Source organism: Mus musculus, chromosome 11, assembly GCF_000001635.26.
Source record: "Mus musculus strain C57BL/6J chromosome 11, GRCm38.p6 C57BL/6J".
Lineage (NCBI taxonomy): Eukaryota > Metazoa > Chordata > Mammalia > Rodentia > Muridae > Mus > Mus musculus.
In genome coordinates this window covers 31,955,001-32,075,791 of record NC_000077.6, presented here as the reverse complement: position 1 = coordinate 32,075,791, position 120,791 = coordinate 31,955,001, and the positions used below count along the sequence as shown (strand labels likewise).

Sequence of the window (120,791 nt, the reverse complement as noted above, 5' to 3'; positions counted from 1 at the left end):
GGGAAACCACATTGGATTAGGGCCTACTCTATTGACCTTTTCTTGACTGTTAATAAAGACTTAATTTCCAAATGGAGTCACACATTCTAAGGACCTGAACTAGTTGAACAGTATGAAGATATAATTCAACCCCACGACAGTAATTGCTTTAAGGCCAAAGTAATCAAAGGAAGGCAGCTGGCTAGAAGACCTGGGTTTTATTCTCAGCCCCCACATCATGGCTCACACATGATGCAGTAAAGCCGGCTGCACCAATGTCACCCAGCCTCTGTGGACTTCTCAGTCTGCAGCTAGAGAATGAGACATACTTTTTGTTTTTCCAAGTTTATTTCCTAGGCTTTGAAATAGTTGCTAACATCTATGAGGGTGAGCTTTGACCATGGTGAAACAAAATATGTGTGGCAGAGGCAGACTGCTGAGCTCATATCTGGGCTTCCGTCCAAGCAGCTATGTGAATGTACACACATTATTTGAGCTTTCTCTGAACCTCTGTCCAGTCATCTGTAACCAGGGATAATTCATATCTCATAAGATTATTATAATTTAACAAGCAGCATGTTTGCTAAGCAGCTTAGGCATGGAAGGTATTATTAGTTGAAGGACAACTGCTTTTTAAGGTAGTGCTGAGCATCTTTCTAGGTTGGCCTTCCTTAAACACGAGCCTACAGCACTGCATAGCACTAATGTAGCATGCACAGTGCCACAGGCACAGTGGTACCGAATGATGGCTAAGAGAGGTTTGCCTTCAATCACTGGGCAGCACACTACCAGGTACCTGCCTCCTGGAATGTTGACTCTTCTCTATCTTCCCTTTATCACCTAGCTCTCCTGTCCATCTCCCCCACCAATACATCACTCCATCTTAATTTTTATGTATTCCTAAGTAACTTGCAAATATTATTATTGTTTTCTCCAAGCTGCACATTAAACACATAATTAACTACTGTTCAGTATTTGTGTTGTCCAGAATTGTTTATAACAATTCTTTCTTTGAGATATTTTATGCTGTTAACCACACAAACATTTAAGAACTCATTGATGGGTTTCACCCCCCCCCAGTAGCAGCCCTGTTGCATAGAATATAGTAGCCCTAGAATTTTTATCACCCTAGAACCTTTCAACCTCTCCTCCCAGTTAATGTCCCCACCCTACCTCAGGGTAATCATTGACCATTCCCTATTCCTTTCCTCTCATGGAACTTTACAAAACGAGAGTCAGACAGGCTTTGGAATCCGGTTTCTTCACTGAGCATGTTTTGTTATTCATCTGTATCACTGCGTAGAGTTGTGGCTCTCTCTCTCTGTCACTTTCTCTGTCTCTCTTCATTATCCATTTTACAGAAATATTTCCATTCATCTACTCACCCTCCTACTGACAAATACTTCTTATGTTTAGATTTTTGTGAAAAAATGTTTCTAGATATTTTTGTATGCAAATATGTATTTTCATATTACTTGAGTGTTCAATTATTAGTTAGGTAGATGGACACTTAGATGTATTGAGAGAGAGAGAGAGAGGCAGAGAGAAAGAGAGAGAGACTTTTTCCAAAGTAGCTGTGTTATTCTAGACTCCCACCAATAACTTCACAAGACTGAAAAACAACACCCCAACATCCCTTTGCAAGGTAGACTAGAAAAAAGTGGAGCCCAGCCAAGAAAGTGACTGTCTGTGGAAGTTTTGCTATTGTTTGAAGAAGAATGACAAGGGTTGGTAAGCACCTTCACTATCACAGAGAACTCTCGCAGTTTTTGAAGAGGTTTAAAACACAGCTTGAATTTGCTTCCTGGTGTGTGTTCCAAATAAAGTCAAGCTATGACCGGACAAAGGAAGGGTTTAGAGAAGGCTGTACTCCAACTCTGGCTTCACAGGTAAAAATAGATCTGCAACTGTGGAATGTGTTAATAACCATTTTAATGTGTTCTTTTGTTAATTTGAACAAGTTTGACCTATTTAAGGTCTGGGTTTAGAGAGGAAGACATTTTCATGTTCCCTCTGGTTTTCGCATCCTGATGCTGTGGCCATCATTGGGGTCCTTGGCGGTTGGCCTTCTCCCAGGGCGCCCTACAGCTTGGTTCTGAGTGCTATCCAGAGAGCCATGCCTGGTGTTGGTGTCTGGCCATCTCATCGAGGGTGTGAAGACCTGACTGTTCTTCAGTTAATCAGTTTTCTTTTTATACCGAGTGTCTTCAGCTTAGGGAGAGAGAGTCCTGGAGGGAGACAGTTGTCTGGGTTTGTTTTAGCTGAATGGCTGCAGCTCTAGTTTCAAAAGCTATTGCTTCTGGGCCCTCTAACAACATTGGTAACAGCCCGGAATAATAACTGAGGGAAGGCTGGCCTCTTATGCAGCTTAGTGTTGCTGGGATTGAATGTTTCTGTCATTAAACAAAGCACACCCCACACTGACCCTTCTGAAAGGCCGAGGAACTTATTAGAACATCACCAATATGACCAGGCTGGGAATTTGCAGAGTCTAATGACAATTTACCTCAGGCTGTCATTAGCCTCTTGAATCGCTCTCCTCTGAATGTCAGCTGACATCCTTGTTGGTATTAGGCAAGGCCTGTGGAATGGACAAAGTTCTAGCTTCCACCAACCAGAAGGCTGACCACACAGTCAGAAGGGATCCCAGGCCTTCAGCTGAGGTGGTTCTCCACTTTTCTAGAGCTCATGCCACCGATGTGTCCACCAGCATACTTAAAAAGTGTCTCCACTTATGACTATCTTTGATCTGTTATTATAAAAACTTCACGAAACTATTACCATCCTGAAAACTGGAATTTGGAGTGATTTGACTCTGTGTTCCATAGCCATGGTAACTAAATTGTCTCCTTGAGATGAGAACTGTATTTGAGGGTTGACATTATGGTCACACCTGTCACGGCTTGTTTCAGAGGACAAAGACCCCCTGGCTGGTCAAAAGAAAGTATAGATGAAGACAGTTCTCTAGCAGGAGGCACTGGAGCGAAGTCCTGCTGTAGGAGAGGAAAGGCCCACCCTTGTAGACTTTCCTGTAGACTGCTCAGTCAGGCATCACTGTCTGTCTGTCTGTCTGTCTGTCTGTCTGCCTGCCTGTCTGTCTGTCTGTCTGACTTAGAACTAGAATCCAGAACAGTGGTCTTTGTCCCATGGTCAGGCTTTTTAGAACTAAGTAATGACATCAGGTGTCTTCTGACATACTCTTTGGTCAGGCTAATGGTTTAGATAAATGATCCTGCTGTTTGAGCCGCACTTTTCAACCAAAAGACCCTTTTAGTGTTCTAGAGCCCCACAGGGCAACCATAGTCTACAACCATCCCTGGTGTGATTTAAAATAACTAGAGGAATACACAAAAACGGCCAGGACTGTAGGAGGCAGAAAGCCCTTTTACCCTCATGTAGTCCTCAGACATGGGTACAGGCCCTGGGCTATTGTACACATAAATATTATGTCTCTTTAGAACTGAAGTGGCTAACAGAAGCTCCAAGGTTTCCAAGCACAAATATTTAAAGCACAAACTTGCATATAGCAAGCAATATTATATCCTTTATAATTATTTGAATGTATGCTTCAAAAATGTGTATAGAAGGGCTGGAGTGTTGGCAGCTCTTCCAGAGGACTGGAGTTCAATTGCTAGCATCCACGTGGTGGCTCACAGCCTTCTGTAACTAGTAGGTCTACAATGTCTTCTGGTCCTATCAGGCACAAATTGTGATGCACAGACACATACAGGCACACAAAATAAAGTGATAAAGTGATAAAAACTAAAAAGCAAATGTGCCAGCCTAAAATATCTGACACAAACTTCATTACAAAGAAAATCATTACTTCAGGAGAATTTAATGTGAAAATGTTTGAGGTTTATGGTTTAGGCTATCAACCTGACCTCTGTTGGCTTTTAAGGGATTCCTTCCAGATAAATAGAGCACTCTCCAGGGAAAATGTGGGGAAACAAATCCTCAACTAGTGCCACTAATGTGGGAAGAAATACATCTGATCCTTCTGTTTCGGGGAAGGGAATTCATTTGCAAAGGACCCAGTCAGCCTCAGGAGAGATGGTGCCCAGATGAAAGGCCCACTTTTCAGGGCAGAGATGCTCCAGTGTGTCCATCAGCTGTGGATTTTCCAGGCCTTGGTAGAAAGTTTTCTTCCTGAACTTACGGATGGTATTGGCTAGCAGAACCTAAACAAAAGGTTTTCACTCCCTTCTCCTAAGATGCAGACCTAAAGGGCACTGTGGCCCTACCAGTGAGGAGCGTCCAGCTGCTGGCCCTGCATCATGTACCAGTGAGGAGCGTCCAGCCGCTGGCCCTGCATCATGTACCAGTGAGGAGCGTCCAGCCGCTGGCCCTGCATCACCCTTAAAATGGACATGGGGCTGGCTTGAGCCAGTGTGAACAGCTTTCATCTGTGGAGCTGAGAAAAGGGTCAAAGAACAGCTAATTAAAAGAATTCCTCCTGCTGCTACAGAAATACAATAATGACTTTAAAAGATTTTCCTCTTTTAATTAAATGCCAACTATCTTTGCTGATTTCAAGCCTAAATTGCTAATGCTGTTTTAACTAATTCTCGTGATTACAAAAGAGGAGATTGAAAGCCAACAGCAAATACATGAAGAGTTTGTGTCCCACATCATTTTATCCAAATGAAGGTTCATTCTTTCTCTACTTTTCTCAGGAAGCTAATGGTGGCTGTTAGGTAGAGGATAGGGGCTCAGCAAGTCTGCCCACTCACAGAAGCCATGCTGTCACAGCTCAAAGAAATGGCAAGCACCCTACAGAGCGAACCTGACAGTGAATCTGAAATCGTCATACAGGTTTCCTAGGTATCCAGCCTCCAAGATATAAATGCCAGAATCCAGACCAGAGCAATTCTGCAGCGTTTTCTGTCTTGACCCTTCCAGTAGATTTTGGGATGCCCATGGCTCCAGGGAGAGACACACCCTACCTAAGACTTCCCAGGTACCTGATTCCAGGAGGATGAAGCCTCCCGAATTGTCACTTCCTATGGAAGTTCACAGGCCAAGGCCATCAATGGCACATGTACACACCTGAGTAAGGAAGGGGGTACACCCTGTGACCCTTCTCCCCACTGCCCTACATCCTCTCCTCCTCCAAATGCAAGATCCTCTTCCTCATCCTCTGCCAACAGGGGATCAGAGACAGCCATGAGTACAGGCAAGGACTATGGCCAACCGTGTGGTCTGAAACCTTCCCATTCCTCTGAGACTTACAGTGTAACGCCCGCTATTCTGCCTTGTGAGTCTGAACTCTTCTTAGAGCTCCAAACATGTTCTTGTCTGTCTGTAGTGTTACTAACATTTTTAATACACCTCTTACCCAAAAGGTCACTCTGCCTTGGTGCCCACCTTGAACCCTAACCTGGACCTTTCAGTGGGTGTGATGTCACCACAGTCATGATGGCGGCTGCCATCACCTGTAGACTATCTTCTCACCATGAAGCCCCTGGATCCACAGGCTGGGCCTCATTATCTTTCTTTGGTCCTCTTTGAGCTATCTGGGCTCATGAATTTCAACCTGAGAGCTTTATAAGGTCAGGGCCAGGTTCGTCCCATTAGCTAATCCAGGAGGCACAGAACTCTCTGTAGGGGGGGAGGTGAGACTACCCCTCCCCCCAGCTGTGACTGACTTTGTCACTTTTTATCTTTACACTTTTATCATTTTTATGTATGTTCATGTGTGTATATATGTGCACCATGTGTGTATAGTGCCCACAGAGGCCAGGAGAGGGATCTTCTGACACAAGCTAGAGTGATTTGGGAAGCCTTTGCAAGAGAGTGGAGAAAAGGAAGCCACCTGTCAATGATGGTGGCAGGTCACAGCTTGACCAGCCCTGCCTAGCTATGCCTACCTCTGTCCCTTTGTCTAAATCTAAACTCATGCCAGGACCATGAATGAATGATGGACATGAGGGGTCCGTGGACCTCTGTGTCCCTTTCCCCAATGCAGCCACAGGGAACGAATCATTTTTTCCCCTGCTTTTTATCACTAATTAGGATTTTAAAATGGACTCATGAAGGACAGGTGGCAAACCTGCCTTGTTGGGGCACACAGGCTGCAGACCTAAGTCTGATAAGAGTGATAAGGTCCAAGTCCATCCGAATAGGGTTTCATTTCAGTTCCACTGTCTATGAGAGCCTTTTTCGAAGTGAAGCCCCACTCTGAGATACTGGGGATAAGCCCTTCAGCGTATCTGTTTTCAGGAGTCAGAATTCCACTTCCAGCAGAGCTAAGAGCTCTGTACGGAGGCCTGACAGCCCAGGAGAGGACTCACGGATTGGATCAGATTTGCCACCCTAAACTCCTGTGTGAAGGGCTGTTCATCCCTTATTGTCAGAGCATCTCTGAATTCCCCAAAACATCTGTACTCTTCCTCAGATGACCCTAACAACAAACTCTGTGAAAGAGAAAATAATGCGCTCACTTCCAGTGGAGATAAGAGTTTCGGGTAGCGGTGGGACCAGCCTATGATCTCATAGCCAGAGAGCTATGAGGCTGGGATTCCAAGCTGTGTCTGTCTGCCTCCACGTCCAGGGTTCTCTGCACGCTACCAATTTGCTAACAGCTTCTTCCTTTTTTCTTTCAGAAGATCACTCATCTGAATTGTGGGTTTTTATTTTCTTTTTTAATTAATTGGGCAATTTGCATAGAAGGGAATAAATTACTGACAGAGAAAGGCACATTCTCCTAATCAAATGTGTTTATTTAAAGCTGCAGGGGAAAAGCTAGCAGGGAGACAAATGAGTGGTGGTTGCTGGTCCTGGAGAAGAGCAGGGCTTGTGGGTGGGGGGCGCTCAGATGCCTGAAAGGAAGATGCAGGAGGTGCCGGTGAGCAGGTGTGTGAGCTCCAGCCAGGGTGTGGGCACATGGCAGTTACTGGAATAGCAGGGCAAGTCGAACCTAGTACTCTGCCTGCTTGACCTACATTTGTGAACATCTGCGAAACGCTGTAATCGTGCCACTTAGGGTGGGGATTCGGCTCACTGGAAGAGCTCTTGTCCTGGATGTACAAGGTCCTGGGGTCAGTCCCTAGAGCTTCAAATCAACAATAATTAAAAATAACAACAGCCACAACAACAATATTCACACTGCAAAGCCCAATGGCTGATGATACCATTATCCAACGTAATTGATACAGAAATAAAGCATATTTGGGGGGAATACCATGAAGGCTTCAGGAAATGTGCAGAGTTTGATGAGAATTCCTTTAGGAAAAACCATCAGAAAGAAGCGTCTATGGCTGAGACTCCCAGTACATAGATCCAGGCTGCAGACAGACATTTAGGGATTATTGGCAGAGTTTGGTTTTTTTTTTTAAGCCCATAAATTCAACCATCCATCCTAGGAACTAACAGGCAAGCAAGTTCAGTGTGTAAAAATAGACTATTATAATTCTGTGACAAGGGGTTTTATTTATGTAAATTTTATTTATTTATATTTTATTATTTATATTACAACTCTGTGAGAAATCTGTAACACAAGATTTGAGAGGATTACAAGAAAGATCTTACCTAGTTTGAAGGGACTGGGAAAATTTTCAGAATAACAATGAATTTTAAGTTGTGCCCTGATTGTGAGCTCGAATGTGATTGAGGACCTCACGGTTTGGAGATGGAGGAGCCCCTGAGAGCAATCCCATCAGAGGGCGAGTAGGACTGGGCATTGTGAGCCAAGCCATTATTAGAACCAATTCTAGACCTGATCAAGTGTCCCGATGGGAAACAGGTTCCCTTTGTATATTGTCAAAGTAATTCTACTCTAACGGGCAGACCTGGCATCTCACCAAGACTGTAAAAGTTATTTTTGGCTCAGGGAAGAGCCTCATGGACATGACATGGACAGTTAGAAACCCGTGCTCCCTCCATCCTGTGGTTTTATCATCCCTGAAGGTGGGGAGTCCCCAGCTTGTACATGCTGAAGACTGGGGAGGGTTAGTGAGAAAGAGCAGGAAAGCCCATCACCGACTTAAAAGAGCCAACCTAGACACTCTGCGTTCCACACCTGCTCACCCAGGGCAGGGATGACCGGCATGTATGAAATCGTCCATGATCATTCACACACAGCGATGATGACGGGCGTGATAAAAGCATGGACACAAGAGGCAGACCTAGTGATAAGTTCCAAATAGGAAAAGGGATTGTGAGAGGTTCCAGGGACCTGGAAAGCTCTGTGAGGATCAGCATCAACTTGAGTAGCAGAGAGAGCAGTAAGCACGGCAGAAGGAATGGGAGCACTATGGAAGGAATGGGAGTACTGATCACTGTGGAAGGAATGGGAGTACTAAGCCTGTAGAAGGAATGGGAGCACAGAACACTGTAGAAGGAATGGAAACACTGAGCACTGTAGAAGAAATGGGAGCACTGAGCACTTGGAAGGTATGGGAGCACTGAGCCCCGTGGAAGGAATGGACCACAGCAGGGTTCAGCAGGGTTCAGTGGGCATGGGCAATAGAGCTGATTGCTGAGTGGATCGTGAGTGCAAAAAGGAGCAACTGAGGCATGAAGCCAATATGACAGCTGTTTTATCTGGAGTGTGACTCCTGCGCATCTATGATGTATACAGATTTATTTGTAATAAGAACCCATTGCTACTCTTTAAGGCCTTAGGATACTCAGCTTATATAAAGCCTCATGCACTACCACCCTCCCAAATGTTAGCCTTCCAGAATTAGAAAGTGGCTTTATACACAAGTCCTTACAAATAAATGCAAGGGAGGTTCAGCACACACACACATCAGAAGATCCAATGAGTGTCTCTAATAACATTAAAACTTCCAAGTCTAAAAGAAATTCAAGTCTGTGTAGCGCAGTAGCCACCAGAGTGGCTTTCTCCAGTAGCTAGCTGATAAGAGTAGATGCAGATAGACTCACAGACAAACATTAGGCAGAACTCTGGGAACTCTGCAGAAGAGGGGAAGGATTGTAGTAGCTGGAGAGTCAAGGACACCAGGAGACTAGGACCAATCCATTAAGCATGGGGCTCCCAGAGACTGAAGCAGCAATCATGGAGCCTGCATGGGTCTGTGCTAGACCCTCTGCACACTGCTGTGGTTGTTTAACTTGGGGTTTTTGTGGGACTCCTAACAATGGGAGTGGGGATATCTCTGATTCTATTCCTACTGGGTTGCCTTGTCTAGACAATATGAGGGTTTGTGCCTAGTCTCACTGTATCTTGGCATGCTGTGTTTGGTTGATATCATTCTTTTCTGAAGGGAAACGGAAGAACAGTGGATGTGGGGGAGAGGCGAGGCTGGGGAACTGGGAACTGGGAGGAGTGGAGTGAGGGAAGGCCGTGGTTGGGACGTGTTGTATGGGAGAAAAATACAGAAAGAAAAAAGTTCAGGTGTCTGAAGCAACTTTGATCTAAACTACAAGTGAGTGAGTGAGTGAGTGAGTGAGTGAGTGAGTGAGTGAGTGAGTGAGTTGCTGTGCCACTTCCGGCTGCCAGGGAGTGAAGAGACAGCAAGCAGAGAAGGAATCCGAGCCTGCTCCTGGTGCTTTTCACTGATCGAGGTCAAGATAGACTTGCATTTGCCTGAGGCAGATAATGATGGGTGAGTTAGTTAGATGACAGATAATGGATAATGCACAGCGCGCACACACACACACACACACACACACACACACGAATACACACACATACACACGAATACATACACTCACATGCATGCACACATACTACCACATACTACATAGGTCATGCCAAGAGGGACTAAAAGCAACACAGCTCTGTACTGATAAGCATACTTAACACCCAAGTCTTGGTTCCTTAGTATCTTTTGCAATAGGAGAAACTAAGGCTTCTTGGAAACACAACAGATTCCAGGACTAGAAAGGGGAAAGAAAATGTTAGATGAGCCTGGAGGGTGAACTGAGAAGATAATGAATACTGGAGGTGTGGCTCAGTGGTCAAGCACTCCCATGGCATGTTCTGGTCTGTGGGTTTGTTCCTTAGCAGTGCAAAATATGTGCACACACATGCATGCATATACATACACACAACTATACACAAACATATATACACACAGTATATGTACATATGTATATGCACACACATTCATACAGGCCCCCACATACATGTATGCACACATACATACACATCTATACATGTATTCACACAGACATGAATATATATACATACACGTGTACATGGACACATACATATATACACACATGCACATACATACATGCATCTTTTCATATACACATTTATGTAATAGATATATGCACTCATAAATGTGTAAATGTATACTATATACACATATACACACATGTGTACATAGTTTACATATACAATTACATATACAAATATATACACACATATTTAAATATATTAATATGCCCATACATAAATGTTCTGTGGAATTGCAGGTCATATCTTGCATCTCAAAAGGGATTTTAGTTGCAAATCCGGTGACATTTGAATAAAGTCTATAGTTTTATTTTTAAAAATAATCTATGTGAAGAGCTTGCTCAACATTTTTTTCAGAATACGCGACTGTGAGGCAACATTTTAATTTTACCATTAAAAATTATATTTTGAAGCTGGGCAGTGGTGGCACACGCCTTTCATCCCAGCACTTGGGAGGCAGAGGCAGGTGGGTTTCTGAGTTCAAGGCCAGCCTGGTCTACAGAGTGAGTTCCAGGACACCCAGGGCTATACAGAGAAACCCTGTCTCGAAAAAAAAAAAAAAAAAGAAAAAAATTATATTTTGATACAACTAAATGCAAGAACTAAAATTGTGCATAGAGATGGGAAATGGGTCACCCCTGGTTCTGACAGTCTGTAAATGGGACCAGGGAAGGGACCACAGCTGCAAGCTTCCAAAACACTGACAGAAAGGAGCCAGTTTTATGTTATAGGGCCTTCAAGGCAGTTAACATGTTTGGCCCACAGCAGCCCTGCTGGAGAGTGAGGTGCTTATAAATAATTCCACTTTCCAATCAGGGAAACCCAAGCACAGTGATGGCTTAGCAGTAGGAGGGATTAGTTGTGGCTACTGCAGGTAAATTGTTGAGTATCCTCACCAAATGAGGCAAATGCAATGGTGATCCCGACGTGAAGGATAAGGCAGCTGCAGTGTAGAGAAGAGCTGGCAGATACAGGCTGCTTTCCCCACTCTCAGGGATACTACAGACCCCTTGCCCCATCTTGTGCAGGCTGAAACCCAGGATCCTCAGATGAAACACACTCAGACCATCCACAGACTCTAAGCACCGTCCTTTTGATTGAAAGCAGAGAAAGACAAAGAAAGAGGAGACGCAGGAGACGCAGAGGGAGAAGCAGCAGGTTTCCAGAGGGCAACCTGGCCAGTGGAGGGCAACTGTGACCAGTTGAGCTCCTGGGTCTGTGTTCCCTGAGAGGAGACGATCCTTTCTGATGGATGAAAGGACAGGAGAGGGGCTTGGGGGGGGGGTAAATGCTGTGTTATGCTAGACTGAGTCTGATGATGGCATTGACGTTGCCAAGGAAACCAGCCTTTTCTCTCACTACTCACACCTGCTAGTTTTTTGGGCTTCTTGGGAAAAAGAAGATGAGGAGTTTATCTCTGCTTCTCCTGAGTCCCCAGTCAGATTAGGCGGGGGTGGGGGTGGGGGTGGGGGCGGGGGATGAACTGATCACAGCAGTTGGCAGTTCGGAAGAGGTGGTCTCTCAATTTTCCTGAATAATAACATGTCTCCTTAAAATAACTCTGCTGTGGTTGCCTGCTGGGATCCCGCTCTAGCACCACCATCGCCTCCCCCTGACAGGCAGCAATTATCTATTTATCCCATTCCTCTGTCCTCCAGCCTCAACTGTGAGCCTCAGGGAGCCAGGCAGTTGCCCTCTAGGCGGAGGCTTTGCATGCAGAGGATAGGGAAGAGATCTCAGGAGCTGGCTTAGGAGGATGCATTGTACCTCCCTCCTGAATTCCTCCCTGAAGCAGGAACCTGTCCTTCACTACCCAGTTCTCAGATTGACACCCACACTGAGACACCCAACCCGCTCCCAGAGACCTCACATTACCGTTCTGCACAGCGGAGGTCCCTCTCAGAAGAATTCCTGATGTTGGTAAATAGATTAAAAGGTATGCAAAGGACACAGAGGGAGTTTGTTCCACTAGCCTAGGCCCTGGCTTTATGACATTGCTGGCCCAGCAGGGCCCTGTGAAGAGGCGCTTTTCTTGACTAAACCTTTGGTTAAAGGCTTCTTCTCACCGGTAGCCACTCCCTGCTCATGCAGGCGATTGTGTCCCCTTTATTCTGATGAGAAAATTATAACTCCACCAGGAATAGCATTAGGGTCACTCCTAGTAATCAGGGCTGCCATTGTCCCCGCTCCTCCTACCGTTATATGCATTATATAGGGTCTGTCAAGGTGGATAAAGGAAAACTGTTGTTTTCTTTTTCTTCTTCCTCTTTCTTTCTTTCTTTCTTTCTTTCTTTCTTTCTTTCTTTCTTTCTTTCTTTCTTTCTTTCTCTCTCTCTCTCTCTCTCTCTCTCTCTCTCTTTCTTTCTTTCTTGCAATAGAGTTGCAAATTCATTTACAACAGAACGTTTGAACACGTGCTTGTTAAGTTTTTAGTTGACTCTGTGTAACTGAATAATGTGTCTGGTGTTTACATGTTGCCTACATAGATTCATGGCCTCTGTGAGTGGGATGCCAGCTCACAGTCCTGACTGGGCCTCACTGTTTCAAAAGATAGGCTGACTGGCCAGAACTCTGGAGTGTGAAGGGTTGTCTCTGTTGTGTTTATAAAAAGATCAAGAGAGAAAGAATTGTAGTCAGGTGTGGGGGAAGGAGGTGCCTTCCTGGGCCCATGCTGAGGCATCCCTTCCCTCTGAGGGACCAGCCACAAGATGGTATAGTATAGAATAGAGTTTATTCAAGGCATGGGGAGGGGAGTTAAGAAGGTAGTAGAGACAGAAAAAGGCACACAGAGAGAGAGAGAGAAAGGGAAGGGAAGAGGAGGGGAGGGGAGGAGAGAGAAGAGAAGAGAAGAGAAGAGAAGAGAAGAGAAGAGAAGAGAAGAGAAGAGAAGAGAAGAGAAGAGAAGAGAAGAGAAGAGAAGAGAAGAGAAGAGAAGAGAAGTAGAGGCCAGCCATGACCATAAGGAGAGAGAGGGAGCAAACAGCTTCTTCTTTTTTTTTTTTTTTTTCGTTTTTGGATTTTGGAGACACAGTTTTTCTACGTAGCCCTGGCTGTTCTGGAACACACTCTGTATACCTGGCCGGTCTGGAACTCAGAAATCTGCCTGCCTCTGTCTCCCAAGTGCTGGGATTAAAGGCCTGCACCACCACTGCCCAGCAAGCAGCCTCTTTTACAGTTAGTCAGGCACACCTGGCTGTTGCCAGGTAACTGTGGGGCGGAGCTTAGACAAAATGCCAACAGTCTCTGCTCTTCCATTAGCAGTTTGCACAGCACCCGAGGGCAAGGGCTGAGGGCAAGGGCTGTGCTGTCTTCTTTCTCTCTTCCAGCCACGCATGTGGGTCAGAACCCCCAGTTCAGCAATCAGGGTAGATTGCCTGTTTCCAACTGTATCCAGTCAGTCCTGATCTCCTCCCCAAACAGCTTGCCATCCCAGGCAGGAAGATGTGTGGGCACAAACCACAACCCCAGAGCACAGTGCAGAGATGTGCGGCTGTTGCTGATGGAACAGTTAAGACGGGACCCAAATGCGTGGGTTGCAATCACAGCTCTGCCGCTTTGCCACATCACCTCAAACACAGCTTCACTGATGTTTGTGCACTTGAGACGGAAGTGGTAGTGACAGTCGATGGCAGTGATATCGAAGGTAGGGGTGGCTCCCTCTTGGAACTGGTGAGCGCTTAGCACTTGGCATACCAAAGGGCATTTGCTATTCTTAGCATTGAACACTGGGACTGAATTCAGGCTAAGAATAAGCAAGTTCGCGTCTGTGAAAACTGCAGTTTGATGTTCTGGGAAGTGGGCTGTGATTGTGCCCATGCTGTTTGGGGTCTGACACACAACGGAAAGGGGTCATGGGATCGCTCAACCTAGATTTAACCCAAGTTTCTCTAGCAGAGCCCATGGGCACCTCTTCATGCACCTTGGCTTCAAGCTTTCAGTTGTTCAGTGATGCCAATGACCACCGCCTAAAGCATGCTAAAACAGCAGACCCAGTGCTGGCTCCCTGCTTCCTCCCTGAGCCGCTGGCTAGCGAGACAGCAGAGCCTTCAGCAGACAGACCCTCTTTTGCCACTGACTATTTCTGTATCTAATTTTGTCTCTAAGCTTCAGGGCAGTGACTGTATGCAATGGTTTAAATCTGTCCCTCCCAAAAGTATGTGTTAGAAACTTGATCCCTATCACAACACTATTGAAAGTGAGGCTTAGTGGGAGATTTTCAGGCCATGAGGACTCTAGCCTCATGGACAGATTAATGCTGAATATAAACGGGCTTGCTGCTTGAGGTGGAGTCTTTGCTCTCTTACACCCCCTCTTTGCCTCCCTAGAAGGTGTCACTACCTTGATACTGAACTCCTAGCAACCAGGCCTGTGAGAAAGAAGATTCATTTCTATTCATAGCGCTCTGTGTATATGCTCTTGTACCAACACAAAGTGGACAGAAATACTCCTTATTTAAATTCTCACCATACCAGGCTCTCAGCATCATGTCAGGACTACACCCTCCTGTCAGGGAAGCAGCATGGTGTGAAGTCCTGGCATCATGTCAGGACTGCAGGATAATGTTTTATTTCAGAGTCTCAGAATAATGGGAGGAGCTTAGTCATATGTCAGGACTTCAATCTCTTACCATGTTCTCCCCAACCCCCCCCCCCCCCAGCGTCTAACCAGCTTTTGAGTGTCATGTCAAGGTCTCAACACGTCAGGAAGTCAGGGACTCAGCCTTCAAGCCTTCAGGATCACATCAGCACCCAGCCCTTAGCATCATGGCAAGCATCATGGCAGAATCACACCAGGCATTCAGTAAGGTCAGGACCTCAGGACCACTTCATGCCCTCCACATCACGAGGGACCTCAGTTCATGTTAGAATCTTGGGTTCATGTCATATCCTCCAAACCATGTCAGGACGTCTGTGATATCATGTCAAACCTGAGTATCGTGACAGGGCCTTGGCATTATGTGAGACCTTAGCAATATATCAGGCAATCTGAATCAGGCCAGGACCTCATAATTATGCCATTATCTCTGCATCATGTGAGGTCCTAAGCATCACAAGATGTCCTCACTAGGATGGGACCTCAGCAACATTTCTGGATGTGAGCACATTGTCAGATCCTTAGCAACAAGTCCTGACCTCAGCATCTGCATTATCACATGAGTTCCTGAGCATTATGGAATGAAACCAACATTATTCATTCCCTCTGCATCTGCTATTTCTTCAGTATCATGTAACATCTCATGTCACCTCACGAACATCTCATGTCATGTCAGTACCAGATTCATCTATCAGAACCACAGGATTCATCTATCACCACCAGAACCTCAGCATTGTGTCTGTCACTCGGATTACATTAGGTCCTCAGCCTCATGTAATGCCCTCAGAAAAATAGCACGAGTCTAATGTCATGTCAGAGCCTATTTAGCATACCATGCCCTAAGTGTCATGGCAGGGGGGTCAGCATCAGAGGAGGTCTTCAGCCTTGTGTCCAGACCTTGACATCTTGTCAGTACCTGCATCATGAATGGATCTCCAGTATCATGTTATGTCTTCTCTGTCATGTCTGGACCTCTGTGTCATGTTAGACATTCAATATTGTCATGTTTAGAGCTCAGCGCCATGTCAGGACCTTGTTTTAATATCCTACGAGGACTTCAGAATAGCGCTGTGACTTCAGCATCATGTTGGGACCTCAATGTCACATGCCACTCAGCATCAAGGCAGGCCTGCAAGCAGCATTTTAGAAACTGAATATCATATGCAGGTGCTCAGCACCAGCTGAGAACCACAATATGTGATCAGGTAGTAAAATACAGGGTCACCATGGTGGTCCCTTAACCGGCATGTCAGTGCCTTGCTATGATGTCAGGACCATGACGCAGGGCCAGCATTATGTAAGGCCCTTAGTTAGCATCCTGTCTGTCAGACCTTCTGCACCATGAGGATCTCAGCATCTTATCAAATGCTCAGCATCATGTAATGCCCACGGTATTATGTCAGGCCTTCTGAATCAATCATAACAGCAGCAGCATATCATAACCTCAGCATTGCAGGCCTCTTGGTATAACATACTTCATGTCATATCATGATACTTCATATATCATATCATAGGGTCCTTCGGCATCCTATTAGCTCCTTAGTGGCATATCTTGACCTCTTTACCACATGAGGCTCTGGTGTCACGTGACATTCTCAGGATCATGAGTAGTCCTTAAGATTTTGTAGGGCTTCAGGATCTTGCCCAGGGCTCCGCATCGTGCCAGGACTTTAGCAGTGTATCAGGCTATACTTACTTTAAGATAGAGACCCCCCCCCACACACACTATCCCAGTTTCTCCTCCCACGTCATAGGGCACTCTGCTCCTGGACTTACCAATCCCACCTCCTGTGCCCCTAGCATTCCCATGAGGTTCACTGAGCAGAAGGTCAAGCCGTCAAGGACAGATGGACAGACAGTCAGGACACTCAGACACATCTATGTTTATTTTTTTTTCCTGTCAGAAAATTTCAAGAATTACACCAAAAAATACTTCAGCCTCTGCTACCTACTGACAAAAATACACCACAAAATTATAAAGCGCTCTGTGGTTTTGCTAGGGAAGATTTGTTGATCCGTTTCAGATGACAAATGAATTTACAGGTGACTCAAGGTGATGGGAAGATGGGGGGAGGGAGGAGAAATCAGATGAGAGTATCTGGCAGGATGGTTTGAGATATACTATTCCTATTACCCAGCTGCTGTGTACAATAATTTCAGCAATATAGCAAGCCACAAAAAAATACCCTTAAACGGCCTATGCAGACCAAATGGGCAATTCCCCTGGCCAGTTCTCATTCTCTTGGACCTGGGGCCAGCACCTCCAAGAAAAGGGATTTCCTGGAATGCTCGCGAGAAGCAGGAGGCCCTTGCTAAAGTGCCAGTGAGAAGCCTAAGGATGTTGGCCACACCTCCCTGTCAGGTGCTTCTAGAACCTAGCTGGGAAGTCTGGACAACTCTGTCAACACAACACAGTGAGCAAACAGTCACCTTCTCCAGCTTCTTTTAGGAATGAGCACTGCCTGCCCAATCTTCAAGTTTCTTCCCGGCTGTCAGATTTCAACTAACTAGAATTCAATTGTCATTCCTGCTGTCATTAGCGCTTTGGGGAAAAAGCAAAACCCGGGTGAAACCGGGTGCCTATGCTTTTAGCTGGGTCCAGAGCGGCCCGCCTGACCTCTCTTCCTTTCTCTCCCTTCCCACCCCTGCCATCTTGAAAACACGGGCAGCATCTAGGGATACACCTAGAAAAACAAAAGAAAGACAACATCTATCCACGCCTGTGTTTGCTGAGGCACAACAGCCGCCCTGTGAGCATCGGAGCCTAGGTCCCCATGGGCTGCCCAGGGCTGAGCGTGGATGCCTCCCCCATGAGTTTGTGCAAATCTTGCAAGCTCACCATTGAGTGGTACTCTGTGCATTCCTAGTTGAGAAATGCCAACATCACCTTCCTCTCCAAATCAGCCTTGCCTGCCATCGCTGTGCTTCTCTCCTGCAGACCACAGGCAAACTGAACAGCCCACCCTTCGCCACGCAGTACTCGGACGCCCACACAGAAGCCATGGGGCCTTATCTAAGAAGTCCCAGACAGACTCTGCTCTTTACTGCCCTGCTGTGTCTTCCACGTGGAGCCCGTTTCATGCTTTTTAAATTCATTTTATCCGGCTCCCCTTTCTGTCTCTAAATTATCCTAACAAAGAATAAGCGGCGGCTTTGAAAATATCTTACATGGGAACAATCAACGCGAAACATGCCTTTGTACACGAGCCTGACTTGGGTACGAAGCAACAATACAAAAGAACAAAAGGAAAGATCGATTCAGACAACTCCAGTGCACAATATTTTTGGGGAGTGCTCCCCAGACCCCATCCTGCCCCGCCCCCACCCCGTACCCTAGCAGTACAGTATTGTCTTGTAGCTCCAGCCTTGCTTAACTAGTGGGGAGGGGGGTTTCCCTCTCCACCCACCCACCCCCATCCCAGCTGGGGCAGACCTCTAATGGCCCTGCGTCTTGGGTGGCTTGGGCTCATGGATGACAGCAGCTGCTGACAGCCATGGCCCGATGGCCCGGGCAGTGCTCTGCTTGGCCACACTGTAGTGGCTGATGACTGTGTAGAAGCGGCTCCTGGAGCTGGGGTCCTGGGACGAGTAGTAAGCATCCAGCGAGGCCGGGATACAGCGCTTGTGCTGGGGAAGAAAGAGATAAGAGTCAGGAGTAGCCGGGTGGGCTGCTGGCACCCACGGGGACGCTGATGGCCTGTGCAGGGACTTCAGTTCCATCAAGTACCCCACAGGGGACTCTTCTCCTGCACCTGGCCACAGTAGACCTTCCCCAAGATTATACCATCACCATCTTCAGAGGAGAGGAAATATACCTACTGTTGGTACTGAGGTAAGACCAGACACATAGGCTTGATGGCCATACGACACTGCTCTTGGTAGCATGACATCAGGTCCCCAGTGGCTGTCTGGGCCATTGTCCACAGATAATGACAATTTCATGTCCTTTGTTTTATATATGTATTTGTTTTTTTTAGTAAAGTTATTGGTTCCTAACATTAATATGTATTTCCTTATGTATTTATCTGCATTATCATAGTATATATATATATATGATAATCATAAAATATCGCTAGTTTTAGCACTCAGAGTGAAGGTGTATTAAATGAGTGTTGCTGCCTCTTAGTGTGCTTAGGCTATAAATGTCCTCTGTTTATAAGGGATTGACTTAGGCGTTTCCAACTATCTGATATACGAGTGTGTACCCTGACAATCCTGTTTCTCAGCCCCGCACAGTAGTCAATAAATTGCATAAAGCTTTTTGCGTTTGTTTGGTTTTGAGAGAAGGTTTTTCTGTGACCTGGCTGTCCTGGAACTCAGGCTGGTCTCAAGTTCACAGAGATCCACCTGCCTCGGCCTCTCAAGTGCTGGGTTGAAAGGCACACACCACCATGCCCTACCTTGTTAAAGCATGTAATGTCACATATCAGGCTTTGGTCCGGGTGGGTTTGGCCAATTGCAGGCCCCATAGAAAGTTCTGACTCAGGCTGCGCTAAGCTTAGCTCTGACATCCCATAGGTTGGATGCATTTAAAAGGCACTTTCAACTTCTGGTGGCTCTAGGCTACAGACTGCACTCCAGTTTCTCCAGTTGATCTGGGTTTTCTGTTTAGCTTGCTTCCAGAGTTTACCTTTTCTTACTTATCAAATAAGGTAGAAATTTACATATTTAAAGAAAGCTATATAACGAGCTAATTCTGGACGAATGTTGCACCCATCCCGTTTTCCTTCCACCCCGCTGAGTATCCATATTTGGTATTTTAAATTTTCATGTTTTTGGAATTTCCTTCTGGAAAAACTAAGCAAAGCCCTTTCTCCTCACACACAGGTAGAACCTCTTTCTTTGCCTCTTTCTTTCAGGGACGTCTGTCCCAGGCGGCAGAGTCTTTTCCGCTGTTGGGTTTCTACAGACTCCCCTTGTGCAGACAAAGCATGGTTTATTCAGCTGTCTCCATTCTTTCAGAACCTCAATTTTTATCCATTAAGAGTGTCACCCCATGGAGCATGTGCCAGCACCACCCAACAAGTACTCTTAAGTCAGAACACCCCCTATTTGATCCCCACTTTGGAACATCCGACCACTTTGATCCCCACTTTGGGAAATCCTCTTAACTAAATACTTGAATTTCTGTTACTTCTTATGGAAAATGGGGGCAAAAAAAATCCATTTTTTTTCAGAATGGTTGTGTGGTTTAGTAGAGATAATGTTTATGGAAATTTCTAGTAAATAGCCTGACCAAAAAATACTCAGCAAATGGTGATTATAAAAATTAACATTATCACCTATTTTGGATTTAAATCAGCTAATTTTATTGCAGCTAACATGTATTGAGATTCTCATTACCCAACAGGCTTATTATTATTATTATTATTATTATTATTATTATTATTATTATTATTATTTACTCAATTATTTGACTGTTTGGGCATACATAATTCTCCAAAGGAATAAGATAACCTCCAAGTCACCCAAATCTTTTACGAAAGGAAGGCAACTAAAGCGATGGTTCAGAAGAAAGGGACCCAGAGGGGGAGGGGTCTGGACATAGGCTGGGAGAAAACCCCAGAAGCTCTGTTCTATCTTCCTGTCTCTTTAGGGACACTCTGATGAAAAGAATTGGTCAGTTATCCAGGGAGATAATCCATGTGAATCAAAGCCTTCCGAAGATTAGCAAGTCAACATTAAGCATCAGCGAGCTTCTATCACTGCTCATGTGCAGTTTGGAGCTGGCCTACTTCCTGACCTTGCGATTGCAACCCTAGTGCCTGCCTGAGACTGGTCCTTCAGGAAGACATGATAACTCTCTTTCTAACACGAGCTGAGTTTCAGACATTTCATGAGAAGATCGACAGACCCGAATATGGCCAGCAGGGATGAGAAGGCATCTATAATCCCTCTGATTATTGACTGTCACCTAGGGCTATCTGCTTGCCCCAAGCCCCTTACCTTGTAGACAAATCCTTCAGGACAGCTGTGGTCATAGGTAAAGGCTTTGTAAACCACCAGGAACACAATGCAAGCAAGGAAGGCAAGGGCCAGGCTGACAAGAATGGTGACCTAGAAGAAGACAGAACTGAGAGTCACATGGTCGGTTGGTACATTTAGGCCATTCAGGCAGCCCCCAGCACTGGGAGCCAACAGGCCAGCTGTTGTGTTGTCAGTAACTAAAATGTAGTATGATCCTTAGAAAACTTGTACCCAGGAGCCTCAGTTTCTCCCTCCTGCAGGAAAATCTAGAAAGTTCTTTCTTAGTTCTACACGTGATTCCCCCTCCCTCCCTCTTCCTGGGGATGGAGGGGAGGATTAAGTCATTGTACCTAGGGTGTGGTGCTTTGAATGTGCTTGGTCCATTGAAAGTGGCCTACTTGGAGTCAGTGTGGTCTTTTTAGAGGAAGTGTTACTGTGGGGTGGGCTTTGCAATCCTATGCTCGAGCTCCTCCCAGTGCAAAAGGAAGACTCTTCCTAGCTGTCTGCAGAAGACAGTCTCTCCTGTTTGCCTTCTAATCAAGATGTAGAACTCTCTGCAACTCCAGCACCATGTCTGCCTACATTCGGCTATGCTTCCTGCCATGATGATAACAGACGGAACCTCTGAAACTGTAAGCCAGCCCCAGTTAAAAGTTTCCCTTCATAAGAGATGCCTCGGGCATGGTATCTCTTCACAGCAATGAATCCCTAAGACACAGGACTTCCTGCCTTCCTTGGACACTACACTCCTGTCCCTACCACCGGAGTGAAATGTCAGGCATCAGTTGCTGGCTTTGCCTCTGTTTGGACACCTGATACCCACCTGGCATGTGTCCCATACCACAATTGTAGAAAAGCAAAACTTTCTATACTGACCACATTTCGGCCTTTTCTTGTCATGTTCCCCATATAAGACAATATAGCATTTCCTTACATGGATTTATAGTGTACTAGATAGTCTAAGAACTCCAGAGGAGTGCTAACACACAGGAAGATGTACAAAGGTCATATGCAAATACGATTGCACAGGTGAGGAGTTTGGTATTCACTAGTGGTTCGTGCATACAGTCACCTACTGATCTTGATAGACGGTGTGTATCCACATAATATCATTCAGTCATGAGAGGGATGAAATATGTGTGACAGATGTAGATAGACCTCAAAATCATTACACTGAATAAAAGAAGTCAGATCTAAAAGGCCATTATGAAATATCTGGAGTACATTAAATGGTAGCGATAGAAAACACACTGGCAGTTGCCAGGCGCTCAGGGTTGGGAACAACAGAGAATGACTGATAATAGGTACCAGGTTCCCTCTGCGTGATGAAAATGTTTGAAATTAGACAAGGATGATGGCCACAAAGCACTGTAAATATTGTAAATGCTACTGAATAGTTCATTTTAATGTGACTAATTTTACCTCAAGTTTTAAATGCCAGTGCTGAGGGAACACCTTGCCTCAGGAGTGGGAGCCATTCCTGTATTTGGTGACTCTATCAGAGAGCTTTAATATTCTGCTAGCCTCCCTCCCACCCTAGTGGGCAGCCCACTATGCCAGAATGCAAACTGTCATGGCCCCATTAGTGGCAATGAAGTGGCTGTAGACCCCATACATGCAAAAGAAGAAGCAGAGATCCGAAGCCACACCTTCCCTCCACCAGCATTCTCAGTCAGCTCAAGGGGCTTCTGGGAAAGCCCATCCCAGTGACCACATGACCCAGCCTCTGACTGAGCAGAGCCCCAGCCTTTTGACAAAACTAGCAATAGGGCGAGATATCTAAACACAGGCACGGACCAGGCAACATCCATTTAGGGTGGGCACTGGGGGCAGGTCCCCCAGACAGACAGACCAGGGATTTCCTATTCTTTCTGAGAGGAACAGGGCTTGATTTACCTAGGTCATCAAGGCTGACTGTGTGACAGAGAAGCAAGGCTGACTGTGTGACAGAGAAGACCAGGGATCTCCTCCCTTTCTGAGAGGAGCAGGGCTTGATTTACCTAGGTCATCAAGGCTGACTGTGTGACAGAGAAGCCTTCCGAAAATGTCACTAGGAAAAGAAGAGGGAGGAAGGGCTGAGGATGGGCGTCTCCTTTAGGCACAGTGGTTTCAAGACTACTATCAGAAGCATCTGACAGGCCTTCGGATGCTGGCATCTAGGTTCCCCCCTCCTGTGGATTTCAATTTAAAGGACAATGGGAAAATGGGCCCAAGACATGAGCATCATTTTCAGTCTTACACCCTTGGCAAGACTGACTCCTATAAGTTGTTTAGATTTGGATCTCAAGCTGGCTAGATATGTTATTATCGTGTGGATGACATTTTCAACAATTCCGCCCTTCTGGCTCCACCTGGGTGATATGACAACAGAATCTTTGGGGTAGAGTCCAGGCCTCGGGATGTCTGAAGCCCCTGCCTCCCTAAGTGTAGGCAGGGAGAAGAGCTCTCTGTGAAGATCTGGGCCAAGGAAGGCTTTATGAATGCTGAGTGCTGAGTAGAGGCTGGGGAGTAGCCTGCCCATATGTACAGTTAACAGGCTAGCTGTGTCAGGGTAGATGGAGGTCATGTCGTCTGAAAGCCTTCATCCCTTTCCTGAATTTTAGTAGGGATTGCTCTGTGACCAAGGCTATCAGCGCAGGGAACTAATCTGGGGCTGGGATGTGTCCATGTGGGGGACTTTGCAGAAAGCTCCAGCTGGGGTGGCAGGAGGCTCTGAGGAGAGGACCGTGCTTCTGCCAGAAGTGCAGCTTGGAAAAGTCTGGGCTGCTTTAGAAGGTTGTTGGGTTTGGCTTAGAGGAGGCAAAGGAGAGGAGGGCCTGGAGCAGAGGGCGGGGTAGAGTGAACACACTGAACGTGGAACCTTGACTCATGGTGACAGGGGACCCTTGAAGCTTTTAAGTGGTCAAATGGTGGGATCAAGATTAGGGTTTGGACAGATGTCTCTGGAGGCAGTGTACAGAAGTCAGGGCTGGAGGTAAGGCTGGAGACAGGGAGGCCAGTGGGAAGGCTGATAATTAGGGAATGTCTTAAATATTGAGCCAGCTTGGGCAGTACGGTGGAATGAGTTGAGCTGAGGAGACCACTTCACCTTGGCCCCAGGGCTGGGGCATGGACTTAGAGGCTTGGGATTTCTGTCTTGGCTTCTACTGAGATTTTCAGACAGGTAGATAGCCCGCTGCCCTGAGCCAGCCTCTCTCTTCCTGGAAGATTGGTAGAATTCAGAGGCCTCCAGAACTTGGCGTCCATAGCTAAATCCCCTGATGGTGAGCCGTGGCCTGCAGGAAGGAACCTTCCATTTCTCCACTCACCAACATGCTCTGAGTACGGACGCTGGGCTCTGAGTCAGGATTCATTGGCTTAATTAGAGCACCCAGTTCCTGGAGATGTACTAATGCCCTTGGCTTCACCCTAACAATGTGGGACCAGCAATGAAGTCCAAGCTTTTCACCTAGAAGCAAGGAATCCTGTGATATGATCTTCAGCACCTGCCAACACCTGCCTCCATCTCCCGAGGTTTCCCTACTTCTGACTTCCTCATCACAGACAAATTTCCAGATCTGCTCTTAGCCAAATGCCACAAGGCAGGCAGGCCTTTAGGAACAGGCAGTGAACAGTTAGGTATCTGATGAGCCACCTCCTAGCCTGTCACAGAGCAGGGTGTGGGGGCAGAGCGAATGGAGGACAGGGTGGGCTGGAAGAAGACAGAGAGCTCCACCCTGACGTTTTCAACAGATCTCCTACCCCCTCCTCTGCCAGAACCAGCACTGCCCTGCTCTGAACACCCAACCTCCTGGAAGATTCCTAGCAGAAAGGCATCCTTACTGCATTATGCACACTCAGCGGAGCAGACAAAACCCTCCCGGGCCGTCAGCCTTCCTTTCTCTGCTCTCCAGTTCCTACCTCCAAAGCCATTAACTTCTCTATCCATCCTAGATCCTCCATAACAAAGAAGATCTTTTACCCCATCTCCCCCTCAGGTTCTCAGGCAACATTTAGCCCCTCCCTGTCCACCCTGCTCTCCAGGAATAGCTCACTATGACATGATCAACCTGGTCCGTCTGCTGCTCCCTTTGGGAGGTCGCATAGACTAACTCTCACTTCCATTTGCTCTGCACAAAGTATCAGGGTCCTTGTTTGCCTGATTGTTTGATTGATTGCCTGTGAGGTAGAGTCTACTGGATCTTCATCTTTTAGAGGAGACTAAGGCACAGAGAAATCATGTGCTTTTCCCAAGGACACACAGTGCATTAAGCACTATGCTCTCAGGAGATGAATAATATATAATGTGTTACTCAGGAGGCTGGTCCTTTCTGCTCCTCAGAAAGTGTGGACTGAGCACATGCTCATGTGCTACGTGCTGGCTTGAAGTCCAGGCTACAGGCTGTTCTCCACACAGGGAGGACAATGCTAAGTGTATAAGGGAAGGGTCCTACCCCGTGGGCTCCAGCATTGATCCCTGTGAAAACCTTCCTCCTCCATAAGAGAGTCAGACAGTGTGCATGCATCCCTGGACAGGAGGAGGGCGGCCCCTGAGATGCATGCCCATATCTCAGTCTGCTACAAATGGTACATCATTTGGAAGGATGGGCACGGCAGGTGTAATTAGGTCAAAGACCTTGAGGTGAGATCACTGTGCATCACCTGGGTGGGTATTAAAGTCCAGGAGCCATGATTTTATTACATACAGAGACAAAGGCCAACACACCGGGGAAGGAGAGGCAGTATGGAGTTGGAGGGAGTCAAAGGAGCTCGAAGATTCAAGGGGAGAAGACTGTGTAGGGGCCTATGTCAACCCTATCTCAACAGGGTATAGTCACTGGGAACCTCATTTGAGAAAATGCCTCCATATAAGGCCTGTAGCATATTTTCTTAATTAGTGATTGATGGAGGAGGGCCCAGCCCATTGTGGGTGGGGCCATCCTTGGGCTGGTGGTCTTGGGTTCTATAAGAAAGCAGGCTGAGTAAGCCATGGGGAGCAAGGCAGTAAGCAGCACCCTTCCATGGCTTCTGCATCAGCTCCTGCCTCCAGGTTCTTGCCCTGCTTGGATTCCTGCGCTGACTTCCTTCAGTGAATGTGGAGGTGTGAGCCAAATAAACCTTTCCCTTCCCAAGTCGCTCTGATAGTGGTGATTCACCACAGCAACAGGATCCCTGGCTAAGGCAGGGTGCACCGGAGAGAATGGAGTTCTGCTGCATTAAGCCACAGAGTTTAGGGTCACTTATCATGGCAGGTCTGGGGAACTAACATGGTGGACCCATTGGCAGACCAATGCACAGGGTCATCTGAAATCTGCTGTCTGACATGGTGAGAGCTATAAGCCACACAGAATTGGTCGATAGAAAACTTCCTTCTGCTAGCCGACAGAGCTGGGCCCTCACTCTGGAGCAGATATAGAATTCTCTGCAGTGGCTGTGGGGACATATCACCCTGTTTCTGTCTCTAACAAGCTGAACAACCTTGGGTAAGAACTGCCACTGCTCCAAGCCCATGTTTCTTCATCTATGAAATGAGGACCCAAGTCTCGCACTTAAGACTGGATGGGGTGACACCTCCAACCCCCCTGACACAGGCACAGCTGTTAGCTCTCACTGACTGTCCAATGGTGCACAGAGCACTGTGACAAGTGACATTTATGCACTCTCTCTCTTAAGCCCCATGCTGGCTCTATAGGCTCAGCCATCACCCTCACTTACAGAGCTGGAAACTGAGGCACAGTGGAGCCCAGCCAGCTCTTGGCAACAGAAAGAGCAAAGCCTGGCCAATACCCCAGAACATGTCTGTGGCCCTTCCCTGACAGGCTCTGATAATTCTCCAAGTCTGCAGCAGCGCTTGCCTGAAGGAGGGCAATGAAGTGGCACAATATCATGAGGCAAACTGCTCATTTATTCTGGGAGTGCACGACACCACAGACCTTAAGAGTTGGGAGAAGAACACAAGTGGTCCACTGTCTGCCTACTCAGGTTACCAACCCAAAGCCTCAGCGCCAGGGAAGCAGGGGCCTTGTTAGTATTCAGGTTCTACAGCTTTTGTGTCGTAGAACCCAACAAATGGCCTTTCTTTATGAAGAGAATAAACCCTGGAAACCTCGTGGCAAGAGAAGCTTTCACACTGGGGAAATTAAATTTCATGGAGACATAAAACCAGAGCCACCCAACAGGCATGATAGAAGTGGCAACCACCACCAGAAGAGATGGAATCCTGGTTTCAGGCATCCTATCCCGGAATTAGTCTTGGGATTCTGAAACAGGTTGCAGTGGACAGGACGGGGACTAAGCCTCTGCAAGCCCACTGAGATAAATGGCCTTCTGGATTTCTCAGCACTCTCCCTCGTACCACGCAGAGCAGAGAACACAGAAGCCTTTAATGTTGAGATTTCTGATGGAGGCCTCAGAGCTATATGCACCTGGGTGTCTCCCTCGGACCCCCAGCCCCATCCCTGCCTTGGGGAACCTCAGCTTCCTTCTCAGGTGGGGGTGGTATCTGCATAGTAATTGAATGTGTCGATGCATACCAACCCTTGGGTAGTTGTGGATCAGGATAGATGTCCAGGGTCTCACAGGAATGACCCATGGCTCTGTACCCATTTTATGGACTTAGGCTGGACACAAACAGAATGGCTTGTCGTATGTGATAGGCTTCTTATTCCTCTTCAGCATCCTACCCAAAGCATGATCCTGGGGGTGGGGTGCCTCTTTTCTTTCATCCCCTTGGACACACTATGGTTCTCTCAGGATTTCTGGGTGGGTAGGGCATAGAGATCAACCTCACACTCTTATTCTAGGTCACCTGAGAACCCTTGATGTCACCTGTAAAATGGTCTTGAGTTGTTACATTAATCTCCCCTGAGACAACCAATGTGGGGAAGGGAAGAGTTGTGTGTGAAGGCACCAACTCGGCTCCAAGAACCCCTTCCTACTCCTGCTGGGGTCAGGCCTGTGTGTGGCTCAGTTGCTTCTTCAGCACCAGGGTTTGGGATATAGTTCTGTTACCTTCCTGCATTCGCTGTGAGGCCCCACTGACGAGCAGAAACCCCTTCAAGGGCAGGGCCAGACTTTCTCTGCGCTTCCTCAAGGCACAGGGGTTCTCAAGAGGGCTCACTGGTGGTTCATGCTGATGAGACAGAAGTGAATTTCTGATGTGAAGCCTGTCCTCTCTGGCCTCTTCTGCCTCCCCTGCCTAATTAATTCTTCCTTTGGCCACCGAGGGATCTTCCTAAATGACCCTTCTGGAGATCGTGGACGTGCTCAGAATCCTCCTCTCACTTTGTACCTCCACGCCTGCACTCTTGTGGAACTGAGTCAGAGGCAGACTCCTGAGCTCCTTCCTCTGGGTTCCGATCACCTCCATTCCACCCCACCCTGGAAGTCAGCATAATCCACATAGATCCTGGCAGCCTGGGTGCAACTTACTCAGAGCTGTCATTAGCTCATGACAGTCAAAATCATTTGTTTGTGTGTTTGTTTTTGCCTCTAAATAAAAGACAACAAGGTTATCTCAGTGTCTGTTAGGATCTGGCCCTAGAACCAGTGTGGATCTCACCACCATACATTGCTCCAACAGTAATATTCTGTACTGTCAGCCACAGGGAGGAAGAGGGGTTGACCCTCCCAAATAGGTGACTATACTTCTTCATGCAGAAATATCAAGACTCATGGCTTCAACCCTGACCCATGAGATGAGAAGAAAAGGAATGGGGAAGAGAGAGGGAGGAGGCCTGGTACTTTGGAGACACAACACAGGGTCTCATCCCTTCAGCCTCCCTTTCTGCTTTCCTGAGTCCCATTGACATCTCTTCCTTTACTTCTTATCTCAGGTCAAATTTGGGGTCATGGGTCTTGCTATTCCTGAATGAAGGAGCATAGTCATCTGTTTTTGGAGTGGACAACTCCTCTTCTTCCCTGTGGTTGGCAGTATAGAATAGTCCTGCTTGAGCAATGTATGGTGGCAAGATCCACATGTGTTCTGGGCAAGCCCTGATCACTGTCTCCAGGGTTCTGGGAAATAAAACACCAGAGCAGGGCAAGAAAATGAGACCTGAGTTTGAGGTCGCCAAGGCCATGGCAGGAGGACTCAGGACTAGGGATGACATGTGTGCTTGGCTGTGGCTTGTCACTGTCAAGGACCAAAATCATAGTAACAGAAAGGAAAGGAGCCCATAGCCAAGTCCTATCATGCATGGGCTTCCCCAAAGCTCTCCTGGTGGAGCCACCTAGGGTGTGCTCCATTTTCACGGAATTATATTTTGTTTGTATTTGATGTGTATTTTGCCGATATGTAAGTGCACCATGTGCAAGTAGTACCCAAGGAGGCCAAAAGAGGATTTTTGGATCTCCTAGAACTAGAGTTACAGTTGTGAGCTGCCATGCGGGTTCTGGCTGCCAAACCTGGATCTTCGGTCAAGAGTAGTAAGTGCTCTTGACTGCCAAGCCAGCACACAGTCCTGATATTTTAACATGTCACATGAGACTCATTAGAGACTCCGTTCCTGGGGACTTGTGCTGAGTGCTGGACACAAAGTCATCCTGTGCTGCATACCACCTGTGGGGCAATGGGCTATACACAGACAGTTTGGTCTCCAGTTGGGCTGAGGTGTGGAACCCTGGGACCTGGTGGTGATAATTCATCTACATGGGATGGAAGGAGTTCCCTCATATCTCCTGGAACTCTGGCTCCTGTTGAAGTTACTGCCCCCTCATCCCCCACAGGAAAAGTGTGGCTAGCAGTCACACAGACAATGTCCCAAGCTTCTGACCTTCAGGATAGACTCCTCCCAGCTACCTAGCAACAGTAAAGATAATAGCCTACTGTAAGAGGGGCTGCTTGGCCCCACCTCATTCTCTTACTCCCCTTACTTTCCTCTCTCCTCTCCTCTTGCTTTCCTCATTCTCCCCTCTTACTCTCTCTTTCTTACTCTCTAGCCTTTCTTCTCTCTCTCTTTCCCCCTTCTCTCCTCTTGGCCATGGCCGTGCTCTCTCTCTCTCTCTCTCTCTCTCTCTCTCTCTCTCTCTCTCTCTCTGTCTTACCTTTTCTCTTTCTCCCTGCCTTTCTACAATAAAGCTCTAAAACCCAGTCTCTGTTCATCAAGGCCCACTGCGTGTGGACGATGGGATAGGCTTTCTCCTAATGAGCCGTTTCTAATCTCCCAATGGAAGGCCTTCCTATGCTCCAGTCAAGGCCCAGACTAAGGACTCTTGCCTGCGTGGGAACCTCTCTCCCTCAGCCCTATCTCCTATAACCCCGGGGCTACAGAGTGTCACCCCCAGGGGTCCCCGGTTGGGGGCTGCCCCTTGTTCACCCCACCCCCCATTGAGTGGGGTCAGTGGCTTAGATGCCCACTCGGGGCTGAGTGGAAAGCATCTGGCAGCTCTCCCGCATCTGCCTGCCCAGAGCATAGGAGAAACTCTGGCCAGATGTGGGCTATCCTCCCTCCCCAGCCCCCTTTAGTTTCCACAACCACCCTCTGTTCTAGACTGCCAGATAGAAAGCAGTGTGCCGCTCACACTGTATTATTATGTGTAAACTGAGGCATAGAGAACCCCCCAATTAGCTCTAGAAATGGAATGGAGGGGACATTCTTAAAATACAAGTTTCCAGAGGCTAAGCTTGCAAGCAGCTCTCTCCAAGATGCTCTCAGCCTTACTCCATGAGTTCCTTTTAAATAGAGACTGAGTCCTAGCACCTTTCTCCCAGGGTGTGTGTGTGTGTGTGTGTCTGTCTGTCTGTCTGTCTGTCTGTCTGTGGCACATGTAGGGAAGGAGGCATGATGACTTAGAGGATTCAGTAGGGAGACCTTCCATCACAGACAAAGGCAGCAAGGCCAGTAGAGAGTGGAAATCTGTCTCCCTCCCCAATCCTGGCTAGGTTCATGTCAACTTGACCCAAGCTAGAATCATCAGAGAGGAGGGAATCTCAGTTGAGAAAACACCTTCATAGACTGAGCTGTAGGCAAGCTTCTTAATTAATGATTGATGAGGAGGGCACAGCCCACAGTGGGTGATACCACCCCTGGGCAAGTGGTTCTGAGTTCTATAAAAAATCAGGCTGAACAAGTCTTGGGGAGCAAGGCAGTAAGCAGAACCCCTCCATGGCTTCTGTATCAGCTCCTGCCCTGTCTGAGTTTCTGTTCTGACTTCCTTCGATGATGAACAGTGATGTGTAAGTATAAGCCAAATAAACCCTTTCCTCCTATTGGGGTGTTTCAGCACAGTAATAATCCTAACTAGGGTACCTTCTCATGTCTATGTTCACAGGGGCCTCTGTTGCCAATGGTGACTGCTCTGTGGGCAGGCCTGGCTTCTTACCCTAGGGACATGTGGGCTAGACTTTCTGGCTCCAGAGCCTCCACGGAGTTGCCTAAAAACACTGCAATTCTGTTCATTAGGATTCAGAACAGAGTCTGATTCTCCAAATCAACTTTGCTGACCTGACTTTTTAAGAATCATTTTCTGCCAAGAAAAGGGGATTAAAGAATGAAAGTGGCTAAATCAAATAAGGAATTTGTGCTGCAGAGATTGTGTCTCCATGGAGATGAGAACACAGGTTCATCTCCATCAACATGGTTGGATGCAGGAAGACATCTGTGCTCCACCAGTGGCCAGAGGTGGGGTTTGCTTTGAAATATTTGGGACAGAGACGATGCCCTGCCCTAGCGCCTTTTGTTGAGATTGACTAAAGCAAATGGATATCAGTCCATCAACAGTCAAGTACTCTATGTTCCAGGTCCTGACTAGACAGGAGTCATTGTTCTTGCATTCCTGATCTTGGAAAGCTCAAGTCTGGTGCAGCAGGCCTCAGAGGGCAAGAAGCCATAATAACTCAGCATAAGGTATGACCACATCTGGGACCCATAGCATGGGAACCCCAGAGAGACTCACCCCCCCACACACACATATACAATGGTATAGGGAGGCTCTTTGTTGTGTGTGCACTGGGGAGGGATGTCCTCCATGGGAAGAAAGGGAAAGCATGCCCATAGCAGGAAAGTCCAGTGAGCCTGATACTAGAAACTGAGAACAAATGGACTTTCTCCCACAGATTTTACCCCTGTTTGGCAAGTGTGCCTTGGGTCACTGTTATCTACCAATGGTCTGAGTTCATGTGTTGCCAGCTTGGTCCCCAGTGGTGATGCTGGGATTTGAGGAGCCTTTAAGAAATGGAACTTCAGGAGAAGGTCAGTCATCTGGAAGCACTGTCTTTGGAAGGGAGTTCAGATACTTTCCAGGGGACTTGGGTTATTTTTTTCAGCACAGGTTGTCATAAAAGAGCAAGACCAGCTCCTTCCTCTCGTCTGACTTTCTGTCTCACGCAGGATGCCTCCCTTTTCCCCACATTCCCACCTGATGGCATGTATGGTGATGTGACATGTTGGTGGGATCTCTGACACAGCAATGCCATGTGATTTGGATTTTTGGCCTCTAACACCGTAGGCCAAATAAACCTCTTTTTCTTTATAAAGTATTGAGCTTCAGGCATGCTGCTATGGCAATCAAAACTGAACGCATCTTTTTGCATCACAATGTGAGAATCCTCCATGGAGTAAAGTAGGGTTCACTTCAAAAGAATAAGAATCTGGGGAGTCCTTCAGCTTTCCTTCTGACCCCATGATGCATTTCAGCTTTAGGAAAAGCTGATCTTTGGGAGAGCCAATGTTTGCTGGGTGGTCTGCTTTTGGTAGGGAGCCTCTGGAGAGTACCAGAATGTGGTACCAAGGCATGCTTCCTTCCTTCCTTGCTTCCTTGCTTCCTTCCTTCCTTTGTTTTTAGAAAATTTTAATTTATGTGCTTACACGTGTGTGTGTGCACGCATGCACACATGTATGTCACAGGTGCAGCACCCACAGAAGTCAGAAGAGGAGCTGGGGTTTTAGGCTGTATTGAACCACTCACTCAGCAAGGGTACTGGGAACCTAACTGGGATTCTCTGGAAGAGCAGCCACTGAGCATCTCCTAAGCCCTCTCTGAGACCCCATCCATCAACTGATTCCATGTCATCTTCTTCCAGTCATTGTGACCACCAACTTCACCCTTAAATAATTCAGAAACTGTCCCTTAAGGCCCACATGTCCTTGGATGAACATGTGTGTGTGTGGGGGGGGTGCGTGTGTGTGTGTGTGTGTGTGTGTGTGTGTATAGTGTGCATGTATGTGTGCAAGTGTGTGCATGAGCATGTGTGTTTCCTTATATCCTCAGATGGAGTATATTTCTGTCAGACAGCTCTAAGAGGGACAGGAAAGCCGCCTAGTTGACTGGTGTGGAGCCAGAACCTCTCATGGCCCTTATCCCACTCATGACCCCAAATTCTCACCTGGGAACTGGGATGCACTGATACAGGGAGGATATTGGTCTCTGTGTGGGATGCTGAACACAGCACCTGGCATGGAGCAGGAGGCAGACACTAAAGACCTGAGGATTGGCTGCCTTGGGACTGACTGTCTTCCTGCCTCTTCCTATGCCATGGCTCTCATGTCTAGGCAATTGACTATTTTTCATATCCTCAAAGATTATCTTCATTCGATACTGACTTTTTTTCTTTGGGATTCATCAGACTTGTGCACACAGCAAGATAGGCTGAGCCACTCAGGCTTCTGTTGGTCTGTCTCGTTTCAACAGAAGAAAGGAAGCCATTTTGTTCTGCTTTTGTGAATGCTGGGGCAAGACTGGAGATAGCCATGGGTCCTGGCCAGCCTTGAACTAGGTTGGTTTGAATCTAGGGTCTCCTTTAAGAGCAGGCAAGCTATTTACTGCCCACTCCCTGCCCCATCATTTGCAAAACAAGACCATGTTTTGCCACACTGTGCAGTCTGTTTTTTCACCCATGAGAGGAGAATTTTACTGCCCTTAGCCCCTGCTATCACCTATCAGGGAAAGGCGAGACCATCTTAAGAATCACCTCCCAGCTTTGGCATGAGTTGGTATGTGCTTGAAAATGGTGTCTAAGGTTACATCAGAGTGATTTCTGTAAAGATACTCCCCTGGCTAGAAATGCCAGCCCTAAATGACAAGCCAGGCCTGGAGTGAGAATCCAGTGGAAGGCCCTGGTCACTGTCTGTTAGTCTGTCCAGTTCCTAAGCAGGGGACTGGCTTTGCCTCTTCCCTTTCCAAGATTTCATTGGTAAGGCTTAGGGGACCATTGTAATTTATTAAGCATAATAGAGGTATTAAAAAACCTTTTATTTATTTTTACATGTGTCTATGCTTGTCTTTATTACATGGACTATGTTCGGTGCCCACTGAAGCCTGAAGAGGGAACTGGAACCTTGGAACTGGGATAATCGCTGTTCATAAGCTGCTAATGTGGATGTTAGAAACTGAGTCTGAATCCTTTGCAAGAACAGTGAATAAATGCTCTTAACCACTGAACCATCTCTCCAGCCAGGAGATAAACTGATTAATGATTTTTCAAGTCGGTTCTATCAGTTAAGTCCTATAATTTTCCCCAAACCAAATTTACTATATTAACATGATGTTTGACCATTTTCCCACAGAGCCCCACCTCAAACCCTCTAAAGAAGAGCACTACCCAGGGCCTGCTAAGTAAATTGCCTTTTGAAAGTAGAGGAAAATGGAACATCTTGGCTCTCAAACTTCTTACAGGCAATACTGTGACAATCTTTTTCAGAACTCAGAGGGAAATTCCCCATGGGCAGAGAGTGATATGAAAATGTGGTCCTGAGGTGCAGGGCCACAATTCATGAATGTCTGTAGCATTCTTGAAAGGAAAAAGATACTATGTAAATCAGGACATTTCAAAGCAATCACATTTCCCAATTTAATGTGCTCTCAGCATAATGATTATGAAGAAGGAGTCGGGGCCAGGGCCTTGCATAGCTAGGGGATAAATCTCTGGCTAGCTAAAGAAAATTTCATTTTAAAAGTTAAAGCCATAATTTAACCCAGGTCAGGAGAGATAAGAGCTGTGATGGAGACACCCTTACAGGAGAGAGCCTTAATTCATAAGATGGTGTCTGTCTATGACAACAAAGGGCATATAAATATGAAATAATTCTAAATGTGTTTGCTACCTCTAACCATCCAGCTACCCTGGGTCGTCTCTCATGAACAAGTATGGAGCTGACAACAGCAATATGTGACAGGCACCAACTGGGACACAGAAGGCACCTTGGGGACTGTGGGGTCCACCCCATCCATGGAGGGCAGCAGCTGCTCTCCCCAGAGTGCACTACAGACACCTGTGATCAATTATGGTGTCAGGGTAGGAGACTGATGTGGTCTGGAGTGCATATCCAAAAAGCATCTCCAGATAGATATGGATCTATGGTGTGCCACAGCGAAGGCTTTGACGGAGAGGAGGAGGACAAGCACTGTGCAGCTAATACAAGCCAAGCACTGAGCTTTACGCTTTAAGTCCACACCAACAACCATCAGATGAGACTGCCTTCTTTTCTAAGATGTGTGTGTGTGTGTGTGTGTGTGTGTGTGTGTGTGTGTGTGTGTGTGTGTGTGTAAGAGGATGCTGAGAACCAAACTGGGGTCCTCTGAGAGCAACCCATGCTCTTAATCATTGAGCTGTCTCCTCTCGAAGCATCTACCCATTATCCCCATCCTACTAAAAGGAAGCCAGAGATTCTGCTGGATGCACACAGCCCAGGCCAGTGAAGCTCCCCTGGTCTCTGCTCCCTTTGACTGCCGAGCTTGCATTTCCGTCATGTTTTCAATTTGATTTCAGAAAACAGTCAAGACAAGCAAACCCCAGCTCTGACCAGGGACGCTCTGGACAACACCCAACTCAGCAAGCCGAGAAGTTCGCAGCCTGGCTGTGCCTGCAGTGCCATTAATTACAGTTAATGCTGTGCTCCACCACACAGGCAGAAAAGCCTTGAGCAGCAGGGCCGTGAACGATATTAACTGCTTTCGGGGGATGGTTTTAAATTATTATTAAGAAAATGAAAAGCTACCAAGCGTTCAGGATACAGGCAGTGTGGTAATTCAGTTCTGCCCACCCAGAGGCTGGGATGTGACTATTTGACAGGGAAGCTGTAAAAAGGAGGAGGACTTAGCACCAGGTCAATATGGTTTCAATATCTGTTCCAGCATTTAGTGGTTTGTGACTTTAAGCCAACAACACCTCTGAGCTCTCATTTCCTTATGTGCAAAATGGCAACTGGTTATGACATTCACTTACCAGGTACAGTGGGAGGACATCCACGCATGCGGAGCAGGATACCCCATAACTGCTGGCAGCTGCTGCCACTACTACCACAATGTATCTCTCAAGCAGTCACCAACAGCCGACCACTTGACATCCTGCTGCTACAGGCACTGACATCACTTCCTGGAGAAGGCCTGGTGGGTGGGTCAGAGCCCTGATTAACTTTCTCACAGCTGCACTGGGCAGGTATGAGACCCGTTTACCTCACTTACTCTCCCTGGCTGCCAATAATGAAGGGCCATTCTGAGTCCATATTAATGAGTACATCATCTAGTAGACCCCAGGCTGTAGGCACAGCCAACCTGGGAGTTCACAGAGACACAGAAATTAAGGGCCTGAAACTTAGGGGAATGTCTGTCCCAGTGCAAGTGACCCACCCAGAGTGAGGGGTACGTACACACACACACACACACACACACACACACACACACACACACCACACACCACACACACACACACACACACACACCACACACACACACACATACACACACACACACACACAAACACACAAACACACACACACACCACACACACACACACACACACACACCACACACCACACACACACACACACACACACACACACACACACACCACACACACACACACACACACATACACACACACCACACACACACACACAAACACACAAACACACACACACACCACACACACACACACACACCACACACACACACACACCACACACACACACACACACACACACACACACACACACACACACAGGTGTGAAATCAGAGGAAGATAGTTGTGGACAGAGCTGATGAGTGGGTGTGGGGTCTGGGGGTCCTTGTACAAAGCTGTATTTAAAAGGCTGTGGACTGATTGAGGGGTTGGAAATGAGACTTGGGCGAGGAAATCTTCCTGGATATAGAAACAAGATCCCCAAAGAGGTGCAGACTCTGCTACTCCAGGCTGAGAAAGCCAACCTGATGTTTGCCTGTGTCAACCAAGCATTGCCCAAACTGCTTTCTTGGATATTATTTCAGTACTTTTTGTATTTGGCCACGATTGGCTGCTGTGAGCACTCAGCAAGTCTGTGTCAAGTAAAGAAAAGTCACGTACTAGTTTCTCTCAACTCTAAACTTTATTTATTTGTATGGGTGCTGATCTGCATGTATGTCTGTGCACCACATGCGTGGAGTGTCCAAGGACATCAGAAGAGGGTGACAGATCCCCTGGAACTGAAGTTACAGATGGCTGTGACTTAGGTGCCGAGGGTGGTATCTGGGTCCTCTTGCAGAGCAGCCAGTGCTCTTAACTACTGAGTTATGTCTCCAGCCACCCTCTCGACTTATCAAGCCCCATTATGGGTCAGTAGCTTCTAACACTCACTGAGTGCTTATCTTATGCCACGCTCTGCCCAAGCACTCCAGAATGTCTGCACAGTTCATATAGGCTGAGCATCACTAATCAGAAAATCTGAACTCCAAGTCATTCTGAGCACTGAGGTGATACATAAGTGGACGGCTCCACTACTGACCTCACAGGGTGGGCAAGCCCAGCAAGAATGCCGTGGAAAGTAACCCCAGGCTCTACACAATGTACACACAAAATATAATGGCGTGGATGTGCTTCCTGGCCCCAAGGCTTCTGATTTTGAATACACAAATATGCAAAGCCTACAGTCTCTAACCCTCCTGGTCCCAAGTATTGCTGGACAAAGGCTTCTCAACCATACACGTGATGAATGCCATTATCTCAGAGAAGCCAACAGAAGGAACGGAAATGGGAAACTGAGATGCATGGAAGATTACAGTGCTCATACTTGAGATGAATGGGCAATCAGCTGACTCAGTGTTTTCTACAAGGTTGGACAAAGAAGAAAATAGTTCTGTGATAATGTTCATAACATGTGGAAAAGAAAAACAAACTGATTGCTTAGAAAGATGCACAGATGGCTTTTCTTTGACCCATCCAGCTTCAAACAACCACCTTCCCCTCTGTTTTGCTTTCTATGCAAGGAGAGGGACTCCAGCAATGCCATTGACACAAGGTAGTTGCGGAATCCAAGAGCAATGGAAAAGGCAGCAAGCACTGGCCTAGCAGCCCTGTCTCTGCTCAGTCTTCCTGGGCCTTCTTTTCTCTCCTGGTACTGAAGCAGTCATTGGAGCATGGGTGTTTAACTGTAAAATCACTGGCATTGTTCAGAAAGAAGGAAGGGGCTATGTGGGGTGGGAGGGAAGAGAGGGTGGGGACCCACAGCTTTGCAAGTACACCTGCTCCTGAGTTTCATGAGGCACAGTGAGTGGTTGAGCAGTTTGTCCTCCAGGCTCTGTTAGAAATACTCATTCAAATAAATCGGGCAATGGCAGTCGGAGGTGACACTCACTGCCACTAACCAATAGGAAACGGTAAATCAAAACCATAGTTAGATACCACCTCACCCTAGCTAGAATGACTGTCCTGAAAAAGGATTAATGATGATAATAATACTACTAATAAATGCTGAAGGTAATGTTAAAAACAAGGGTAGGAATATAAATTAGTGTAGCCACTAAGGAAAGCAATATGGAGCCACCACTAAAACCAGTATATCCCCCAAAGCAATAAAATCATTGCATAGAAGAGACAGAAAGCACACTTTTACACTGATTGCAACGCTGTTTCTAACAGGGTTGTAGAATCAACCTGGGTGTCTATGAACAAACGAAGAAAGAAAATAAAGTATTTATGGACAATGGAATACAACTCAGCCATACAAAATAAAACCATGAAATCTTGTCACGTGCACTAACGTGGGTGGTCTGTTAAGTGAAATGTCAGAAGAAAAAGACAAATGTCACCGATTTGCATCCTGTGTCGGGTCCAAAAGGGTTCATCATGCAGAAACTGAAGAGAGAATGGTGGCTTCCAGAGGCTATGATAAACTGAGGAAGAGGGGAGGCTCAGTGTTTCAGAGGAGGAAGAATCAGCCCGGGTGTTCTATTACTCCAGGGTCAGTATAATTACTCCAAATGTATTATATACCTCAAAAGGCTACAAGAGGATTTTTTTTTTTTTTGGTGTGGTGCAATAGGGTTTTTTTAAAAGAATTTTTTATTAGATATTTTCTTCATTTACAATTCAAATGCTATCCCAAAAGTCCCTTATACCCTCCCCGCTACAAGAGGATTTTTAATGGACTATCCATAAAGAAATGATAAAAGAGAAGATAATGCATATGCTAATGATCCTGAAGTGGTCACAAGTCAGAACAGCAGATTGAACTTCATAACAATGCTCAAATAGTATGGGCCAATCGGGGGGTTAGGAAACTGATTTTAGAAGAGCTACGACTATATGAATAAATGATATTCAAAAGGTTCAAACCTTTCTGGTGGAACAAAAATAATGAAAGGAGTCTCCAAGTCTCAATTACAGCATCATACCCTGGGGTCTTTTAGGAAATTCATAGTTTCTCATCGTATTCGACAGGGAGAGATGGAATTGATCTTCCTGGCTCTCTAAACTTGTTTTAAAGAACATTTTCCCCTGGATACTCAGAGAACTGAAATGGCAAAATCTCATTCACATGTGATCATATAACACTGGGTCACAGACATGGGCTGGGTGCCTAGTTCAGGACAAGCTCAGTGCTAGGCACATGGGATGTAGGGATGAAGGTGGGCTTGATCCTGCAGGCAAGACGGGATGCAGTGTGCTGGAGACAACACTTCTGAGGCAGCCTCACAGGAGACGGGGAAGAGCAGGCAGAGAACTGCCTGAAGGCACAGAGGTGGGGCAGGGGTACCAGTGATGGAAGACGGCTTCTGTGGTCAACACAGTAAATTGATGTAAAAGCTTCTTGGGAGCCTGAGAGAGCTAAACAGGTTGAGCTTCCAAGGTTCACTGATGTGGTTCCACTTGAGTCCTAAAAAAGTACTTAGGCAGCGTGGGTGGAAACGGATTGAGTATATCTGGAAAATAAGGGCACTAGCTGAGGCTTCCAAGCAATCCAGATATAACTGCATCCCACAGCCCCCACCACAGCCCAAGACTGAACCAGGTATCTGGACAGACACTAAATCTGAAAGGAAATATTATTTCTGAAGCCAGCCGTGTTTTGTGGATTTGTGTACATATATGCTTTGTCTACTTATCCCACAAAAAAAGGTTGGGGACTTCACCTTACAAACTGGAGGTCTAAAGCTCAGGAGTGAAAGAGAAGTGAGCCATACCTGCAAGGCAGGTCTGAGCCTTCCCACCCTACAGGCCTGTGTGGCTTCACTCTGCAGACCTGCCAGAAGCAAGAAGCAGACACAAATGTACAGGCAGTATCGTCTGTTGTAGGTGTGTGCAGCCCACAATTACTTGGATTCTCCAGATCCAAGGGTGACTAATGGATCCCTAAAGAATTAATCTGTAAACACAGAGCCCAGAGTTCTACTAATATCCAGTGGTGAATGGCATTGCTTTAGAATAGAGTTCACCTCAGCAACAGCTTCCTCTGCATGGGGCATCACGGGAATGAGGGCTTGTGCTGCCGGGAATCATCCACACCGTGGACCTCAGGCAACTCACAGGACAGCCACTCTGTAAATATGTGCTGACGGAATGGGGAGAGAGAATTGCTCACGGGAGTGACGAATAAGGGAAGACAATGGACATATTCCAAAATGCAATCTTTCAAAGTTTTAGAGAGAGGCAGCTGGATGTAAACTGAATTTGTTTACTTATCTCTTCATATATTTACTGAAAACTATTATACCCCCCAAGAATACTAATATAGATGATTTTATGGGTTATCTTTGTGTATAAAAAAAAATCTTCAAACAAAGATAAACATTATTTCCTTACCCCCAGTTTTCCCAGAGAATAAAGAAAAAAAGCGTGAACTCTTTTTTTCTCCCCCAGAGGTGAAATAAACACTTTAGCAAACCTGATAAATATGATCTCACAATATTATTTAAGCAAAGTTTTTAAATAATACATTAACAAATAGAAGTTGGTAGTATAAAAAACAAGGATGTGTATTACAAAATGTGTAAAAATGGCTTTTTATTTGAAAATTTAATGGTAAAATAATCATATTTGTTAAAATTTATTATAGATCAAAAAAGACAGAACCTCACATTTCTAGTGATAGAAGGCTCTGAACTAACTGTGGACCCTGCATGCTACAATACTGACCTTCCAGGCAAGAAATGCCCACCGGTGCCATAGTGGCATGACTGCTCTGTGAATAACCACGACTTCCTGGTTCAATTTAAAGCCTTTACCAGGAAGCACCCTTGGTACTATGAACCCGGTCAAGGTCTACAGCTGCAGAGGTCACAGGTCCTAGGGAGGAACTTACTACTAATGTTTTGCTAAATGACATGTTGTTAAACTAACTTATAAATATTCATGTTTATACATATAGATTAGTGTTTCTGTCAGTCTTGGCCAGAGATTTTTTTTTTTGTACTGTTAATGCAAAGACTCATAACAGGTCAAAGTGTTGAGCATAAATGACTGTTGAACACTCAGTCCTAAGTAGGGCATCTCTATAATCATCTTTAAGGCCCAGAGAACATCAACGGGGAACAGAAAGACATTAGAGCTGGAGGAGTGGGAGGAGTGTTACAAAATGCTGTCACCCAGATGTGGCCTGGCTGCTGCAATCATGATCATGTAGCAGCTGCAGTTATGCACACACACACACACACACACACACACATACACACACACACACCACACACACACACACACACACACACACACACACACACACACACACACACACACACACATACACACAGATGTGAAATCAGAGGAAGATAGTTGGGAAGAATAAAGGGTATGGGTCTCCCTGCTCTTGTGGACAGAGATGATGAGTGGGTGTGGGGTTTGGGGGTTCAGAAGCCCTGCGAGTATGTATGGTGAATGACCATACCGGGACCAGTTATCAGGAGGCAGATCAGCATTACTTAGGGTGATTCAAGACTTACAAGGTTTGGGGGGACTAAGGATAGGAACTTCCGGGATGGACAAAGGTCATTGGCTAAGGTCTTGGGGCACTGAAATGCCTCACTAGGATGGGGAAGCATTTCAGGAATCTCAGGCGCTAGCTGAACAGGTTTTATCAAGAGAAAGGAAACTGATCCTGCAATCTGATGGAGGCTATGTGACATTCCTCAGGTAGAGTTGTATGTGGGGGCTTACAATTCCCTAGACAAGGTCAGAGAAAGCAAAGCCCTGAGTGCCCCCCTGCCCCCGACGTGCCAAGCCCCACAAGGTTACTGGGTCAATGGTAGACTTCGACATTAATTAGCAATTTTCCCACAAAAGGGGTCACCAGGTGTGGGAGAGGGACGAGAGAGAGGGTAACAGGGTGATTATGATCACAGTACATTGTACACATTCATGAAATTGCAAACAAGAAAAAAAGTTTAAATTTAAAAAGGAAGAAGAGAAGACACACAACTACCTCCATAACTCAGAAAGGATATGTTGGGAAAATCCATGAAAATTTTAAGTACTAAAATGCTAAATAGAAACAACAGATCTGAAATTACTGACCAATGCAATTAGAAGAGAAAAGACAGCATTTTGCAATACGCCTTTTTATTTTAACAATAGAAGAATCAACCTGACATAAAAAATCAAAATATTGGAGAAGGAACAGCCATTGGCATTTTGACACAGAGAATGAACCTGCCAACAAATCACCGGGAACAATGAGAAGTTAACTGCCCAATGGCAAAGAAGTATAAATGCAAAGTCTGAGCTAAGAATAAATAGTTGGATCATGGTGACATACGCCTTTAATCCCAGCACTCCAAAGAAGAGGCAGGGGAATCTCTGAGTTTGAGGCCATCCTGACCTAAAGAATAAGTTCCAAGATGGCCAGGGCTACACAGAGAAACCCTGTCTCAAGAACAAATAAAAACCAAACAACCAAAACAAACAGTATACATAGTTCAGTGTGGATACTAGCACAAACAGTAATGCTGGATTTCCAACCCACTCTTCAGTCAGAGGCAAAGTCCAGATGAATCAAACAATGAAACAACAAATCCAGAAGGCTTCCCAGGCTTAGGGTGGGAGAAGGTCTTGTGTCCCTTTAGGAGAGTGAAATGTGGCTGTGTTTTCTTTCATACTTCTGGATTGATGACTAATTTGAGGTAAAGCAAAAGGGAAAGCTCTATAGTATCCAAGAGCAAGAAGAGGAGGGAGATGTGGGGAGGAGGAGATGGAGGAGGAGGAAGGGAAGGAGAGCAACAGCACCACACCTAGGCCATAAACAAAACCAACTGGGAAGAAATAGCTGAGAAAAACAGTGAGACACATGAAGTCCGTCACTTGGGGTGGAAACCATAGCCAACCTAGCCACACAGAGAACTTTCAGGCAAGATTCAAAGGTCGAATAGTCAATAAGACCAGACACTATGGTAGTGAAAGCTTTTTACACGGCTGGTAAAAAGAAAAATTAATACAATTAAGGAGAACAGTGTAAAGGTCTTTCTTCAAAAAACTAAAAATAGGCCTACCGTGTGATCTAGCTATTCTGAGTATATAACCATAGGAAATAAAGCCAGCAAATCATGACACATGTGCCCGTCCATGTTTATAATAGTGCTACTCCCAACAGTTAAAATTGGCATCAACCGAAGTGGCTGCCAATGACGAGCAGATAAAGAAAACGCTCTCTATATACACATGACGGAGTCATATACACATAACATATACACATAAGTCTATATACACATAACGGAGTGTTAGATGCGAAGAAGGAGGAAATCACGCCATTTGCATCAAAATGGAAGGAACTAAAGGACTTGGTGCTGACAGATTAGTAGCACCTGTTGGCTCTCACCGTGCAAAAGCAAAAGGGGGAGTTTGTGAGGGGGAAAGGGAGGTGGAGGGAGGGAGAGAGGACTTGAATGGAGAGTAATGATAGAGTTTGGGGTGGTAGGGGAGGGTAGATAAAGAGAAATTGTGTTTGATCAGAATATATGTATGCATGCATATAAATATCACACTGAACCTAATCAATATGTATAATTAGTACATATTAAGCAAAAATATGCAAAGCTCAGGGTTACTGGTAATGAAAGTTAAAAATAAAATATCATTTCCATTTACATTATGGTGAATAAACTATTTTCTGTCTGTGTTGTTGATACCATATTTGAAGTCCGTTAAAAGCCGGGGCTGGCAGTTTTGGGAGAGCCACCTGTTTAGGAGGAAGTAGAGATTAGAAACAGCTCAGCCAAGTCTATAAAACCCAGGAACCTACACATCCTCTTTGAATGACTGAGAACCCTCACACCCTATAGATACACCTGGAGCGTGTTTATGCACACATGCGCAGGCTGTAGGCCAAGGGGCTCATAAACAATGGGATCTAAGAACTGACAAGTCCATGCTCAAAGTCCCTGCAGCTTCAGTCTGGTTAAGACCAGTTTGGCCTCATGCATAGCACGTTCTCCACTTGCCCTCACACGGTGGAGGGGGTAAGCAAGCTTCCTCAGGACAATTTTATATGCCTGTTCATTTAAACTTCTGGAGTTTTGAGAATTTTGTGTGTGAGTACTACATTTATATCATTTCCATCCCTCCTTCTTCCATTCTAGCTCTTCCCATGTTCCCCAGTCTTCCCTAAATTCTTAACTGCTCCCTCCACTGCATAAATACAATTTGCCGGGTCCATTTAGTAGTGTGTGTGTGGTGTATTTAGTGTGTGTATGTGTGTAGGTGTTTAATGTGTGTTGTATATAGTGAATGTATGGTGTGTGTGGTGTGCTGTGCTGTGTGTAGACATAAGCGCAAGGAATTTTTTGCAGACATTAGCATACAAGACTGAAAGGCATAACAATAGCAACATAATTGAGAAAGATTATGAAACATCTCAGTCTGCAGTAATAACAGAACAAGAAAGAGATCAAGAAAGATCTCTGGGGTATATTATCAAGAGAAAAAGAACACATGACGAAAGAACGTGTAAAGTGGTTGGTTCTGAGAAAATGAAGGGAGGCAGCAGATACATACATACATACATACATACATACATACATACATACATACATACATACATGCTTATGTAAGTCCAAAAGCTGCCAAGTGAAGGTCTTTGAGGGAGAAGCTGGGAGAGGACTCCCAGGTTGCTGTGTCTCTGCACCGAGGGGAAGCTCTACAGACCTGAGCTCTCTGGTGTGGGGTGCTCCTGACTCCGGTGGCTGCTGAGCACTTCAAATGTGGCTCAGGACTATGGAATTAATGTGTGAATTGTATTCATTGTGATGGCTAATCTTGATGGGCAGCTCAAGGGGATCTTGAACCACCTTGAAAACAAGGTAATAAGGAGAAAGTTTGCTGAGTGTCAGCATCCCCCCCCCCCCCCTGGTTCCAGACTGGGGATGCCATGTGTCCAGCTGTCCTCAGCTCCTGCCATCAAGGCTCCCTCACCGCTGTGAAGAATATTCCCTCAAACCGTGAGATTAAATAAACCCTCCCTCCCTGAAGTCTTCTCCGCGGGCATGTGCCATAGCAGCAAGGAAAAGACCTAATGTGTCTATTGCTTAAGCCAAATGTATTTAGCCACATCTTTCTAGAACTTTCCAACCTGAGCAGCACAGAGCTGCAGAACAGGTATTTTGGGAGCAAAGGCTATCTCAAAGCTCACCTCCTAAATCTGTACTTTCTGGAGAGTCCTTTCTCTCTAGAGGGAGGAGAGAAAAAGGGAGACTTTAACATTTCAGCTTAGGTTTGTTTCTTCATACAGGTGTGTGTGTGTGTGTGTGTGTGTGTATGGTTTTCTTATTAAAAGACAAAATCAAGAACAAAAAAACCCATGGACTGGGAAGATGACCCCACAGTTGAAATATTTGTCCCACAAGCAAGAGGACCAGAATTTGGGTTGTACCCCGAGTGCGCGCGCACACGCACGCACACACGCACACACACACACACACACACACACACACACACACACACACACACACACACTCAAGCATGTATGTATACATTCATACCACATACAATGCACTCGAAAAGAAGACATATTTGTTTTAAAAAGTTACTGACTATCCTATTCACAGCTCCAAAGCACATAGCTCCATGGGCTATGAAACTGAAGTGGACAGTTCTGCCCTGGGGAGTCCAAGCTGTTCTAGGATCATGGGAAACCTGCATGCAAGGAAGTGATGGCATGAAGGAGATGAATGGGCAGTTTGAGCCGGTGTCATCAGATGGATAAATACATATCCATCAGCGATGAAGGAAAGAAAAGCACTTGGTATGGAGAGGGAAACAGAGGCCAGGAGGATGCTGAAGAGTGATTTCATGGGCGAGAAGAGTGTAGGGGCAAGCAGGAGCCTGAAGAAGTGCAAGGCATTTGTTCAGCTATTTTTGGACCCGATGAAGCATCCAGAGTGGTTGTCCTGGAGGATGACGCAATCATGCCTGTCTCTTACAGTCAGGTAGCAACAGGGAAGAGAAGGAATGGGCAGTTTCTGCCTGCCTACGCTGCATCCATCTTCATTAAGGTGCCTGCAGCCTCCAGTCCCCTTCTGGATGCCAGCATCATTATGCCTTCTAAATTTTTTATTTTTATTTTATATGCATGGAGGTTTTGCCTATGTGCATGTCTGTCTCCCACAGAGGTCAGAAGAGGGCAATGGATCCCTGAGGCTGGAGTTACAGATGTTTGTGAGCTACTATGTGGGTTCTGGGAAATGAACCTGAATCGTGTGGAAGAGCATCCAGTGCTCTTAATCACTGAGCCATCTCCCCAGTGTCTTCATTATGGTTTTGCTGTGCTGGGGACTGAACTGGGGCTCCTTCTGGGCAGATGGGCTTTTGTTGACTTGTACCCTCAAGCCTTGAGTGTGGCTTTTTTCTCCTTCCTTCTTCCCTCCCTCCCTCCCCCCCCTTTCTTCCTTCTTTTTTCCTTCTTTACAACATCTCATATCACCCAGGCTGAACTTGAACTCTGGATTCTCCTTCCCCAGTTACCACACGAGCACTAGAATTTGAACCAGCACCAATGTTTACTAACCCAACCCCCCACTCAAGACTTCAAACATGTGTGTCAGCACCAGGATGAGAGACACCCTCTCTCTGGGGTGCTCTGGGGCAAGACTGGCTTATTTTGGTGGCAGGATCCTGTTTGGCACCAACCCCAGAGCATGGTCGCTCCACTGTGGCCCCACTGGGATCTTGTGGGTGTTGGTTCCTCATTGTAGAAGGTGGTGCTATGTATTATGGGATGTTTAGCTGTGTCCCTAATCTCTCCTCTACTCCATGCTCATAAGGCACTTATATCCAGCTATATGTTGGCCAAAATTTCTCCAGGCATTTCCAAAGGGCCTCTAGGGAACGAAACTGCCCCTGCTCAGAAGCACGGTTCCAACACAAGACTGCCAGACATCCTTGGAGCATTCAAGTACCAACCTTACATATGGGGAAACTGAGGCCAGGTTTCCCCTACTCAATTTAGTGGTGTGTTGCTATTGGCTTGGACATTAAAGGTCTATTCAGGGAAATGCAATTCCCAATATCCAAATATCCGAAAATGTAAACTAACTGAATATTTACTTTCTCTCTTCCTCATACACAATTCAACCATATGATTTTTGTACAGTAATTGGGTTTTGTAACTACAAATGTTACCAAAACCATTTTCTTTATTTTTAAGAATGAAAATATTTTTTTTAAAGATTCCAAACCATCTACACCTCTTCATTCCCAACATCCTTTTTTTCTCTGCCTCAGAGTGAAAGAGGTTAGGGAGAAGGTATCTCCTATCTCCTAGAGACTCACTGTATGTAAAGACTTATGCTAAGCAGCTGCACACATAAATACTACTACTATTCTCTCCTGGGTGATGCTGTCCCCATTTTACCAAGAAGGAAAGCAAACCTTCCAGAAGCAAGATGATTTGCCCCTCGGCTCCACAGCCAATGAGCTGTAGAACTAACATTTGAACCCCGGCCTGTCAGTAAAATGGAAAATTAAAACGAATGTAATAATGTCCACCCAAGTGAGAGATGAACCCTCTGTAGAGAAAGTCCCTCCCAGTTGCTCATATCACAGTGCTGCAGACTGGCAGCATCCGAGGCAGAAAGCAAGGGCTGTACAGCGGTTGCCATGACAACTAGTTTTCTTGTAATTATGGAACACAGTGGAGACATGACAGACTGCATACAAAATATAGTCGCTTTGTTAAGGCCTGCCTCCCCCTCACTGTTCCAGGAGATTAAGCACTGTAAAATTTAGAAAAAAGAAATCCCATTTGAAATAGTCAGTCTTTATAGCAGGAGAGGCATGGAGACCCTGAAGGTCAGAGAGAGTGAACCCTCCACCTGTGGGGCCCCAAAGCAGCCTGCTTAGTAAGCCTTAAGAAAATGGCATGACTGTCCTGGGAAACGTCTGCTTTCCTTTTTTATCTTTTGGACCAGCACACTTTAGGGTTTGAAGCAGGGTACTTAAAGAAGAGAAAAAAAAACTATAATAAGGTTGATGTAATGATTAACAAATAAGAGATATGCAGCTAAATACAAGTAATTTAGCAAACACTTCAGTGTAGGTTGATATAGGCCATTCCCTAAATGGAATGGCGGGGTTTCCTAATTTGGAAGATAATCATGACATGGGTGCATTTGTATATATTTGCACACACAGGTACACACTTAGACACAAAGCATTCTGGGCCCAAAAAGCCTGCCTCCTTTCCTCATTGGCTGTAAGATTCTGGCTACCTCATTCACCATTCTGATCCCTAGCTTTCTTATGTACCTAGTTCTGGAGGTACAATAAATAAAAAGTGAAAAATAATTAACAAAAGCCTGGTGTATTATAGCCGTTCATTCACATGGAGTTTGATATTATGAATCATAAGTAATAATGTTTCAAATGCTGTTTGGCTTTCTGTATGCATTCTTCCCTCACTGACCCAGTGGAGGGTGTGAGAAAGCTGTCTGTGGCCCCCAGGACAGCCTCAGCAATCCAGCCAGGCAGCAGAGCTCCAGGGAAGCTCAGCGACATTAACAGAGAAATAAGAAGTGTGTGGGAACAGGGGAGTGCTTTCATCTGCCATGGAAGGGTCCCCAAGTGAGGAGACCTATAGAACCAAGGGCACATTCCAGCGGGCGGGGTTGGATTTATCTGAGCTGGATCACATGGAGCAAACATGGAATAGTAACGGAAGTGGAGGAGAGCACATGAGCAACTAGCAGATGTGGAGCTTTGTGGAGCAACTAGCAGATGTGGAAAGGCAGCTTTGTGGAGCCATGAGAGAGAACCCTGGGCAATGAGCATGCAGGGGGCCTGAAGCAGAGGACCTGCCTGGCACACCGGAACTGAGACTTTCACACAGCTGCCCATAGGAAGGAGGGAGCCTTCAGCAAGCAAAAAGGTCCTCTGGTAGTCTACTCTGACTTTGTACATCCTAGGTACAACAGAGATGGAAAGTCCAAGGATTAGGAAAGAAACATCCCTTAAGATCGAGGGTCTAGACATCCCCAGACACCCAACATGGAGGATGTTTTATCCAGACCAGTGACCTCAATCCAAGGATGAAGATCCCTGGTATGGACCCTGCCACAAGTCCTCAATGCAGGCACTGCGGTCCCACTTTAGAACTAGGAGCACTCATACTCAGGTTTAGATAAGAGCCTTAGTTTACACACTAAAACATCGACCTCTCCCATCTCTGGTGTGTCCCTCTTTTCTACAACACCTTTCACATGGTGACCAGCTCTGGAAGAGGAGGGAGATGGACAGAGGCCCCAGTTTATCTGGTGTAGATATTCCCACTGTGGTCAGTGGCTTGAAACTTCCAACAGCTTTCCCATTGCTTTGCACCTGGATAGGAACTGCATGCATTCCCATTGCATGTGTCCCCCACTGCATGCATCCCCACAGCATGCATCCCCACTGCATGTGACCCAACTGCATGTGTCCCCACTGCATGCATCCCCACAGCATGTGTCCCCACTGCATGTGTCCCCACTGCATGCATCCCCACTGCATGTGTCCCCACTGCATGTGTCCCCACTGCATGTGTCCCCACTGCATGTCCCCACTGCATGTGACCCCACTGCATGTGACCCCACTGCATGCGACCCCACTGCATGTGACCCCACTGCATGCGACCCCACTGCATGCATCCCCACTGCATGCGCCCACTGCCTATGGCCCCACTGCATGCATTCCCACTGCATACTTCTCATGGAAACCTGAACAGTCACAAGAGTCTTCTGCTAGATTCATTAGCAAGTAACTTTTCCTATCAGTGCATTTATTTACTGAGGTTTGTTGCAGTCGGGGAGACCGAGAAACCAGTAATAAAGATGACTCAGGAAGCTGGCTTTGAGGACACTGATTCCCCCATCACTTCATAAAACTCTGGAGTATTCCTCAGAAGACCCTGTAGATTTCCTTTCTCTAGGAAATATTTTATTTAAAAAATCATATTTGGTATTCCACTATTAATTAATAGTAGAACATATTCTCTCTTAAAAATCTTTTAATTAACAATGTTCACATGCAATATGTTGTGATCATATTGTCCATCCAAAAACTTCTTCCAGATTCTATCCAACTACCTATCATTCTCTGTCTGTGTCTATCTATCTATCTATCTATCTATCTATCTATCTATCTATCTATCTACCTACCTACTTATCTATCTATCTGTCATCTATCTAATCTATCATCCATCTATCTATCTATCTATCTATCTATCTATCTATCTATCTATCTATCTATCTATCTATCTATCTAATCTATCTATCTTTTTATACCAAGCACACTCCAAAGCAAGCTTCATGCCCATGAGTAGTTGGCCAACACAAAATGGACTCCATGTGTGAATGTGTGTGACTCTGTGTGTCTATATGTTTGTATCTGTATGTGTCTGTGTGTGTGTATGTGTGTGTCTGTGTGTCTATGTGTGTGTTTGTGTATCTGTGTATGTGTGTGTTTCTGTGTGTCTATGCATCTGTGTGTCTGTGTGTGTGTCCATGTGTCTGTGTGTCCATGTGTGTATGTGTGTCTCTGTGTGTGTCTGTGGCTGTGTGTGTGTCTGTGTGTGTGTCTGTGTTGGTCTGTGTATACTCTTTGTTTTGTCTTGGCATTTTTGTCGTACTGGTTTTCTATTTATTTGTTTATTTGAAAAGCCCATTTTCTCAAAGGTGACTCTAACAAGACACTTATCAACCAAACCCAAAGGCGGCATCTTTATCCTAATTTTCAGTGAGGCTCTAGCCATGGGAAACCATAGCCTTTAAACACTATGACAGCCCTTTTCTACCAAGCACTCATGTGCAAATTCTTTCCCAGTTGGATAATGACTCTGCCCTGAACTCAGCAGGCGGTTTTTAATAACGTGCCTAAAAATGTTCCTCAAAATAAAAAGGCAGCAATAAAAACCAAGACAACAGGCAATAAAGTAATATTTTAGAGCCCCAGTTGCTGCTGTCAGCAAGTATTAGAATCCCACCCATGAAAGGAAGCCCCAGTGGTTTGATGAAAAACTGGTAGAAGCAAATGGCTGTGCTGTGCTGTAAAGTGAGATCCCAGCTCCCAAGGAGCAGGGTCGGGAAGATGTGCGTAGGACTACGCCATCAGGGAGAGACTCAGAGGTCAGAGAAGGCTGGGACTGAAATGCAGATGTTGTCAATAAGACTCCCAGTGCTAACGTTGATAATACTGGGATTTTGGTTGATTGGTCATTCGCCTTCTTAGTTGTGTATTAAGAGTATCTTTGAGCACCTAGGTTAGCAGAGCTCTGGCAAGGCTCTTTGGGGCATAAAGATAAAGAGGACATGGTGGGGCAGTGAAAATGGCCTGTAGGAGGCTGAGATGGGGGACAAAGGAGCCAGGGAGAGGGCTTAACAGGTAGGCGCTGCTAAAGGAGCTGAGGAATCAGGGTGCAGAAAGGACAGGCTCTTGAGACATTGTGACTGGCATGGGGTGTCCTCTCCATGTGGTTTTGCCATGCTGATGTTGGAGGGTGTACTGGCTGGTTTTGTGTCAACTTGACACAGGTTGGAGTTATCACAGAGAAAGGAGCTTCAGTTGGGGAAGTGCCTCCATGAGATCCAGCTGTGGGGCATTTTCTTGGTTGGTGATCAAGGCGGGAGGGCCCATTGTGGGTGGTGCCATCCCTGGGCTGGAAGTCCTGGGTTCTATAAGAAAGCAGGCTGAGCAAGCCAGGGGAAATAAGCCAGTAACATCCCTCCATGGCCTCTGCATCAGCTCCTGCTTTCTGACCTGCTTAGTTCCAGTCCTGACCTCCTTTGGTGATGAATTTGGAAGTATAAGCTGAATAAACCCTTTCCTCCCCAAAATGCTTCTTGGTCATGATGTTTGTGCAGGAATAGAAACCCTGACTAAGACAGAGGGAATGCAGAGGTTGGAGCCTGAAGTTTCACAGTATAGAGAAGCAAACAAAAGAATGGCAGGAAGCTGAGGTAGATTGTAGTTGGGGCATCTCTGTCACTCAGCAGTGGCTTGCCTTGAGCAGTCCTTTCCAGCACTGGACTCCCAGGATGCAAGAAGCACAATTTTTAGGACCTTGGGGTACATTCTAGTTTTATAGCTTCTTTGTAGGGCCCAGGCTAAGCTACCTTGCTTACCCTGGCTGTATGGTCTATATCTGCCCAGAGCAGCCTTTCTGTGTGGGACAGCATACAGAAAGCACCAGATACCACTGGGACCAGGGCAGAAACCTAAAGACTGTAGAGTTCCAAAGAGTAGAAAATCAACGCTTACGAATATTTGGGTCTGAAATGTCTGCTGGAAAGGTTTTATTGTTTTCAATTGTTTGTGTGGTTATTCAATTTTAAAAAGAGCCTACCTACATTGGCTCTTTAGGAGAGATTGGGCCTTTCGCTGCAGGGTCTCCCACCTCATCTTTAATGCTTTTGCCTGAGAGGGTTCATTGGTGCTGGCTACCACTCTGGCTTCTACTCACTGGACTGAGCCCTGGGGCTGGTCTACAGGTATCTCATGACCTTTCTTCAGGTGCCTGGGCATATTCTAATGGAAGCCTATGTAGGCTGAGCTCAGCCAAGAACATGGAGGCCACCCTAGAGGACTGGGTTCACACTGCAATTCACCCAGTCACTTCACGCCTGGCCATGGCCTGGGAACTTGAAACAGCAACAGGCCAGGCATTTTTCTGCAAGCACTGGGGATCCCTGGGAGACAGAGTGGAAATGCAGACCCAACATGACCTTGTAGAGCTCAGAGGAAGCCCTAGGCCAGCTAAGATGACCAAAAAGGCTCCTACTGCAGGTGGCTAGTGGGGCTTTTGTTCTGGTTTTGTTTGTTTTGTTGTTTATTCTACACTGTGATGAGGCCCTGAAAGTACCTTGCTGTACTCTTTGTGTCTTCTGGGAACAGGCATTGAGTCAACCCTCAGTATGTCATAAAGACAAAGAAGAAAGAGGAAGAAGAGGAAGAGAAGTCAGATGGGGCAGGGCCATGTGAGGTTCGGCAGGGATTGTGAGATGCAGGGCCACCAGATAGTTTGTTTTGTGTATTTCCTGACTGAACAACTTCAGGACAGTGCCTTACTTTTGCTGGACACCCTTTTGGAGTAGCAGCAGTATCTAGGTTGCAAGGTTGTTGGAAGGAAGATGGATAAAAGAAAGCCTAAGGATGATATGATCATTTATGACTAACGTGTTGAAAAATAACCTGCCCTGGAAAAAAAAAGGCTTTTTTGTTTTGTTTTGTGCAGACCCACCAAGTTTAACACAGGTCATTGTGTGAGCAGGGATTTAGAACACGAGTTCATCAGGAGATCACAAATGAGGAGAATGTCTACCTTGCTTAAGATATATCAGTATTGGGGCTGGAGAGATGGCTTAGTGGTTAAGAGCACTGACTGCTCTTCCAGAGGTCCTGAGTTCAATTCCCAGTAACCACATGGTGGCTCACAACCATCTGGAAAAGGATCTGATGCCTTCTTCTGGTGTGTACTCATATAGATTTAAAAAAAAATCTTAAAAAAAAATCTATCAGTATCCTATAGTTCAGTAGGGAGGTTAGGACGATGTGCCATGTGGACTCTTCTGCAATTTATGACCAACTGTTGATAGGCCTATTATTACATAGTCCACTGTAGGTGGCTATGGCTGCTGTGAGATCATGGCTGTATTGTAGGGAAGACAGCAGAGGTGGGGAGGAAGTACGAGAGGTTAAGAGTGATAGTAAACAGAAGGTACTACAGACATCCTTCTTGGTAGCAGCACATCCACAGCACCTGCCTCTTCCTCAAGATCGATACTTTCCTTCATACCAAGGCTTCCTGGAGCAACAGTACCTTCCAATCTGCTGCCATCTTCAACAGTATCAGAATCTCGCACAGCAGAACTTTCAACAGCGCTTGTATCTCCATAATATCACATTCTCCATTACACCAGAAGCTTCAGGCAGCACAAATGGCCCACACTGTCACCATCCCATAACCAGTGCCCTCCACACCACCAGGATCTTCCTTTAGAACTCATCCTTCCAAAGTGTCACTACCTTTGGTTCCACCAGCACCTTCTATAGCACCAAAATTCTTCCTGAATCTGGTGCCCTGTATGTATCAGATGCCTGTATCACCAGCTCCTCCACAGCACTAGAGCTGCCCAGAACACCACAGCCTTCTATCTGTGACACCCATTCTTCAATGCAGCATAAACCTTCCACACCACCAGCTCCTCCATAATACCAGTCCATCCATGCACCAGTGCTTCCCACAGCAGAACCACAGCTTTAACACCAGAACTTTCCAGAGCCGTGGTTCTCAGCCTGTGGGTCACAGCCCCTTTGGGAATCAGATAACCTGCATATCAGATAATTACATTGTGATTCATAACAGTAGCAAAATTATAGTTATGAAGTAGCAATGAAGTAATCTTATGATTGGGGGTCCCCACAACATGAGAAACTGCATTAGAGGGTTGTAGCATTAGGAAGGTTGAGAACTGCCATTCTAAAACATCATTATGTTCTGTAGCAGGCAGTTTAACAGCATCCCCAGCTCCCAGGGCTCAGGATGGATGGATTTGTTCCTGTTAGCCTAAGGACACTCTTCAAGCCTTTTGGAAGAACCTCTGGAGATACAGAAAAACAGGGTGCACAGGGGTGGGGTAGGGGTGAGCAGCAACTGTCCGTGCTAAGCTCTCTGAGGCTGTCTGTAAAGATGTTCCCCCAGCATCTCCACCCACAGCTCCAGGCACATCTAAGGGTGGCAGCAAGCCAAACCTCCACACACCATGGCTACTCGGCTCAGAACCTCTCCCAGCCAGCATCTTGCAAAGCTTGAACCATTGGTCCAGTCAGAGAAGCCCAATCTTCCTTTCCCAGGCAAAAATAAGTTCTATGATTCTGCTCCCACAGCAGACATACGTGGTGGGTCCCTGAGCCCCAGTGAGCTTCCTCATCTAAGACCTTCAGACTCTTCTTAATTACCACACAGCTTCCTCACCCTTTTCCCCTACCACCCTGCAACCAGCAGATGCATCCTTTACAAAGCCCAGAGGAAGCTCTCTGAAGAAAGCTGAAAACCAGGCTAATTAACACTTCAAGCTTTATATAAGCAAATGAGAATCTGCTTCATTTCCATCCCCTCCCCCCTTCTTTTTGTTCCAAAAGGCAGGGCTTGTCCCCACCCACGCCTGACAGTCAAGGCTCGCAAAGGGCTGCTAGTGAAACACAAATCTCTTCTTCCAGAACTGACTTGACCCGTGAGGATCAACTGAACAAAACTGGATTAAAGGCAGTGATCAGGCCTGAACCCGGCTTAGAGCTACTCTGTTCATTATTTTAGCTGACTCATTTCTACTACAGGCAGCATGGCTGGACAGAAAGGCCAGACAGACAGGCCCAGCTCTGACACTGGCTCTGGCTTTGACACTGGGTAACTGGGCCAGCGGACTGAATCATCTCTCTGATTAATGGGGGAGTTATACCACCTCATCCACTGGGGACTCCCAGCTCGCTCTCTCTCTCTCTCTCTCTCTCTCTCTCTCTCTCTCTCTCTCTCTCTCTCTCTCTCTCTCTCTCTCTCTCTCTCGTGTGTGTGTTTGTGTGTGTGTGTGTGTGTTTGTGCACATGTGTACAAGGCAAGCATGGTCAGGGGACAATTCTATACAGTTAACTCTCTCCCCTTATGTGTGCTCTAAGAATTGAATTTAGGTCATCTTCTGAGCCATCTTGCTAGCCTAAAAAGGTAAAGCTTAAGAATTTGTAAAATAGTCCACTATAGAGATATAGTTTTATTCGTGAAATCAAGAGAAAGGTAGGAAGTCTAACCTTGTCTAATACTTTGATTTTTATATATAGCACTACTGTTAGTATTCTTATGTGTGACTCTGTGCCTTTTATGAACGACAGAGCCAAGACAAGTCAACTTTACTCCAGGGCCCGATTTGTACATATTACCCCCATTCCCTCCTGCTTGCCCCTCATAACTTTTCCCCGCAGGTGGCTGCACACAGCAGGGGCCAGTCCCCCTCGTACTAAGTCCACATTGCACAGTGGAAAACATGGTAAGATGACAGTAAATGAGCAGTCCCCGCCTTTGCTAGAGAGCCAGCATCACACACTCAGCCACTCAAATACAGATTTAGTGCAGAGAAAGACTGTCATGTGTTCTGGTTTGGTCTAATGCTTGTATTATGTTAATTGGGTCCCCAAAATTGCACGAGAATTTGCATGTAAAACACTGAGGGTCCCTGACCTCTGTTTTGATTGGTAATTAAAGTTGCCAACAGCTAATGGTTTGACAAGGAGGCAGAGGTGGGACTTTTAGGATTCCAGAGCAAGGAACAAGGAGGGAGGAAGGGATAGCTGCTGCGCTGGGAAAGGGGCAGCTGCCATGCCTGAGGTGTGCAGGACAGCTTGCCAACATGTAAGAGCCTGGGAAGAGTGGCCTCAGGGGACCCCTGACGGGGTTTAGGGCAACAAAAATGGAATATAGATTTTAATGAGTAGTAACTCAGGAATATCGGAGGGGAGTGTGTTAGCTGTGTGGAAGTTTGGGAGTGGCTCAGCCATTGAGCTGTTTAAGGCATATTAAAATATAAGGGTGTGTGTGTGTGTGTGTGTTTCATTCAGGAACCCTGAACATTGGGGTGGGTAGCGAGAAACACTTGTGCCGTCGCTGCTGCCGGCATGCTTTGAGTAGTTAATTGGCTTCAGCAACAATGAAGGGCAGAAGGAAACCCACTCCAGTACCCAGATAACCAAGGGCAGTATCTACTTTCAGCTCGTTAGGTCTGCTTTTGCGGCTATCCACTCACTAGTCTTGTCTGGATCACTACTAATTTTTACTTGGACACTTCAGTAGCCTCACAGTCTCCCATTTAACCTCTTGCCCATCACACATTATGTGAAAGACGATGCAATTTTTCTAAAGCCCAAATTCAGTCACATCCCTCCTCTACTTGAAATCCTGAAGAGGCTTCCTACCGCTTTCAACAGTCATCCACACAGCCCACAAGGCTTGAGACTACCTGCATCCTACAGACTTCTCCTGACTTATCTGGTGGTGTTCCTATTGGTGCAGCATTTTTACATCTTGCCCCTTTTCTAGAGCGCAGCCTCACTGCCCTTGTTCTTATTGGGCAGCACTCTTACAGCCTCGGGGCCTCTGCACAGGCTTTGCTCTCTCAGTCCCCAGCCCCCTCATGCCTGCTGAATGCTGGCTTCCTTCTCCTGTCAGTTCCTAAGCAGCTCCACACACACTAACCTCAGCTCCTCCTATCATCTTTACATATCATGCTTAACTGCTCTGTCCACTGCTAGTGACTAAATCTCCACCATGCCCCCACTCCTGAAAACAAAACAAAACAAAACAAAACAAAACAAAACAAAACAAAACAAAACAAAACAAAAAACAAATACACCACTGGCTTGTACCTGTCTGCTTCTTCTTCCTTCTGCTATCCATTAATGACCAAAGCTGCTGACTAAAATTTGTGTTTCTTAATATGTTCCTGTCACATTTCCTGAAGATTGTGGTGGAAACACAGGAAGAAGAGGGCAGGGGATAAATGAGAAGCTGTAGTCACTCTTTATCAATTATCAAATCTGTCGGAACCGGAGAGCTTGGGTAGCACTCTTGTCCTGGGATGAACCTCCGTGTTGAAGTCGGAGTGACTTCCATAATCCCTCCTGAAATAGCCTGTACCACTTTCCTACTCCACAGAGTCCCTGCGCCACAGCAAGTGTCCCCTTCCATTCCATCCCACTGAGGAACTGACCGTAAATTCAGCGATCTTTGGCACCCGGAACTTCCCTTTGTTCCTCTGTTCCGGCTGGTATTCTGTTCTTGTCTTCACGATCACCTGCAAAATTGGCCAAGTGTTAGCTCAGAGACAGCGTTTCTCCCTCCCTTTCCTCTGGCCACTAGAACTTGTTGTCCATCCCACAGACATCAGAGATGACAAGCCCCCTTCCAAACACACACGAATACATTCAAATAGCCCATAGCACTCTCCCATCCCAGCAGGCATGGTGACGCTGCTGATTCTGCCTCTCCGATTATGTTTGCCAGCGTTATGGGTATTACTGCCATAATCTGTATCTTACTTTGACAAAGGGAGCAGTGTATCATGGGGCCACCTTTATCAGGCAACACAATTCCAGTTTTCTACTTTTCAATGAAAACAAATGTGTGTGAGTGTCTGTGAACAAATCTGTGGATGAGTGCATGAGTGTGTGTGTGCATACTAATGATGAAACTCTGAGCCTAACATCGGCTCAGCAAGTGCTCTACCACTGAGTAACATTCTCAGCCTCTCTTTTTCCTTCTTCTTCTTGACTAAATGCATTCTTTGACAATTTCACAATTGTATGTAGCACGTCCTGCTGATTCTCAACCCCCCTCCCTCCTTGGTGCATTTCCACCCACCCTGTCAGGCCTCACTCTTCCCCACAGGTCCCTTCCCCACCTTCATGTCTCTTTGTTCTACCATCCACTTGTTTTAACCGGGACCATTTGTGTGGTCATTGGATTCTGGATTTGATCCTCTGTTAGAATGAAACTACAACTGAAAATGATGCCTGCGCCGTCCATCTCCAGAATCCATCAGTAACTAAGAGTTCAACAGGGCTAGGTAAAGCCCCCATGAGGACCTCCTGGATCCGTGATTGGCTGTTTGCAGGCCCAGTGCAGGTGGCCACAGTTGCTGTAAAATCATGTTTGGAATGGCTTTGCCATGCCTTGAATATAACATTCTTTGGATGTAGTATGTGTCACTATATATGTACACTGAAACTGATGTTTAATTATTTTTTTAATTTTGCTTTTTTGGGGAGGGCATGTACATGCAATGGTCTTTGTGTAGAGATCAGAAGGCAATATCGGCAGTCAGCTCTCAACTTCTGCATGTAAGTCCTGTGGACTACACCCTGGTTTCAGTGCCAAGTGTCTTTACCTGCTGAGCCATTTCACCAGCTCCATAGTTAATTTTTTTCATTAAAAGTTATTATTTTTTGAATTTTACCCAGAGACACTATACAGTCATTATATCTCATCCTTCTAATAATGATACAAGGTAGGGATTGCTTTGTTTTATAAATGTGGAAACTGTAGTTAGAACGTTACTAACTTGCCTAAGGCCACAAAGATGCTGCTCACTACCAACGCTAACATTTTCACAAAGGTTTCACTGACTCTGAAGTCTGTCGGCAGCTGATCTTCAGTTCCTAAACGTTTAGGCCATTTCCATAGTTTGAGTTATAAAAACAAGTTATGATTAATAAACCTGCTGGTTAATCCTTTGCAATACTCTTAATTGTAATATGATTTGGGGATTTGCACAAGGAAAAATGAAGGCATTTGCTCAGCCCATCGAATCATCTCATTTCACTAATGTCTGATGACTTGGCGGCATATTTTACCAAGCTATGCAGCCCACCTTGCAAGGAAGGCCTTCACTGGCCTCCATCCCACCTCACGGGCTGAGTAGAAGAAGAGAAACCTGAGAACGAGTTTGCAGTTATCGCCAAGTGTTATGGCCCTGTGAACACCATGGATGCTGAGTAGGCTGTAAGGTTTCATCTGAAGATGCGAGCCCCAGCCATCCATCCACACAGTCCCTTATGCGTTCCCTTTCTCAGTCTAAGCAGAGTACCCGTTACTGTTACAGGGGACTGTTTCTAGTGCCACTGGTCAGGACCAAGGCCCTCGGGAGCTCCATGCCACTCCTGATAGCAGCCTGAGTCCCATAACTTCATAGATGGGGCTTTCCTGTTCTGCCCAGGGACGATGCTGCTGCTGGTCTATTTTTATGTTCTTTTTACAGACTGCCTCACAGAGGCCCTCCCAGGATTGAATAATGTCATAAAATTCTGAAGAAGGGGAAAAGAGCATCCACTGGCCCTGACAAGCAACGCTGACATGCTATGACAAGGTCATGAAGCTAGGACACAAGGGCAAGCCAAAACTGGCAGCCAACAAGGAAATGAGGACTTTAGTTCCTCAACCACATGGAACAGAATTCGTCCAACAGCTCAAGTGTGCTTGGACCAGGATCCAGTGTAGATGACAATTTAGGACTCAGCTAACTATGCTAAGACTGCCTGACAAAACCCCCGAGGTACTAAGTTTGCATTGGCTCAGGACAGCAGCAGGAACCTAGTCCACCTGCTCACATGCTTGGACCTACTCATCTCTTCCCATGCCTTCCACACCCGTGGCTATCGATCTAAGCTCTAGCTTCTTTCCTTCACACACCAGGGGAAAGGAGTCTTTACTTCTGAGCCCTTCTTTCTGCCTCTTGGTTCGATAAACACCCTTCCCAGAGCTTCTGATAAAGCTTAAACCCTCATCATCATTGGTGTGAATTAGAAAGGACCTATATCCTGGCTGATACGTTTGAGGTTGCTTCTTTAGCATCTCTTTCCTTCCTGCACTGGCTGGTTTTGTTTGTTCACTTGAAACAAGCTAAGAGTCATCAGAGAGGAAGGAGCCTCGGTTGAGGAAATGCCTCCAGGAGAGCCAGGAGTGTTATATTTTCTCAATTAGTGGTTGATGGAGGAGGGCCTAGCTCTTTGTAGATGGCGCTATCCCCAGGCTTATATGGTCCTGGGTTCTATAAGAAAGCAAGCTGAGCAAGCCATGGGAAGCAAACTAGTAAGCAGCACCCCTCCATGGCCTCTGCATCAGCTCCTGCCTCCAGGTTCCTTCCTTTTTTGAGTTCCAGTCCTGACTTCCTTTGGTGATGAACAGCAATATGGAAGTGTAAGCCAAATAAACCCTTTCCTCCCTGTGATGGTTTCTATATGCTTGGTCCAGGAAGTGGCACTATTAGAAGGTATGGCCCTGTTGGAGTAGTTGTTTCACTGTAAGCATGGGCTTAAGACCCTCATCTTAGCTGCCCAGAAGTCAGTATTCTTCTAGGAGCCTTCAGATGAAGATGTAGAACTCTTAGCTCCTCCTACACCATGCCTGCCCGGATGCTGCCATGTTCCCACCTTGATGATAATGGAGTGAACCTCTGAACCTGTAAGCCAGCCCCAATTAAATGTTGTCCTTATAAGAGTTGCCTTGGTCATGGTGTCTATTCACAGCAGTAAAACCCTAACTAAGATACTCCCCCAGCTTGCTTTTTGATCATGGTGTTTCTGCAGCAGTAGAAACCTTAAAACACTTCCTAAGCCCAAAGCTCCCTGGAATTTCTTTCAGAACCTCACCCTTGCCCCACTTAGAATCTTGTGAGATCCTTCCCTCCCTTAATAACCATGGTAGTCCCTAGTTAGATCTAGCCACTACCTTGCTGTCAGCATGTCACTCCGTTTGAATAAGTTAGATATGAGACAGCACTGGCTATGGCCTTGTGGGAAGAAGCCCCATTGCTTTCCATGGATTCCTTGAAGCAGGGTTTTTCTTTGCATGGTGCAGAAGGGACTTAAGCTCTAGTATTGTGGTAGAAATTGCTGCTACTTCAAGAACATCCAGGAGGAGAACAAAGGCAGCTCGTGAAAAAGCATGTGGCCAAGAGACAGTGATTGGACACAGGCCGAGAACATCCCATCCCCTAGACCACTCTGCAGTAATAGGGGAAAATATGTCCTTTTAAGGCTTTAGCCCAATTTGGTGTGGGCTTTCTGATGTTTGAGACTAAAAGATGTGTGTCTGATATAAATGTGTTCTAAGAAAACCCACAAAAAAAATGAAACAGAAGAGTTCTCAGGCTTCAGAGAGGCAACAGAACACTAACAAGGCACATCCAAACCAACAGGTGTCCTGTGCCAGCATCAAGTCAGCTGAAAAAGCACAGTCGGCCTACTGGAAGGTGACCAAGAGCACCCAGAGAAGTCTTCACAGTGACCTCAAACCAGGAACATGCAAAGTCTAACAGGGTGATGGGTATCCTGTGGTTTGTTAAAACAGGAGTCACAGGGCAACACCCTGGTGTTGAATCCCACAGATATCACAGTAAACACATGCAAGCAGACCCCAGTAGGGTTGCTAAGCTAGGGGGTGCAGGAGGCTACTTGGGTTGTATGCATTTCTGTCTTAAGATGTCTCCCTAGCAGACGGTTTATTCTGGAAGCAGTCCTATTAAGTGCACAGGCCTGCTTGTTCTCCTCCTTCTCCCTGAGACTTCCTCTTCCATCATCCTGTGGCTGTCTTCTCCTGGTTCTCTTCCTCTCTGCTGGCCAGCCCTCCTTCCTCAACTTTCATCCTTTAGCGTCTCCTCTCACATCTGGCCTCTTCATGCTAGAATGACTCTGGGGTTTTACAGAGCAACTTCTTGGCCACTCTCAGGCCTTGCATATGCTCAGACCTGAGCATGCTCACTCACAGCCTCATGCTGAAAGCAGCTTTCATTCTTACCACTCGCGGTGTATAGTGTATGTCTCTACTCAGAGCTCACAGAGACTCACTTAGCCTACTGGATGCTTTCTCTGGGATCCACGCTCACATTTGCCATGGCCACATTGAACCTACACAGCTCTGACTCACCTTTCCCAACTCTCCTGCACTTTTATGTGTGAGCACATTCTATAGCTTTTCCCAACTATCCTGCAAGCTCATGCATATAAAATCTGGGCCTATAAAACACTATTCATACTGCACTGGCCAGTTTTTTATGTCCATTTGGTACAAGCTAGAGTCATTTGGAAAGAGGGAACTTGAGAAAATGACCCCACCTGATAGTCCTGGGGGCATTTTCTTGATTAATGATTGATGTGGAGGGTACAGCTCACTGTGGGTGGTGCCACCCCAAAGCATGTGGTCCTGGGTCTATAAGAAAAGAGGCTGAGCAAGCCATGAAGAGCTGGCCAGAAGTCAGCACCCTCTCTATGACTTCTGCATTAGCTCCTGTCTTGAATCCTTGCCTGACTTCCCAGGATAATGGACTATAAGCTGAAAGAAGCAATATACACCCTTTCCTGTCCAAAGCTGCTTTTGGTCATGGTGCTTCATCATGGCAACAAAAACTCCAAACGAGACAATACCATTGCTTATTTTCAATGCAGGGTTCTCTCAAGACCCGTTTCTTTCTTTCCGTCTCCAAATTCCCTCCAGCAGCCTGTCGGTTCTAGCTGCCATCTGTCCAAAACATCCTCAGATCAGCACATTTATCTAGTTACACTTCCTTGCACCTCCCCCGCCTCTCCCTTAACTTGTTTGGCTCTAGACATGTTCTTCTGACCATTCCTGTGTCTCCAGATCCAAAGAAAAGATCTTTCTAGATGGAGGGAGGAGGCTGACTCTTGGCAGAACCACAGATGGGCATCTTTGGGTGGCCAAAGGACAGTGTCACAAGACAAGTGACAGAGATGAAGTTGGAGGGGCAGGCACTGTCTGAAAAGGCCAGTCGTAAGCACCACTGAGAAATGGCCAGAAGGGCACAGGGAGCTGAAGGGACGGTAAACACTGGAACAGGCTTCTAGACCTTCAATGCTGGAGAAGCTGCCCAGCAGCCCGGGGACTGGGAGGAAGCTGTGGTGGGGGGACACCCCAAAAGCTCCACCCATGACGTTACCAGAGTCAGGCTACTATGGGGTTGGGGGTGGGGGAACATGAAGCTTGGTGCTTTGTTCCTGTGGAGTGGAACCAGAACCAGTGTGTGTGTGTGTGTGTGTGTGTGTGTGTGTGTGAGAGAGAGAGAGAGAGAGAGAGAGAGAGAGAGAGAGAGAGAGAGAGAGAGAGAGAGAGAGGAGAGATTTTGCAGAGAAAGGCACTATTGTGGATAACCTCCCTCTCTTCCCCTTTAAGAAAACAGAGCAAGACAGAGAGCCCTGGAAGCCTTGGCTTGACTTGAAAAAGAAATGGGGTGAAAATGGGGTGGGGAGGATCGAAATAAACGTCTCTCCTGGCCTTTTCATTGTTAAAAGCGGGCTTTGCAGACATTTAATAAATGAGGCTCCAGGTTTTCAAATATTGTAGGTATGGGCAAAATCACTCTGTTTTTGTTTGTTTGTTTTTGTTTTCTCCCATTTACACACTGGTCCTCCAATGTCCTTTCAAGTTGCTACTGTGTGGAATACAATTTAATATAATTGACTTTGAGAAATGGGATAAATTATTAATTTCCAAAGGATGCCCTATCCCCTCTCCTGCTTCTGTCCTCTCCACCTCCACTTCACTGGCAAGGCCAGACTACATGGTGGTTCAGATGGCTCAAAGTGCAGATCATAAAATTTTAAAATACTACCTCCCTGGATTATCAATAATGAAGAGGTTCCCACATGGTGAGTCCCCAGGATTGGCAGGAACAATAAACGAAAGCGCAGAAGTGCTGACAAGGAGCAAGATTGTGTTTTTATGAGTTGGGCTTGCCTAAGCCAAAAATAGACCTTCCCTGTAGCCAAGGCTCATCCCTGCCGCAGGGTGAGAGGCTGCAGGCACATCAGGTGGAAACTCCACCGTGGAGGCCTGCTTTAATTTTTTCTTCCTTCCTTCCTTCCTTCCTTCCTTCCTTCCTTCCTTCCTTCCTTCCTTCCTTCCTTCCTTCCTTTTTTGTGTTTATTTTTCAAGGCAGATTTCTCTGTGTAGTTCTGGCTGGCCTTGAACTTAGAGATCTGCCTGCTTCTGCCGCTCAGTGCACAACCACCGCCCCGGCTGCTGCTTTAATTTTCACTTTTCTTTCCAGTCCTTGAGTCTGCATTCCCCCCACCCCCACCCCCACCCCCACCCCTGTCAAAGTCATTGCTAGCCTTCCTATTTTCCTGTTGAGGAGTTTTAGTCCAAATCCGAGAGTGGGAACTGGTTGAGCCAATGAGCAAACAACAACATTGAGCTCTTTCTGTCAATCACCACTTTTTAAAAGTACCACTACTCCAGGTGCTTGGCCCTGTGCCAAAGTCTGCGTTTTTGAACTTTAGCCTTCTCACCGACTCTGCTATGGGTGAGCATCTGGCCCAGAGAAGATTGAGACCACAACCCTCACTGGTCGCTATGAGGCTGTGCTGAATCCAGTCAGTTGTCACCTCACCACTCTGGTCCCCAGGGCACTGGAGACAAAGGAAGGGAGGCCAAAGAGGCCACGTTGCCAGATGGGGGCGGAGTCCTCACTCAGATCCTCCCGTTTGCCTTCTCTGCTCCTCACCTCTGCCCCCCTCGCCCCCTCACCTCACACTGCCCCCCTCCCCCCAGGATTAAATCTTCCCCTGTGATCTTGAAAGCTGGACCTGGAGCCTGTGCTCAAAGATCTAGTGGCAGTCTATACAGAGCCATCAATTTCACAGTGGGAGATTGGCGTAAAAAGAAGGGAGACATTTGGCTCACATCACACAGCAGGATGAGTCAAACCCAGAACGCTAATATGAAGCTGCCACTCTGCTCTGGGCTCTTTCCAGGGCTCTTTTCTTTGCCAGGCCTTTGCTTTCTTAGAGACAAAATATAAATCAGCGTGGCCAGCATCACCTCAATTCAGTGCCTCAGCTCTCAGCTCAACAGCTCTCCACAGGGGCTCACCCGAGCAGAAGAGAGCAAGTCACGTCCACCCTCCCACGCTGCTTCACCTTTGGTGAGATGGGAACGTCTTTTTAAAACAAAAGTTTGGTGTGTGTTCATGGTTACAAAACTGAAAATTATAGACAAAGGTCTTCAATGGACTCCATCAACGTCACTCTCTTAGCAACCAAAGCACACACATACTGTCTGCCCTCCAAGACTGAAAAGATTTTAATCTCGTATTGCTAAATAGTATCTATTGTGTATATTTTATTATATAATGTATACACGTATCAAAACATCACATTTTGGGGATTGGAGAGACCATTTAAGAGTTCCTACTGCTCCTCTAGAGGACCAGAGTTTGGTCTCCAGCACCCGTATCAGGTGGTATCTATAACTCCAGCTCCAGGGCATCCAACATCTTCCTCCAGCCTCGGAGAATATGGTGCTGCTGTATATACCCACACACATAATTTAAAATCACAGTTTTGCGCCCCCCAATATGTTCAGTTTTCAAGTACCAACAATACATAAAACATAAATAAAAGAGACTAGAACTTATGCATGTTGTTTTTGTACGTGAGACCGCATGCCACCATCTTAGACTATGTTCTCACGGAGTGAGCTGCAGTTGCCCTTTCCCCCAAGCCTCTCTGCCTCACCCTCACACCAGTTGCTCATAGTTTTCCATTTTACATCAGTGTTCACTTAACTAACCCTTTCTTCTCAACAGTCCAAATCAGTCCCAGTTTTTTGGTGATATCTAAAGGGTGTTGTATAACTGGAAAAAAAATGCTCATAGGATATATTCCTAACAATAAGAAGCACAAAAGCCAGGTGATATATGCAGTTTAATGTTATAAACAATGTCAAATAACTGCAGAAGGACTCTCTCTGCATTGGTTACGCAGCCAACAAGAATGGAGTAAGAGCAGGAGGAAGGGATCTAACGGAGAAACAGCAGGGATGTTAGATAATGCATATGACCTAAAAGCAGAAGAGAGAGGAGCTAGAGAGGCGGCTCAGTGGTTCAGAACACTGGCTGCTCTTCAAGAAGACAAGGGTTTGATTGCCAGCACCTACATTGGTGGCTCAGTATTGTCTGTAACTCCAGTTCCAGGGATCCAACACACCCTTTTCTGGTCACCATAGACACTAGGCACAGAAATACATGCAGACAAAGCATGCACACAGAGAAAATAAAAAAATTAAAAAAAAAAAAGCAGACGACTACTAAGAGGGAGAAAGGATTTAGCAGAGGAGGGAGCAGGTATGGGAAGGACAGTAAGGATGAATAAGAACAAAATATACAGACATGTACATAGGAAAGTGGCACAGTGAGAGCCATCACTGTCTGCTAACTTAAAAAGAATGGAAGAAAAATACTAAGTTTGACGTTCACAAAAGCCTGTATTATGTTTTTCCAAAAATTACCAACATAAGCATTATAAATATTTTTTTGTTTAAAGTTATGTTTTTAAATTCCCAAGAATCTTTACTATGTTTATTGATCGCTTTGTACCTATTTTCGGGAACTGCTTGAGCCTCACCCAGTGTGGAAAGCTCAGAAGCCTCTGGGGAGCTTCTCTGTAGAGGGATGGATGGGAGAGAGAGGCTGTCCTGGGGAGTGGGTGGAGCTTCTCTGTAGAGGGATGGATGGGAGAGAGAGGCTGTCCTGGGGAGTGGGTGGAGCTTCTCTGTAGAGGAATGGATGGGAGAGAGAGGCTGTCCTGGGGAGTGGGTGGAGCTTCTCTGTAGAGGAATGGATGGGAGAGAGAGGCTGTCCTGGGGAGTGGGTGGAGCTTCTCCCTGGAGAGAGGCTGACATTTCTCATGCCCTGTGTCTCAAGGAGGAAAGGAAGATAGGAAGGCTGCCTCTGGATGGGCAAGTCACCTCCTCTGCCCACGATTCTTTCAGGTCTGCCCTGTGTGAGTCCCATCTCGCCCAGCCTCACTCTTGAAGCTCGTAACTCCCACACATTTGTCTTTTACAGTCTTCTTCCATAACACACCACATTAGGTGAAATATTCTGAGTGTACAGATAAAGAAAGGAAACTGGATCAATGGACCACCTCTGGGTCATGTCCGAGTGAGGCCCATTAGATAATTTTCACATCCCCCCCCCCAGACAGTAAGTAATCTATTAGGTGAAGGTTATGCCCACCTCACAGCTCCAACAACATGAATTCCAGAGAGGCTGAACAACCTACACGAAGTCTCACAGAAAATAAGCAGCTTAGCAAAGATTTGAACCCAGGTCTCCGGGATTATAAAGAGTATGTGCTGTACCATAAATTTCAGGTCAGATGCCAATAGTTGATTTCAGAATATCTCTATTCCTCTCCTCTTAAATGTGGTTGAGGCTCCTTCTTCATGAAGATTTAACAGTTAGTGGAAAATAAAAGAGTGTGGCTGGAGCCTGGAGCTGACTCAGCAAGCTTTGATTGTGACTGTGATTGACATGGGGCTTTGCTGAGGTGGGGGTATCTTTCTGTGCTCTGCTTTCTACAGCCCTGACATGCACTTGATGGCATCTCCAGGATATCTACATGTAGAGTTCAGCTGCCATTTTCTTTGGGTGAGTACTGAGACAATAGGTCTATTCTCTGAACCCACTTCTGCATTTGCAAAGTGGGAATCATGGGTAGAAAACCTCACAGCATTTTCCAGAGCACCTGTTTCTTTATGGTGAGAAGGCTCCAGAGGTAGAATTGGATGTCCCAACTGTCTTTGTTATTTTTCTATCACTATGAAGAGACACCATGATCAAGGCAACATATAGAACAGAGAATTTATTAGGGCTTACAGTTTCAGAGGGTGAGTCCATGATTATTATGTTTTGGAGCATGGTGGCAGGTAGGCAGGCTAGAGCAGTAGCTAAGAGGATTTTTTCTTGATCTACAAGCAGGAGGCAGAGAGTGGACTGACTGAGAATGGTGTGGACTTTTGAAACTGTGACACACCCCCTCCAACAAGGCCACACTTCCTGATCCTTCCTAAACAGTTCCACCAACTAGAACCCAAGCATTCAAATCTATGAGCCTACGGGAGCCACTCTCAATCAAACGCCACACCAACCTTTCAGGAGATCCTACTCATGACTCGGAAGACACTTGCCTGTTTGGTTTTGAGTCTATTTTCCCACACATTGATTCTTAAACACAGAAGAGGAGATCCTATTAAAAATTTCCTTCTCCTACTGTGTGGTAGGACTAAGGCTGCTCATGCCAGTGACCCAATGGGACTCCAGATCCTACTCCCTTCCTGAATTAAACCCCTCCCTCTTACACAGCCCTACCTGATGCTCCCCTTCTCACTCTCATCTCCTAAGTCTCCCTATCTTCTAGCATCTCCCACCCACCTTCTTCATGTCTTTCCATGGCTGTGTATGTTTACTTAAATAAGCACAGGATTTTCTGGGTGGGTGGAAAAATGAGTGAGTAGCTTCCAGTGAAATTGTTACAACCACCACTATACTTGATGGTGGTCAGGAAAGATGTCCAAGGGAACTCCTGCTAGAACGTAGCTTAAGAAGATGGATATATTGCCCTGTCAAACCAGCACAGCTAAAAAGGACATGTTGAGGGAGGAGTAGAGCCAACATCCTGAAGAGCATGGGACATTATAGGAAAAAGTTTGGGTGTCATGAAGACGAGGCTTCCAAGACTCCTTGTCTGTGATATTTAGATTGGCCACTCCATGGACCTGAGCCTTGGTTTCCATGTAGGCTCTGTTGGCATTTGGGGCAGAATAATTCTTTTGGAGAGCAGACGGGAGGAATCATGTGCACTACAGTGCACAGAGCAGCATCCCTGACACTAGACACCAATAGAACCACCCTTCCAGCTATAGTTAACAAAGATGTCTTCAGATATTGCCGAATGTCCACATAGAAGTCAGAGGAACGTCTGTAAGGAGTTGCTGTTCATGGAGGGGTGGCATACTGGTTTTGGGAAAACAAAGTGAGAATACAAGAAATGGGAATTGTATAACAAAAGATCTGGAGTGCCAAGGTAAGGGATTGAGGTTGGCGTCACATAGGGAAGAGACAGGTCACGGCTCTGAGAAAACATCTTAAAAGCAAGTGTAGAGCTTTGGGTGACATGCAAAAGATACAGATAATGACCTATGAAGCCAGACCACTGTCTCCTGAGGCAGCCACCAACCTCAGCCACACTGCTCAGGGAGTGTTATCTTAGGGAACCATCCCAGGACTCCACCTAGAATGGACTCTGAGTCTAGGTACTATGGTTTAGCTATAGCCTGTGTGTCTCCCAAAGGATCCTGTGTTGGAACTGGGTCCTTAGGATAGCTATGTTGAGAGATCCAGAACATTTAAGAGGCAGAGTCCAGTGAAAGAGAATGAGGACATCTGAGGGCAGGGAGAGTTCCCTCAGAAGGAATGGATGTGGTTCTTCTGGGTGTCCAGTTAATTCCTCAGAGAGCCAAGTAAGCCTTTGTCTTCATGACATGATTGGTCTGTCTTCTTCATGCTCACAACATGATGTCCCTGCCATGTTCTGGATACAGTCATGGCTGGGACTGTGCTTTCTGGACCGCTAGTCTCTAAAACTGAGTTAGCCACAGCTCTTTGCAAAGTATCCAGCCCTAGGTTTCTGATTGACAACAAAAAAACAGACTAAGCAAGGTTCCAGCAGGGATGCAGGAGAGGCTCATGAAGCCCCACCCATGGGTGAGTAGGATTGGCAGTTGATAGTTGCTGGGCAAAGAAGTCATTTTCATTTGTGAACATGGCCACTAGTAGGTTCCCTGTGTCCACAGTGGATGGTCCCTACACTTATGTGCATTTGGACAACATTAACTGGACCCTGTGGATTATTTTTAAAAAGAAGAAAGAGAGGGCTGAAGTTGGGAGGAAGTCATTTTGGAAGGGGTCTAGGGGGAGTTGGAAGGGGGGTATATGATCAAAATACATTTTGTATATACATGAAATTCCCAAGGAATGATTTAAAATATGCAGAAAAAAGGAACAAAACAGACTAAGATATTCATCCTTTCCATGATGGTCAAAGTCTTTTCTTTTCTTGTGTGTGTGTGTGTGTGTGTGTGTGTGTGTGTGTGTGTGTGTGTGTGTGTGTGTGTGTGTGAGTGTGAGTGTGTGTGCCCATAGAGGCCAGAAAAGGATGCCAGATCGTGTCTGAAGTTACAGGTGGTTGTGAGCTGCCTAATGTGGGTGCTGGGACTCGAGCTTGAGTCCTCTGTAAGACCAGAAACCACTCCTAAGCACCAAGCCACCTTGTTAGCCACCCCTCCAAAGGGGTTTCTAATGCTTGTATGCCACAACACTAAAGTTAATAGACCCAAAGATGGCTTTCCATGTTACTTAGCAAGCACACTTCGTGTCTTGGAGTTTCCAAAGGGAAAACCATAATTTCACACAGGGCCCAAGTGATTGATACTATCTTAGCTTCAAACCCTGTCCCACTGGGACCTAATCAAAGGGCTCACTTCACCCCGTCTCTCATAGCCCCTCAGTGTATTCCAATGCTATCTCCACTTTACATACAAGGAGGCCAAGTCTGGGGTAGGTTAAGGAATGTACCAGGGAGCCTGGCACAGTGGCACAGAACTTTAATCCAGTGCTTGGGTAGCAGGGTCTGATGGACCCCTGTGATCCACCAGTCAGCCCGATCTATAGAATGAGACAAATTCCCTACTCAGAGAATACTGGGACCTAAGAGAGAACTGATCCATATTGTGGGGTCCTGACTTAGAAACAGAGATCAAACCTGTGGAGTCTCAGACCACTTCACTCTGTGTTTCTGAAGTGGAAGGTTCTGGAACAACACTGCCCAGCTACATCCAGGGTGCTTAACCAACTTTGTTTTGAGAAGTTACATTACCAGTCTATGTTTCAATTTCCTTAAACACTTGGTCAAAGCAACTACTCCTTTTCCAGGTTCTGCTCATTAGTGAGAGACTGAAATAAAAAATTGTATGTGCATGCATGTGTGTGTGTGTGTACGTGCATGTGTGCATACACACCTGCATGTGGGATGTATATGTATGCTTAAGAGTACATGTGTATGTGCACATGTGGTGTGTGTGTACAATGTTTGGTGTGTGCGCAATGTGCTGTGTGTGTGAGCACACATGCTTGCACACACCTGGAACAGTACTTGGCGTTTTGAAAAGCACTGGAACATATTACTTACTCCTCTGTTATATTTGGCTTTGGGCCACTTGATGTCTGATGCCACATCTGATTTTGTTCTGACAGCCTGATGTATGAACTTCTTTGCTCCACAGAAGGGGAAACCAACAGCCACCCAGGAGACCCACAGGGAGTGTGCAGCGTGACCCTGCAGGGCCTCACTGCATCTTTAGGTGTACACTATGAGACAGCTGACAGTGCTGGCTTTGGGGTGACTTCCTGGCACATCTGGACTGAAGGGAGAAAAGAAAGCTCTCAGAAGGAATTAGTAGAGTAAAGGGAGAGAGGGCACACTACTCTCTAGATAGCCTGTAATGATGTGGAAGGTTTTGAGGGGGTAGCCTCCATTGTCTCTTTCTCAGACATGCACATGTGGCTACTAACTTGCAGAATTGCAAGACAATTGTTTTCTCCTTCACAAACTGGACACCTGGATTCAGGTCCAAACATTTTCATTTCATCTTTCCATGCCTTTGGACCACCCAAACTTTGGCACATAATTTGAATTTCCAAGACTCGCAGGTGTGTTATGGGTCTGAAACAGTTACTCAACTGGCCACACATGGGGGTTGGTCATGGGAGTTGAGGAGACTGCATCTGTGCTGGTGACTGGATCTCACCCCAGAAATGTTGACAGAATTGCTCCGGGGGTGGGGGTGACCTCAATAACAGGACTTTCTAAATCGCCTGGTGTTTCCAATATGAAGTTCACAACAAACAAGCAGAAATCCTGAGTGTGTCTGCTGTGTCTGAGGCGAGTTCTCAAAACCATCTCTTCACGTTTCCTTAGCAGCAATTGCGTGCTCAAAGCTCATTCCTAAAGGCTTCCTTAGTTTCTGAGGTTAGCTCAACAACTCCATTTCTACCACCCACCCTGACACATTCTTCTGTCAAAAACCTCTCTGCTTTCAAAACAAATGACTCAGCCCAGCCAATCAGCCAGCTCCTTATCTCGATTTAGTTCCTCTTCATTGATTGGATGGACACACAATGCCCTCCTGGAGATGCCAATGAAATAAATCGAGCGGATGGATGATCTATTGTTTAGCCTCCAGTCTGGGAGCAGGGTCCCCCCCCCCACACACACACACATAAACCTCTCGAGACCACGTGCAATAGCTCACTGCCTAAAGCCTCAGCTCTCTCAGGCAGACCTTACACACTCTCTCCTACCTATGTTTGTGGGATGACACCCCTCTGCCACCTCCATTATTCAAATCAGGAGATGTGGCATCAGCCAGAGGCTGCTTCCCAGCCCCGTCTCCCGGACATTCTCCTGCAGCCACGGTGTCCACAGGAGCTTCCCACACTGGGCGCATTCTCTTTCACCTTTGCCTTAAATACCCTATTTTTCTTCCACTTCAAACTGGTACAGCTTTTACTTACCTTTAAAACTCCAATTTGGATGTTCTCTCCTGCAGCTCGTCCGTCTATCCTGCCTTCCCTCTCCTACCCCATCTTCTCCCCTGCAGCTCATCTATACTGCCTTCCCTCTCATACCCCAGCCCCCCCCCCCATTGTGATGGTTGGGTCCAGCATTTACCACGATGCACTGGGTTCCTTTGAAGAAGGGTTTTTAAAAGTTTATCTTTTTATAACCAACTCCTTGCAAAGGGGCAAGAGCTCGGCAGAGGCAAACTGAGTTGCTGGATTGAGCGAGTCCAAGTCTCTGCCTTCCTAGCTATACCAATCCATTTTCAAAACACCTCAAGAAAATGAAGACAAGCCTTTCCCCCTTCATCACTGCATAGAAGCTTATGTGTATTCATCTACCATGCTAAAATCTTAACAAGAGAACATTAATTTGTTTGCCTGTATGTGTAGATTATGAGCAAACACCATAAATCTGCAATAACACAAGAAATGTCTCATCTCTGGACACAATATTTTCCAAGGAAGGGAGCCTGTTTGGTGGCTGGAAGAATGAAAGGATTTGAAGGGGTAAAAAAAAAAAAATCTTTTGCTGCTTGGGTTCCTGGGTTAGGGTAGCCTGGGGGACAAGGAAAGGAAGATCACCCGGTTACCTTCTCGGGAGCAGCCAGCTGCAAATGATTAACCTCCAAGGGCGTGATGAGAGGGACGGTCTGGAAACCATCCTCCACGGAAGGCGGCTTGGCCCCCTTCTCTCCAGGGTTGCTGTTCAGCTTCACCATGCTTCTGCTTTTATTCCAGACCTAAGGCAAGCAGCAGGATTCTGGTTACAGTGGGAATGTGAGGGGCTGAGGACGGTCTGAGACAGCTCAACTGCAGCAGCATTCAACCTGGCAACAGCCATCAATCTCCCACTAGATTTCCTGACATGATTCCCATTGTCCGGGGAAACTTCATTAATCATCAGAATGTGCTAACTGCTCACCGAGTTCACCAACCCTCGAATTAGGGAGCCCCTCCCAAACCCCCAAACCCCCAAACCAAAAAACCCCCAAAACCTCAGACCTTCATTTTTTTTTTAAATGAGCTTAAAAAAAATACCAAGAAACTGTGGCTAACATATCCCTAGAGCCCCACTGGCAAGATTGTTCTTAGCACAAAAGGAAACTCCATTATTCTGGGCCCCCTGCAGTAAGATACATTTCATCTCACCACCCACATCGCTATTTTGCCTTTTCTTCACCAATCTCTAAAACACAATTAAATACAGTCAATCTCTCTCTCAAGACCCCCCTCTCTCTCTCTCTCTCTCTCTCTCTCTCTCTCTCTCTCTTTTACATAATATGTAGATTGTACACGAGACCCAGGTTTCTACATCAGAAAGAGGCTGGCTTGAACCTGATCTCCTTATTCAGCCATGAAATAGCTCCATTTCCTCAATAGCCAGGGCCTTCCTTCCTTCCTTCCTTCCTTTCTTTCTTTCTTTCTTTCTTTCTTTCTTTCTTTCTTTCTTTCTTTCTTTCTTTCTTTCTTTCTTTCTTTCTTTCTTTCTTTCTTTCCTTCTTTCTTTCCTTCCTTCCTTCCTTCCTTCCTTCCTTCCTTCCTTCCTTCCTTCCTTCCTTCCTTCCTTCTTTCTTTCTTTCTTTCTTTCTTTCTTTCTTTCTTTCTTCCTTCCTTTCTTTCTTTTCATGGAAAGTTAGCAGCCCCCATATTGCAAGATTGCCAACTAAATAAACAAATCACATTATTTCCCTCCAGTTCCCTTTGAACTCAAGGATTGATTTCACCGCACCCTCAAAAGCCCTGCACAACTGAATTTCTCCTGTCAATCCGGCTGGTGGGACGTAATTAGACAAACGGAGTTGTGGGGATGACAGGGTGGTAAGGGCTGGGAGGGTGCTGGGGAGTGGTTACAACAAAAACAAATGCCTACTTACTGTGCGGCACTGGTGGGGGTCAGAGCAGAGTCAAGCCAATATGTAGAGGAGGAGGACAAACAGGAGTCCTCCCTCCTCAGCCAGAGCGTGGTGCTGAAAAAAGCAGCCCTCGCGTGCCTGGATCCGGAGCTTCTGAGAACGAGGCGCCAGCGCGCAGAGAAGATCTGGCAGCTGCCAGCCTGCTCGCCAGCTCGCGCCTCCCACCGGGGACGGCTCCCACACCACCTGTCATCTGGCACCACCTGCTGTTTCTCATGCATGGCCACAACCCCTGCATAGGACAAACGTTTTAAAGAAAAGTGGAAGGAATTTTGGTTATTCCAAAAACAGTAATGTGGCTTATAATTTTTTTTACAATAATGTAAAATGCAATTCTTGAGTCTTTGGTGGAAACTGAAAAAGCAGGCACTTTGTTTTTTGTTTTGTTTTGTTTTGTTTTAGGAGAAGGGCTCCCCTCTTGCTAAAGCTTCCCTAACAATACTGTAAAACTCAAAACACCTGCTCTGGGTTAGAAGAGAAAGTAAACTGGTAGTTACTTTCCATTTCCTGTGCTGTTACACCTTTCTGGTCTCTTTCAAGCTACTGCCCTCTTTTGTAAACTGTGGTTTCTAACAAAGACTGGGAAATGGGGTGGCTTGCACTGTGAACACACCTGCATAAACTGCAGACAGTGCATAGACTTGACCTGTCTAAGGTCACAGAACTGGAAAAGGCCAGAACTGGGACTTGATCCCTGACTCTTGTCCCCAAAATCCATATCTAGGTCAAGACGTTAAATAACATCCAGTTTGCTGACCAGAGTAAGAAGGAGTGGAGAGGCAGTGTCAGCCGGACCAAACTGGCTGGGTGGGTCTGACACATTTTCAGCCACTCCCTGAGCCTCTGCTGCCTTGCCTTTGATGGAGGATAACAGCACTTGCAGAATGAGATGGCAGGGAGTACGGGAAGAGAATGTACCCATGGAAACACATCTGACTTGTGAGAGATGCTCTGAACGCCTATTTCAACCACAGGGATGATTGAGCCCACTGCCAGTGACTTCTCCCAGCTGTGGCTCAAATCACTGTTCATCAACAGCTGCAGTACTGACTGAGTGGTTCACTTTGATTTAAAAAATATTTGTTCTGTGTGGAAAAAAAAAAATCACCCTAGCTAGTGTCTATGTGTTACAAGGCACAGAAACGCGTGTGTCTTCTGTATTGTTCGGGCATGAAATGTGTGTAAGGGTTTTTGAGACCATGAAGGCTGTCATCTATCAGCACCACACAGGGCAGTGTTAAATGGTGATGTATATGTGTGAGAGGGAAGTATTCTAAGAAATATTGGTTTTCCTTCCCCTTCTTTCCAAAGACCTAAATGACTGCCAAATTCATGCATGGCACGAGACCAGCACAGTATAGCCAGCAACCACAGGTTCAATTGTGAACATGTATATTTCAGATCCTAACGCTGCTGCCCTAAGAGTCAAAGAAATCCCCTCTGATAGTTCATGGCTGATTGACAAGGAAAAGCCACACTTTTCAAGACAGAGGTCCCTAGAGTTCACTAAGCTCCAGAAAGCAGCTTGCCTGGAGGCAAGGAGAAGTCCAGGCTTGGTGACCTGTGAGGTTAAGACCCAAGCTGGAAGGAAGGCCATGGCTGGAATGGCATGTCTAACCTTGATGGAGAACAAGGTTGAGGGGTTCCAGATAAAATAGAATAATTGGTATTTAAAAAAAAATTGAGGATTGAAAGCAAATACTATCACATCATTTGATGAGGTTTTCAATGTACGCAACATGCAAGACATCTGTGCAGCAGAGTGCGGTGGAAAGAAACCAAGATGGTGTCGGATATGGCCTTATAGACTGCTTTAAGTGATGAAGCTTTGGGTCCAAGTAATCTGTATCAATTTAAGTATGTTTTTTGCAATCTTAAGATAGCCAAAAAGATACATAGTGTGTGTGTGTGTGTGTGTGTGTGTGTAATAATCAAAATGCAATAAACATCATCTACTGTGCAGAGGGTGGGAGAGCCGGCCTCAAGGGCATGACAGCAGGAGAGCTGGCCCTGACCCTCACTGGCTGCATCACTGGGTAAGCTGGCTGGGGCAGTGCTGGAGAGTTCGCCCTGGTGGTGTGGTGGGTGCAGGAGAACTGGCAGGCTGACCAGCTCAGCTAGCACTCAGGCCCAGATCCAGGGCAATGAGTTAGGCCACCCCAACATCTAACCCATCTATGAACTGTTGGAGTGCATGAAGGCTTTAGGATCTGGCAGATCCAAAGCTGCAGGATCTCCATGACACATGCTGGCTAGGAAGATCCACCGGTGGTCTGACTGACAGGACTGGTCTCAGCTGGGCCCTCTCTGCAGCCTGCCATGGCGGTGAGACATTCTAGGAGACAGTGCAATGGCATCCTGGAATGTCTAACTGTTCAAGAACTACAAAGGCCAGCCTGGTACAGAATGAGCTCCAGGGCATCCAAAGCTACAGAGAAAAAACCCTGTCTCAAAAAACCTAAACAACAACAACAACAACAACAAAAAAAACCCAACAAAACCAACAAACATACAAAGGAAAAGAGTTCAATAAAAGATCATGGAAAAGAGAAATTAAAAAGAGTTTCAGGAAGACAGACACACTGTGATGACACTGGGTAGAGTGTGACAGTTCATTTCCACCATCAACCTGGTTGGACTGAATAGCATCCACGGAGGCATTAATTAGTGAGGCACACCTCTGGGTGTGTCCATGGGGGGGTGGGGATCCTCCAGAGAGAATTAACTGAGGGAGGAGGACCCTTGTTGGATACCAGGGAGCACTTTCCCATGATCTGGAGTCTCTAAATGAGCAAAAGTTGCAAAGCAGAAAGCTAGCTGTGTGGAGCCAACCCCTGTCTCCCATTGGTTCCTGCAGCTTTCTGCTACGTGACAGCAGCTGATCCCACAGACAGGCTTCCCTGCCCCAATGGGCTGCAACTTCAGATCCAAGAGCCAAGGTAAACCCTTCCTCCTTTACGTCGCTTTTTGCCAGGCATTTAGATACAGCCATGAGAAAAGGAACAAATCTGTGATCTGACAGAAGCTCAAAGTGGCTGCATTAGTGTTAGACACAGCAGACCCCAGGGAAAGAAAACGACAATTGAGAACAGGGAACTTTATGATCAGCTAGTATTGATTCACAAATAGGCGCAACAATCTTAAATCTGTGTAACTGAAAACTAAAACGTCTATGTATATGACCCCACACTTTAGGAGAAAGGAGTCCCCACCTAGACTCCGTGACAACTGCAGTTGTCAGTACGGATGGAATGAATGTGGCAAACCGAAAATCAGCAATGATTCAGTACAGGATTCACGTCAAGACCACTAGCTGAAGAAGTGGGGAGGCTGTCTTGTGTCTTTGTTAACAATATCCCTTCATTTACTTATTAGATGTCAGTAGTATCTTCCTCCAAGTTGTGGTGACAAAAAAAAATTTGCCTCTGTCCATTAGCAAACAAGATGTGGGGGATGTGGAAGGCAGAAAAACTGCCGGTTACAGGAAAAAGAAAAGTCCACCCCCAAAGCCCCAGCCAGTTCAGTCTAGGACAGTCAGTCTGTCAGTCAGGAATATTTATACAGACAACCAGATGCGTCCTGTAAAAGAGTGAACCGCCCTGACTGGCCACATATGCATTTTTAATTCACTCTGTCTGGCCAGTGAGATCACTGTATCAAACCAAATAAAGACTATCTAATATAAGAACATTGCTGGCCGATACATCTCAAAATGTAGGTGCCAAGTCTTCAACAAAATACCAGGAAAATCAATTTAGTTACAGGACAAACTAGCAATATATCATGAATAAGTAAGTGGACTTTGTACTAGAAATAAAGTTGACTGAGAAAAGTAATTTGATAAAACTTAACATCCAGGGGCTGGAGAGATAGCTCAGCAGCTAAGAGTGCTCCCTTCTGCTGCGGATGTGGGGTCAGTTTCTAGCCTTCACATTAGGTGACCTTCAGTCCTTTGACAGCACCTGCATGGACAGGGTCCACCTCAGCTTTCACAGGTACACACACATATATACACAAACAAAGACGATTTAAAAATCCGTTCACAATAAAAGAACTCTCAGAAAATTTGGTATAAACAGAGAGCAAGTAGACAGAGTAATGTGCAAGAATTGATTGCATTTCAGTGTGCTCTCAATAACCAGAAGGTAAGTGTTTAAAAAAAAAATTCACACCATTTTTCAAAAATGGTGAAATCCTGTGATTAGTCTGGCCAGCAAAATCCACACAGGATCTAGATGGCAGAATTACAAAATGCTGACAACAGCGTTCAGATAGCCAAACACTGGAAGACACAGCGAGTCTGTGAGCTGGAGACCGGCTGCTGCAGCAACAACGGTATTCTCTAGTACCTGATTGCTAGCTGAATTTCTGTTGTAATCTTCAGCAGGAATTTTTATGGTTCAACAAGGTCACTCTAATGCATAGGGAGAATCTAGGGGCTAGAATAACTAACATGATCTTTTAAAAGAATCCTCACACCCAGTTTAGGAAAACCAATCTTAAAAAGGTAAATAAATAAGAAAGAAAGAGAGAGGGGGGGGGGAAGGAAGAAGGAGGGAGGGAGGGAGGGAGAGAGGGAGGGAGGGAGAGAGGGAGGGAGGGAGGAAGGAGGGATGGAGGGAGGGAGGAAGGAGGGATGGAGGGAAGGAGGGAGGGAGAGAGGGAGAGAGGAGGGATGGAGGGAGGGAGGGAGGGAGGAAGGGAGGAAGGGAGGAAGGGAGGAAGGATGGATGGATGCTGGGGAAGTGGCCCAGGGATTAAAAGCAAGTGCTGCTTTTGAGAGGACCTGGGCTCAGTTCCCAGCACCCATGAGGCAGTTAGCAGCCACATGTAACTCCAATTCCAGGGAATCTGATGTCCTCTTTTGGCTTCTGCAGGCACCAGGTATGCACACAGTGCACATACATATTCTTGGGCAAACACTTACACAATGGAACTTTAAAATAAAGGAAGAAAGGGCAGACTCTGGCTTTGAGGAGGTTAGTAAGAGATATACCTGATTAAGGACTCACATCCAGCATATAGAAAGGATTCCCAGAAGCCATTAAAAGTGAGGAGAAAACAAAACAAAACAAAACACAAAACAAACAAACAAAAAAAATCCCCAAACAAACAAAAACCAAGCAGATGCTTCTCCAGAGAGGACAGACAGAGAGCAGATAAGCATATTAAGGACAATTTAGAACGGTAGTGAGTCATTACCGAGCCCCAAGAGGACATAATTGTATCCAGGAGCCTCTATTTGAAGGAATCAGCTAGATACCTACTGAAGAGATCACTTTTTAAATTAGTGAAATAGAACAAGATTAAATAGAAGAAGCAAGCTTGAAGGAGGGAGGACTGGCTCTACAGAGAAATTCACCTATTTCTTAATTTTACCCATGGAAGCAATAATGCAAAGAGAACAACATACGTATGTGGGAAAAGATGGACCATGGAGTAGAGCCGCAGCACCTTAGGGGGCTCAAACATCTCACAGCCCTTTTTTCCTTTGGAAAAGGATAGACCCCCCCAAAGGTCTACATGGCAAAGGCTTGGCCCAAGGTGTGCTGTGTGATATTGTAGAAGTTTGGGGAAGAGGGAGCAAGGGGAAGGTCACCAGGTCTTTGGGGACTGACCTTCCTTAGAGGGACTTAAGGGTTGCAGTTCTTACCTCCCTTTATTAGCTTCCTGGCAGATGAGGTGCCAAACGCCCTTACATGACATGTGATTTCGTCCCAAGCCCAAAGACTGATCACAGGGCTTACTGACTATGGCCTGGACCTCCAACACTGTAGCTATTAAAAGCTGTTCTATGTGGCGATTGAAAGAAGACTAACACAGTAGCAGGCTTTTTATTTCCTTTCAAATAGTTTTATTTTAACCAATATTGCTGGCTCTCAGCAGAAGTATTATTAAGGTAAACTTCCTATTTCTTTATCACCATTTCATTTTGCTACACTCATAACCATAAATGTAAGTGAGTAAAGATTTCTCTGTGCACGCACGTGTGTGTGTGTGTGTGTGTGTGTGTGTGTGTGTGTGTGTGTGTGTATGCGCGCGTGCATGCAAGAGATCACATAAGTGTAGGTATATGCACCTGTGCACACTCCTGTGGAGCTCACGAGTCAACACCAGATACCTTCCCCATCCATCCACCTCTTATTTTTTGAGATAAGTGCTCTCACTAGATCTGGATGAGCTTAAACTCTCTCTCTTATTTTGTGGGTTTGTGAGGTAGGTAGACCAGTTGGCCACTGCTGTAACAGGCCCCCAGACCTTAGTACAACAGACACTGCTATGTTAGAGAAACTATTCTGACTTAAAAAACCACCATGTAGATACCAACGCCTGCCAAAGCAAGAACAAAGACCTGCTTCACCATCACTGCCAGTTCTGGGGAAGTCCATAAATATACTATTCCTTGCTTTATTGGCTTCTCTGCTTATTGTTACTGTTCTTGCTAATTGAAGTGTGTTAAATCAGGAGGTGGGCTTTGTGCATAGGAAGACAAGAATGTTAAGGCTTGGTGCTGTATGATTTGGGCGAGTTCCTCATGCAGCAGCTGACAAGTGAGAGAAAAGATTTTCTGTTTGGTTGAGCATTCATGTGTTTTCTGGTGGAGTTACTTCCCAACATTCTGAGGCCCCAAAACATTCCCAAAGACGCCGGGGTCCTCAGATCCCCTGGTCCAATAGCATGGGGGAACTAGCAGTTCCTAGGGGGTGCACCTTGAAATGTTCTAGGGCCCAGGAACTTTTGTCTCTGCTCCTATTGACCTCCACCCAGGCAGAGAATCATCTGGATCTCTCCTCTCTGGAGCTGAGTCTGTTTATGGTGCCTCTGTATAGGACTTTTTGCAAAGGCTGTATACAGCCCTAATTCCAGTGACTGAGAGCTGTGAGAGATGTCTGTGTGAAGATCATCCCTGGCAGTCTTTATTGTCATCTGTGTGTCTCCGTGGGTTTTGTGGGTTAGAGAAACAGATATAAAATAGGAGGAGTGAGAGGTCCCAAGACATCATTGAAATGCATGTTAAAACTCTTCAAGGAGAATTTTGAGGACATGGGCAGATAGGTTATCTGTTTCTTGCCTGGAAAACTCCAGACTTTCTGTGAAATTGATTGTGGGTTTTCTTTAGGAGTTGGGTGAAGGTTCCCTGGACCCACAGATGGCTCAGGTGTCTGGAACATAATGACTGAAGACCTCAGCTACCCCAGCCAGTTTCCCTATATTGACCAGTGGCTTTGTTTGGTGCCAGACCCACTGCCCTGGCTTAGGACCTGTGCCTTTTCACTGAATCCTTTTGGTTTGGACAGTTTCCAGAGAGTCCCAAACCTCTGTATGATCCTGGGAGAAACTTGTTGCTTCTATGCCAACCAGACAGGGGTAAGTAGAGAAAGTTTAACCATGGTCAGAAATAATTGTAAGGGGAGAGAAAGGAGATGTCAACAATCTTGTAGCCATCCTTTTCTTGGTCCTCCTGGTTAAGTACTCTACTTACGGCTGGCTATTGCTGGCCATTGGTCCTTTTGCTCCTAGATCTCACTGTAAGACTATTTTTACTCAACTACCTACTTAACTATGTAAGACAGAGAGTAAATTTTGTTAATTGTTGGTACGGAGGATTGATACTCTATAATGAGTCTACAATTTGGCTCATGCCCATAGAACCTGTGGGGAATGTCATGGCCCCAGACCTTTGCACAATTGACGATATGTTAGAGGAACTATTCTGACCTAAGAACCCAGCAGATAGATACCATCATCTGCCAAAACAGAAACAAAGACCCACTCCACCACTACCCCTAGTTCTGGGAAAGTCCCTAAATATACTAGCCTTGCTTTCTTGACTTCTGTATATCTGCTTATTGTGACTCTTCTTGCTAATTGAAGTGTGTCAACCCAGGAAGTAGGTTTTATGTATAAAAAGGGAAGGATAGCAAGGCTTGGGGTGGCATGACTTGGGCGAGTTCTCTGCAGTCACTGGCTGGTGAGAATGAAGACTTTCTATTTGGCTTTAAGCATGTCCTCTGGCGGTACCTTCCAACACTGTCTTCACCTCCCAGTGTAGGATTCCAGGCTAGCACAGATCCATTCAAGTTTTTATGTGAGTACTGGGGTCCCAAACTCATGTCCTCATGCGTTCCTGGAAAGTATTTTGCTCACTGAGCCACCCTCCCAGCTTATGAGTGAGGATTTCAAGTGGGCCTTTATTTGAACTTCCTCTAGCCTCCTTATGATGTCATTTCACAATATACATATTAGACTTGATCAAATTATGCTTTTTGTAATTTTATGTTAACCACTAAACTCAGAACAAACCATTAGGCATAGTGATGACCATTCTAAAGTATCTTCAAAGGGATAAAAATACACAGCAGAAGCAGGGAATTGGTAGGACCTGACCAGGGCAGGGTACCCAGGCACAAGGGACTCATGACATACAGCAAACATGGTACAATTGGGTACAATCCAGCAGGCTGGAGTTGACCTTAGTGGGACACATCTTCATGAGCTTCTTAGCTCACTCTTTTGGAAATTCAGACTCTGATATGAAGACTCCATGGATTTGGGCCCCTGCAGAGTGTAGTTCCTTGTGGCAGGAACACGTTTTGGAGACAGTGTTCACATCACAAGCCAGAAAATAGAGAGAAAGAAAGGTATTGAAGAACACACACTCCTCTTTGGTGCACTATCTCCAATGGTGTAAGAACCTTCTTCTAGGTATCTTCTAAGGGTCCATAGCATCTAATCTCCACCCCGTGGGAAAAACCTTTCCATATGGACCTTCTGGGAACACATGTTCAGCCTATGTGAGCCTGGCTTCTAGTAATGACATTAATGCTTCCTGGCAGACAGAATCCAGAAAAGGCACATGGGTGTTTGCAGAGGAAGAGCAAGGCAAAACACAGGGAATTGAATTATCTGTGTAATAGATTGCTTTTGGGAAAAACTATTCATGCTCATGGGAACCACATTAATGTATTCCCTATGACCTCATGATCCAAATACCTCTTAAAGGTCAAACCACCTCAATACCTCTGCATTGCCATATATTTCCAACATGAGTTTTCATGGGGACAGGCCACATTCAGGCAAGACAAGAGCATGGTGGGGAAGAGATTTGTTAGGTAGGGAGATGAAATGGACCAAAGGGGCATTTCGATAGTAGACAGGGGCAGACTAATTAGGGGAGATTTGAAAGGAAGAGCTATCAGATAATGTTTAGAAAAAAAGTGAGGGAGGAGGTGTCAGGATTTGCTTGGATCCTGGTGGCAGGGTGAGGCAATTTCTTGGACGATGGAGGGCAGGACAAGGAGCTGGCATGAGGTAGACACTTGCTCAGAGCATTTGGGTATGGCAGCACTGAGTACAGCAGTCTGGGTCCCAGAAAGCAGCACAATAGTGCTTCCTTCTGCCTCTGAGGTTAGCAATGCAAAATCACACAAGCATGGTGGGCACTAGTCAGTTCTCTTTTTGCAGGCTCTTGACTTTTTTTTCCATATCATTTTTTAAAAAAGAAGAGGGGTTGGAGAGATGGTCCAGGGGTTAATATCACTGGCTGCTTTTCCAGAGGTCCTGAGTTCAATTTCCAGCACCCACGTAGTGGCTCACAACCATCTATAAAGGCATCTGATGCCCTCTTCTGGTGTGCAGGTGTACATTCAGACTCATACATTTAAAAAGAGAGAGGAGAAGGAAGAGGAGGAGGAGGAGGAGGAGGAGGAGGAGGAGGAGGAGGAGGAGGAGGAGGAGGAAAGGAGGTGGTAGTGGAAAGGCTATGGAACTCTCAGTTTCTCTTGTTATAAGAGCAAGGCTCAATTTCATGACATAATGACCTCATCAAAGACCCACCCCCAAATACCATTCAAATGAGAATTTGTTTCTGTCACATAAACTTGGCTAATTACACAAACAGGAAGTTCATAGTATAGACTGAGTTCAGTTTTGGTCGTGTTGGGATTCAGATGCCTTTAAGCTGTTCAAGCAATGCTAGCAAGCAATCAACTACATCATATATGCGTCTAGATTCCAGAGGAAACCTGTCATCGAGATATAAAGAGCACTCTGTATCTGGGTGATATCACAAGTCAGTGGGTGTTGCGTGAATATTTCCTAGGAAGATTAACAGACTTGTATTCACCCTAGACAGAGAACCAATATCAGATAAAAGAACTGATTCCATCCAGTCTAGCTTGGTGAGCCAGTGAGTTTAATCAGGGTTACTCCAAGGAACTTACCTCCAGTGGCTACATGACTGAACATGTCTCCCAGCAACTGTTAACTGATTATATAGTCCTCAGGGAGGGTAGGACCTCCTAAGCCTCTCCCTATCAGCAATCATTAAATACACACACACACACACACACACACACACACACACACACACACACACACACACATACACACACTCACACACACACACATACACACACACACATACACACACATACACACATACACACATACACACACACATACACACACACATACACACACACATACACACACACACATACACACACACACATACACACATACACACACACATACACACATACACACACACATACACACACACACATACACACACACATACACACATACACACACACACACATACACACACACATACACACACATACACACACACACACACACATACATACACACACACACACACACACACACACACACACACACACACACACACACACACACACACACACGCCTATCCTCAGGGAGAGTCTAGGTCCAGCAGTGATGGAGCATGAATGACCCCAGCTTTGTGTCTAGGGTGGGTAATGGAAGCTGCTGAGAGTTTAGGAGGACAATGAGCAGATCTTACCTGGGTATAGTGTTCCACAGAGGAGGTATGCATGTGGCCAACAACAGAGCCTGTGGTAGATGTGTAGCCCAGTCAGACGTCCTTCAGGACTGAAGTCCATGTTTCCCAACTTTTTACTGGTATTCCTAGGTCCTAATCCTTTTTGATAATGATGAGAGCCACCCTGCCCAAGGCTTTGAACTTAAAGAAGGGCATCCAGCTGCATCTCAGCTTGGCCTAAAGGCACAAGGCTATCCCACCTTCGTGCTTTCTGTGGGATGGGCTAAGAGCTGTCTTGAGGCTTTTGTGTGCCTTTCCCTTCCCTGCCTTTTCCTGAAGCACTGTGTTTACAGCTTCTTAAATTCGACATTTTGTGGCACCTTTCCATTTAATTGAGCTTTACTTTATAAGACACGCCAGGAAGCCTTTTTATTAGAAGAGACACCAGTGTATCCTCTAACAAGAAAATGGGCTCTCGGCTTGTTGCACTCATAAATTTCTAGGCAAAATTCAAAAAATATTCTCAAAAAGCCTTTATTCTGACCAGCTTATATCTTTCTGAATGGACTCCTAGAGGTTAATTGGAAGGTTCTTTGTAAGTCATCTGCAGGATGACTTATGGCAGCCTCACCCCCAGGACTCTCCCCCTTGCTTTGGGGAGTTGCCATCTTCATCTTTTTCTGGGCAGCCAGAAGAACCTCTGATCAGACTATTCTTTTTTTCCTTTACCTCAGAAGTAGCAATGTCTCCTCCTACCTTCTTTTTTTGTTTTTTTGTTTTTGTTTTTTTTGGAGACAGGGTTTCTCTGTATAGCCCTAGCTGTCCTGGAACTCACTCTGTAGACCAGGCTAGCCTTGAACTCAGAAATCCGCCTGCTGCTGCTTCCCGAGTGCTGGGATTAAAGGCCATCGCCCAGCTCCCCTCCTACCTTTTAAGAAAAAAGAGAACCCCTTGTTTTTCTCAGCTTCCTGATTTCTGTTATTTGGAATTTAAATACAGAGCACCCAGTGGTGGTTTGAGCAAAGCCCCTTTTATGCTTGGCTGAGGGAGTTTCTCAGAGCAGATCTGTGAAGAGCTCAAATTCCTATCAGACTTTTACATTTGGAATAAGGTTCTTAAGCCAACAGTGAGAGTTTTTTGCTTTTGTTTTTGTTTTTGTTTTTTGTGTTTTGTGTTTTGTGGGTTGTTTTTTTTTTTTTTGGTTTTTTTGAGAGAGGGTTTCTCTGTATAGCCCTGGCTGTCCTGGAACTCACTTTGTAGACCAGGCTGGCCTCGAACTCAGAAATCCTCCTGAGTCTGCCTCCTGAGTGCTGGGATTAATAATGAGCTATGCAAAGTGCTCTTACCATCCCTTTCCTGGGGGTTTACCTGGAAACAAAACACTGAAGCCTGAGGTGTAGGAAGCATGCAGATCCTTTGAAATGTCCATAGATAAAAGAGTTTCCGGTAACTTATCATGGGCAGCCATCTTAGAAAAAAGACACATTAGATTTGTTGGGGTCCAAGAGTTGCCCTACAAACCACACAAACACCAATCTCAGTCAGACAGGGATGGTTTGTTGGATGCCCACCCTAATACTGATCAATTAGGGCAGCAGCTCAGAATTCAAGGGCTGAGACATGATCCCAAATATTTCTCAGGGCCACCTTATAAAGGGGAAAAAACAACAACCAGAAAGAGCACAGTGAGCTCATATGCAGGTGCAGGAAGTGCTGCCCAGTGGTCAGCTCTGACTCAAGCTAGTTTAGACATAACAGTTCATATTGACCTTTAATTTGATGGGTCCTATATAAAGCTTTGTAGAATTTCTTAAGATGAACAAACCTCAGGACATACAGAACATAACAGGATATGTGATCAGCATAATGACTGGCAGGCACATTACAGTAACAATATGAAATAGCTGGTGGGCATGGAACAAAATGGGGCAGACCTCAACAAGATTCACTTTCTTCCTTCAGTTTTGACAGGAGTGGATCAGGAACTGGACCTAAAACCACAGAAACATGCATTAGCTAAAAGGAGAGTAGGGTTTGATTTCTGAGGTGAAGCTGGCCAGTGAGAGAAACGGGCAGGAAAGTGTGGGGAATCAAGGAGTGCTGAGGGTTGCTGTGCACACGTTAAGCCAAGTGAAGGCATAATTCAAAAAAATACGTGTATACTCCATAGTTTTGGAAAGTCGTTTATATAGAAATAATGAGGAGAATAAAGAATTGTGGGAATCAGGGATACTGTGACAAGTAGCAGACATCACGTGCTCACAGGAGTTACTTTAGGAATGACATTTTATTCAAAAGATTCCTATGAAGCAGCCAAGAAACAAAGGCTAGGATTGAAGACTGGCTCAGCAGAAAAGAGCACTGGATGTTTTTCCAGAGGGCCTGAGTTCAGTTCCTCCATTTGGGTAGCTCACAATTGTCTGTAATTCCACCTCCAAGGAATTCAATGTCCTCTGCTGGTGTCTGAGGGACACACACACACACACACACACATAACAGAAAACATGTGTATGTAAGTAAATGTAGTGGGTTGGCCCGATACTGTTTGTATTCTGATGTTAATAGTGCTTCCTCAAGAGGGGTTGCCCCCAAGGAGCAGACCATTATCAGGTGATGTCATGTGAACCTTCTCCCCATCTTAACTCGTCAATAAAGGCTAGAGCCTGTGATTGGGCAGTGTAGGGAAAAGGCGGGCCTGGAGGCTTGAGAGTGGGGGGCAGGTAGGAGGAGAGGAAGACTATATAGAAAAGAGAGGAAGAGAAGCCACGGTGGACCAGAACCGCATGGCAAGTCTTATAGCTGGGGAATAAGTTAGTATAGCGTTAAATCTGCCCAAACTAGGCAAGTAGCTCAGAAGTATAATATCTAGATTGCATGATTGGTTTGTTGTTGTTGTTGTTGCTGTTTGTTTGTTTTGTTTTTTTCAAGACAGGGTTTCTCTGTGTAGCCCTGGCTGTCCTGGAACTCACTTTGTAGACCAGGCTGGCCTCGAACTCAGAAATCTGCCTGCCTCTACCTCCCGAGTGCTGGGATTAAAGGCGTGCTCCATCATGCCCGGTGATTGTGTGATTTTTATACGGGCTTATTAGGGTTGGACATTCCAACAACAGTAAAAATAAAAATGAAAAAATTGTTTTAAAAAAAATTAAAGGAAACAAAGCCCAAGTATGAAGGGCTGAAAAGAGCAAATAGAAACCCATGGCAGTGTGGGTTTGAAATGAAACTTCAGACAAAGAAATTAAAACCAAACAAACTAAATAAGACCACTAGGTCACTTTTCATCCATAAAAACCAAGGCCTTGAGAAGGTAGGGCGGGCGCTGGGAGAGCACAGCATCACAATAGCTTCCGTGCAAGGACTTTCAGCGCATTGGTGAGGCTGGAAAGCATGCCTTCTTCATCCTGACAGGGACACTGGTTTAAATAATGTAAGTAACAGACACGATTTATATATAAGTTGATAGCAGGTACGACTTTGCCTCAAATTCAGAGAACATCAATAGGAATAGTTCATATGTGAAGTTACAAAGAATTAATATATTCCACAATGCATAAAATATACAGAAAACTCTTCTTGCAGATTATATGCATTGTAGTTAACAATAAAGTCTAATAATTTAGTAATTAACATTTTATAAAATATAGAAACATATAAAATACTTCAAAAGTGAAAAGGTAACAATATTCAGAGGCAAAGTGAAATCATTAATTCTGGTGCAAAGGAAACAAAAATGAAGGAGTTATTTGTTGCAAGAGATTAAAAAGAGAATAGCAATCACAACAAATCTGAGGAAATCACGAAGATGAAAACACATTTTAAATTAATAAAATTAATACGTTATAATCTTAAAACCAAACTTAATGCAGTCCAATGACAAGGTGGGAATCAGTTTTTAAAAAGTGACTCTGTAGTAAATGGATATTAATGATGAAAATGAACCTCTGCCTGATGTACAAAATTCCAGGTGGGTAGGAGATGTGCATAGCATGTTAGCGCTCCATTGCTGGGACAAAATGCAAGGGGAAATCACCATTAAGCAGGGGGAGTTATCTATCTTCTGGCTTGTGATTTCAGTCTCCGGTCATTCGGAACCACATTTCCCTGGGCCACTGTGGGGCCAACCATTGTAGCGGGACATGTTGGCCCAACGCCACTCGCCAAACTCAATGGAAGATCTGGTTATTAAAATGCTAACCTAGAGGAGGAGGTGGTAGACTGTGACCCCACACTGAGGCTAGAACACTGCAAGTCTGAGGCCAGCCTGGGCTACATAGTGTGGTTTTGTCATTTAGTGCTTACAAGAGGAAATGTTTTGTACTTTGAGGTGTTGTTGGGAGCACTTTCTATGTTTCAGCTCATCTAGTCCTTTCAATGACTAATTGAAATGGTAAATGTTAGCCATGTGTTCAATTTACAAAGAGGAGATTTAGATACAAAGAGATTAAACAACTTATCCAAGCACATAAACATAGTGCAGTAAATATCTGAGCCCAGGTAGTCAGTAAAAAAGACACAGAGTGGGGATGGGTGGTGGAGGGATGGAAGTGATCAGAATGTGTTATGTTCATGTATGAAATTAAATAAGTTAATAAAAAGCAAAAAAAAAAGCATCTTTATTATCCTAAAGAATCAGAGACTTGATCTCTTTAGTGCTGAGGAAGGACCCTGATGGTCTCAACAAGAGCCTAGGGCCTACTGACAAAGGGACAGTGGCAACCCTCACTGAAGCCACGTGGTGGAAACAGGAAATGGATCACGTGGAAGGAAGGAGAAGGAAAAGAGTCCTGAGCACTTGCAGGGGACCCACAAGGCAGCTCACAACCATCTACTCTTCTGGCCTCCTCAGGCACCAGGCACACATGTGGTGCACCAATATAGATGTAGACAAGACCTCCAAACTCATTTCAAAAACAACAAAAACTAAAATAAGTAAATGAATGATCTGGTTTGTTTTCTTTCATTCATTCATTCGTTCAATCATTCACTCATTCATTCCAGCTCCAGCAAGCAGCAGAACTTGGCAGCTCTGGTCACATGGTCTGGATAGTGTGAAGGCTACAGGAGAAGTAAAGGTGTTTTGGAATCTTTTTTGCTGTTAAGGAAAGCTGCCGAGGTCAGGCTTTTGGCAGGAGTCACTGCATGGAGGCCTAGAGAGGCCATTAAGTGAAGCTGTAAAGGGAAGCCTGGTGGTCTTGGAGATCCTGAGATACTAGAGATGCCAGAATCATGAGATATCTTCCAAGGAGAGCTGGAGTCAGGAGTGGAACCAACCCAAGAGAGAGAAGTATGTGGTAGTCAACAAAGCTGAAAGGAGATCTGAAGAGCGCTTTGTTACCAGACATGGAAATGCCAAGTTTGGATTTCTGTCTTGCTTTGGTCCAGTATTTCCTCATTATGCTCCCCCTTGCCTCCCTTTTGGAATGGTAATGTATATCCTGTGCCATGGAATGTTGGAAGTCTGTGATCTGCTTTTTGACTTTTATTTTACATGGTGTTAAGAGATTGCCTTGAGTCTCGGAAGAGGCTTTGGACTTTTAAACAGTCTTAAGACTGAAAGATTGTGGGGACTTGAAGTTGGACTGAATGCATTTTTCATTATTATATGGTTACAAGCATATGGGAGTCAGGGAGTTGCCTTGGTCATTGTATCTTAATGACAACAGAACAGTAACTAAGACACTAGTCTATTTCTGTCATATATGCCATGGCCAAAGTTTTTAGTTTTCATGTTCTGAACAGGGACTGGGAAAGGTATATCTACTTTTCTTCACTGGAAACACGGTGCATTCTGGCAAAAGTCAAGAATATGCAACAACATCATCATCATCACATCTTCTAGAGCCTCTGACTTTCCCAACTGGGGCCTAGACTTGGCACAGCAGAGCCAGCTCCACACTAGTATATATTGTTGAATTGTATACTTCCAACCATTATACCACCAATAATGACTGGTATTGATAGAGAATCGAGGGAAAGGAAGAAAGGTGGCTAGGGAAAGTCTTAGACATTTTTTGGTTCAATTGTAAACATTTTTTAAGCAAAGGAAGTGGGCAGCCTTTGAGGCCCAGCTCCCTAAAGTGTGCCTGTCTCAATATCTTTGTGATAACTTAGTCACTGAAAGGAACTGTTGGAAAAAATGGCCTCACAGGCATGCCTCACAGTGTAGCCATTGATCATCTCATTATGTCCTTTTGGGATGAAATGTGAAAAGCTATTTCCACAGCTCCAGTAGATACATGGCCAAGTTAGAAACTTCTGTCTCCACAGCAGCTCTCCTGCCTTATCTCCTGGAGTAACAGACTGCTCTAATGCAGTGTCTCTCCACCCCCAGACCTCCACTATCTAATCTCAAAAGTATTATTTCACCATTGTATAAGCTAGCACACAGATTCTGAGATGAGTACAGACTTTCCCAAAGCACTGATCTTTTCTTCAGGGTACATCAGACATGAAAATATCCTGACTTTTAACTAGTTCCTATGCTGAAAAAAATCTGTTATTTTTCCTCATGACTGAAGACACACCTTAAACCATTTGGGTATCTGAGAATACATGGTTGGATAATTATTTGTTTGGGGGCTGTTTCTTTTCTATTCTGTAATTGCCAAAACTTTTCATTGAAACCATAGGATCTCTCCTCTCCCTATAGTGCACACTTAGGCATATAACATCTCTGGAGAACACAAAACAAATATTGAAAATATAATCATAGGTCATATTACACCACTTTGGTCATATGCCATACAGCAGGGATGCCATGGCAATCTACCACAATGCATTGCTCATCTGTTCGTGGTAGTGCTGGGCAAGTTTGTTGTACCACCAGTTGTAGCCTCCTACAAGCCTGAAGCAGGCTGAGCCAGAACTTGACCTTGCTGCCACTAAGGAGATTATCTAGGGTGGAGCCTTCCTCCCTAGATCTCTCTATTGTTCAGCCACTATCGCTGTTCCTGCTGTTCCTCTTCAAGATACTGCTACCTGCGGAGAGCCCTCCCCCACCCCTCCAGAGCTATTCCGGAGGCTACACCCTATCTTGCACGTCATCACCTGCAGCTGGTTCTGGGCTCCAAGGATGAACTGGCGGGAATGGACTTCCCCCCCCCTTTTATAAAGCATGTCCGCCATTAAACATTTGAACCTTGAGCAGACTAGTTGTCTTGGTTCCATTATTTCTTAACCCACCTAGGCTCCCTCTTTTCTTTCAGTTCCAAGATGCCTTCCAGGCTTGAACCCAGACATGAGAGCCGCAGGCCAGCCCCAACAATTTGGTGAACCAACGCGGAACCTGGGGAAGGCAGAGGACATTTGGAAGAAGCACTGCTGGTTTGGAGCTCCATGGAAGAAGAAAAGAATTAAAGAAAATTCGTATTGGTATAGGTTAAGCTAGATCAGCGCTAAACCGGAACACTGGGTTCACTTAGGTTCAGCAGTGAGTTATCGGGAACTAGGAACTCAACAGGCAGGCAGTTAGCTGCAGCTTCCAGAAGCTTTTTTAGGTGAGAGAAATAAAAGGGTTTAATAAAAGGTATTTAATAATCAGGCGAATGGCTGCAGTTGGAAACTTTATCAGGTGGGAGGAAAGTAGATTTTGAAACTCTCCCAAGGACAGAGAGACAATCGGGGAATCCCCTCTTGTGTGTGTGCCAGTGTCTTTGTTCTGAGTGTCTGTCTTATGTTTCCTGAAACAAACATGTGCTCCTTGTGTTGGTTTGTTGTCTGTGTCTCGTCCCTTGTCTCTGAAGCATGGCGCAGTCTGAGTTTGGATCTGTCTGAGTTTGGTTTCTCTGGTGTTTATAGACTATGGGGTTTTCTGGAACGTGCGCTTGGTATTTGCAGCTGTCCCTTCAGGCTGTAAGGACCGGAGGACTGTGGTCAGCAGATGTGCTAGGAAGACCTCCATCTCATCAGGGGATGCCCTGGGGAGTGGGGAGAGCCACAGACGTCTGGCAGTCTCCGGAGATCGGTCAGAGGGACCAAGTTTTGTTTATGAAATGGAAGTTTACCCTTCTAATTCTTTTGCCTGCTCGTGGAGGATGAAAAGGGTTGCATGTGTCTGGATCTGTTGGTTTCTGTTTTGTGCGTTTTGTGTATGTGTTTAGAGCTTTGTGAAAATTTAGAGAAGTGCTAGTGTGACTGGAAAAGCCCTGCTGGGAGCTGATTGCAAACGCAGCTCCTAAAGGGTCAGGCAGCCTTTTGCTTGTAACAGAAAGTTAGCTTAAAATTGGTAACTCAGAGTTAGAGTCATTCTAAACAACATGTGGCAGGAGCGAACCCAGGAAAACAAGTCTTTAAAGATACTTCAAAATAGGGATAAGCTTTGGGCCAGGACTCTGGCAGAGTGCTCAGATTGAGAAATGTTTGCGCTTGGGTAGATGCAGAGCTCAGCTTAGAGCAGCCTTAGTAAGGTTTGTGTGGCATTTCTTTCGTTTTGCAAACCTTGACTGGGGAAGTTCCTGGGACCTCACCTCTCCCTGCCTTCAGGGAAGATTCCTTAAGATTCAGAGGCAATATCTTTTAATACTTAGGTTTTTAGCTATACTAGAAAATCACGGTCCTGAAAATCTAAGAAAGAGAAATTGATTTGCTTCAAAATTTTATTTTCAAAAGCTTCCAGGAGATGTTAATTGGCTAAGACCTCACCTTAAACTCACCACAGGAGAACTTAAGCCTTTGTCAGGTGCTATTAAGTGAGACACAAATTAACTGGTAAAGAACAAAAGGACTTGCAGAAATTAAAGAAAGCTTTTATAGTTGTTATCAATAATAATCAATGGTAATTAAATATTAGCTGCCTATTTTAGCTATTGGTTATTAAATGTGCCAACAACAATTCCTTGGCTAGAGAAAATATTGTTGTAAAATCATCCTTCTTCACCTCAAAGTAAAGTTTCAGCATCCTATTAAAGCTGCTGTGGTGCTAATAAAGAATTATAAGAAAAATTCATATAGTTTGGGATAACTATAACAAAAATTGTGCCTTAAAAACCTGACTAAGTGTCTGTTCCTTGTTCCAAACAGCAATTAATCTGGTTATTAAAGAATATTAATATTTGATCTATTGCATACCATCATTTTAAATAATTATAGATAAGTTAAAAATTGTTTTTATGCATGCTTTTGTATCTTCTATAAATTCATGCATGCATGCATCCCAATTATTGTGTTTCAAAACAGCCCTCTTATGGGAGAAAAGTATATGTGAATTGGATCACACGCTTATTCTTTTGAGCTTCCCCCTGTTTCAACACAGATCCTGAATCTTCTAGTAAGTATGACTCTAACCTTGATTATGGCTAAAAATCCTGTAGTCTTTCTGCAATTCTCAAAGTCACCTCCCCCACACCAGGAGCTCTAAGTCTAGCCTGATCGTTGCTAATTTGCAATTGAATGGAGTACCTGGACTTCCCCAAAAGAAGCTTTTGTACTGTGCCTTTCACTGTCTTGACTTTTTCAAGCAGGTCAGTCAACACCCTTCAGCCTGACTTCAGCGGGCATGCATCCCCGCCCCCAACAGCACGCAGGTGGCAGTTATTAATTTTCATCAAGAAGAATTCTAAGTACACATTGTGGCTTTGGTCTGATTTGGGAATAAGGTGCACTATGTGGGCCGGTTAGTCAATGATAGGCAACCAGATCCCAGATCATACCAATCTAAGACAGGGGTACATTCCAAAATGCCGTGGCTGTTGATAATATACCACAAAGCCATGTTTGTGTGAATTATGACACAAACTAGCTGCATGTAGCTTCCTATGATGGAATTGGATGGTTTGAAAGGATCTGAGATTCTAAGGCAGGCATGGCCGCCAGCCACCATAATTCCCAGGCAGGACTATGGAGCATAAATAAATTTTATGCCTCAGTCCAGCTTTTTTTTAATAGTAATAACAGGGAGGAGATGTAGCCTCCCACAAGCCTGAAGCAGGCTGAGCCAGAACTTGACCTTGCTGCCACTAAGGAGATTATCTACCAGTCACACAAAAGGGACTTGTATGGGACAGTGCTGGGGATGTGCTCAGTGGCAGTGTTCAGTTCACTTGCCCAGAGCCCGCATTTGATTCCCCGCAGCACACAAAGGCCAAGGATACTCAATGATAACACATTACTGCTTTATCTAGTCAACATACTGTTTTCATCACTAATGTACATTACCTTTATGTATAGAAAAGCTTTTAGTTTAAAGCAGAATGCCCCATTACAGAGGCAGCAGGCTCTCATGCCTTGTGTTTATTGTCACCCTTGCTGCAGTTGGAGCCATGCTCAGTGATGACTCAGGCCACTTAGCTTTGTGTGAGCGTACTCTATGATACTCATAAGATGTCAGAATCATCTGTGGTACATTTCTCAGAATGCACTGCCACAAGAACAGACTATTGGGCTAAAATAAAACTGATTTAAGCAAAGAAAAAGACAAATCAGGACTAATAGAATTACTGGGCAAATTCCTCTGGCACAGACCAGTGGAAAGACTGAAGAGGATGAGATGAAGAGAAGAAGGAAATGTGAAATGTCCACAGCTCCAATAGATATGCCTCTGACTTGAAACCGTCTCAGGTTCTCATGAAGAGTGTATCAGGTCCTGATAGGAATCTGAAACGGTGGATAAATCATGGCATCACATCTGCTGTTCAATATCTGAGGAGGAAATTCACATTGTATTTTTCTGTTCAACAAAACAGATATATTTCACTAGAAATTATTAAACAATAAATAAAACATTTAGAACATTCATTTCCATGGAAGTCTTTAGAGCTGCATGGTTCTAGAACAGTAGGACACTTTGTCTCCAGCGTGACACTCACGTGACAGTGAAATGCATACATACTAACAGAGCTGATAAAACAGGCTTTGTTTCCATAGAGTCAGCAGCTCACACAAACCTAAACATAGCTAAAAATCTTTGTCTACACTCTCCACAAACTTTTATGCAGTTAGGTTTATAAACATCTTCCATTTGGTAGTAGATTTAACTTGTATAAACTAACATTTGAAACTTTATTGAGGGATATAGCAATGTGAAACTTGACTTAGCGTTGTCCAAAGATGTTGGATAAGCCTGTGGGGAGAAACTGTGGATCTCATATGCAAGGCCTAGGCCTTTTGCCTAGGTGACATGTGTCCATCAACAGGAAACAGGTGAATTTACTAGTCATTTAAAGAACATACAATCACAAAACCAAAGTTGTTGAATCTCATGAAGGGATGAAGTTGTAGCTTGGAAAGAAAAAAACCCACAAATTGTACAGACATTACCACCTTCATGAGAACTTTGCATATTTGCATTTTCTAACAGCTCTGTGAGGACTTCTCAATGATGCTGTGCATCAGGTTCTTGTCCAGTTGAGACATCAGCAGTTGGGGAGTTGGTGAGAGTTGTCTCTTCCTGTGTGAACATGGTGTGGACTGAAGCAAAGCATGTCCCAGAAGTCTACAGAAAAACAGCTTCTTGATCGAGACCCAGGAAGGTGTCAGGCTCCCCTATCTCTGTCACCAACTCTTCCTCAAGCTGATTGAGAAAAGCTGAAATTAAGCTTTCAGAAAGGAACCCAGTTTATATGCACCCAACACCCAAGAGCAAAAAAGGCATTGGAGAATTAATTCTTCAGGCTCTCCTCTAAAACGTCTGAAAAAGAGAACCCAATTCCTGAAGAAGCAGGAAGCAGTGGCTTAGGAAAAGTGACAAGAAAGGTGTGTCCTTTGCAGACTGATGACACAGATGAATAGAACTTACTCATCTGAATAATGTTTTTAGTTTACTGTAAACTTGGGTGGATGAGTTTGTCTAATTGGCTTGTTGAATAGGCTTTTAACTGAAAAAAAAAATGAGTCTAAAATTTAGCCATTCAAAAGAAACCAGCGATAAAAGCAGAGAATTTTTATAATTTGTAAATTCTAATTGCATACTTGAATTTATGCTGCTTCTTATACCTGTTAAGTCTCTTGTTAAAATCAACATTACATGATGCTCTACTTAGTAATGTAATGTCTTTGAGATTTGCTTAGATTTTTTTTATACTAATGGCATTTTACGGCATTGATTATGAAAATAGTGCCATATTGTTACAGCATGTTTGCTTTAAAAAGTTGACTTAGGATTTCTCACATTAAAAATTTCAGTATTTAAAAATAAAAAATAAAATACACTTTCCTTACACTGCTCTTGTCTGCAAAATTCTTATTGTCTTTCCTCAGATCTGCCTTTCCTCTATTACTCCTCAAGTCTCAGAAAACAGGAGGAAATCTGCCCCTACATGTAGAATGGGGCCAGGTGACTGGGAAACCAGGGGATACAAAAAGAAATTTACTTTGTGTGTGTGCGCGTGTGTATTGTAAACCAGACTATTAAAGTATCTATGGAATAGTTGAAAATATTAGAGGTCATGGGTAGGATAGAAATAGTAGCTAAGGCTATAAAAACATGAGTTATGTGAAGAGAGAAATAGGAGAGACACAGTTACTCTTAGGGCAGCAGAAGGGACAGCTTAAAAATGAACAAAAGATACAGCAAGAGACACAGAGGAGAAGCATGACACAAACTACAGCTTGTCAGAGGGGCAGTGAGGCTGTAATACATGTGACAGCACAGTCCAAGAGAAAGCAACAAAGCAGAGCAGAGACATATATAAAAGATGGAAAACCACACACTCATATGTATACATGTATATCACACTTATATATGTGATACACACACACACACACACACATACATCATAGAAAGAGTAGTTCTAGGAAATGACAGAGATGGGGCCTAAGTGAAGATTTAAATTAAAAACATATTTAATGAGGTGTGTTGTGTGCCAAGCACTGGGTTAAGGAAGGAAGAAGGTAGAGGTAACAATGAGGGCACAGTGAAGGTTAGAGACAGCAGGACACACAGGGAGGGAAAGGTCTCTTCAGGGATCTCAGTGGACTCTCACCAGAGAAGGCAGGAAGATTCACATTTATCTTGCAGCAACTCGAATCTAGGAACAACATATGAGAAGTTCAAGTTGATCTGTAACACTTATTTTTGTCACCAAATACATATTAAGATATAAAAATTATATTAATTTTGTAACATATTAACTTTATTAAAGTTATATAATCTAGTTCAAAAGTTAAGGTAAAACAACAAATTTCAAAGATACCCTTTATGTTATTTGGAAAGCCTAGCATATTATGTTAGCAAGTAATTTTTAGCAAATTATTTTGGATTCATAGAAGGCTGGGGTTCAAAGTACTCTGGCATGTTCAAGGTTCCACAGTGAGCAGACAGCCAGGTTCTCTGCCCACCTCTGTTCCAACACACTTCTCTCTAAGAAGCTCGACTGTGTTCCTTCTCCCAGCACACGCCTCATTCTTGTTGGATAAGCAAAGTGATTGCTGCATCATGAGGCTGGACGTGAGTCTGAGTGCTGCCGTCTTGAGCAATGTGTTACCAGTGAAGCTGTCTGTGGCTGCTCGTAGTACTATAGCCTTTATCCAGTGCTGTACTGCTTACAAAACATTCTTGCTGTCTTATGAAAACATTCTTCTCAAAATTAACTGTAATGACTCAAAAGTTGTTATTAAGTAGTGAGACTCCACAGAAGCACTCATCAGGACAGGACATATTCTATAGTAGGGCACACATGTAAAGGGATGGAAACAACCATTTTCATTCAATTTATTAATAGTAATTTTAATTTTGTACCACTGAATATTCTGAAAGCCACAAATTTCCTTTTTATAATGTTTATAATCACTTTATTTACTTTGTGTGTGTGTGTGTACACATGCATGCATGTCCTGGCACACATGTAAAGAGGGTGCCATGCAAATGGAGGTCAGAGGCCCACTTACGCTGGCTTTCACCTTTCCCATGTGCTTCCTGGGGACTGACCTCAGACCGTCGGGCTTCTTGGCAAGCTTCTTTACCTGCTGAGTCAGATTGCCAGTCCGGAAAGCTTTGACTTTCCCCACTTTCAGTTAGTATACACTGCTGCAGCTTTAGGGTAACATTCAGTTTGTGAGGTGTTTTCTGGGGATGTAGACTTTCTAAAATGAGGTACACAGGAATGCAGCCCCCACGGAGAGGAAATGACAAGAAGCTGAATGCAATGTGTACTTTTATAATACAGCTAATATGTTCTTCACCACTATGGGTGCTTTGTAATTTGTGTTTGTTTAAAGACTGACATTCAAATATGAATTTAATGGACATACATGTTCTTTGCTCAGAAACGTCCAGCCAGTGCTTGCCCTCTGCACCCTTACAGCCACAGGTACAGTCAGGGCCTACCCCACATCCCCTGCCTGAGCATGGCTTTATGCTTTAACTGTTCTATACTTTAATACTGGCTGTTAGGAAATCTAATGCAATCCAAGGTTAGCTACAATGCTTATAATATCTACTTATTAATTAATTAATTAATTTATTTATTTATTTATTCATTCATTTATTTATTTTAGGTTTTTCGAGACCTGGTTTCTCTGTGTAGCCATGGCTGTCCTGGAACTCACTCTGTAGACCAGGCTGGCCTCGAACTCAGAAATCCGCCTACCTCTGCCTCCCAAGTGCTGGGATTAAAGGCGTGGGCCCCCACGCCCGGCAATGTATACTCTTTAATAAAATGTAAACTGTGCTGACTTACTTCACTAGATACACGCTGGCACTGCAGTCTGCGTCTGTAACTCTCGTTCTCTGCAATCATTCTGGAAATGACTTGCTGTACTTTGCTCCACACAGAGGCCTTAAAGATAAAAGCAGTGAGGAAAGCTGGGGGAAAGTGCAGGGCTTCTCCGTGGAGGAGACTGACAATGACTCCCTGGGCTGCATCGGAGCCAGCATCAGCTCTGAGGAATGTCATGTCAGTGACCCATGCTCACTGGCTTGTCCCAAACTTCTCTTCTTACAGTATTTATATTAGCTGTCCTGGATGATGCTGCCTTCCAGAAAAGAAGAAGGCAGTCTGCAATGTCTTACTAAGTGGGTCTGTTTAGTTTTCAAAGGCACTAAAAATAATGAATTTCTAGTTCTCTGCTTATGCTGAGCAGAGTTTTGTTTATAATGTATTTCATATTGTCTATTAATATATATTAATTATATTATTTCAACCTTAATATTAACACATTTCATATACATTATATTATAATATATGTTATATATAGGTAAGAATTAACTGTTTCTCCTTGGAGATAGCAGAAAAACTTACTAGAGATTATGAATATACTAGAATAGAAAAAAATTATAAAATTAAATAGCTAAATCTAGATTCAAAAAAAAATTTATTTTTTGCTGCTTAGCACTTTGACACTTGACAAGCATTTAAATGTTATGTAGAAACATCTTCACATATTGAAGGATGAGATGAAAGGTGTATGTGGTGTACGTAAACCACTTACTCCAGTGTGTGGCACATGATAGTTAGAGGTAAACACTGACCACGGTTCTTTTCTCCTCAGAAGGAAGCAGGTCTTAGTGCAGTGGAAAACTGCTGTTTCCTTCAGATATATCTGGGGCAGGGCAGGTTACTCTAAGCGCTGTTTTAGATCGTATATGGTCTATACACCAAACAAGCATGAATTTATGTGTCATGCTCAACAAATAAATTCTTTAAGGTACAACAGAATTCACAGATTCACTCAGCCACTGCTTGAAATGTGCTAAAATGCCTGCGGTACCATGACATTTGGCAACCAGTGGTGGGAAGGGTTCAGCAATAAAGTTCATCTTTGTCATCTTTCTGGCTAAAACGTCACATACGTTCTTTGCTTTGGAAAGAGCAATATGACACCAGTGCAGATGGATTCTTTCCTATGAAGTCTGTGATTTCCTTTCTATACAGCAGTTAGCTACACTCGATGGAATATAGGTTATGCTTTGAAATATCTCCTGGCAGGTTATATTTGATTAAAGTGTATTTTATATCTTCAAACAACAGGACTATTCTTCACAGTTATTAAATATTTCCAAGCTCAGTTCCATTTTTTCCAAGGTATTTCTATTTTCTCATTTCAGAAAATTAAATTATTCAGAAGATAGAATTGATAGAATTGCTTTCACTGTCGCGAACAGTTTCACATACTGTACATATAGAGGAAGGCCTAACGTTTAAACATGGTTAGTTTTTCTTTATAGAACACACCTTTTTCCTCTCCTTCATTAGCTTGGAGGCTTCATTCAGTGGAATGGGAAAATCAAACTCTTTAGCTGCATTTTTCTGGTTTAAACCTATTTTTTTTAAGTAAAGATATTGACATTAGTATATATTTTTAAAAGCATTATCCTGAAAACAGAGGCCATAGCTGTGTCTTGTAAGCTCTTTTGGGGGATGTTAGCTAATATTTGGAGTTGTATTTCTGATCACTAGGTAATACCACTTTACCACTCAGCTAAGATAATGTTGAAAACAACAATAAGCATGTGTTCCCTGGAGCCCTTCCTACCTGCTTTCCCCTGTCTTTAGCATGCCCACCTTAACTGTCCTCACTTCATTCCTGACATACTATACTCTATACCTGGGTTTTCTTTGCACACTTAACAGCTTTCCAGAGAACCTTCTTGGATCTTACAAACCATGCTGGGTTGTCACAGAAATTCACGGTTTTCTTGAGAAATGTGTTTTCCTCTCTGGCAATCCAGTTTCTATTTTATAGATACTAGGTAAATAATACATTTGTTGAATTAACTAAAATGTGTTCCCAAATGGCACTGGCTAATTTGCCAGGCACATGTCACTGATTCTGGGTGAGAGGCACAGACACCGGATGAAGGTACCTCATTAAGTCACATTGTGAGAAACTAATTCCCTTGCCAACTCTTCCAATCTTCCAACCACAGAGGAAGTCTGAGTTTGTCCACATGTCACTTAGAGATCTTCAAGATGTATTATTTTTCCTTCATGACATAGCTACTTTCTAGCAAGAAACCTATTTACTACAACTGAGCATTTTTTTGCCATTATTAGCTTATAATTAATATCTCTTTTAGAAAACTGCACACAACTAGCGTTCTAACAAAATGTAGCTAAGAGGAGAAGCATACCTCTTTAAGCAAATCTACTAAGCAGACCAGCACACACGTGAGAAGAAAGCTGGAGCCTGGATAGCTCTGCTCCTGTTCACCTGCCCCTTTGAGTGCACACAGCCTCAGGTGATGTGCTCAGCATCCCACTGGTTTCTACTTACAGCCTTACCTGGTTTGTACCTACACTCCCTAAGGTAAGATGGGAGCCATGAAGTCTATCTAAAAATACAGCAAGAAGTATAACGCATGTACACAAAAATATTTCTGCTCCTTCTGTAACTGGGCACCAAAGTTTGGCACTCCAGGGATTTAGTCCCAACTTATGCTTCAGATCCCCTGGTTCTTGTCACCCATGCTCTGACCCTATTGAGCTGTACTTGTAGCTCTTCCTGGTCACTGCACTCATCATCTGTCCTCAACAGTTTGCTTATACTTTTTTCCACCTGTAATCTGTTCCAATTTGAGCCTCATGTAGAAAATCTCAAATAGGTTTTTCTACCATGAAGCTTTCCCAACTTTGTTATCCCTAAATTATTCACCATTTCCAAAGTATTCATTCATACAACTCCATAATAGAATTCTTCATCTTTAATTATTTACAACATATGGTTCTATCTCCTAAACATAGGAGGAAACCAGCCCCACCTATTAGCCTTGCTTGAAATGTTAGATTTGCCTGATGCTTATCTCTTGGCTTTCTAAACACCAGCACATCTTAGGATGGCTTACCAGCCTAACTTTCATAAGGCACCTGTCTCTGGTAACATCATCCCACAAATTAAACGCCTTTAGGGGTTATAGAAATGAAAATAACACTATGATTTAATAAAAAACTTGTATTTCATTCATTCAGTAAATGTTTAGTGCATCTTGCTAGTCATTCTTGTTCCTTTAAGCCATCTGGGCTCAATGTGCCAACATTTACTAAGTGCTTAGTCCATGCCAAATATCTTAACTGCAGTTGCTGCTTCATTTATTCTTCACAGCACCCCCAGCCACACCCTGAGGCAGAAACCATCACCTCTACTTGGAAGGTGATAAAGTTAAGAATCAGTCTGGATAACTAAAATGGGCAACAGTGTATTTCTGATCATTAACAGAGCCATGATTGTCCTTCTAACTTCCAAGCCAGAGGTCTTGATAATCTCTCCTGTTCCAGCAGACATTCTCTCTCTCTCTCTCTCTCTCTCTCTCTCTCTCTCTCTCTCTCTCTCTCTCTCTCTCCCTCTCTCTGGTTTTTTCGAGACAGGGTTTCTTTGTGTAGCCCCGTCTGTCCTGGAACTCACTTTGTAGACCAGGCTGGCCTCGAACTCAGAAATCCGCCTGCCTCTGCCTCCCAAGTGCTGGGATTAAAGGCATGCGACACCAAGCCCGGCTCCCAGCAGATATTCTCTATCTTTGTTCTTTTGATTTTCTGTCCTGCCTCTTTCTGTCCCTGAACTTGTTATCAATGCCCTTCTCAGGCCTCTCCATGGCACTCAGGACTACTGACTTGCATACACATTACTCACATGGAAGTCCTTTGAGTACAGAAGAGTCACCTGATCCATCTTGTCATTAGCATTTGACCTAATGTTTCACCGTGGTAGATGGTAGATCTTGTTAAATCGATGAATAAGTCATTTTAATTCACCATAGACATTTAATAAATATCTATTTAATATCTAATATAACCAGGACTGAGTACTCTTTGGTTTAGCTTAGGTGCATGTCAGTCTCAGGACACCTTTCCCTTGACTGCATTCCTGGTTTTACAAGCTCAGCAAGGAGGTCATGGGAGTTAATAGCTTTGCTATTCACACAGTAGCCAGTACAGATATGGCAGACTTAGCCTCAACTCTTCCTTCTCTCTTCTAGTCAGTTATCAGTTCTGCCCATTTGCCTCCACAGCTTTAATTCTAGCCTTTCCATTTCTACTGGACTACGGCCACTGCCTTGAAGCTGGTTTCTGGCCTCTTATCAGCTACAAAGCTAAATTAAATCCATCCTGTATCTGAAAATACTAAATAAATAAATAAGAAGGCAGATCAGAACATGAAGTGCAAGGACGTTTTAAGTATGTAATTTAAAGGACCAAATCCCACACAGTGTACCAAGCAAACAGTTGGAGTCAGACAGACTCAGATAAAAGAGGATCCAGACTTCTGGATGACAGTCTTTCTGGAATAGGGGGGCAGGGAAAAGTCATGAAATGAGTTACAAAGGAAGCCCCAGTCACATGCAAGAGAGAGACATTAGGAATATCATTTTCTGACTACAATGCAATAAAACTAGAAAGTATAACAAAACTAAAGAATATGAAGGTCCCAGGATTTAGAACCTTTAAAATATGTTAAGCAGTATCAGTGTAATATGAATAAACACAATGAAATCATAGAACCCATTAAAATCGACAGTGGAGTATTACATATTGAGATGTGTGGGAGGTTCTAAATGTGTTTTAAAAATTCATACTAAATACTTCCTGATTTTAAAAAGTAAATGAAATGCCTGATTTCCAATCTACATATTCAACATAACCCTGTTAAAAATTCCAATGATATTCTTCACAGAAGTTGAAAGTAATATTAAAACTCATATTTAAAAGCACAAAGTATTCAGAAGAGTCAAGGCAATCCTGAACAAAAGAATAGTGCTGATAGGATCAATATGCCCACTGTTAGATCAAAGTCACATGATCATCACAGTAACAGGAGCAGCACAGACTGAAGGCATGTAAAACCATGGAACAGAATAGGAAGTCTAGATAGAAACCAATACAGCTAGCCACTAAGTTTTGACAAAGATTTAAAAAAAAAAACAGCATTGGAAAAAAGAAACAGCCATCTACAAATGGTTCTGGGGAAGCTGGACAGCCTTGGGTACAAGAAAGAAAAAACTCCCCATTTCTTACCTCAAACAAAAACCAACTCTAAATTGGTGATGGGGGTTAGGGGGACCTTAATGTAAGATCTGAATACTGGAAAAAGTATTGGCAAGTTCTGAATAGGACCCCAGTTGCCAAGGAAATAAGGCCAACAATTGACAAATGGGATCTCATGAAATAAAAAAAAATCTTCTGTGTAACAAAGGGAACAGTTGGGTGAAGAGAAAGCCCACAGACTAGAGGAAATCAGAGCTATGTGTCTTAGAGAATAATAAGTAGAGTATACACAGAACTAAAAAAACTGACCAGTAGCCCGCCTCCCCAAAAAGAACTGATGAAAGTAATAGAGAATTCAGGAAGGAGGAATAGAAATCATCAATAACCATGAAAAACTGCTTAACTATCCAGTCGCCAGAGAAATCCTGATTAAAATCACATTGACATTACATATGACTCTAGTCTGAATGTCAGTCATTAAGAAAGCAACAGGAGTTGGCAAGATGGTCCAGAAGGTAAGGACTCCTGGCTGCCAAGCCTAACAACAGGCAGAAGAACTGAGAGAACTAACTCCCACAAGCTGTTCCCTAACACACACATATGTCTGACATACAACAGACAGACAGACAGGCAGATATAGATGATTGATAGATGATAGATAAATGATGATAGATAGATAGAAAGGTAGACAGATAGATGGACAGATAAGATATATAGAGAGAAACAAAGAAAGAGAAAGAGAGAGAGAGAGAGAGAGAGAGAGAGAGAGAGAGAGAGAGAGAGAGAGAAAGGAAGAAAGAAAGACAGATGTAACATAAATTCTGGTACAGATGTGGACAAAGAGAATCCTGATCTTTATACATCGTTGGTGGGAATGTAGCCTAGTCCAAATTCTATGGAAATCAGTATGGAGGTTTCTCAGAAAATTAAAAAATAGATCTATTAAATAGCCCACCTATACCTCTCCTGAAACCCCAAAAGACTCCAAGTTAACATATCATGGAGACACTTGCACTCAATGTTTATGCAACGGTATTTCCATTGTGGAAAGATCCTTGGTGTCCACACAGACATTTTTCTAATCCATAAAGAGGAATGAAATTATGCTGTCTTCAGGGAAATGGGTTCAACAGGACACCATCATATTAAGCAAGCCTCAGGACGTCAAATATTACATGTTCTCTCATTTGTATTTCCTAGATTCTATACAGTCACATAAAAACATGCATGTGTAGATTAAATTGTCTAAGGGGATAAATGAAGGGTTGAAAGAAAGGAGAATAGAGGGGAGCTGGGTGAGGGGTGGAAGTAGTATGTTCAATATACAATAAATATCTATAAGAAAAAATGGAATGCATTTTAAAACTAATAAGAAATAAATGCTCAAATTTTAGTATAAAAAAGTACACAAAAAGAAAGCACAGGAAAGAGAATATGGCTAAGAAGTTGGTATTATATAGGGAAGAAACTAGAAAAAAAAGCTTAATAAATCAAAATCTTGCTTTAAAAATAATCAAAATACTAATGTCATCAATACAAAGGGAGAAAGTAATGCCTACACACAAAACAGAGAAACAAATTATTAAGAGTGGACTGACCATTAAAGTATAGGTGAACTTTTAAAATTAAAACTCATCACTTTGCAGAGCTCAGTGGAAACACATTTGGAGACTGAGATGAAGTGTGTAATTGCTAAGAAAGTGCATGCTGCCAAAACTGACCTCTCAGAAAGTATAAACAGACTAGTTTCTACACCACAGAGAACATTATTAAGAAATTATTCCACAAAACTGAGGTTCAGATGGTTTGTAAAAGAATTTTATCAAACTTTCTAAGCCACATAGTTTCAATGTTCCATAAATTATTCTTGAACACAGAAAAAAAAAGGAAAAACTCTCAATTACTTTTATGAAATAAGTCTAACTTCAAAATCTAAATCAAGTAAAGAAACACAAAGTACAGGTCACTATATCTCATGAACATCAATAAAAAATTCTAAGCAACTCATTATTAAAGGTACCACTATATTAAAAAAAATACAACAGAAGCAAGAGAAAATTATTTCAACACTGTAAGGTTGATTCAGTATTTGAAAACCTATTTATATCTCACTATACATTACTAATTCCAAGAAAAATATTATTATCTTCATAGATCATAGTAAGCCTTTGACAAAATTTAAAGCTTATTCATAATAAATAAAAAACACTGAAGAAAATAGAAAGAGATACTTTTTCATATTCTAAATATATAGTCTTAGTCCTAAAACCAGTACTTTATTTAATGGTGAAACACTAGAGGCATTTCTCCTAAGAATAAGAACAAGGTAAGGTGTCTGTTATCTCTACACCATTCATCCTGCACGAGAGGTATTAGCCAGTATAATTAGACAAAAAGATTATGGTAGGCATAAGAATGAATAAGAGGGAAATAAGATTATCCCTGTTTGCAAATGGGATATGCCAGCTGGGGATAGTGGTACATATCTTTAATCTCAGCACTTGGGAGGCAGAGGCAGGCAGATCTCTATGAGTTCAAGGTCAGCCTTGTATACACACTGAATTCCAGGCCAGCTGAAGATACACAGTGAGATCCTGTCTTAAAAACAAAAACAAAAATTCCACAAATAACATACACCTGTAAAATACATGAAAATTATGAGAATCAGTGATGGAGCTAACTACATTAGTTAGTCAGTTAGTGAACTGATCAGTGAATTAATAGGATCTAAAATTAACATGAAAAAAGAATAGGCCTGAGGAAGAGAAGCCGCCCACATATAGATTCCATCTAGATATGTCCAAAATAGATCTATAGAGACAATGCAGACTAATACTTGCATAGATAGGGCTAAGATTAGTGGGTAGTAGAGGCAATGGTGAGGGGCTATGATGCCTTTGAAGGGGTGCAGAGTTTCTCTGTGATATTACAGTTACATTAAAATGGAATGTTAAGGACACAACTCTGTGGATATGTAAGAACCATTAACTTGTGTACCATAACTGGGTGAACTGGATACACTATTAATGAAAGCTCAGTAAAATTGCTTTGAAAAGTATAGGTAAAAGGTGTTTCTCTGTGTTGTCCTGGCTGTTCTGGAACTTGCTCTGTAGACTAGGCTGGCCTCAAACTCACAGATCTGCCTGACTCTGACTCTTTAGTGTTGGGATTAAAAGTGTGGGCCACGACTACATCTTCAGATCTTCTGTGTTTTAACAGGATGCTTCAACGTCTCTTAAGAGGTCTGATTGAATATATATCAGGTAATTAGCAATTCATTTTCTATTTTACTGTATGTGTATATGTGTTTTGCTTGTGCACCTTGTAGATGCATGATGCCCAAGGAGGGCAGAAGAGGGCGTCAGATGCCTTGGAACTGGAATTACAATCAGTTATATGTGGGTGCTGAGGTCCAAACCTACATCATATGGAAGAATAACCAGTGCTCTTAACCCGTTGAGCCACCTCTCCAGCTCCTGTAATTAGCAATTTCAATAAATGTCAGTGAAAAATAACCAACAAGCGCGCCAAACTTCCATTTCTCTGAGCGACTGAAGTAGCTACATCCAAGAACTTCTCTCAGGTCTCTAGGTTATCTTAAATATCCTGCAGCCTTTTTACAGGTTACCCACCCCACTAAGTGAGTTAAAGGAATTCTCCTAAACTTATGGCTCCAACACAGACTGGCAGGAGAGAGGAGCCTGGCTGCCTACTGACTAGGATGCTGACAGGAAAGGCTGAGAGGAAAATGACACCGAGGCTGACAGGAAGGCTGACAGAAAGACTGGCAGATGCAAAGGTTGAGACAAAGGAAGACTGACACAAAGGTTGACAGGAAGGCTGACGCGAAGCCTGGCTGACGGAAGCCGCGCGCACAAAATGGCGCGGGAGCTGCCCAGTCAGCAGCAGGCCGCTGACAGGACGATCCCTCCCGCTGCCGTGCCACCTGCTTGCGCTGCTTGCTCCCGGGCCCTGGGCGCTCTCGACCTCCGCTGGAAAGGGGCGGAATCCGGGGTGTCAGTGACCCCGGCCTGGGAGCCAGTGGGCCGCTCTCCTCCCCGGGCCCCGGGCTCCACCGCTGCTTGCTTTGAGGCACAGCGGGCCCCGAGCCCTGGGCCTCGATGGCCGAAACCTCGGAGACCCCTCAGCTGCCACACGCCATGGCGGTGCGAGGCGAAGCGGGTCACGTAGATTAAGCGAGGCCCATCTGGCCTTTGCCCACTGCGGCTGGGCACCATCTCTCGGCCTCCTGTCGGGCAACCTGCGGGACCTCGGAGCCGGCCTGAGCACAGGGCGTGGGGTGTGTGTGTGTGAGGTGTGTGGGGTGGGGTGGGGTGGGGGAGTGTGGATGTGGGGGAGGGGGGACACTTGCGCATGCGGGCTGGGGGAGGGTGGAGAACCGTTGGGGCCAGACCTGTGTGAGGCGAGGACGGGACTGACCTAGAGGCCCCAACTTCACTGAAGAGAGATGGAGTGTGGGTGGGTGAGCTGGAGTCCAGAACACCAGGAGCCTGGGTAGGAAGTTGAGGTGTAGAACACCGAGAAGCTGGGGTTGAGGTAAGGAAGGGATTAAGGACATAAGAGTCCAGGCACCTAGCAGAAGACAGGAGCCTAATGTGGATCTCTGTTAGAAGTTGGGAGGCAAGGAAAGCCCTACTGAAAGGGAAACAGGAAGGACTGTGGTTGTGAGGATGGCCATTCGTCTAGAGAGAGGTTGAATTTCAGGCTATGCATCATTTGGGACTGGGATGTAAGAAAATCAAATATGGTTCTTTTCTATCAAATACTATAAAAATGTGTGTTTAGGACAAGGAATTAAAACATTTTTATCTCCTGTCTTCCACCTTGTAAGACTTTCTTGCAAAATGTTTTAACCCTTTCCGTCCAATAAAACTTTGATTTATGTAAAGCCCCCTGCTCTGTGTGATAACCTGGGGCAATGATCTTCTTGTCCTTGGAGCAGTGAACCCTTCCCCCTTCTCTGTTTTTAATTTTTGTTTTGTTGAGACATGGTTTCTCTATGTTGTAACTTTAATTTTTTTAGGCCTTATTTTTATTTATTTATTTATTTATTTATTTATTTATTTATTTATTTATTTATTTATTTATTTTGAGACAGGGTTTCTCTGTGTAGCCCTGGCTGTCCCGGAACTCACTCTGTAGACCAGGCTGGCCTCGAACTCAGAAATCCACCTGCCTCTGCCTCCCGAGAGTGCTGGGATTAAAGGCGTGCGACATCACACCTGGTTCTTAGGCCTTATTTTTAATGATAGTTCTTAAATGCTTTTGCCTCCCTTCTAGCCTACCACCCACCAGGTAGTAGAAAAGAAAGGATACAGGGGGCGGGGGGGGGGCGGGGAAGTGGACCTGTTTAGACGTGGTTCTTTGGAGAAAATCCTATCTGGGTTGTCGGAAATCAGCAGTTCAGTTCACAGGTCAGCAGCAGCAGCTCAATCCACTCCCAAACACTTTATGGATATACTAGCAGTCCAGTTTGGTAGAGTTGGATAGCAGCAGTGGTGGCACTATCTAGAAGAGACAGCCAGGTCTCATCCTAGACTCTAGTCATCAGGAGGGTCTGTTGAGCCCTTTTTATGCACCCTCCAAATATCACATGTTCTCCACAGGTCTTGCCTAAGCATGTGCATTTGTTTCAGCTGATGTCACTCTGCCAATCAGCCAGAACTGAGGAAGTGGCAAGAAGCCTCCACACACCAACCACAAGTTTTTGGGGTTTTGTGTGTGTGTGTGTGTGTGTGTGTGTGTGTGTGTGTGTGTGTGTGTGTGTGTTTCTCTCTATGGAGTTCTGACAAATGTAGCTCAACTACATAATGTAAGGTGGACCAATACATGTGTGCTGTTAGTGAAGAATCTTTCATCACGTGTCCTTTCATGTGCTTGCTTTAGCAGAACGTCTTTTCTCCTGTGTCTGCTTCAATGAAACATTCCTTCACCAGTCTGTCTTAGTCTTTCACCTGTGTTTGTTTCAATGAATCATACCTTCATATGTTTGCCCCATTAAAATACCATCCAACACAACTGACTTTCCAAAGAACTCTTTTAAAAAACATGTAGGGCATCAGATCCCCATTACAGATAGTTGTGAGCCACCCTGTGGTTGCTGGGAACTGAACTCAGGACCTCTGGAAGAGCAGTCAGTGCTCTTAACCACTGAGCCACCCCTCCAAAGAACTCAAGTTTCCACTTAACTATATAGCCCTGGAACTCACTCTGTAGACCAGGCTGGCCTCGAACTCAGAGATCCACCTGCCTCTGCCTTCTGACTATAACCAATTCTTTTCAAACTAGCCAATTGAATAAGATTGTGATGTCAGACCCCAGCTATCTTAGTCAGTGTATTATTACTGTGATAAAAAACGATGACCAAAAAGCAAGCTGGGAGGGAAGGGTTTCTGGCTTACATTTCTAGATCACAATCCATCATTGGAGGAAATCAGGACAGAAAGTCAAGGAGGGTTGGACCCTGGAGGTAGGAGCTGTTTACTGGCTTGCTTTCCCCTGGCTTGCTCAGCTTGTCTTCTTATAGAATCCAGGACTAGCAGTCCAGGGATGGCACCACCCACAATGGGCTGGGCCTTGTCCCATTGACCACTAATGGAGAAAATGCCATACAGCTGGATCTCATGGAGGCATTTCTCAACTGATGCTCCTTTCTCTGTGATGATTTTAGCTTGTGTCGAGTTGACACACAAAACCAGCCACCACTTGAGCCACCACTTGACTTACAACAAAAACCAAATGTACTTCCTACCTCAGTGTGTTTGCTCTTCCTAGTGTGCCTTCTTGATCAAGAGTGAAGTTTGCCTTGTCCAGACACTTCAGTTGGAGTGGTTATCTCTTTCTTGTGAACTTAAACATAACCCTAACAAGGAGCAAACAACGTAGGGGCAACTGCCTCTGAGGAAATGAGCTAAGTCAAGAAGAAGATGAGAGAATGGAACCAGGCCAGCCTCATGGTTGTGTGAAGAATTTCAGTGTGAGGACCTGACCCTGAAACAGTTTGAGTGTTAATCAAAAGAAGACAAGAATCCTTGCTACCAAAGGTAGCCCTAGTTCTGGAGACAGAGCCTATGAAGAGAACATAGACCTTACAGCTGAAGTCGGACTTGCTCTAGCTGCTGGCCAGCTAGGCTTTCTCCAGCAAACCATTTTCCTTCCCTGAGCTTCTGCCATGCAGCTATTTCCTACAAACCGAGCCTTTCCTTCATAGAGGTAGACTCTATAAGGCTCAGAAAGTAAAAGAAACCCATAAGTCTCCAGAAGTCAAAACAAAACAAAAACCAAAAAACCTTAAGCTCCTGAAAGTCCAAGATTCCTAAAGCATTTCCCCAGTGTTACATAAGCAGTTAGCATTTGCTGGGGAGAGGAGGCTATCCAACTTGCTGGCAAGTTGGGCAGGGAGTTTGAAAGATGATGCTTTCTTGAGTCAATGCTCACTCAGGGGTGCATTTTTCTATCACTTGTCTCTTTCTGAGTCATTGATATTCACATAAGTAACTTTTCATCCATACCTCTGTAAGCAAGCACAATAACTCCACTGGTTCATTAAGCTAGAATTGAATCTTTTCTTCTCCCCATGTAGGTGCCTATCTGGAATGAACTGATGTTTCGTTGTAACTCCTAGTAAAAGTTATATAACATTGGATGTAAGACTAGATCACAATAGGATGTACTGAGTACATAACACATAACAAGAGGCAATTCCCTTAGATTGGAACTCCATTTTCCATTATTGAGCATATGTCTTGTGAACTGCATACTGTAATTTATTTATGCTTAAAATTTACAGATTCTTTGCTGCTTTATGGCAAGGGAACTAGGACTGCAAACTATGAAGGGGAATCCCCAAAATAATAAAAGTATACTTTCCAAGTCACCCTGTGTTATTGTATTCTAAATATATGCAGAACAGTGTATAAGACACCAGTAGAAAGCTGGATGGGCTTTCAAACACGTGGCAGACCCTTGTAAATAGTATCATTCAGGCTAATCAGTGGAGCAATGAGAAAGCACGTCATATTCTCCCCATTTCTTCTCTCTCTCCTCTCCCAATTTCAAGTGTCATGGTTATGATTGCCCTTTATGTTTGTTTCCTTCAAATTGTGTCTGTGAGACAACCATTGCATGATTTAGGATGTCATCATCCATTCCACTAGTGATGGACATTTTTCTGATTTAGGACTACTATTAAACATGTATAAAAAATTCATCTTTTGTATAGGGTACATAGTCTGGTGTGGAAATACTTAGGACAGTCATATCCTCAGCTATAGTGGCTGCTAATGAACAGGTATCCAAAGTGGTTGCACCAACCAGCTCTCCAGCCTACAAACTGTAAGAGTCATCTATGCTTCTTAAGGTTCCTACAATGGGGAAATGTTATTGTCTGACAGATTTACACGGAGACACAGACCTAACGGGGTGTGTGTGTGTGTGTGTGTGTGTGTGTGTGTGTGTGTGTGTAAGAGAAAGACAAAGGTCTAGAAACAGATGGAAAGAGAGTGTACAGTAGCAAACTAGAGATCCAGAAAAGGTCAATACTCATGCGCCTATCTAAAGGCCATCTGGTAGAATTCCCTTCCCCCTTCCCCTTGCTAGTAAGATGGTCAACTGTCTGAATGCAGCCTGACCTCATTAGAGAGAGTAATATGCTTTACCTAATCAATCAGGTTAAATGTTTATCTCATAAAAAACAGTATACTCCAAAGAATATCTAGTATATAATACATAATATATAATAATTGTATAAGAATATTTAATAAAACCTGTACATTGAGGCATATATATATGTATTTGTGATAATTGTGATTATATTTGTGTGCGTATATATGTATATATATTAAGGCTGGCCTTGAACTCATAGAGGTCTCCCTATCTCTGCCTCCCAAGTGCTGGGATTAAAGGCACACCCCACTACTTGCCCAGTGACACTGAGGCCTATTTTACATACTATTACATGTGGTTATGCACTGTTGTAATGCATTTCCTCTACAATAGAGTTGAGCTAAGCAAGCATTTGGATAGTATTCCTTGCATTTAAATCTCCTGTCGTATGTGTCTCTGATGGCTCTTGTTCATGTTCATTAAGAATTTATTATGGAGTTATTAATATATCCAGTACATTATCCATAGTTCAATGTTTAAATCTTTTTTATGGAAACTTGATAAATAAAATTTTAAGGTAGTCCAAATTATTTATCTTTTTCTATAGAATTATATATTTTGTGCTAGATTTAATAAGTACTGACTCATTCTAAGAAATTCTGTTATCTTCTAGAAGCTTTACTTTTTATCTTCACATTGAAATCATCAGTATATCTGAGATTAATTGTATAGACAAAGATTAATTTTTATATGAATATTTTATTAATTATTATGTTAATCACAAATAACAGTAAACACTCTTCTCATCTCAAAGGAAAACCCCAGTCTTTCATTATTAGGTAATGTTTACTTCAGGTTTTTCAGTTTTTGTTTTGTCTGATAGTGGTGGTTTGAGTGAGAATGGTGGCAATAGGTTCATATGTGTGGGCTTCCTGGAAGAGGTGTGCCACTAGGGGTGGGGCTTAGAGGTTTCAAAGACCATGTCATTCCAGTTGGGCTCCTCCCACTGTCTGGTGCCTAAGGATCAGATGTAAACTCTCAGCTGCTTCTCCAATACTATGCTGGCTTCCTAGCTGCCATGGCCTTCACCATGATGGTCATGCACTCTCCCTCCAAAGTTGTAAGCAAGCCCCCAATTAAATGATTTCTTCTATAAGTTGCCTTAGTCATAGTGTCTTTGTCACAGCAATAATGAAGATGCAGGTCCTTGATCAGGTTAAGATCTGGTTTTAGATCAGCGCCATTGGAGAGTTCAGAAGAGAGGGGAGGGATGGGGATAGCTGCCTTCCAGACGTAACATAACCTTTGCACTTAGAACTCACAATGTTTGTGACTATCTGCACCAGCTTGGGCTCATTGACATTCTGTCCTGGATGGGCTAGGGGCTCCTGAGGCCTCACCCCACCCTGAGAGCTATTGGCAGTTAATGGAGGAAGGAAAGGAGAGGAAGGCATCTGTGCTTTGATAAATAACCTACTGTGGCAAGAATTTTCTCTCTGGGAAGGGAGTTGGGGGTGGAGGAGGGAGTTGGTGACTAGGAAACTCCTTCTAAGGTCTCAATGACAAACCAAAGCTGGATTCCACCAAAGTTCACCATGGAGAACTGATAAGTATTGCTTACAGATCATGGGTCAGGGATTAAAAGATCCTACAACAGCTATACTGGAAGGTCTGCACCCTGCATGGAAGATAGCCTCCCTGTGACTGCACAGATGGAATTCCTTTTCCCCAGTCTTCCTCAGCTTATATACTCTAGCCCCACCCTGAATCTCAAGAACAAGTGCCATCAAGGAGGAACTGCATACACCTGGCTGAGGATATGCAGATGGCTGGCCGCCTCCTTCTATGAGGAGATGCCAACAGTCAGCAAGCTCAGCCTTAATGATCTTCTGTAGACAACGCTGGCCTTAGGAAGGGGCAGTTCTTCTGCTCCAAGGGCAGTGCTGTACCACACCCCCAGTCCCATGCCTATGAGCAATCCTAATTAAACTTAGTGTATCACAAGTTAGTAATAACAACAGCAGTAGCAGCAGCAAAAACAAAAGACATGAAAATAGAAGGGGTGGAGAGTTGGAAAGAAGAAAGGGTTCAGCAGAAGGGAGATGGGAGAAGAGAAGGAGATGGAGGGTGAATTATTATCTAAATATATTATATACATACATGAACTTGTCAAAAAATTAATACTACTGATCCAGGCATCAGATAAACCAATAACCAAAGAGTCCTGAAAACATCACTGGACAGACTATAATTCAAAACTCAAAGAGGTAGATTACTTGTGTCTCAAAAAGTAAAAATAATGCAGAGAAGATAGCTCAGTGGCAAAGCGTTGAATCCCTAAAGTAGAGTAAGGCAGAAAAAACCAGTTCTTAGATTTACTGACTTATTTGCTGATGTATTGAAAGCCTGTTGGCAAGCATGACAGCATTCACTACCTGGAACAGAATGACCTGGAGAAACAGCTGAGACTATAGCTTATGACTGCCCACCATCACGCAGGCTTCTGTAAAATCTTGCTTTTACACCTTGTGGATTTAGTGTATCAAATGAGAATGCAAACTGGACCATGGATTGGGGCTCTCCAGAAGCTATGCTGGCTTTGGTACACCAGTGACACCTGCTCTCTTTCACAGTCACTGGTATTGGAATACTCCAGAGAGATTCCCAAAACATCCCCATGGCCACCAAGATGGAGATGGGAGTTGAAATATATATATATATATATATATATATATTATCTGCTTTATAACCCTGGTTAAACAAAGTAAACAACTATTACTTCACAATAGCATGTTCTGTATGTCTTAATAGAAATTAAACTAAAAATTATATAAAATATATAAGGCTTTTGGTCATCATACTTGCCATCTTTAAATGTTGGTTGCCATGGAAATAACTAGATTGCTGTGCCGGAGGTTAGTATAACTCAGGACTTGACACTTGCCCATGTTGTCCTGATTCTTTAAAGCCCCTGCAGTCAGAGTCGAGAGAAGACCTCACATGAGTGCTCTCGGATGCAGCTTCCTGACAGCCACGAAGGGCATGACAACCAAACCATGGAGTGATTAGTCAGTCGTCACAGGGAACCAGACACAGGGATGGCATTATCAGAATCAAACTGGAATCACTCATGGCAGCCATGCCGTAGATGAGTGAGACTGAGCAGCCCTGGGAAGGGATCTTCCACATGACTGTCTGATGCTCCAAGTAAAGGCCCAGGACTCAAGGCCTCAATCTGGGGAAAAACAAAAGAGGTGCTATTGTTACCTGCTTAGATTTCTAGTAGTACTTATTTTGAATGAGGGTTTTCATGGAGTCATTTTTAAAAAGGGGCCCCATAAAATTTAGTTGATTTTCTTTTGACTTCAGCTCCTTTGTGTAATTTTTATAGCATTTTATAAGCACTTCTCCTTTAAACACAAGCATTTTCCCTCATCCCATTCTTTTCCTCATATGCTTCAGTGACTGTTTTAAGCCTCAGATACCCCCTTGGCATGGTCATGTGTGTGTGTGTGTTGGTATCAGCTGCATTTAGGTACATGTTCTATGATGTAAATACAATGGTAAATACCAAAAAATTCTCTTTGAATCCTCATGTAAGTGAAAACTTAAATTAGCCTGGACAGCCTTGTGACTCAAAAGTAAAAATAAGACTCACAGAGTGCTCAGTAGCAAGCAGAGAACCATCTTAAGCACTTTGAGAGTACTTGGCTAAAATTACCAGCCCTTATCTTGGGTCTCCCAATGAGGAACTAAAAGCAGGAGAGAGCTTCCTTTCTCCTCCTTCATTTCACATCCCTCTTCTTTGCAGTTGGGTAGCCCCGCATGGAGTCATATTATCACTTACAGATTGTCTGAACTTACCCCATTGCTAGAGCTCCATCATCTGTATTTAATGGGAAAGCTGTAGACCACAAGGCAATGAACTGTATCTGCTTCTATTCCCAACAGACTCACATTCAACTTCCAATCACAAAAAATGACTTGGAAATTTCTATGCCCCTTTTAAAAAGTTAATGTTGTATTATAGGGAAAGAGAAAGACCCTGAACTTTAGTGTCAGGGATTGGGAAAAAAAATCTGTAGCAGAGGGGCGGGAAAGAAGAGATTTAATTTAGTGATGTTCTTCGGTACTTGGTTGTTCACTAGCCTCACAGTGATGGAAGTTTCACAAGTTCTTCAAAGGGACTGAGAAACTGCTGTAAGACAGGCAATGTTCAATGGCCACTGTGACCGAAGCTGCTAATACTCTGTGAGAGTGGCCTGTCTGTCCCCAAGGGATGCTTCGTTTTGAATATACTTGGTATGGTCCTCTTATGGAAAGTTCTGGCTCCCTTGCTGAAGCTTGAGAATGACTGCAGTGGGTTTGGCCCAATTCAAAATCCCACAAAGCCTTTCTCACCACTGTTATACACACCAGGACTTCCAGGAAGAAACAGGAGTTCTCAATGCTGTTTTCCCAAGTGGAACGGCATGAATTATGGCTGTTGCTGCTGTATACTTCAGATTTTTTCAGTGTCCTGAGGAATCATTCAACCAGACCAAACCCTGGGAATTCCAAGTGAGCCTGACCCTGTAGCTGTGGAAGACGGTGTTCACTGCAGAGGCTGCCTGCCATTCAGGGGAGAAGAGTTTGAGACCTGATGCCATCCATGACTTCCCTCTGATCAGTTCTTGTGGGATTTATTGCATAGACTGAAACTGGGTAAAACCTACTAGACTATTCACATGCCTCCAACAATAATTGTCTCTTAGGTCAGTTTTAAGAACAACTTAAGTCTGATCTCCTAGAATGACCTGTTTGGGAAAGTTGTGAATGTCTCTAAGCCAGGAAAATCTGTGAGCACCTTGCTTATTAAGCAGAGTCTGAAGTGTCACTCCAGGGGGCTAAGTTTTAACAGCCTTGATTGCCAGAGCCCTGTGCGCCACAAACCAGTTTGAACTGGATAAAGCTGGATTGATTGAACTGGAATGAACCAGATCCAACCGGATCAAACTGGTTCAAACTGGAATGAATCCGATCACTCCAGGCTGGACTGGATCAAATCAGATTGAACCAGAATGAACTGGATTGAGCCAGATCCAACCAGTTTAAATGGGTTGAAGTGGTTTGAACCAGAATGAACTAGGTTGAATGGAACTGAACCAGGTTGAATTGAATTGGTTTGAACCAGAATTGGATTAAACCGGATTGGGGTGGGGAGGAAGGCATGGAATGCAGCAACCTACACTGAGAACCTGGAATCCTACAGAGAGCTGATTCTCACAGGACCCCAGTGGAGAAGGCTGTTCGACTAACCTAGAGTGGTTTACACTGTGGCTGCCACTGCCCTCCCATCTGCAAAGTCAGCTCACAAAGAACAAACAGAGAGGGGACATTAACCTCAACAAAGAAGAAATGTCAACTGGTGGCATGACACTTGTCTTACTGTGAAGAGACACCATGAGCATGGCAACTCTTATAAGGAACAAAACATTTCATTGGGTTGACTTACAGTTTCAGAGGTTCAGTTCATTATCGTCATAGCAGGAAGCATGGCACCATGCAGGCAGACATCTTGATCTGAAGGCAGCCAGGAGGAGACTCTCTTCCACACTGAGCAGAGCTTGAGCATAGGAGACCTCTCAAAGCCCACCCCTACAATGACACACTTCCTCCCAAAAGGCCACACCTCCTAATAGTGCTGCTCCCCATGAGCCAAGCATTCAAACACATGAGTCTATGGAGTCCAAACCTATTCAAACCACCACAAATTTTTGCTCTTCCATATTTTAAGTTTTGCAATTGCTGTTTTTTTTTTTTTGTAATTTTATTATTTGGTTTTATTCCCCTTACCTTTTTATTCCACATGAATGGGGTTTTACATCTGGATTTTTTTCCTTCTGTGCCTAAGCTATATTCTACAAAAGTTCTCATATATGTCTTATTGTTCATACTTGAGCCCCTCTTCTTACTTTTCTAAACCCATCATCTCCTCACTTCTTCCCCTCACAGACTCTTCCCTTTTCCCCTCCAGTTGGTTCTCCTCTGCCTCTACTTTCATCTGCAGGCATAATCTGAGGTAGCTATATAAAAGTCTAGGAGTCACAAATGACTTGTGAAATGCATTCGAAGCATCCACTTATCATTTTGAAATGATTTAATTCACTTATTGCGATTGTCTCCATTTTCCTGCAAATGGCAAAATTTTGGTTTTTTTATATATATATTTCGTTAGACATTTTTCATTGTATTTGCATTCCACACTTCTAAGTCCACTCCTCAGCTGCTTG

At 44.6% G+C, this 120,791-nt stretch overlaps 2 protein-coding genes and 2 pseudogenes across 7 annotated transcripts; 2 read left to right on the top strand and 2 right to left on the bottom strand.

The window, feature by feature from the left end:
• Positions 1-16,580: 16,580 nt before the first annotated feature.
• On the bottom strand, positions 16,581-76,088 carry Nsg2 (neuron specific gene family member 2). Of its 5 annotated transcripts, XM_030245647.1 has the most exons (6): positions 75,992-76,088; positions 75,196-75,466; positions 73,912-74,061; positions 58,058-58,141; positions 20,669-20,779; positions 16,586-18,349 (listed from the first exon to the last, which is right to left on the bottom strand). In XM_030245647.1, the coding sequence occupies exons 3-6, from the start codon at positions 74,038-74,040 to the stop codon at positions 18,158-18,160; spliced, it is 516 nt and encodes a 171-aa protein (XP_030101507.1). In that variant the 5' UTR covers positions 74,041-74,061; positions 75,196-75,466; positions 75,992-76,088; the 3' UTR covers positions 16,586-18,157. The 5 variants fall into 5 exon arrangements, with proteins under 5 accessions (NP_032767.1, NP_001277609.1, NP_001277610.1 ...); NM_008741.4 differs by lacking the exon at positions 75,992-76,088 and having other exon boundaries at positions 16,581-18,349; positions 75,196-75,373; NM_001290680.1 differs by lacking the exons at positions 75,196-75,466; positions 75,992-76,088 and adding an exon at positions 75,051-75,092 and having other exon boundaries at positions 16,581-18,349.
• A 20,048-nt stretch (positions 76,089-96,136) lies between these two features.
• Positions 96,137-110,238, bottom strand: 4930524B15Rik (RIKEN cDNA 4930524B15 gene). 2 transcript variants are annotated; one of them, XM_006514795.1, is made up of 5 exons: positions 109,841-110,238; positions 102,151-102,236; positions 100,657-100,755; positions 98,962-99,006; positions 96,137-96,634 (listed from the first exon to the last, which is right to left on the bottom strand). In XM_006514795.1, exons 1-4 carry the CDS (start codon positions 110,130-110,132, stop codon positions 98,986-98,988), a joined length of 498 nt encoding a protein of 165 aa, XP_006514858.1. In that variant the 5' UTR covers positions 110,133-110,238; the 3' UTR covers positions 96,137-96,634; positions 98,962-98,985. The 2 variants fall into 2 exon arrangements, with proteins under 2 accessions (XP_006514858.1, NP_080538.1); NM_026262.1 differs by having other exon boundaries at positions 96,141-97,550; positions 109,841-110,159.
• On the top strand, positions 97,438-97,768 carry Gm35267 (annotated as a pseudogene).
• Gm19020 (predicted gene, 19020) lies at positions 118,715-119,435 on the top strand (annotated as a pseudogene).

Coding starts and splice junctions, on each gene's coding strand:
- Nsg2 (XM_030245647.1), bottom strand. CDS start 74,040: ATGGTGAAGCTGAACAGCAACCCTGGAGAGAAGGGGGCCAAGCCGCCT. Junction 58,142..73,911: donor AGCTGGCTGCTCCCGAGAAG/GTAACCGGGTGA, acceptor CCAATTTTGCAG/GTGATCGTGAAGACAAGAAC. Junction 20,780..58,057: donor CAAAGATCGCTGAATTTACG/GTCAGTTCCTCA, acceptor GTCTTCTTCTAG/GTCACCATTCTTGTCAGCCT.
- 4930524B15Rik (XM_006514795.1), bottom strand. CDS start 110,132: ATGGTGCCCAGCCGCAGTGGGCAAAGGCCAGATGGGCCTCGCTTAATC. Junction 100,756..102,150: donor TAATGAAGGAGAGGAAAAAG/GTGTGTTCTATA, acceptor TTTATCTTTAAG/GCCTCTGTGTGGAGCAAAGT. Junction 99,007..100,656: donor GCCAGCGTGTATCTAGTGAA/GTAAGTCAGCAC, acceptor TGTTGTTCCTAG/ATTCGAGTTGCTGCAAGATA.